General features: G+C 41.2%; 3 protein-coding genes across 4 annotated transcripts; 1 reads left to right on the plus strand and 2 right to left on the minus strand.

Moving 5' to 3' along the window:
- Window positions 1-9,760: 9,760 nt before the first annotated feature.
- On the minus strand, window positions 9,761-65,417 carry carm1 (coactivator-associated arginine methyltransferase 1). The gene is made up of 16 exons (XM_042504478.2): window positions 65,078-65,417; window positions 50,707-50,832; window positions 42,499-42,605; window positions 40,512-40,616; window positions 31,882-31,992; window positions 31,583-31,760; window positions 30,966-31,056; window positions 29,116-29,197; window positions 28,938-29,023; window positions 28,748-28,837; window positions 26,185-26,322; window positions 20,409-20,498; window positions 20,179-20,291; window positions 15,240-15,317; window positions 12,911-12,979; window positions 9,761-12,802 (listed from the first exon to the last, which is right to left on the minus strand). The coding sequence occupies exons 1-16, from the start codon at window positions 65,217-65,219 to the stop codon at window positions 12,663-12,665; spliced, it is 1,746 nt and encodes a 581-aa protein (XP_042360412.1). The 5' UTR covers window positions 65,220-65,417; the 3' UTR covers window positions 9,761-12,662.
- Window positions 65,418-65,523: 106 nt separating this feature from the next.
- Window positions 65,524-80,614, minus strand: LOC148186397 (guanine nucleotide-binding protein G(I)/G(S)/G(O) subunit gamma-5). 2 transcript variants are annotated; one of them, XM_088090942.1, is made up of 4 exons: window positions 80,435-80,614; window positions 77,336-77,499; window positions 68,396-68,532; window positions 65,524-68,247 (listed from the first exon to the last, which is right to left on the minus strand). In XM_088090942.1, exons 2-3 carry the CDS (start codon window positions 77,426-77,428, stop codon window positions 68,407-68,409), a joined length of 219 nt encoding a protein of 72 aa, XP_087947068.1. In that variant the 5' UTR covers window positions 77,429-77,499; window positions 80,435-80,614; the 3' UTR covers window positions 65,524-68,247; window positions 68,396-68,406. The 2 variants fall into 2 exon arrangements, with proteins under 2 accessions (XP_087947068.1, XP_087947067.1); XM_088090941.1 differs by having other exon boundaries at window positions 77,336-77,466; window positions 80,435-80,613.
- A 42,291-nt stretch (window positions 80,615-122,905) lies between these two features.
- clpp (caseinolytic mitochondrial matrix peptidase proteolytic subunit) lies at window positions 122,906-143,771 on the plus strand. Its single transcript, XM_042505376.2, has 7 exons — window positions 122,906-123,092; window positions 133,809-133,910; window positions 135,914-135,985; window positions 136,064-136,160; window positions 140,273-140,460; window positions 140,569-140,674; window positions 143,119-143,771. Exons 1-7 carry the CDS (start codon window positions 123,081-123,083, stop codon window positions 143,343-143,345), a joined length of 804 nt encoding a protein of 267 aa, XP_042361310.1. The 5' UTR covers window positions 122,906-123,080; the 3' UTR covers window positions 143,346-143,771.
- Window positions 143,772-144,179: the final 408 nt, after the last annotated feature.

The raw sequence follows: 144,179 nt of genomic DNA on the forward strand, positions 1-144,179 counted from the left end.
TGACTTCACTGATATTCGCTCATCTGACGTCACACAACAATGGCAGCATCCACTGAAAAGCCACACGTGAACAGTAAGACCTTGCCAAAAATGACTTTAATTGACAATTTACAGTTTTCCATTGAAATAACATAATCAATTATACAGTCAAACTTGTTCTGTATGTAAGTAGAGTTCATGAATGTAGCTCATTTGATTAGCTAATATGTAGCTAATTTGATTAGGCAGAAAGTTATGGAAAACAATATATGCAATTAAATCTGTCACAAGAATTATACAGTAAAACACTAAAATGTCAGAAGGCTGACATTATCATTGTTTAATTTTCTTCTTATCTTATATGGAAAGTCCTCAGCACCTTCGATGCCAAAAAGATGTAACGGGATTTAGGGCCAACTTTAATTTCATTTCTTCCAAAGCGACACTTAAGAAAAATGACAAATAAATCTACCCTATACTACCTTGTGCATTTTTTCCTATCCAAAAAAAAAAATCAAGTCTTTTTTTTTCTTCTACTGAAACTGAAACTTGTCGTGGGTTTAAAAAAAACCCAAAACAAAACATTTAATACATGGGTGCCAAAATCAAATTACTATAGTTGGAGAAAGACATGAAAAGTAAATACTGAACTAATTAATACTGTACATTTACACAGTAATGGCTTTGGAACTATATTCTGACATTAGTTTAGACTCATCAAAAAATAGTCTATCATCTATAGAAATCTCTTTCCAAAGTTCCCTCCAGCAGAGTTACAAACTGACACCAACCGGCAGTGTATCATTTTGCTACAAATGGTGGCATTTGGCATCAATATCTGCAAAAATCCCTGAAAAAGCGGTGGTATTTGAAGACTTCGGAATGAGGATGGACTGTTATAACAATAGGGTCAGTCTTTATTCTCTATTGTCTAGCAAGCTATACTATTTTGATTTTGGTGCTCATGCATTTAACAGTTTTTTTTCATGGTATTTATTATTATGTATTTTATTTCATTTTCTGAGAGGAGAAAACAGAAATTAAGTGGCATTTCTGTTCAGTATATTCCATATCATAAAACAAAAAATTGGTTTCTTTTTTCACATTTCTGGATTTTGAAATGAAAATCAAATAACTGATTGCTTTTGGTTTTTCATTTCTGTTTCTTAAAGGAAAATACCAAAAAGTACATTGACCAAACATGAGCTACTCTGTCAAAGCTACAAACCAAAGGATTAACTAATTTTAAAGTCTGGAGCTGCACTAAAATCTAAAAACAGATTTTTTGTCTTTCTTAAATGAGCTTTATTTTGCTGTAGTGTTCTCAGCTCTGAAAAAGAAAATGCTCCCTTTCACAGTGAATGGTGAAAGATGTTCTGAGTATATACTCATGATGAGTATATACTCATGATGTCATGAGTTCTGGGTAGTGAACAAAAGTGATCGAAATCATAGTGAGGCTTTGGATAAGGGCAGTTTGCCCCCCACCCTTTCTGAGGCATTAATCTCTCTCATTTTAAAAAAAGATAAGGATCCGTTAGACTGTAGAAGTTATAGGCCAATCAGTCTGATTAGTTGTGACAGTAAAATTCTTGCTAAGATTCTAGCTGTACGGCTAGATAAGGTGATCACAAAACTGATCCACCCCGACCAAGTGGGCTTTATTTGCACCCGGAGCTCCGCTGATAATATTAGACGTTTAATTGACATCATGTGGACTTCTCAAAACGCGACCTCTCCTGCTGCGGCCCTTTCATTGGATGCCGAAAAGGCATTCGACAGGGTGGAGTGGCATTTCCTATTCTCCACCATCGAGGCCTTTGGTTTTGGTAGGATATTTATCAGCTGGGTCAAACTCTTATACACCAATCCCAGGGCTTCAGTGACGACAAACAGCATAATCTCACAGTCATTTGAGCTCCGGAGAGGCACTAGGCAGGGATGCCCTTTGAGCCCATTACTTTTTGCATTGGCACTGGAGCCTTTAGCAGCGGCTATCCGCATGGACCCTGACTTTCCAGGCATCCAAGTAGGCAGTAGTTGTCATAAACTTATGCTTTACGCGGATGACGCCTTGGTCCTGGTAACAGAGCCAGAACGCTCTCTCCCTGCTCTGTTTAAAACTATTAAATCATTCTCCAAATTATCAGGATATAAAGTGAACTGGGCCAAATCAGAGGCACTTCCTCTGACACCCTACTGTCCCAAGACCCTATTCCAATCTGGGGATTTCACCTGGCCCCAGTTAGGTATTAAATATTTAGGTGAATGCTGAATGAATTGGTCCAGGTCAATTTTGAGCCCCTTTTAAGCAAATTTAAGATTGATATAGAACGGTGGTCTCCACTGTTACTTTCCCTCTGGGGCAAGGTCAATGTAATAAAAATGAATTGCACCCCCAAATTCAATTACCTTCTACAAGCACTGCCGGTGAAGATCCCCCTAAAATATTTTAAGCAGTTCGACAGGTTATGCAACAAATTCCTATGGAATAATAAAAGACCCAGATTAAACTTGAAAAAATTACAGAGGCCAGTAGATCAAGGTGGATTGGGTGTCCCAAATGTACTTTTTTATCATTATGCATTCAGCCTTAGGCACCTGATGCACTGGGCGCTTCCTCCTGAGAGAGCACCTCCATGGTTTGGTCTGGAGAGTGGTCTATGTAACCCACTCCCTCCTATACATTACATCACCATTAAGCTTTCGTTAGAGGCACAGACCCATCCTGTTATTTCACACTTACAGTGGGTGTGGAAAAGAATACCTTCATATTCGATTTTAATGCGAACCTCCACATAGCAGCCTCCATATGGAACAACCCTAAACTCTGCATAGGGAAATCCCCCTTTCTCTGGAAATCATGGGCCAATAAGGGAGTCCTGGTCCTTGGAGATCTGTATGCTGGGGACACTCTCAAGTCTTTTTCTGATATTAAAACACAATTTCATCTGCCCCAGAATCAGTTTTGGAAGTATTTACAACTCAGACACCTGCTGCTCCACACATTCGGGTCTCTCTCAACACCTCCCCCCACTGCAACCTTTCTCACACAAATAATGAAAATTTTCGGTAGAGGTCATGAAGCTTCAGTGTTCTACTCAATGGTTTTAAAACGCTCAGATAAAGGTGTGTCTAGCCTTAAATTGACTTGGGAGGGAGATTTGATGGTTACTTTCACAGATAGAGAATGGAGCAGGATCTTACAAAACATGAAAAAGATGTCCAGAGAACTCAGAACCAGGCTTGTCCAATTCAAGCTTCTGAACAGAGTCTATTGGACCCCCTCCAGGTTATATAGAGTCAAGTTAAAACAAGACCCAGACTGCTGGAGATGCCAGAACGGGGAAGGTACCTTAATTCACATGCTGTGGAGCTGTCAAAAAATACAAGACTTTTGGTTTGAAATTCACAGTAATATAACTAAGATTATAGGACGTGACATCCCCTTCTCCCAGAGTCTGTACATTCTGGGGGATCCGTCCCTACTCGATGACCTCCCATCCCATGTCGCAGAGTGGGTTCAGGCAGCACTGATGCTGGGGCGCAAGCTTATTATTTCAGAATGGAAGGCACCTTTACCCCCCCCCGTCAGCCTCTGGCATGCTCACTTAGCCAAATTAGCTGCACTGGAGGGCCTATCATATAGACTAATAGATAGGGTGGATTACTTCAATCTGAAATGGGAACGATACCTGCTGTCGCTGAGCACGTAATCATGTGAGCTGTTGTTATTTTTTTTTTTTTTCCCCCCCCCCCTTTTTTTTTTTTTTTTATTCTTTTCTTTTTCTCTCTTCCTTTTTTTTTTTCTCTCTCTCTTATTGTCCTTGTGTCGTACTGTTTTGTCCTGTTTTTCGTCGGGCTGCTTTTGTCTTATTGTTGCCCTCTTTTGCTATATAACAGATCACAAACACTGTACAGTATTTGCTTACTTTCTATATCCAATTCTCAAAATTGCTGCATAGTCAGCATTTACAACATGTATACATGTATACCTGTTTTGTGTGAAAAACCAATAAATTGTGAATCATAAAAAAAAAAAAGTGATCGAAATCACGGATACAAGCAGATAAAATGAGTTTCCTCTGCAGGGTGGCTGGGGTCAGCCTTAGAAACAGGGTGAGGAAGTCGGACATCCAGGAAGAGCTTGGAGTAAAGTGGCTGGAACATTGCATCAAAAGTTGAGGTGGTTCAGGCATCTGATCAGGAAGCCCTGGGGCAGATGCAGAACACGCTGGAGGGTTTACATATCTCATCTGGCCTGGGAACACCTCAGGGTCCCCCAGGAGGTGCTGGAATGTGTTGCTGGGAAGAGGGGCGTCTGGGGTGTTCTTCTCCGCCTGCTGCCCCCACAACCTGGCTCGGATAAGCAGAGGAAAATGGGTAAATGGATGGTTGGTCTTTCTTTATACTCCAGACTGGTATTTACATACAGTGAAACTCCTCCTCCCATGTTGAACTGCACTACGCTAATCCTGTTGCCTCTCGGGAGCAATCCTGCTCCCTTGTTTCCTAGTTTTCCCGGACCCTGGCCATAACCTTGACTGTGCCTGACTGTGGTGATAGCTGTGCTGATGCTGTGACCCTGCCTTTGGTTGTGCTCGTGCTGTGGCTGTACTGATACTGTGCCCCTCGCTTGCACTGATTGTGGTCTGGTCCTGGTTGCGCCGATGCTGTGATCTTGCCTTTGGACACCTCCCTATCAATATATGCATGAGACTCCTATCATCCCCCCAACATCATCATAGAGTGCAATTAATAATTTCACACCGTTATTGTAATATGACATGCATCTGTTTCTATTATTGCTGTGCCTCTCTCCCCCTCTCTCCCCCTCTCCTCCGCTCTCTCTTTCTCTTTCCTTGTTGCCATGATTGTATTTCATTTGTTATTTACGACATCTATTGCACATCTGTCTGTCCTGGAAGAGGGATCCCTCATCATCCTCTACCGCTCTTCCTGAGGTTTCTTCCTTTTTTTCCCCCCGTTACAGGGGTTCTTTTATAGGAGTTTTTCCTTGGGTGAGGGCAGAGGGATGTCATACACTGTAAAGCCCTCTGAGGCAAACCATGTTTTGTGATAATGGGCTCTATAAATAAAATTGACTTGACTTGACTTGACTTTATCCTTTCGACATCTATGATTAAAGCTGCTGATACTATAAAATTCATCATTTCCATTATTTAATCAAGTTTCTGATACCCTGATTGCAGAGAATGTATGATTTAGATTGGAGAGGGTTAATAAGTCAAAGTTTTTAGGCATACTGCGTGCATTAATGTAGATAAAAGAGAGGCCATCCTTATTTTTTAAATTGGTCACTAACACTTTTAAAAATACCTTCTAAGAGATAACTACAATCGGATAGATGGGTTTGGTTCATTTCAGAAAAATAGTTCTGATCCGGATCATTACTGCACAATATATCACTTGAGGGCAAGTCACCTGTGAGAATAACTTGAGGGTGGTTAAATGGTTTAGATTTACCTTAGGCTCCAGATTAGTACGTTGGTCAAGCACAAAATTAACAGGCTCAACAATGTCAATGTGACTGAAAAGAAACTGGTCCATGCGTGTCATGTGGGTGTTAAACAAAGCAAAAGCAAAATCATTTATCCAGATTCATTCACAAGATTGTCGTCATGCTTCCACAGAGTGAAAAAAAAGACTGATGTCAAGACATTTTGACTTCAGCTGGCTTGATCCTTGATGCTGTTCCCGACGATCTGCCATGGCAGACGGAGCAAATAGATTTACACTCTAGTCAATATTTTAACTTACACTGGCTCCACTGCACTGCAAATTGACTCCAGCAGTCCCGATCCTGAGCGGATCAGATACGCAAGGCTCCTATTTTCCTGGACGCCGTCGCACTTTTCATCAATTTAGCCATATTAAACACAGAGCAGACAGGAAGTCAAACAGCGACAAAACATTAAAAAATCTGGTTAATTTTCCATATAAAACACTCAGTGTTTACGTCTGATCCTACTTCACTTAACTACATCAACAAAATGTCACAATGAGTGGATCCAGGTCTGGAACCAACAGGTCAGAAGTTTTCAGAGGTCACTACCGCTCACTACTGGTCACTACCGACACCATCGATGAGAAGAAGCTACATAATTCTGGAGGTGGAAAACCACAAAATTAGCCTTTTTATGAGGACAACAATAGAAAGGAAACGAACACCATATCAGCAGTTCTGGGAGAAAATGGAATTATTACTTTTTCTCCTTCTGTATTGATCTAATGCGCGTGATTCTGTAATTACAGCAGGAACTCCTCGATCTTGCCACCTGGGCTGCATCTTGCTGCACTCAAAACCACAACCAGTGGGAGTTGACGGATGAGGGAGCACAGACCAAAACTGCAACAGAGCCGTACTGCAAATGCATATGAAGCAGTGGAAATCCAGGGTAAGCCTTCTGAATTGATGGAGAGGATGTTGGCCATTTTTTGGCTTGGTGGACTAATTTTTCCTTTTCACCCAGATTTTCCTATGGCGGCAACCCTTGTTATATGCAGCGCATTATCCAGCTCCCTTCTCTCCTCCACCAAGGACTGCCATGCACTGGCTGCTGAAGAAGACAGGATTTTCCTCGCAAACCGACAGCAGTTTATCCACGTGGTGCTCCCATCCCACACCTCACCCTCGCCTCTGGAGGATGCAAACGTGAAGCTGTGTTATTTAAACCACAGATATAGGGTCAAAGCCAAGCAGTGCGGTCCGCCATGCAGTTTCAGTTCCAAGGGAAACAAGGCTGGCACTCATTAGCAGTCGTGAGCACTGGCGGAGACAGTAAGCTACTTATCAAGGACACTCTGTACAGCCGGCGGCTGCTGGTTGTGCACTCACCACACCTATATTCTCATCAGCAGCAGCCAAGCACGGAATGTAGCATCATAATTACCACTGTTGGTCCCCCAGTCTACATGCCATGACTCAGCTCATCAGCTTGTCATCGTAAGTAGTGATACTGAGATTGTTGAATCTCAGATGCTGAGATCGCTACTGGTTATTACTTTGGTTTAAAAAAAAAAAAAAACGGGGGGGGGGGGGCTGTGCGGCACTTCTTCTGCCACTAGACGGCAATACCTGTGACCAATCACACCTGAAGCACTTTTTGCACTTACTAAGGGTTTTTTCCTTAAGTCTAAATTCTTGCATGTGTTGTACGTCGCTTTGGATAAAAGCGTCTGCTAAATGAAATTGTAGAATTGTAGAATTGTAGCTCAGCTTGCAATTGCCAGGCAGGAGTTTGCTGCAATGGAACACCTCAGCACATACAAGATTTCTCCACTTACCTTGTAGGGGCCACCATCTTTTCCAAGGTGGATTTGGTGCACGGTTATCATCAGGTGCCACTCTGCACTGTTCGAGTTCCTGCAGATGCTCTTTAAAGGTACAGCGCAGACATTTCAGCGGCTGATGGGACTCTGTGCTGCGAGACATGCCATTCTTATTTGTTTACTTGGACGAAATTCTAGTGGCCAGTGTGTCCGAAGACATACGGCTCAGTGTGTATGGACTCATTGTCAACCCGGCAAAGTGCCTGTTCAGCCGGTCATCCAGTGACTTCCACACAGCTCATCTCATGCGACCCTTGTACGAAGCCCTGCAGGGCAAGAACCCCAAGGATGAGTTGGACTGCTCTGCTGGGATGAAAAGTGCTTTTGATAATGCCAATGCCGCCTTGCTTGCACACCTGTCTCCTACTCCAGTCGCCCTCACAACACCTCTGACTATGCACTTGGGATGGTGTATGATCAGAGGGTGGGCGGCATCTGGCAGCCACTTCTTTAGCAAACAACTTTGCAACAATGAGAGGAAGTACATTACCTTTGACTGGTAGCTCCTGGGTCTCTCCCTTGCCACCCACCACTACAGATTCTGGTTGGAGCGCCACTGTTTAAACGCCCTCATAGATCACAGGCCCCTTAGATGACATCTCATCATTCCCACTACTCTTTTGATCATATGGGGTTGGTTTTTCCCAGTGATGTGATTGGTCAGAGGTTGGAGTGTTGACAAATTTTGCAGGTTGGCTGTTGAGTGTAAGTTACTATGGTGATTTGTTTGATTAAAGTGAACCAGCTTTGTAGTAATAAAACCCAGAGTTAACCCTGAAGTTCCCTGGCTAATTTCAAATCCCACTTCGTAGGCCGGATCTCTGGTGCGCACTGCTGCTGTACAGCAACATGTGGTGCACAGGCAGCTTTATTGTCAGAGCATACTGCAAGTGTTTGTGGAGTTCCTACCTGTGCCTGATCCACAGCTCTGTCAGCATCAGCCGGCAGAGCCTGACCATCACATTTAGCATCACTTCCTGCCCAAATTTACTTCAACAACACTCCCAACGCAAATGAAACACAGTGATTCATTTGTCTGTGTTTAAGTGATAGTTCAGGTTTTTGAAGTTGGGTTGTTTGATGTACTTATCCATAGTGTGTTCGATACTGTAGATGTACTGCTGTGGATGGAGGTCAGCAACTAAACAGATTTTAGCCACCTGAAAAATTTCCCACCTAATAAAAGCATTATCAGTTTCAGTGTATGCTCTTCTTCCCGACACTCATTATCGTAGTCTCCGCTTTTTACTTATTGCTTTTCTGGGTGAAGTTTTGTTATTATAGCAGGCAATTTAAGATATGTTGGTCGGGGCGCTCTTCCCAAGCGTCTTTACTCGAGCATGTCAGATGCAGAAGTGTTCTCAGTGTATGCTATACTGAGAGTATTTTGCCACTTAAGATTTCCTTCAGACAGTTCATTTTGAGAAAGAAGATATTGTTTTTTCTCTATGGAGTCTAACTTTGAAAAGAGAGATATACCAACTTCATTTTCCTGTAGGAAATCACTGTCTGACATTGAGGTAAAGTGTTGAAATTACTCTCAGTACTGTGTATATTTAAACTAATATTGTTTTAGTCCTATTCTATACTCAGGCTCCAATGGTCATGGAAAACCTGGAAATGTCATGGAATTTTAAAAATGACATTATCCAGGCCTGGAAAAGTCATGGAATTAGAATTAAATCACTGACCATTTTGGAAAAGTCATAGAATTTTGCCATGTGGAATGAAGTTGTCACAGTAATCTTTGTGGATAGCCTTCAATGTGATGTAACAACAAATTTATTTTATGAAGCTGACAATGTAAAGTGGCTCTTTTTTCAACATTTTTTGATATGTGACGTTTTGTTGACCAGCATGTACATTTATGCATTTTCTCTCATTGGAAAGTTTTAAAATTTCATTTGTATCATCCAATGTCATCCATGAAAATGTGCAGTGAAAATAGTATACATACTGTTATCACTGCTTCTGATTCTATTACCAGGATTTCCATAGACTTTTACCATTGAATTTACAAAACTTTTCCATACAATTTTACCTAAATTTCCAAGACTAGGTTGGATATTGGCCTACATACCGAAATACAGCCACATTATTGAAATTAAATTCTGATGCATTTGATAAGCAAAATAGCTGCTTGAATGCCACACAGGCTCATCTCAAAAACATGAAGGCTGCCCCTCTTTTTGATGATTAAAAAGTTTAGCTTCCTATAGATAAATCGCAATGCAATCTGACATGTGACCGTATTATTTTGAGTTTATATGCATTTATTTCTCATAAAAAAATGTTTTGCTTATAGAAATTTCTGATTAATTGTTTTAGGACCTTGCCTGAACCTAATAAATCAAGGGTGATGGCTGTCATGTCCCATCAGGAAGCTTCCCTCGTCCAAGTACATCAATAATCCAACACAGAGGCCTGCTATGGCTTAAACATGTTTAACAAAAGCCAAAAACAATGTTTATTCAAAACTTTTCCAAAACATTCTATTTATTCCAAACTATTTCCAGACCTGGAAAACATTTTTTTTCTAATATTTTCGAATAACTTTTCCAGGAATTTTATGACTGTGGGAGCCCTGTTTTACTAGTCCCATCTATCTGACATGGATATTACTGGTTCGTGCATACTGAGTGAATTCTAATGAAAGGTGCTGGTGCTGCCGGCTCTGACAGAACAAATGATACTGACTCCTCCGACAACATGAGATACAGTTTCTCTGGCCATTTCTGAAACACAAGAATCTATGTCGAGTTAAGTTGGTCAACACACTGAAATGACACAACATGACACGGTGTTCCTCATACAGTGGATGCCACTATTTGACTACACAGAGCAATGACTCAATGACAAAAAGGGCATGATGGCTCAAGGCTAGCTACCACATGGTAAACATCGGCTGTGTCCACAGTCTATTTCACAAATCAAAGTAGTACAACAACTGACTCCAAGATGGTTTTGGAACATCTCCACCACATTTAATTTGCTGTTTTTTTTCATTCTTCTTTGTTTTTTGTGAAAGAAAAGACAAAACAAAGATAACAAAAAGGTTAATCCTACAAAGAGACATTTTCCTCAGCTTTCTCAAAACTTGCTAACTCATTAATTCCAAATGATCCAAGCCCAATAGTTGTGACACTGAAAGCAATGCATTCATGTGTCAGTCTTTCTGTCTTTGATGAAGAGGGACAAGGGGGTTGGGGTGTGATATGTTGGAGGTCATACATGGTAAATGATGATGAGGGGGGTGGGGGGTGGACTGGCCCTGTCTCTAAAGCCTCCACACTGAAGTCTCTTCGTGGTAGTTGGGGGTTGTGGAGGGCCACCTGGGTCATTGGTCCTTGTTGCTTCCTTCTTCCTCCTCCAGCTGTGCTGGAGCAATCTGGCTAAACAAACAGGTGCCAGGCAGCAAATTGCTGATATGTCCTCTCAGATATCAACTGGATGTTGGGGAAAGATGGGGGGCAATGGGAACAGCAGGTTTACAGTTCTAGCTCGAACTAAGACATACCTTTTGGCAGACTGTCCCATTGGTCATCTTCCATGTTGACAACTACAGGCAACAACTATAACAACTACAACAACAACACTGCTTTTGAAGGGTGACTGTAAGAGTTGTTTCACTATAAAAACTCTGCACTGCTGGAGCTGTGAGGAGCTAGAGCTGAGGTAGCCATTCAGAACATCTAGAAACACGCTTCGTAGGTCACACAACCCTTCTTAACAAGTGATGGAATTCTAACCTGTCAACAGCTCTGAACTGTTCTGCAGATTAGTGAATATACTTGTCTGCCATTAAAACCACAGTGAGTTGAAGACTCCCATTAATTCAGTTTCAGTTAGTCCAGTAGAGGCAAAATCTAGTTGCCCAACATCAGAGAATAGTCACCTGCCATGTTGTTTTCTTGAAAAGCAGCTCCACTGTGAGCAAATGCTGCATGTTGTTAGTGAGAAAACTGCTTTGAAAATGCTTGATTTCAACTTTGACATATTAAATGAACAATATATAAAGTTTCACTGAGACAGGTGTCTATTGTATTTCAGATAAAAACAGAATGGTGGTCTTTCCCTGCATCTAGCATTGAGCCAGGCTAGGCTAAGCACACCGCAAATATGATTAAGATGTACAAGCACACTTAGTGCTTCACTAACAAATATTTGTATTTTAATAATAAATCAAATGAATATGTGTGATGTAAAAAGGCGTAATTCATAGGGATGAACCCATTCTGCAGTTGCCCTCAGCTCTAAATATCAATTTATGCGGCTTTCAAAATAAGTGTTCGCATGTTAGCGTGCATCACATCACATGACAGTGGCATAATCATGACATAATAGTTGGCCTTCATCATCTGATATGATGGACCACCAATCAGAGTTGTGTATACTGAGATATAATCTAAGATAAACAGGATGCTTAAATTGTCTGTTTTATCAACATGGAGGGTAACCAGTGTGCCATTCTCCCCAAAACAGATGTTTGCATCATCACCGCTGCTTTGAAGCAGAAGCACACAACAGATAATGAGCACAACTAGGGGATCAGTTTGTCGAAATTACAAATAAAGCATATCTTCCATCTTCTTCAGGGTGCCCATGCATGTCGACGGCTTCAGATTTCTGATATATCTGCCTCTGCCTAAAATCAAAACTATCTGCATGAGTAGACAGACTAATGGTACTCAGTCTCAGCATTGTTTTGTGATTGGTTTGGCAGATTCAGTCTTTTGAGAGAAGTTGGGTGGGGCTTTAACGGCTGGATCAGATATGAAAAGAGCCCACACACAAGTACTGATGATGAGAACAGTGTCCTACTGTACAAATGAAGAGCTTCAGCATGGATCAGGTATGGAAGTGTGGAGAACAGCAGATGGACTGTTGCTGGTATCTTGCAGCAAGTGGAGTCTCAGGGGAGAAACACTTTGGGAGTCATATTGACACAAAATAATGAGACAGGAGGGGAAGTAGAAGGACTGAGATATATGTGGAGGGAGGATCAATAATAACTACTGAGTGTATTCAAGTCCCAATGGATCAAAAAGGGGGAGAAGGAGGTTTTGTCTGTGGACAAGAATGTGGACGGATACGAGGGCGCTGGACCGTTCATCTAGTAATGGACTGAAAGGAGTCGGATGAGGACGACCAACAGGAGAAGGTAGTGCCAGCACAGCACTGGTTTTGGTATATTGGTTTTGGCTGCAGGTGGTGCATCAGACAAGGTTGAAGGGGGGGGCGGACTGTGGGGCTCCACTAGGGGAGAGGTGGGGGAATCTCTTGTCATGCAGGGGCGGGAAGGTCGAAGAGGTCGTTGAGAAGTCTTCGTCTTAACTGCCGTAATGCATGGTGTTGCTGGGAATGACCATGGGTGAGGCCATGGAAATGGCAGCACCGCCCATGGTAAACTGGTTGGTGACAGGATAGTAAGTACCGCTGCTGCTGGGCCCCGACTGGCCTGTAGTTGCGCCTGGAGGGGCAAACAAAGCATTACATTTAACAATCCCACTGAAAATGTTTCCATGATACAAATTTAATGTTTCTGTTTCTGTTTTTATAGAGTGACAGGTGCACCTACCTTGGACTATTCCTGTGCTCATGATGGAGCCCATCCTGGAGTGAGTGTGGTTTACAATTCCAGTGTTCACTGTCGCCAATCAGAGAGGAAAGCACAGTTAATGGCATGTACAGAACTACAACAGATTTGAGCCTGTTGCTGCCTGTTGTAACTACAAAACATAGGAAGAGCCCCTCATACCACAAACCATTTGTTGCATCGGCCATCTAGTTTTGGCATAAACTTTCCAAACAAAAATCCACTTTTATCATTCAGACATTATAGGATAGGACATGGTTGCCTGCTAATGATGTTGTTTCCACATTCTAAAGCATGCAGTCTCTCTATAATTTTTTATTATATTAACGTGACAAAGTGAGTATTAGTGTTTATCTATTTATTCTACATTTTCATATTTTCCTTTCTGTTTGTGTATGTATGTCACCATTCTTGTATTTAACTTTCAGTGCAACCAAGGGCTGATCAGGTGTCCTGCATTATGCGGAGCATACACAGCATTTTTAGCCAGGAGCTGACTTTGCCTAGCTCATATGTTTGTTGATATGGCTCAGCTTTGTGACAAAATAGAAAACTTGATGTTACCAAATTTACATGAAGTGTATGAGAATAATATTCCTCTGAGGTGACCATCTTGAGTTTTATTTTGATTATTGCGTTCATTTTGGTGATAAGCCATGGCCAAGCTAAAATCTGATACAAGTTGCAGATAAGCATCTTTGTAGATTTCATAATAAAGTAGAAATGTGTATGGAGATGTGTGCTACATTACATAGAAAAGTTATACACATACTAGGATAATACATTTACTTTTAAAAGTTTTTCTAAAAATTCCATGTGTTTTAAAAGCGGATACACAAATGCCTTTTTGATTCACTAATTGAAAGTAAATTCACAAATACCTGAAAGTTGTAAATGTCAGATAATCACAAATGCTTTTCATTGACAGGTAAATTATATCAGTGTTTTCATTGTCAGTGTATACACACATACACAAACACACATATATATCTGTGTATTTGAAGATTCATTTTACATTTGCAAAATTATTTTGCACGTGACGTGAGATATGCCGGGACTATTTGGGATTTAGGAGCATTATTTGGGCATGTATACGGCGTATAAGAGTATGACTCTCAATTATGGTAAATGGTCTGCACTTGTAAAGCGCTTTTCTAGTCTGTTTGGCCACTCAAGGCGCTGTCACACTCCTACACTCACCCGTTTACACATTCACACGGTGGCTGAGGCCATGCAAGGTGAGACACTCTCACATTCCAATGATGCAGCATCAAGAGCAATGTGGGGTTCAGTATCTTGCCCAAGGATACTTGGACATGTTGCCTGGAGGAGCTGGGGATTGAACCACTGACCTTCTGATTAAGAGGACCGCCCGCTCTACCTCGGAGCCACAGTCGCCCCAATATTATGGGCAGGGCTGTGCTTTGGTCAGGGATATGATGTACTCAAACAAACTCACCAACAGTTTGCATTCCCAAAAGAAAAGTCCCCATTTTTGGTCAGAAGGAGAAACACATCTGCTTTTAAATTTTATGAAAGACTTGGATATCAATAGGTTTTTGGATATGCACAAATATTGCAGCACTGACCTTTCAAGAAGGTAAAGAAAGGAAAGACAGTCCAACAAGTCTGCCACCAGTTGGAAACTGGTATAAAAATCCTACTTTGATGTGAAAAAGCAAAATGACAAGCAACTCCAGCTATTCTACTTCTCCATATTGTGACATGATAAACGATATGTTAGGACACGTTAATCAGAGTACACCGGGCTATATGTAAATGGGAATGTCAGTGGAATATCACTGGCACTCTGTAATCAGTGGACAAGGAAACAGCTTAGTAGATATATTGTCTTTTTAGGAATAAAAGAAAAAAAACGACTATGCATGTAAACTAATTGCAAGGAGCTGAAATATCAGTGGAAGAGAAAGGTGAGAGGTGAAAGTACTTTAACTGTAGTCTGCAGATGAGATTAAAGCTGTTGAAATACCATTAATGGTTCAAAGGGAGAAGTATGTACAACACAGTGACACAAAGGGATTACACATCTTACATTTACTCGTCTGATTCTCATCTCCTGCCCCTTCACCAGCACTTACACTTCACATGACAATGCTTTCATTCAGTTAAACTAACTTGTTGGAGCCTTGTGGTGGGGAAGATACTAAGTCATAGAGTGCTGCAGTGGCCACTACAGAGCACAACATCAAACCTCAGCTGCTCTCATGCTGGGCTACACAATGTCTCTGTAGCTCTCCACTACATTAAGTACCATGAGGTGTTGAGGAGTCAGGGATAGTGTGATTCGTACCCAGGGGGATGAGGTTGTTGTGAGACACTGATGGGCCGCTGCCAATAACTGTGCTGAGGTCATAAGCTGCAGGCATCCCTGGAAGAGACAGACACAAAACAAACCAGTCAACACTGTTTTTATCAGAGTCTCATTACTTATAGCTCTTCTTGGTGCAAGGCCTGTGACAACATGTGACTTGTGGGTCATTAAAAATGTCATTTGGCCACCAAAATTAGGGACTTGGTGGCCCTGTAACCAGTGCATAGATTTTAATAATACCTTGATACTGGACCATAGATGACACCTATTTATTAAAATGTAGCTGCTCGCCTGACGCATGCACCAAAAACAAAACAAAACAAAACAAAAAAAAAAGGCTTGCTAGCTTATGGGTTTACTACTGCTGCATACTGCCTACTGAATGCAAAGTGTTTCTTCCGCTCACCTCATAGACTGTACATTGTGATGATGTCACAGATTTTTAAATTGCTTTTCTCAGCTTTACAAATAAAACCCAGCATGGCTCAAAAAAATCAGATTACTTGTTGTTGGAGGTGTCCTGCCAACAGTTTAAAGACCTCTCTTTCACAGAAGCGATCCATGGGGAAAATGCTTTATGGTCCACTGGAAAAAACTGGCTGGCTAAATATAAAATGGTACTTTTTTCATGGATGTCTGTCCCACATCTCACCTGCTTACGGTAGGGGTAGGAATCAAAGGGTAACTTCCGATACTATCACCATTCTTGGCCCACGATAGTGATTCTATCTCAATATCACTATTCTCGATATACTGTATGTAGGGCTGGGCGATATTGAAAAAAAGTCTTATCACGATAATCTTTTTCATATCAGTTGATATATATCACAATATACATCAAATCAATATTTCTGTCAAGCTTAAAGATTCCCTCTTACTCTTAAGTGAGATATGAAGACATCATAGTTCACTGACACAGTTTCATTTGACCATAGTGTTTTAATGTGATAAACATATGATTTATTATCTATTCAAGCACATTGTGGTGATAAAAGGCCAACCTCTCTTGACTGCAGGACTCTGACTTCAACTTCTGTGAAACCTATGTGCTGTTAACAATTTTACTCAGGAATTAAAAACTTTTGAGTAGGCCAACTTCTCCTGGAGCTGCCAACAGCCTGCCAACATGCCCAGTGAGAGAAAGGGTGAAAATAAGGTCATGTGCTTGTGGCCCCAGGCCCCCAAAACATTACATCTGTAATAATAATGAGAGCTCAGCAGGAGCCTCTGGATGAGCCACGGAGTGATGCGCCCTGCTGTTTCTAAATAATTTCTCCAAAGTCTGATTAAACCTGAAACTGCTGTCAGACCATCAGCTGTTTGATTGGCCATAATGAAACGCTGTGGAAGCACATACGACTTGTTTGTCCAACACTCAGCTGTTTTAGAGTCAAAGTCATTCACTGCATTTGTTTTGGTGTGGCGCTATTCTTATTATGATTGGCTGTTTGTGTTGTCTGTCAAAACATGGCTGAAATGTGTTCTATCGACATTCTATCGACTACGTCTCATATTTTAATCAAGGAAAAGTTATTTTGCGATTGATATTATTAATATTTTATTGCCCAGCCCTAGTTGTATGACAATTTATTACAATAGATCATAATATCCGTGACTAAAGAGGAAAAAACTCCTGAAAAGGCAAAGGCTGTAACTATGCATTTATTCATAACACTGGGGTGTCAGTTTCACAGAATTTGACAACTCAGGTGAAACAACACAAAAAAAAGTGCACAGTCTTAGCATAGTGCCTATTACACAAACTGCCAGAAAGTACCGCATTGTGAAATTGCTGCGATGCTGCTGCAGGGCTGCCTGCTGCCCTAACTTCTGTATTTCCACAATTAAAAGCACATACTCCACTCATTTATGAAGCCCTGCAAGCCACTGTATTGTCAACAACAGTCCTGCAAGTATTTCACAATAAAAGCCTTGTGTTCAACTGATGGAATTCTTGGAACTGGGCTTTAATTTTTAAACAGAAACAGGAAAGGTTGAGTAAAACAGATTATGCATTTCATGTCTCTATGGGCCCAATGACACAGAAGCAACACTGATCATCTTGGTCATTTTATACACTACATTTGAGTGTTTTTGGCTTTATGCATCACTGAGCAACTTTCATAGGAAAGAACAGGGCCCTGAATGCTGAAGTCCATGAAAAACAAAATTGGAATTACTAAAATCAAATTCCATACTTTTTAATATTGTTCTGTTGTGTAGGAACTGTTTATAACAAACTATGTATGTATTAGTATCTGTTTACAGAAAATGTAAAATGTGTGTTATACTAACTCCCAGTCCTGTGGTGTGACGTCCTCCTGTCTGCCACACAAGGGCTGGTCACTGTGATTAGTCTGAGCACCACGCATTAAAATTATATATTATATGCTATATATAAATACATTTGTCACTTTTCCCTAGTGGTCTGATTGAGGCATAACATTTGTTGCTAGTGGCTTTTTAGAAATAAAATTGCTATGGGCCTGCAATCACACAGCATTTTTTTTGCTGTTTGTACTTTCTACTTTGTTCTACTGTTTCATATTCGCTTCAAATCAATACCGTCTGCAAGTCACTCCAAAAGATAAGCCAATATTTCCTGTTTTGGCTGCCTCACAATAAAAGCTATTAAATAACAAAAGAATGTGGGACTTTTATTGTGGATTATTTGTAGGAAATGAAACATCTGGTTTTACAGCCACTTAACTCAAGACAAGCACAACACATAATAGTCAGTGTGTGTGTGTGATTCATTCTAAAGCAGTAGCTTTACGTTCTATTTTTTATATTCAGCACTATTTAAAACAGACTTGAGGTTGTTTTTTATTGTTGTAAGAAGAGATTTTTAAGTCCAGCACTTTGACATAATGTATGTCATGATAATGTGGTCTGTTTACCCTGTCTGGACAGCAAGCACATCAGATGTACAGTACTTTCTCACTTGAGCATCTCAGAGTGCCATTATGCTTTTTTTTGAAAAGATAAGAATTGTGTGAGAGAACTGTGATCTCAATTCTTGGTAAAATTCTTGTGATTCACATTTTAGCAAGAATTGTGCAGTCCTATTCCCTACAAGGAGCTGGTGTATGCAGCTGTCAAGAGAAAATGCTGCATCCTGTGTCTTTTTTCAGAGTGCTCCACCTTTTTTGTGCAGCCGCTCTCAGCACCTCTGGTTGAAAATCTCTGAACTTTCAGAAAGGTGCTGATGATGTCACTGCTGCTCCTTTAGCTAAGTCCTCCACAAATTCCTAAAAAAGTTTTACAAATATAGCCTTAAAAAAAATGGATTCTCTCCACTAAACTGATAAGGGGCTTTAAATTTAAAATGGATACAGAAAGTGTTGAGTTTGAAATTACTGAGTGATGCAGTACATATAATAGGGGAAACAGGAGCGGATTAAAAATAAAAATAGAAACATTCCAAGGGAATGAAAAATAAAGGCCTGTGTTGGTTTCAAATGAAGCTGGTACCCTCTGTTGTTGTGGTAAGTAAATGCCCTGACACTATTTGTTGAGTTTATGGAATGTTTGTCTGTACAACTTCTCCATTGTGAAGAATTAAAACCAACAGATCCACAGAGGATGCCATATCTACTGCTCTTCACTCAGTCCTCACTCACCTGAAGAATGAGAACAGCTACATCAGGATGCTGTTTGTTGACTTCAGCTCAGCATTCAACACTTTCCTCCCATAAGGCTGATTAGAAAACGTAACACTTTGGGCTTGATTACAACACTCTGCAACTGGATACTGGACTTCCTCACATGCAGACCCCATAGAATTTGTATTGGCAGCTTCTTTCCCTTGGCTGTGAGACTCGTCAACTACTCCTTTGACGTGAAAAGATGTAGCAGGATTTAGGGTAAACATTTATTTAATTTCTTCTTAACCCACATTTAGGAAAAATTACAATAAATGTAGCTTGTAATTAACTTTCTTTGCTAGCTCTTTGCTCAGTGCATCTGCTATTTGAAGCCAGCTTTTTTTCTTTTACTCTGTGCTGGTAAATTTAGTCCATGGAGAAATTATGAAAAATGCTGGGGTGTTTTTGCCATACAGTTGTCCATGGCAGCAGATTGCTCTGTGGTTCTTTTGGTCAAAGAGACAGCTGTGACAGAAAGAAAAAAAAATGAACATGCTAGACTTTCTGTCAGGATGTCGGGAGGAGTCCAAGGCTCCTGTGTCAGTTGTTGTCTACCATGATGCTACATGGGATAAAATGATTATCGGTTACAACTAGAGATGGATGATATTGGATTTTTGCTGATACATATCCAATATGCTGTTACACAACAACTCATTTGGCTGGTAACTGATTCCACTATCGATAAATCAGCTATTTCTCCACTTGACTCATCAGACCAGGCAACAATTTTCCAATGATCCATTGTCTAATTTTGGTGAGCCTCACTTTCCTATTCTTAGCTGACAGCAGAGGCACCCACTCTCTTCTGCTGCTGTGGTCTATCTGCTTCAAGGTTCCAAGTGTTGTGCATTCAGAAAAGCTATTCTGCATACCTCGGTTGTAACGAGTGGTTATTTGAGTTACTCTTGCCTTGCTATCATCAACAAGGCATTTGTTGATACCAGAGGGGTCATGATATTCTCTGTAAACCCTAGAGATGTAGCAGTTGCACAAATACTCAGACCAGCAGGCCCGGCACGAACAATATTTGTGTTTTATATATATGTATTTCTCTGCCAATGGACCAAGTTCCTACGAAAACTGCCTGTCCTTTTTGGTTATTACTGTTGTTAGTTGCCAGTGTAAAATGTGCACAGAACCAATATAAAAATGAATTGATATTCCCAACCTGTAAATAAATACTCTGCAATGCAACATGTACATAATTTTATTAATAATGTGTAGAAACACAGGACTGGTTTAATCTAGCAGTGTTTCTGTGTGTTCACCTGATACAGCCATCCCCTGACTCATGCTGTAGGCTGTCCCCGTGTTCCACATGTTCTCGGACGGGGAGGTGTAGTGTGAGCCAGGAGGGGGATTAGGGGTGGTGCCTGTATACCTGCACATACATACACACACGTTTAACAAGCGAGAGACAGACAGTGCTCCCTGTCTCACAGGTTTAATGGTGCAATCCACATCCAGCCGTGTTACTAGGATAAAGAGATCAACTCACCTGAAAAAGGGGTTCTTCAAGTCCAGGAGGTTGCTGGACTTTGATCCTGTCTGGTCCACCTGGGCAACAATACTGATGTCGTAGCTTTGTCTGTTGAGAAGGAGATCAGCAATGTATGATTTGACAATAGATACAAATCACAGAATATATTATAATTATGCTTATATTTTGTGTCATTTATATTTGATTTGTACTTTTTGTTTTCATCCATGTCAGAGGCTTTACCAGCAAGAGTCTGATTTGGTGATACAGTAGGGAGCCCTCTGACCTTAAAGGAGTAGTTTGGCTATTTGGGAAAGACACTTATTCTCTTTAATGTCAAGTATTACATGAGGTGATAACCTACACAGTAAGTATAAGGCAGCAAACAGTCGCTAAGCTAAGCACAAAGCATGGAGACAGGAGGACACAGAAATCCACGGGGAACAAAATCCACCTCTAAAGCTCAGTAAGTAATACAACATATCTCACTTTTTAATATTTAAAAAAAATGACAAAGGAAAAATGACACAGGACAAAAAAATACTATAAACATTTGGATTCTTGAAATGGAACCAAAGCAGAACAATGAAGTGTTTCCTGTGGAATGATGAATGAATGGCCTCATGTGTAGTGGGAAAGATCATCATTAGTCTATTATTAAATTCCTTATGAAGCTGACTGTATTACACAAAAACGCTGAGATTTTTAGGGAGGCTTTCAGTGTAGCACTGAATCCACACAGAACCTGGAGGGACTTCAATCCTATTAGCTACAGAGGGACTTCAATAAGGTAATGGCTACGATGTGTAATTAGGGTGCCTGCATTGCGTAGCAGTGCAAGGAACTTATTACTATTCGTTGCAACACATAGTACACACTAAATGCGTATACTAGTACCCCCAGACTGTCCCACAGTAGTCAGCCGTTGCTATCTGTTATTCGTCATATTCGTCTGTTATTCATCATACTTATTAGGGTGCCTGCACTGCATTAGTACACACTAAACGCGTATAGTAGTACTCCCAAACTGTCCCACTGTAGGGGCCACTTGAACTGCAGTCAGCCGTAGCTATGTGTTACACGTCATACTTATTATGGTGCCTGCACTGCGTAGCAGTGCAAGGAACCTATTACTATTCGTTGCGGCACATACCCGAAATACCTGAAAAGGTTGTGAGATGTTTGGATCTACTGTTTGTGAGTTACAAAGAGGCATGGCTTCACGACAAATTCAACTCAGGCAGTTTAGGAATAGAATGTCTTTGTGAGTCCAAAAATATCAAACAACATCATCCGCATACATAGTGATTTTATGCTGTTGATCATTTAAAAGGAGTCCTCTAATAGGAGTGTCTTGTCTAATGGTTGCAGCTAGGGGCTTCATAGATAGGGCAAATAATAATGGACTTAAGGGGCAACCCTGCCTGGTTTTCTTGTTCAATACCAAAATTATTGGACCTGAGCCCATTAGTAACTACAGCTGAAAGAGGTGAAGTATATAAGATCTGAATCCATTTCATAAATACTTCCCCCTGACCAAATTTGTGAAGTGTAGAGAATAGATAGTACCATTCCAGCCTATCAAAGCTTTCTCTGCATCGAGAGAAATTACCAAAGATTCTGGGCTGTACATTGAGGAGTGTTGAATTATGTAAAGTAGTCATCTTTCATTATGTGAAGAATATCTCCCAAGTATAAAACCAGTTTGATCATTAGCAATAACAGAGTGGACAACATGTTTTAAACGTGAAGCCAGGACCTTCACTAGCAACTTCAAGTCTAGATTAAAAACAGAGATACGCCTGTACGAAGAGCGCTTCTCAGGCGGTTTACCCTTTTTTAATACCAAGGAAATATTAGCCTCCATTAAATATGGAGGGAGAGTGCAAGCTTCAAACGAGAACTGCAGCATTTCAAATAGAGGGCTGACCAACGTTTTATAAAATTCTGCACTAAATCTGTCAGGGCCCAGGGCTTTATTGTTAGGCAGTAATTGGAAAAAATACTGTTAATTTCTTTATTATTATAGTTAAGTGTGCTGGTCGAATCTCTAAAATATGAAATATTCTGATTGTAAGTTCTGTTTCGAAAGGATAGCTAAATAGCGAATAGGTTTATTAGCTAATTGGTGCATCCTTTGTCTCATGAAAAACATTGATTTTTCAGCCTTCTTTGTTAGTAAAGTCTCTAAGGCGGTCTTATTCATTTGTATTTCATTTCTAAATTCCTCTGATGGAGATAAATTGTATTTAGCCTGGAGTTCATGAAGTTCTAGCTCAAGTTTCTTTTGCTCTGTTCAACTTTGTTTTTTTTAAGCCCAGCTGTATAAAATATAATCAGACCTCGAGTATAAGCTTTCATGGTATGCCACAGTGGACCAGGGGAGACATCTGGAGTCTTGTTTACTTTAAAAAATAGTTCAGATCTTCTTTTAGGAATTTTTTAAAATGAGGGATCATGATTCAGAAAGGTGCTGTATTTCCAAGGTACCAACTTTGAGACCCAAGATTCAAGTTACTTGAGTAACATTAACATTAAGTACATTACTAGACACATGAGCTGATATAATAATATTGCCAATACTACAGCTCTTAACGTTAGCTAGTGAGATTTTAGGGGTGTGAACAAGGTCGATTCGGCTGTTTGTTTTATGTGCCCCTGAGTGAAATGTAAATTCATTGACATTTGGATTCAAAAACCGCCAGGTATCAATTAGACAGAGTTCACAGATGGTATCTGAAACAGCTTTCGCCCTTTTTGACAGTGGGTTTTGCACTGGTGGAGATTTATCCATCACACAAGAAAAGTCGCAGTTAAAGTCACCTGCTATCACTGTGCTGTCACCAACCCAATCGCCAAATAGAGAGAAAACATGAGATATAAAATCTTATATTGTCTGCCCAAGACAGTTCCAAGACATGCTCAGTGGAAACCGAGATTACCATATACTTGCAACTTTTGCCTATTGAAGTTGTTAAACTCTGAAATATTTGCGTTTCTTATATATATATATATATATATATATATATATGTGTGTGTGTGTGTGTGTGTGTGTGTGTGTGTATACATATTTCTGTATGTATACATACAGAAATATGTATCTGTATGTTCTGGCTGTATTTTGTAAAAAGACTACTAAGAAATAAATATGTATTATATTATCATTATAACCTTAAAAAAAGTTTACAGTGGCCCAAGACATTGCACAGTACTGAATACCATCAGAATTAATGCTAAATGACTGCGTGATGTTGTAAAAGCCAATGAGTAATCATTGGTTAGTTACTTTAATTATCAGCTAATCATGACTGTTATTTTTGCCATCATCCTGCAGCCCTAACTGTGACCCACACAGTCACTTTAGTGTCCACTGGAGATGGCAGAGGAAGAGCACCCAGGTTTTACAGACTGCCTGAGACATGTCTCTCAGCTCTAACCAAAGTAGCGTTACACACCTTCTCCATGTTTGGGTTGGACTCATCTCATGTCCAGGGCTTTTCCCTGCAGTGCCAAAGTGTGTCGCTTTGTGCCTAACGCATATGAAAGTGATAGCAATGTGGAGAGTACTAGGACAAGAAAACAATTATAATACAATAATAATATCAATGCTCAGTTTTTTATCTTATTTACATTTTTTACAGCTAGATGGTGGCTTGATTGATTTCATTGATTGATTTAAGTCTTGTGACTTGTGACTTTCTCCGGTGTGGTTACCATAGTATTATTATCATTTTTATTTACAGTCGCTGTGGATCTCAGCCTGTATTTGTAGTAATGAAATAAGCGCCACCAGATGGCAGGAAGCTCATTGATTTGCCGCATGCAACCAGAGCACGTAAACTATGCAAGTCACTGAATTCTCTACAAGAAGTTTCTGCAAAATGTCAAAATATATGCCTTTTTAGAAAATGAAGGGATTCTCTCCACCAAAACAATAGGGGGTTTTTACTTTTAAATGGGTACAGGAAGTGTCGAGTTTGAAATGACGACGTGATGCATTCAATTTAAAAGGGCAAACAGGAGCAGGTTGAAAATAAAAATGGAAACACACAGAGGTAATGAGAGATAAAGGCCTGTGTCTAATGTAGTCTGTTTCAAATGAAGCTGGTATCTTCTGTGGTTGTGATAAAAGCCCAAACACTAGGTGTGAAATTTATGGTTTGTTTGTCTATCCAATCCTTCTCCACTGACATTTTTCTCTAGCTTGATGCTAATGGTACTACTCTGGGTTGTTGTAGTGCTGCAGCTTTTTTTCATGCCAGAATTTTTCTTATTTAATCAGTTGTGGTAAATGTTCAACATTCTGTTTCTCTCACTCTGTCTCTTGGGACTTGCTGCCAACAAAAACAATCTCAATCCACTGCAATCCAGCCGGGCCAATCAGCTGGGCTCTGTAACTAAATAATGTCATCAGCCAATTGGGGACTGCCTTATAGTGCATGATGTAGCATGCAGGCCGCTGCTTTCAGAGCAGTAATGGCAGCACACACAGCAACAAGTGCTAACTTTAGCATTAGCAGAGTAAACACAACGATAAATAAAGTTAAATCAGTGACAGAGTCAATAATAATTAATCAACAACAAGAGTAAGCACAAAGCGACTTTCTCTGAGGTAATTGGACCTGTTGGTGATGAAGAAGATGTTTCCCAGTACAAATCCAGTGTTTATAGTTGTTTGGCCACTGATGGAAGAGCAGGGTCACTGCCTTGCAGATCAGTGTTCACAAAGCTTCAGACAGACAACAAAGATGTTGCCAGCTGGTATTCAGCAGTCCAGAGGCAGCTGATTGCTGAATGAAAAATGGTGAAGTAACATTATACTGTCAACACCAGTGTATTATAAAAGCCTCATGGGGATTGTTGTCGACGAGTTACTGGTTACATACAAAGGGTAAACATATAGAAGTTGTATTTTTTAGACGTCACTATCTGACTGAAATCAAATTTGTGTCATAGAAGTTCAGACACTAGTGCTAACGTCAGGATTGGCTGAAGGAGTTTGTCTGTCAAAGCGAGTAACGCCCACTCATTGAAATCGTTTGGGATGGCAGAGAGTCCAGACTGAGACACAGAGAAACAAAATATTGAGCTCACATCATCATGATGGTCTCACCAGGCAAGTAAATTTAGTCCCTCAAGGAAATGTCAAAAAGACTGAGGTGTTGTTGCCAATTAGCTCTCTACAGCAGCAGATTGCTGTGTAGTCCTACTGGAAAAAGTAATGGCTGTGACAAAAAGAGTCGAGATGCTATGAAAAAAATCAATCAAAATAAAAAAGAAAAAAAAACAAACACGTCAGACATTCTGTCAGGATATTGTGAGGACTTCCATATGCAGCATCTGTGGTTTTCTACTATGACACTACACAAGATAAAACAATCTACTACGCACATGACACTCATTATCACTCACAATCCAAGCAGACATCTTAAGACAGCTGTGTCAGGCTGTAATCAGGCTGATATCATGTAGCCTGAACCTGGTATAAGACAGTAAGCCACAAACTCGAAACATCCTATAACTTGTCCATGCCTTGATCTTAACTACAGCTTTTGTATGTACCCATACCATCTACAAAAATAAATATGCTTTGAACATGAATGCACACGTTTGTCGCTATTGTTCTTTTATGCCCATGACTTCTTTATTTCCACTTTTTTTTATCATTAGTTAGATCTTTATTTTTAATTTTCTCTGCAATTTGCCCTTAATGTTCTGAATGACCAAAGACCATAATATGCAGCATTTGACTGTGGACCACCATGCTTAAGCCCAGAGTATTGAAGCAGCATACCTCTTATTGGCCACCAGCATGGCAGTGCCGGACAGCGTATCCCCAGCCTTGGTGAAGAGGGGAGACTGCAGCAGACAGCGTACCTGGTACCAGTGAGTGAGAGGCTCTGTGGGTGCTGTGGACAGCCACACTGTCATCCTGCAGAGCAGTTGTGAAAGGTCAAAACAACTTTGTGGGACAATAAACATCTTAAATAAAAAAGTTAAAAGTTTAAGTTTTCATCATCATCACAAGAACATACACCATCAACAAATTGCAACACTAACAGAAATGCATACATATTTTAAAGCTTTAAGGGTATGAATGTGTATGTAGTCATGAGTATGGGTGAGGTGTTCTTAGGCTTGTGCGTGAGTGTACTTGTTTATGTGAATATATTTAGATTTCCTCTATATTTTTTTAACGCTGCAATCTGGACTGCTCTAGTGAAATTTCATAATATAGCCTATAATGACAGTAAAGGCCTATCTATCTATCTATGAGTAAGAAAAAAACTATTTTATTCATTCATGTGTTATTCATGTCCAAAATTAATAATGGCAAAACACCAAATGTTGTAGATTTTTTGCTTGGTGAGTAAATCAGAAATCAGAAGGCTATTTCTCACACCGGCAGGTAAATGTTCTGTCCTCTGCTGTCTGTGTGTGTAGGGAGTTTGGTCTCCAGGGTGCAGGTTTTCCCACACATTCATTTATTGGTGGCGACCTACCACCATTAAAACATCTGTCATCACAAAGGTATTTTTTATTTTTGGAGCTTTAAAGTTCATAAGGAGCACTGCTGGGATATATATACCTTTAGTAATTTATAGCACCACACTGTCAGAATGCAGTCTGGGCACAGACAGAGCACTGGAACATAAGGCACATTTCCTTTTGCATCCATCTCTACCCCACAGTTTTGCAAATTAACATGTATTAAATTTCTTTATGAAACTGATGTAAACTGTCTCATGCTTAAATGGTACTTTGGCAGGAGTTTTAATGACATGCCAATGCGTGGGTTGTAATTCATGTTTTACTATTGAGAGAAATATTTTCTTTTTATAATAGATAAAATGTAATATACCTTTACATTAAAAATTCTGGTTTCAGTTTAGTTTATATAAAAATGGGACAGTGCAAATTAATAAATACACAGGGTTTAAAAATGCCAGAATTAGCCAGGAGACTATTTTACTCGGGCTCCTGCCCAAAACTGCTGCCATGTATTGGGCTTGGGCACACTCACTGTTGTGGCCAGAATCTGTTTGGGTTCAAATAGGGTCAGGCCTGATTTTTTGGGCCCGTTCTAAGCTCTAAAACATACCCAAATAATGCGACTAAAATCCGAAAGATACCGGCACATCCCTCATGTCCTGATTGGAAAATGCTAATTTTCTGAATATTTCAAAGGAACACCCACATCGAATCCAGAATATTGTCAACAAGGGAATATTGGTGTACATGTAACCATAGCCAGTGTTGTAAATCAGGTCCCCAGGTACCTTTCTGCTGATTGTGTGCCTGTTTTACTAAAGCATTATATAATGATACTAAAATCATACCCAATACAAATACATTTTGGCCACTATGTATATTCTTTGACATTTTAGAATTTATTTCATGTCTTAAATTGGTGTCTACATTAGCATTGTATCTATTAAAGCAGAGAGAGATAGGAAGTGCATGGCTAAAATGCGCATTTCAATGGTTTATTAATCACAAGTCATATCTTCACCGTAGTGTTATTGCATATAATCGATTTTTCTCATATTGTGCAGGTGGGGGTGGGCAATAAATGGAATGTACTGGATGCATCGCTCCTCCTGCTGTTCTCTGCCTCTCACAGACACACAAACAAAAAGAAGGGCTATTGCTGAGCTCCAGACCATGACTATTAAGTTGCATTTTGCGACTATGAAGCGCCACTAGGACTTGCAAATACTATTAATTCATAAACCGAAGAGCTATTTCCAGTTTACAGAGAATAAATCATCATGTTTAACTGTTCTGCAATCACAGCCTAAATCAATGAGTGGTAGCAGCAATAGTATGAGCAGGTGAGGTGTGTGTCTAACCGCAGAGCTCCGAATGCAACTATTTAGTCTCATTTAGCAACCACAGAGCACCAGTGTGACTTGGAAATATTTGAACTGGAAAGCTGTTAGTTTGTTTCCAGCTCACTGTGGATGAATCCTCATCCCGCCATTACAGTTTAACTTTCTGCTAACACTAATGTCAATGGGTCCTTCAAAATAAAAGCATTATGGATTCCATTTATTAATTTTAAAAATACTTTTTTTAAACTTTATACTTTACTTTTTTTATCAGTTTTTATGATACTTTATTATAACAGTAGTTGATGTAACTTGATTTTATGGCAGTGGCTACTTTATTTGTAATTATTTGTATGTCACTAGTTTTGTATTTTAGTAGTTCACAGAAGATAAGACGTTTCAAAATATTTATTATGTATTATGATATAGCTTCAAAAATATTGTGATATTATTTAAAAGCCATATTGCCACGCCTTATGTGCAGGCCAAAACCAAATGGAGGTATCTGTGAGTGGCCCTACTTACACAGATCCCATGAATGCCACGTCAAACCAGAAAGCCAGGCCGTGCACCAGGCCTGAGTGCATCATGTGGAACTTAAAGGGAATCTCTATCCTGGGAGCCAAAAGACAAACACATATTCATTACTCATAAAGTTATTATACCTTTTTACAGCAAGCAAGCACGCTCACATGCACGCATGCAGACACACAACCTGTAGAGATCCTCTTCTTTGGCCTCCAGGAAGTTGACTGTGTATTTGACTGACTTGGCCATCAGAATACGGATGTCAAATGTGTCCTGTGGAAGAAAGCACAACAACATAAATTTAAAAATATCCCGCAGCCAGTGTCGAGCTGTGTGCACATGTTCGAGTGCGCTGGAGAACATACCACAATTGGCTGGCGGAAATACTCGTCCACTGCTGCTCCTCGCAGGGCAGAGAGGTCCACACCGTGGAAGGAGGGCTGGTACCTGAGGGCCACATTTCACTTTATATCCCAATAAAAAGGTTGCAAGTAAAACTACATGTATTCATTGCACAATGTCAGAAGATGACAAAACATATTGGACCATTCAGGTTCAAGAGAGGACAAATTAACCCTTTATGTAATTTGATGCAAATTTAAAGGAAAGAATACACGCAAAATCTTCTCTTGTGTTAGGTGTAAAAACAAACAAACAAACAAGAAAAAAAAGAAAAAATGAAAAAATATTTCCCTTTCCATTAGAATCCATCTTAAGACAGAGCTCTTACCTCTGTGTAAAAAGTACAACATGGAACTGACTACTCTGAGCAGGAACAGTACAGAACCATTCAACCAACTAAAGACAACATTACTTACTAAAGCAGTTTAAATGTAACTTTGTGTTTTCTGTGTCAACATATGAAGCCAAATCTCCACAGGACTGAGATTATCAGGGGACCTCTAGCAATTTGTGGTAACTGCTGACATTGTTTGTGATCGTCTTAATCCCTTGTCAATCTGCCATATCCGTAATTTAGTCCTGTGTGAATCACCATGTCTGTGCTTTTTTATCCCCTTCGCGTTCGGTATCACGGTATAATGGTATACTAGGGTAACTAGAAATCCTTACAGTGTGATTTCAAATACTGTCAAAAATATACACTCTCTTCTTTCTATCAACTTCATACTGGAGAGGCTGTTTTGATAATGTTTTGCATGCAGTGGGCATCATGTGCCCTGGTCATTCTGTATGCGTGAGCACTGTGTGTTCACACTGGCAATGTTTGTTGTTGTGCTGCTGCTGCAGAGCTGCCTGCTGGTCTAACTACTGTAATTCCACAATTAAAAGCACATACTTCACTCATTTATGAAGCCATGCAGCTACTGCATTGTCAACACGAAGGTCCTGCAAATGTTTCATTGTAAAATGCCTTGTGTCAACTGAAGGGATTCTGTTGACAGAAACTCTGTCAGAGGACTTTAATTTTGAAATAGAAAAGGTTGAGTACAAGAGAAAAATCTGTATTCCCTTATTTACATGACAAATAAAGACACTGAAACTGTAGTAAGGTGATGTAGTGAATATTATTATTAAGAGACCACCTTTCACTGTCTATTTTGGCTGAAAAGGTCGTATGTAATTTACTCCGAGCCAAGATAGCCATGGTAGACATAGAAAAGTTAATCTCTTAAAAGGTCTAAAACTGTAACTGGCTGCAGGTTTGTGTGCTGAACTTTAGTCGTCTGTGGTTCTATTTATCTCTGATGCTCGTTTGAAAGCACTGCAGTTGACAAGGACTGCTTGATTCATGAACTTGAAATAAGGAATTATTTACATTTACACCTTTTTACTACAAAAACCTAAACACAGTGTGAGCTGGCTAAAGGGAGATCGCCACGAAGCTGAAAGTTTCTGGTGAGGTAAATGACCATCGTTAAAAACAAGCAAGGCTGACATTACTTGCTGTTGGTTATACTGTTTGTCCTTTTACAGTAAATATCACAATGTAAAACATATGTTTTCTGATTTAAAAAGTAACATGCATATATAATGGATTCAGTGTGGAGAGAGAGCTCTGGTGTTGCACAATCTTTGTGATAGTTAGACGCTTGCTTCCTATTGGGACACAGTGTCATTTTGTTCCCCATAGGACAGACTGTTGAATCGTGGAAAACCTTGTAAAAATTTGGCGTTTGGCTTAATACCAACCAATTTGAAAAATTGCACACCAGCCCAACCATACCCTCCATTCCCAGCCCGTTTCCCTTCTCACCAGAAGTTGGCCTTGGTGAACTGCTCCATGTAGAGCTGCTCATCTGTGAAGGGGGCCAGGTGGACATCACCAATAGTCGGGAACATTTTTCCTGGAACACACAAACACGGAAGGAGCCAGTCACAAAACAAGACTGCCAGACTGGCAGCAATTTACAAAACACAATGTCATTTGGATTTTTTAACTGAAACACTGACAGATACTCACAACTGCCTTACTATGTTCACCCAAGGTTCACAGATCTTCTATGACATCAAACTCAAGGTCTATTCAGGGCTTTCCAGGCCATATTCCCTCAGATTCAAAGACCCAATACAGCATGTTTTGAGACAGGGATGGAGGTGTTACAGTAATGGCAGACTGAGTGCTCGTTCAGCACAACAATAGATTGTCTAAGTTGAGCAATAGAGAGAGAATATCTATTCTTGCACAAAATGAATCATGTCTATTTTCAAAAACTTTCAAGGTCTTGACCCCCCCCCCCCTTAAATTCACAAACCTTCATGGATTTCAAGGCACAGTGGGTACCTTGTTAACCAATGAAATGCTATCTGAAACACTCATGCAGCCTTTCAGCCTCCATCCCAGGCCCTTCTCCTAGGCTCACAGCTCCTCACCGTTGGGTTTGAGGAACTTCTTGGCATGTAGGTAACTCTCCAGCATGCGCTCATTGAACAACATGTAGCCCATCGGTTCTGAGATGATAATGTCAACCTGCTCAGGCAGCGTCACCTCCTCCACCTTCCCCGGGATGACAACCACACGCTCCCCGAGACGGTTACTGTTCACCAGCACCTGGAAGGCAAAGCACACCTTTATTCCAGGACTAGAAATCCTGCCTTGGATTGGGCAGAATGGAGTGGTCACTGAAAACACATCAGAGTTAGAGAGCTGATGTTTGAGTGTGTGTGAGTACCTCTGCGTGCTGTGCCATGGTGCTGGCCTCCACAGCATAGACCTTTCTGGCTCCAGCTTGAGCAGCAAAGAAAGAGAGGATCCCCGAGCCACAGCCAACATCCAGCACCACCTTAACATAAAAGAAGCAAGTAAACAGTGACTGACAGAATAAACACACCAGGACATGAGTCCTTAAATAACTGAGCAATCAGTGAGCTCCACAGAGGTTTAGACACTGTTGCCAAAATCTGATGAGCTTTCTGTTCTTGGCTTGTTTCCAGTGATAATGGTGACACATTTGGATTTCAGACAGAGGTATACCGAGGCAGCTCCCCATTTCGTGCAGCTTCTGAGCTTGCACTGACACAGGACATACACAAAATATACACAGTCAACTTTGTCTCTGTCAACTGTCAGATTTTACCAACTGTCTCTAGCTAAATAAACTAATGTTAGAGCTGGTTGAAAACGCAGCCTATATCTCCAGTTCACTTATTAGTTAGTTGGTTCAATGTCAACAGAAAAACTGTCAAATATGTTTTAGTGAACAGTGAACTGAACACATCATTATGAAGCTTATGAACATGAACATGAGTGTCATTCACTCTTACGACAGGTAATGAATACATTTTCCAGCACCCAGTGTAAAAGCCCAAATTATACCCCTTGGCCAGACTATACCCGAAGTTAAAGTGGGCTAGCCTGTTTTACATCCCTAGGTATTATTTTGAGGGTACCCCTGGACATTAGTAAATATCAGAGTAAAGGAAAGCCAAGACGGCAGCTGAAGGCTTGCGTTGTTTGTTGGGCTCCACTATTATCCTTTTTTCCTCCCTTTCTCTGCTAATAATTGTTGCATTAGACTCTGTTTTTAAACAAACCTTCACCTGTATAAGGACGAGACCAAAACAAAGAGGTATTTGGGTTAAAAGCACAGAGATAATGGAGTTGTTTGCTTGCTGCTGGTCTGCTGTTGGCATTTGTTGGTGCCAATCGGACAATGCTTTAACAGGCCTACTGACTTTACAGAAAAACAAAGACTGAAAACAACTGCCTATTTTACATCTATGGATGCAAGGCCCAGATTTAATTCCCTTGGACATGGATACCTTGTAATCTATTCAGTTTTGAAGTTAAATGGAGTCCCCTACAGCTCACCAAACAAACAGAACACTCAGAGGAGAAGCAAGCGGCACGCTCATCATATACTACTGATCCTGATTTTATTATCCAGAGATGTACAACTAAACCCCAGGCCATCTGCTAACAACTGGCAGGTAGGCGGCTAGGAGCGGGTCTTGTTGGAGTGGAATTCTTTGATGGAGCCACGGTCTCAGCAGGAGACGTGCACTTTGGGGCTGTACGTGGATCGATCAGAGGGACGCACTCACTGTTGTGGCCAACCAACGAGATCTTGAAACTTGTCGGAATGGGTTTCCACTCAGAGGGACGTGAGGTGTCTGATGAGTCCAGGGTGGCACACTTTGCCAGCGTGGTGGCTTTGGCAGGAGCCGTGCGCTTTGGGCCACGTGTGGTCTGAACGGAGGGAAGGACTCGCCTCTGGGCCACTCCAGGCTGACTGCATCGAACGCGCCTGGTGCTGTGGCTGACCAATAAGACCTCATGCTACCAGTCAGGGTGGGCTTAGGCCCAGGGGGTCGCGAGGTGTCCTGCGAGTACTGAGCGGCGACCTCTGCTGGTGTAGTTGACTCAGCTGGGGCCGCGCATGTTGAGTAGGTGCATGGATCGATTGGAGTAACGGACTCATTATTAAGCCTGTCAAGATGGAGTTCTACCCAGAGGGACATGAACTGTCTGGTGAGTCTTAACAACTACACTCTCTCAAACTTTCCATGCCATCAGAACCAGTTATATACACAGAGAACGGGCTCTCTAAATCAAACTGTAAAAAAGGAATCTACGCAACTCAAAAACAACAGGAATTGAGATTTTTCCAGACTGCAAACCATGCAAAGGTGATATGGGACTCAATGTCAAAACCTAAGGGTATCCTGAGAGGACACTTAAACATTCGGAGTATTATACCAAAAGGAGATCAAATCCAATACCTATTGAGAGACTCCAACCTAGATTTTTTAGCTATGAGTGAAACCTGGCTTAATTGTAACACTGCACCCAGCTTGCACTTTTAAATGTAAGGAAATTAATCTGGACCTTGAATGCTTGGTATTATCACCCAAGATTAATTTTTCGGGTGCCTGCACTGCATAGCAGGAATTACTATTCATCGCAACACATACCCCAAACTACCCCTGGAAATTTTTTTATCACTTTTACGTTTTTTTCCGATATCACAGTAAATGTATTGTGAGGTTTTTCAGATTTTACAATGGTTTCTTATCAGCAGATTTCTCGTCAAAGATAAAAGCCACTCTGTCGGTTAGAGTGTGGAGAAGCTGAAAAATAACCTAAAAATTTTCCAAACAAACTGCTACTACTCCCAGAGCGAGCAGTGAATGTACACAATTTGTTCACACAACGTAGGAAAACTTGTAGTGGTCGGATTAAATCAGGTTTGAAAGCCAACAACCCAACACAGCTCACTAACGGGACGTCAAAAGGAAGGGAGAGACAAAAAATTCCCCATTTACTAACCCTACTAACCCAATACAAATTGAGATGACAGATTTCTGGAAATTGGCTGCCGCAAACTTACACAGGGATTTGGGATATGTAGCAGATATTTTTTCAGACAAAAATGATATGGCTGTATTTGCAACGACCTCTCTCTCACCGACGTCATATTTTGACTGACGCTGAGCTGAGCTAAGAGGAGAGGGGGGGAGGAGGGGTGCAGTTGGGCCATTAATTACCATGGCAACATACACTTACGGACGGACACAATGTAAAGTGGTGGATGGGAACCCTTAATTGGCCCTTGTGGCCCCTTAGGTGGAGAGGGCCCTTAATTGGCCCTTGTGGCCAATCGAAGATGCCAGTAAGTAATCAATGGTCCAAGTGGGCCATTGATTGGCCCTTGTGGCCCCTCAGGTGGAGGGTGCCCATAATTGGACCTTGTGGCCAATTGAAAATGACAGTTAGTGATCAGTGGTCCACTTGTGGGCCCTCCGACTTTTCCAATGTAAAGTGATGCCTGGTCCACTATTAATTAAGGGTTAACTGACCCTTTATATTGCCATACTTGCCCTTGTGTCCCCTCAGGTGGCGAGGGCCCTTAATTGGCCCTTGTGGCGACTTAGAGTTGCCAGTAACTAATTAATGACCATTAATTGGCCCTTGTGGCCCTGTGTACAAGTATGCTCACCCCCTCCACCTCATGATATGCATTAGTGGCACCTCAGCGGCAGGCACCCTCCAAAATTTCTGCTGAAATTTTCTAGTTAATATTGTAATCCTGTATAATCCACCATCACATGACATCTCATTTTATCATGACCTAGATTATTCTCTATTATTCATGTGGGTCAGTATGATGTCAGTGTGTATCTTGCCCATGTGCTGATTTCTCTGATGTACTGCTACTGCTGCTGAGTGCTGCATGTTGTTGTCTGTCAGTTTGTGTCTGGTCTGGGTAGCTTGTGAAACTGAAGTACCCTGTTGGGATAAATAAAATTGTTTGAAGTTGAAGTAGATGACTTGTTTAAACTGACAAATTTTTGCTCTGAAACAATCTTTCTTTGAGATTTTAATATAAATCGGTTAGATTAAAGATGCAAACAAAAGCTGAGAACGATACTGTCGAAACATAACTTTCACTAGATGGTAAAAGGACCAACAAGAATTACCTGAGTGAGTAAAACTTTGATTAATTTGATTGCCACAAACAAACCTGAATGAGTCACAAGGACATATAACTTGTTAACTGACCTGTCTGACCATAACCTGACCTTGGTTGTCAGAAAACTAACAAAAAAGCGTCATCCAATATTTATGAATGAGCATAAACAAGAGTATACAGCGATTTCCAATAATAAAATACCAGAATTTGTGGCGCCTCGTGGCTTAGTGGATAGTGGATAGTGGATAGGTCACCATGTACAGTGGCTGTATCCTTGCCCCAGCAGCCGCAGGTTTGAGTCCGGCCTCTGCCCTTTGCTGCATGTCTCCCCCTCTCTGTTTCCCCCTTTCACACTGACACTGTCCTGTCAAGTAAAGGCAATAAAAGCCCAAAAAGATAATCTTTGAAAAATAAAATAAATAAATTACCACAATTTGTAAATTAATTTAATATTATTGACTGGAATGACGTTCTACATTCTAATGATGTAAATATCTGTTGCAACACCTTGATGAAAACACTTACAGAACTGATTGAGAAGTTTAAACATCTTTAAATGCAAGCAAAGAAAAAATATGCTAATGTAACTATTTATTATGTGCCTAATTTGATGCATGTTTTAGGATGTTATGTTTTGTTATATTCTTAGATAGAAAAGCCCAACCAGGGACAGGGTTTGCAAATTAGCCTCGGCCAGAAGTCCTATACGCAACACATCAGTAAATTGTTCTCCAACTTATTACTATGTTCACTGCATTGTCCCTGTCAAATTACCAATAAATAAATAAAACTAGAAAACTTCGGCAAAAATTTTGGAGGGTGCCTGCCGCTGAGGTCCCACTAACGTATGTCACGACGTGGAGGAGGATGGCCATACTTGCACACAGGGTCACAAGGGCCGATTAATGGTCATTAGTTACTTACTGGCACCTCTAAGTTGCCACAAGGGCCAGTTAAGGGCTCCCTCCACCTGACGAGCCACAGGGGCCAATCAATGGCCCACTTGTGGCCCCTCCTTTGGAGGACCCATAAGTGGACCACTGATTACTAAGTGGCATCTTGAATTGGCCACAAGGGCCAATTAAGGGCCCTCTCCACCTGCAGGGCCACTTGTGGTGCAGTAGGACAGTCTGGGGGTACTAATATACGTGTTTAGTGTGTACTAATGCATGTGCCTGCACAGCTTTGCAGTGATTTTAATATAAATCGATTAGATATGGGGGTGTTGCAACGAATAGTAATAGGTTCCTTGCACTGCTACGCAGAGCAGGCACCCTAATAATATAAATTTAGGCTAGGCTATTTCATGCCCCCATGGGCCAGATTATACCCCCAACACTCAGATCCAGGGTTAGAATGGGCTAGAATGTTTTATACCCTGGGTATATTCTGGGCTAGTCCAGTTTATACCCCGGGGTATTATTTAGGTTAGGCTATATCTTGGCCCCTTAGCCAGATTATACTCCCCACATTCAGATACACGAAAATAATCAAGAATATAGTATTCAGTTTTAATTTTATTTCATGTAACCTTATAAACTGTAAACTTTAAACTGTAATAACTTTGTTATAAAAAAACAATCTTCTGTGCACAAAGAACTTTGAACTCAAATAACTACAAGCTCTCGGGACTCTGAAGCAATCTCGACTGCTTAACCTAATTGCAGTGCTAAGATCGAAGTCTACCAAATGCTAACAAGTGTTCAAGCAGTCTGAAAATCACACTGGCAAGTGGCCTCTGCTTCCCAACTAAGCATTACAACATCATCCATGTGTCTCTTCTCTGCTCCCAAAGCAAGCGCAACATATCTAAACGTAACAAATTGTAATCAATATATTAGAATAAAATAGAGAGATGTCTACACCATGCTTGCCGAAATCACTGCATGTCAAGAGCAAAATGATTTGTGAGGGGGGGTATAGTCTGGACTAGGGGGCAATAGTCTGGCCTAGCCCAAAATAAACCCCAGGGTATAAACCAGCCTAGGCTATTTTATAAAACATGTTCAGACTATTAACAGTCTATTCAAAAATACTCAATTTCACATCTGCATCAGCACTATCATCCTGCTCATCAGATTTATTACAAGGTGCTAGGTAGATTTATTGTCATTTTTCTTAAACATAGTTTAAGAAGAAATTAAATTAAAGTTTACCCTAAATCCTGCTACATCTTTTTGGCATGGAAGAAGGAGTTGAGGAGTCTCGCCTGGGGAAAGAAGCTGCTCTGTAGTCTGTTGCTTCTGCAGTGGATACTTCTGTATCTTTTTCCGGATGGCGGCACAGTGAACAGACTGTGGCTGGGGTGGCTGCCGTCTTTCAGTATCCTTTGGGCTCTGTGCAGACACCTCACTTCACCGAGGTCGCTAATGCACTGTAAATGGGAACCAGTGATGTTCTGCGCAGTTTTAATCACCCGCTATAGAGCCTTCCTGTCCTGGGCCATGCATGAACCATGCCAGTTCGTAATGTTTCCAGTCAGTATGCTTTTTATTGCTCCTCTGTAGAAGTTAACCAAGATCTTACTCTGGAATTTAGCCCTCCTAAGTTTCCATAGGTAGTAGAGCCTTTTCTGTGCTTTTTAAACCTGGGTGGTGATGAACAAGATAGGTTCTCAGTGACAGTAATTCCAAGGAACCTATAGCTGTTCACCTGCTCCACCTCAGCTCCACCGATGTAGACAGGGTGTGTCTTTGCCTGCTTCTTTCTAAAATCAACAAACAGCTCCTTGGTTTTTACTAACGGTGAGCAGTAGGTTCTTCTCTGTGCACCACTCAACAAGATTGTTGATTTCCTCCCAGTATGAACTCTCATCGTTGTTTGTAATACATCCGATGATGGTGGTGTCATCCGCATACTTCACAGCAGAGTTCTCTTGATGTCTAGGAGTGCAGTCATGGGTGTACAGTGTGAACAGGAGGGGGCTGAGCACACAGCACTGGGGAGCTTCGGTGTTGAGCACTATTGTAGAGGAGGTGTGACTGCCAATTCGAACTCTCTGGGGTCTGCATGTGAGGAAGTCCAGTATCCAGTTACAGAGTGTTGTACTAAAGCCCAGAGTGTTAAGTTTTCCAATCAGCTTCGTGGGAGAGATTGTGTTGAATGCTGAGCTGAAGTCAACAAACAGCATCCTGATGTGGCTGTTTTTATTGCGTGAAGACTAAGTAAAGAGCAGTAGATATGGCACCCTCTGTGGATTTGTTGGTTCTGGAAGCATACTGGTAAGGGTCCAGGCTGGCAGGGATGTTGTCTTTGATGTGCTGGAGAACCATTTTCTCAAAGCACTTCATCAGGATGGGGGTAAGAGCCACAGGGCGGTAATCATCAAGACTAGACACAGCGGAATTTTTAGGTATGATATTTTTTAGGTGTGATATTTGAATGTGAGGGAGAAATGACTGTTAGCACATAAAAGCTGTAACTTTAAATAATCCTGAGTAACAAACTAATATCCAAACAGGATTTCGATTAGGACATACAGAAAACCTCTGTAAATGCTGTTTGATCTGGACTGAATCAATGGGGAAATGAAGCAGTGTGTGTGTGTGTGTGTGTGTGTGTGTGTGTGTGTGTCTGTCAGAGGGAGGACACAGAGACAAACTCAGGGTTTTTAAGAGAAAACCAAGAAGGGTCTATCCGCAGGCATGCAGACAGCGGTTCTCCATCGTTTCAGGACCGCAGATCTAGGACGCTCGTTTTTCGTACATGTTCATTGTTTGGCTTTAGAATATGGGCTCTATATTCACTTGACACATGTCGAAGATGGACTGTAAACAGAGTGTAAGTACTGAATAGGAATAAAGTTTGTTTAAAATGTCACACACAAATATTGGGGAATTGAACAGCAAAATGAACAACATCTAGCCACACGGCATTGTGTAACTAACCGTAACCCAATCACATTAATTGTTGATTTAGTAACTATAATGTTAATTATGTTAATTCTATCCAGTACATACATTTCCAAAGATAAAAGTGTGTCATGATCCTTCTTAAGTTACCAGCATACAGCAGAAAGACATTTTTAAACTCGATTCACTCTTATTAACATTGATTCAATTTGTAAATGTGTAACCATGACTGGAATATAGCTTACATACAATGGGTATAGTATGTGGTAAGTAATATTTTGGTGGTACTTGTTAAGTAATATTTTGGTGGAAAAAGGCTTTAAAGTATCCTCCTGTATATTGCGTTTATCCAATTCACTAGGTAGTGCTGATGCAAAAAATGAAGGGTCCTATATTGGTCGACAGTCCTGAAACAACGGTCCTGAAAGCCTGCAGATAGATACTATTGAAAAAAACTGCCAGCAAGCAGGTGATTTTCACAGAGACAGTTACTGCAGTTACTCATTCAGAGTTCAAGTTCCCTCTATTTAATGAACTGAAAACTCAAAGTTGCCCTCATCTCAGGGTTAACCTACCAAGTTTTCACTGAACCTGCTGACTGAAACAGGGCCCATTCCAAACCACTGCGGTCAAACCAGAGGCAGCTGCCTCCCCACTCTGAAGTTAGTTTTAGGTTGAATATTCCACTGACATTTATTGTCTTCTGAGTTTCTGTTTCACCAGATGCTAAGCTCAGGATGGTAAGCTCATTTTTAGTGTTAGAAAGGCTGAAAAAGACAGACCATGTGCTGTCTGACAGTAGCTATGAGGAGTTTAGTAAAGGGTCAATTGTTTAGGACAGACTCAGATTCAGTAAGGTTTAGCAGCATCAGCTGATGTTGGTACATTTGAAGTCAAAGTCAGAAATGGTGAGATCATCTGTTCACTTTTTAACACGTGCAGGAAACTGAGCAGGTTCGAATCTAGCAACAGATGATGGCTTTAGAGGAAATCTAATACAATGATTAATCTGTGATGTATACGGCAGTACGTAGTTACCTTATCTTTGAAGTCAGTGTGGTTCTGGAGAATAGCTCGTTGGTAAGTCCCTGTCCGAACGTAGTCCTGCATCATGTTCTGTTGCTGGGAGAGGTAGCCATAAAACTGCAGACAAGAAAATATGAACATATTGATGAGGTTTTCTGTAATCTATATTACGGATGTCCACATCTGATCTCAAACATCAGATTGGGGGGCAATCAAGCAATTTTTGACTGCTCAGGATCGGGAATATTTAGCTTAAAGAACGATCTGATCCTTTGTTTTAAGTCAGCTGTCACACGTGTTTTTACTTTCATGCAGAGCAATATAGAGCACACTCTGGCAACTTTGCTTCATTCAACTGTCTGTCTCTCTACTCAGCTGAACTTAAAGCAGCAGCTGAGCCCTACCCACCTCTAAACACAACACACCATAAAGAAAAACGCAGTATTTACCAAAGTTAGTTTATATACCAAAGTTTTGAAATCTCATTTCATTTCAGCTCAGTCACAGTCTCGTGTTTTGCATTTTCTGGTGTAGGGTAGGTCTGCAAGCAAAAATCCAACATTGCTTATCTATTACTGAAGCATAATACAATAATAAAGATGTGCAGATGACAAAAATAAACACTCAACATAATACAGGTCATCCAGGTTACTGAGACATGGCAGCAACAAACACTGGCGCCTAATGGGACAGACATTGCCTTGAGACAAGACTAAAGGGACATGCATATACATTATCATAACCAGAGGTTTAAATGATAATTCAAATGTCATGAAATGTTACACAATGATGCAATGAGCTTTATTTTGAAAAAAGGGCCACAGGAAGTGGCATCATTTCACTGTGTAGTTTTACTGTGGCGCAAGCAAGAGCAGCAAGACAGAAACAGACAACAGGAAAGCCTGACAGAAAGAGAGAGAAAGAGGACAGAGAAAGGTACCTAAGCAATGCTAGGTTTGATGCTTTTATGTTTAAACATGCCTGCCAACATTAACATTAGGCTGTGAAAAAGAGGGTGATTGTCTGGGACCCAAACATTAACATTAATGTTAACAATGCATAACGTTAAAGTTGGGTTGTCAAGTTTTACGTTTCAGATAACGTTACATTATGAATAAATGGCATGACATGTCAGGTAATGTTCAGTAGTAAAATTCTGTTTAGATAAGGAGATGTTCAATATTATGTGTTCATCTTGATGTTATGCACTTTTAAGGGAAATACATTATACTGATACTATGTTAATGGTGGCTAGTATAATATTTAAATGTTACAGCCTGCATGATACTCATTCTCAATCATATTAGACAAGGGGACAGGCAGGAAGTAGTGGAGGAAAGCAGAGTGGCTGGGACTCCCTGTGACATAAACTCTACAGATACACACACAGCTACAAACTCAACCATCACAGTTGCTCAGTTGTTTCGTTCCAATACCTTCATAAAATAGGTGCCCTTTAGAATGAGATTGGGACATGCCTAAAGACTGCAATCTTTTAATGATTGATCATGCAGCCCCAAATGGTTTGCATGGACAGGGAATGTCTTCATGAGACCAGCATCAGAGTTTTTTTCCTTTGAAATGAGAACATAGGGTTTCATTTTCAGAGAACTAGTGTGTACTTCTTGAGCTGGACTGTAATTGTACATTTCTAATGTTTAATGGGCCTAAAGTGCTGAATTACACTTTTACAATATACATAATGCAAAAGGTACCAGGAGCCAACTTTTCATTTGTCATTCTAATAACAAATGTGAAGCTTGAAATAGGCTGCCAGGAACAACATCATCATGAGAGGAATTATTTAAGGACAACATTTTGTCATTAATTAAAAAAATAAGTCAGGAAAGAGCCTGAGGTCTACTTTATAAACTTCCATCACAAGCTTTGTTTGTTTGAGAGCTGGGGTAAAGTATATGTATGTATGTGTATGTGTGTGTGTGTGTGTGTGTGTGTGTGTGTGTGTGTGTGCGTGCGTGCGTGCGTGCGTTCCTCTCACCTGGAAGTACTGTACAGCAGAGGAGTCCTCTGTCCTTTCACTGAAGACTGAGCGCTCACTGACATGTCCACGACTGTTCTTCAGGAGGTTATAAAATGACTGAAAGTCTGAGGTGGCACATAAACACACAAACATGAACAGTTATATTTCAGACTTTACACTGGGCACTACATTACACAGCAATACACACACATAGCAGTGAAGTGGTGTAGGAAAAGGATACTTCACTTCCTTTAGGCACTGTTTCCCAAAGCTCTCTTTGGTTGCATTTACACTGCAGGTCTCAATGCCCCATTCCGACTTAGTGCCTATATCCGATGTTTTATTATACCTACTTTCAAGTGACCCATATCTGATGTGCTTGCACTCACTGTCACTGACTTGTCGGAAACTTAGGAAGGCTAAATTCCACAGCAAGATCTTGGTTAACTTCTACAGAGGAGCAATAGAAAGAACACTGACTGGAAACATCACCAACTGGCATGGTTCGCACACAGCATAGGACAGGAAGGCTCTACAGCGGGTGATTAAAACTGCCCAGAACATCACTGGTTCCCATTTACAGAGTATCAATGACCTCAGTAAAGTGAGGTGTCTGCCCAGAGCCCAAAAGATACTGAAAGACAGGAGCCACCCCAACCACAGTCTATTCACCCTGCTGTCATCTGGAAAAAGATACAGAAGTATTCACTGCAGAGCCGCCAGACTACAGAGCAGCTTCTTTCCCCAGGCTGTGAGACTCCTCAACTCCTCCTTCTATGCCAAAAAGATGTAGCAGGATTTAGGATCAACTTTAATTTAATTTCTTCTTAAACCATGTTAAAGAAAAATGACAATAAATCTACCTTGTACCACGTATAAACTTGGAGGCGCCATCATAAACTTACTTAGACTAACCTAAATGATAATTGGGGATATGTGTAATGAATGTAATTATCATTGTTTTAATTTAGCTCACATTTGAGCCATTATTTCCATGTTAAGGATCTTTTGATTTTATCTTGAATTGTGCATCAATTTTTCATGTCTGTTTAAATGTGAGAGCTGTTAATTAATCAATTCAAATCAAATCAAGCCATTAATCTGTCTGACGTTTTATAATGATGATTGTGGTATCCCCCTGAGGGTGGTTTAAAGGTACATGTGATGAACTACTGGTATGGGCGTTATAAATAGCCAAGTTTGCGCGTAATGGTTGCGCGCAATGACAGCTGTTCTGTTGAAGATCCTCACTGGTGTGAGACAATTTGTAAAACTGAACTTGGTCTTTGCCATACGTCTATTTCTCATCGACAGGTCTAATGAGCGGTGAAGCAGGCACAAATATCGGCATTCAAACTGACTTAAGGGTGTTTCTACATCAATTTATGGCTTACTGAGGGAGTGGACACAAGGCTCATGCATGTGTGTGCACCTTCACAAAGCTTGATCCAGCAGCAGTCAGCGGGTCATAGCGCACGCCCCCATTGCTCTTGTTCACTCACATTAGTTTACCTTGTACTCTTTTCTTCCGATGGGACTGACCCCGGTATGATCGGTTTGTATTTCTGTTCTGTTTACAGACAGCATCTTTCTTTTCATGGGCAGACTTGCTGACATTTTTAAAAACTGTGCATCTGAGTCTCTGTAACCATAGCAACCTTGGGGCAGGCCTGCCTCAACCTTGGGGAAGGCCTTTCATTCAGTGTTAGTCTCTCCTGCAGCTTCTGACTGATTTAATATTTTTCCGCTATATCACGTGAAACTCTTTTGGTTTTATCATTCTCATGTCTTAACAAGCATGTGAAACATAGTCTATGAGTTAGAGTACGGTTTGTTAAGAAATATGGGACAAATTGTGTCCTGTTTTGGTTCAATAGTGCAACCAGCCAACTTGGTTTGTAAACCTGCTCTCCCATTGTGGTGGAGATTTGCTCTTAAACTGATTTGCCGAGACTTACTCTTCCCCCCATGGACTCAAAAGGCAGGTAACCTCGGTATTACTCCACTGGCCGATGTCAGCCATTGTTTTCCCTATTTGACAGTCTATGCAGCCCCAAGCTTTCACTGTTTAGGTTTTAATTTTTTGCGGGTGTGTTGTTGTGGCAGACACTGTGTCTTTTTTTTAATGACGTGCAACTGGCAATGACAGGGTATATCTGATCTGTCTGCTTACACTGCAGTCGCATTGGCAAGGCCTGATTCGGATCTGAGGATATCCAATTCCATGTGCTTTTTTTCTACTTACACAGTCATGACACGTATCTGAACTGGGACACATGGGAGGAAAAATCGGAATTGGGTGACTTGAACCATGTAGTGTAAATGCAGCCTTTGAGTACAACTAGACCTGCTTGTTTGAGATCTGTCCCTGCTGCAACATAGCTGAATGAAATGATCAGGGAGCAACTTCATGAGTTCTTAACATGTTGATCATTTGGATCAGCTGTGTTGCAGGAGGGAGACATCTAGACCATGCAGGACAAGTGGTACTTGAGGAGGGAACAGGGAAAAGCTGGTTTAGAGAATTCTCTTCGGTCATGTGTTTCATGCTCTGCTTGTATGAGTCATTTTAAAAAATCATGTTCAACAAGGTCATGAGCTGTTCAGAGGTCAGCCCTACTGTGGTGATGCATGACAGGTTTTCTGTGACTCTCTTAAAGATATTGGTATATGACATCTGTTCAATCAGGCAGAGTGAGAACAGCTGTACTTCATCAGAGACCGGACACTGTCAGGTCTGCCACTTACTTTTTAACATTTCCAGCCAACTTGTTTCAAAACAAGACACTGTGCCTTAAATATGCACTTGATGGCTGCTTAACTGCACTGTCACGATCAGAGACTCAAAGATGGATGGACACAAAGTGAGGTTGTATTTATTACTAGGTATGACACATTCTTTTGATTGATGTGATGCCCTTTTGTGAGCCTGCCAGGTGTGGACACTAGAGCCCGACCGATATATCGGTTTACAGATACAGTATTATCGGCTGATATGAGCCTTTCACGGACATATTGGAGCATACCGGTATCGGCGTATATTTCTACCAATATACACAGATTAAAAAAAACTGTTTTTTTACAGACCATATAAGGCAGAAAACTATGCTTGGGGTTGGGGTGGTTTAGAAATGGTCTCATTGTATAGTTTGTCCTGCACAGTGCACTTTGACTCCATTGTTCACACTACTCTCAGCACTCTTAAGCACATGTAAGCAGAAAGCGTCACAGCAGAGCAGACAGTGGAGCAGTCAGTCAAGGGTGTTTTCAAGGTAAGCCACATTGAAATATTACTGTTAAGTTAATAAACAATGGCCCTATTATTTTGCAGATGAACAAGACAATCTAAGGTCTCCCGGTGACGGGATGAGAGGACTACTGATGTGCCAACTTCATTGCTATTTAGCGGCTTTTTGGGCCCTTTCGATGGCGTTGTATTTAAAAAGCAACAAGAGACACATTTAGCTTATTAAGATCATCATGGAACAAGGAGGAAATACACTGTCATTTATTACCATGTTTGCTGCTTTCAGTAACCATAGAAGCGGCTGTCAGGCCACCGTCTCTCCTCTCTCTGTCCTCCTGCACCTGTGTGTGTGTGTGTGTGTGTGTGTGTGTGTGTGTGTGTGTGTGTGTGTGTGTGTGTGTGTGTGTGTGTGTGTCAGACAGACAAGAGGACATGTTGCTGCTTTCTGACATTTTGGGGGAATGTTCTACTCTGTAGTTCCACTTTAAGTCAAACAGAATACTCCTCCACCCTCCTCTGTCCCCAATGAGAGGGTTTTTAGCACAATAGGGAACATTTATGAGAACAAGAGGAGCTCCCTGGAAGGTGCAAATTCTGAGAAGCTGCTTCTTGTTTTACAACCTGCCCCTAATTGACTGGCAGTATTAAAATAGTCAGCAATTGACTGATACTGCACAGCAGTGATGCTTATTTAGCTATTTATTTTATTGTATTTCTTCTTTATTTAAATGGTCAGCAAAAACCATACAGTACTGCTCCTCAAGACCCAAGCCAAGCTCCCATGGCTAAGTGAAGGCTAAATGAAGGAGCTTAGCACCGAAGTTAGCAAGCCAAGTTAGACTCCAAAGTTAAGATGGACTGTTCAGGTGGACCAGCTGCTCTCATTGAAGTGACAGTCTAAGTCACTCCAAAACTTATAATAATAGAGAATTGTCTGTCTGATGAGTCTCTCCTGAGTTACTAAGGCAATTAGAGATGCTAAATCAAAAATTATTTTGCTGTTAGTAGTCTTGTAATTGTCATTTAATATTAAATTACTAAGTTGGTTTTGGTTTAATTTATAGAGTGAATTTATTAATGCTTTTTATTTATCTATATGCATATATTTAAGTGTAAACTGTTAACTATACGTTGTATGTACTGTGTAACTTGTCAACAGCAATGACATTTTTTTTTGATACACTGGTGTTTCCAGTATAATGTTACTTCACCATTTCTTAAACAGCAACCAGCTGCCTCTGGACTGCTGAATACCAGCTGGCAGCATCTTTGTTGTCTATCTGAAGCACAGTGAGCACTGATCTGCAAGGCAGTGACCCCCAGCTTTGCAGCCTCTCATATCTGCTCCTCCAACAGCCAATCAGTGGCCAAACAACAACAAAGACTGGATTTGTACCGGGGAACATCTTCATCACCAACAGAGCCAGTTAGTAAATCCAGGGGAAAAGTCTTTACCTCAGAGAAACTCGCTTACTCTTAGTGCTTACTCGTTGTTGTTTAATTGTTGTTATCGTCTCGGTTACTGATCTGACTTCACTTTTTACTGTTTATCCTGCTTACTCCCTCCATCTGAAAACGCCCATATCTGTTTACTGCATTATGCTTATTGCATTATGCTAACTCCGTTGCCTCTCCGGAGCATTCCTGCTCCCTTGTTTCCTAGTTTGCCCGGATCCTGGCTACAACCTTGGCTGCTCATGGTGATAGCTGTGCTGGTGCTGTGGCCATGCCTTTATTTGTGCTCATGCTGTGGCTGCACTGCTACTGTACCCCCAGCTTGCCTTGATCCTGGTCTTGGTTTTGCCACTACTGTGGTCCTGTCTGAAGCTACACCTGTGTTGTGGGTCCTGGTTGCGCCGATGCCGTGATCGTGCTTGACGCAAAACTCCACTGCCATTATTATGAGCCACGCCTCCACTATACACACAGGACTTCTACCAACACCCACAATATTATCATAGAGTGCAGGCATAAAGTCCAGACTGAGACAGAGAGAGAAACAGAATGTTTTGTGGCTTTGTATGATACAAACAATTAAAGGGCACCTGTATCAGTCTCTACCTCTGTCCCAAATCAGTTTTAGCTAATAGTCATCAGCATTAAACTGAGTCAGCATGACTGTCCTCTGGCAAATGATTACAGAACCTACTTGTCCCAGAATAAACATCCTCAGTCATTTCTGTCTCCTTGATCTAACTTTTACCAAAAGACCACATTACCCACATAGCTGTGTGTTACCAGTGGATTAAGCGTCCACTTACCAGTGAACTTAATCAGAAATGCTAGAATGGAAAAATCAGAACCTTGATGTAGCTGCAAGAGGTCTTTTAAAAACTTTGTTGAGCTTCGGGGCATCCAGTGGCTTAGTGGATTGAGCAGGCACCCCATGTATAATGGCACTGATGTGCCGCAGCGGTCGCGGGTTCGAGTCCGGCTTGCGGCCCTTTGCTGCATGTCGTCCCCTCTCTCTCCCCCTTTCGCACTGCTGATCTGTCTTATCTAATAAAGGCAAAAATGCCAAAAAATAATCTTTAAAAAAAAAAAAAAAAAACTTTGTTGAGCAAGCATTTTTACAGGACCTCGTATATGTCCGCAATCTCTCTTTCACAAATCTCACCCCAGATGCTGAAGTAGAACTGTGATGCTTTCTGTCTGTTTTAACTCCTTAGCAAGTTAATGAGAAGGCTTAGGCTTAAAAATAGATGTAACCCTTGGTTTAATCATGACTTAGGTGAGATTTTATACGGTAACAAAGCTTGTGCACTGGCTAGACCCACTGCTGGTGATGTGAACTAGCAAACTTTCATTAATAAATGCACTTTCATGGGGGACTAAACTGACATACTATTTTAAAAATCTGAAAGTGGTAACAACTTTTTTCAATCTTGTAAAAGGTATTACTTACTGCTCTCTCCCTCCAAAAGTTTTGAATGAGATTTGTAATGCTTTGAATGATCATTTTATCAAATCAATAGGGCTGAGGCAATGCGTCGACCTAATTGATTACATCAATATGTCGATTCACGTAACGTGCGTCGACGCCTCGCACCGTTTCACACAGTGCGCATAATGAGAGCGTGAGCAGCGCCGGGCGTGTTTTTTTTTTTTGTGGTTTTGTTTTGTTTTGGTGCTCGTGTATCAAGTTAGAGCGCAGCCACAGAACATCTAGAGAAACAGTGGCTCGCGTTTGTTGACTCTACCACTTTATACCGTAGTTTAAAGTCTATCTCTCTGTCACAGAGATGAGGAAATACAATGATGTTTTACCTTAACTTCCTTGCTTCCCTTTCAAAACAAAAGCTATCTGACTGTGTCTCTGTGGACAGAATGCCATCAGTTGCCGATACAATGCATTTTAATTTGAAACATTTACAAGATGGGGTTGTCAGTTGTGCAGGAGCTTCTATAACTTCATAAATGAGTGGAATATGTGCTTATAAAAATACAGCACTCATATCAGCAGGCTGCTATATGCATCAAGGCCCAGTTAAGGCTGGTCTATTTTGATGCAGAAAGAATTGACTAGTTATAATTATTTCTGTGAAAAGTTATAGCATTATTCAAATTGCACTAATTTTACTGTAAGATGTTTGTTGGACTGCTAGATTTGAGGTTTTTTACTGTAACAAAGAGTAACTGTTTTGTTAGGTGACTTGAATTTTACATTGTTTTATTGATTTTGCAACTGGATTGCTAAATGTAGATTGCACTACATTCCTTTAACATGAGTGGAACAAGCTCTTGCATTAATTTTATTTTCAAGAGACTTCATATCAGACTGTAAAACACAGATTACCAGTTAAGACTGGGCTATTTTTTGTTGGAGAATAATGCCCTGCAGTGTATGACTACAGGGCATTTTTAAAATGTTATTTTCAGTGAGTTTGTTGTTATATTTATTGAGTAATAAAAAAATAATAGTTAGATCAATTAAAAAAATAATCAATAGATTAATTGATAAAAAAAATAATTGTTAGGTTCAGCCCTACAAATCAACTCTCCATTTTGTCAACTTAATGGCATAGATGAGAAACTACGACTCATGGTAATGTCTCTATCTCAGAAGAAGAGGGGATCTTTTTTCCAGGAAAGATATATTTCTCATTTAATTCAATTAACCATTCTAAAGGTTATAATGCTTTGTGTGATTCCAAGGCCATGAAAAGCTTCTGGAAGGCATATCAGTTAAACCCTTATCTTTTTTTGGGGGGCATTTTTGCCTTTATTAGATAGGACAGATCAACAGCATGAAAGGGTGAGAGAGAGGGGGTGACATGCAGCAATCTTTTGTATAGAAACAGCTCCGTACTTTGTCCACAGCTCTTTAAGTCACTGTCAATCTGGGTTTAAAGCTGGCCATCACACTGCAACAGCAGTAATTGGAGTTGTAAACCACAGAGTTTTTGAGGCTGGGTTTCACCACGGATTTCCTGATTCAATTTGATTCTGATTCAAAAGGCCACAGTTGAATTTGATTTCTGATTTGATTCAATGCAATATTGTTTTGAATAGGGACATTCCTGCTAGAATTAAACTTAAATAGAGGGAGATTTTTTTCAAGAACGTTTAAAAAAAAAAAGTCAAAATAATAATAATAAAAGAAACAACAGCTTTTATATCGTAGGGAGGGTTTATGTTTAGGAGGGCTCCAGTGTGTCATCCAGCCTGAAAAAAATTCTGGATGCAGAAATGGTCAAATTTAACACTCTATTCAGTACTACAATTCCCAGTCCTTTCACATATTTAACAAGTAACAAGTATTTAACAAGTACAATTAGTTTAAAAAAGAACATCTTCTGAGCACATTTTTTTGCACATTAATATGGTGTTTGTGTGTTATATACAGCATTATTATTTTGATTACTATATTGTTTGTGAAGTTGTTTCATAAGGACAGAGAAAAGCATTGACAGTTTCCATGGTACTGCACATGTGTATGCAGTCTCTTGATGGGAATGGGTTGGGGTGTTTGCGTGTACCTGCAGGTGAGGAAAACTGCAGCAGGACGCTGTTGCAGCCAAGTGTGATGATAAATGACTGCTTCCCCACGCGGCTGCACTCTGTCTCCCTGGAAACCGAACACTTGAACACACTTGCCTCCTCTCCTACAAAGAAATAGTTAGGACAACATGAGACATGCTTGCATAGAGCCACTTAAATTTTAAAATAAAAACTGTGCCAAATGCATGATCATATCACACCAGTCTTAGCCTTCCTGCACTGGCTACTTGTCCGTTTCAGGATTGCTTTTAAGATTTTATTGTTTGTCTTTAAAATACTAAATGGTCTGGCCCCTCAGTATCTTGTTGAGCTCATCCATCCATGTCTATACACCAGCTCAATCACTGAGGTCATCAAATGAGCTCCTTCTAATTGTCCTAAAATCTTGCCTTAAAACAAAAGATGAACAAGCTGTTGTGGTGGCTCAAACTGTGGATTTATGTACCACCTCATATTACTCCAAACCCTAACCCACACAACAGCGATGTTGCAAAAATGCACTTATTTTACTGTAAGATGTTTTGCTGGACTGCTAGGTTTGAGGTTTGTTACTGTAACATAGAGCAACTGTTTTGTTACTCCTCCTAAAAGTGATATGAATTTTACATTGTTTTATTTATTTTGCTGATGGATTGCTAAATGTAGAAAAAATAATCAATAGATTAATCGATAAAAGAATATTCCTTAGGTGCAGCCCTACATATTGAGCTGTTCATCCCTAGTATTTGTATCTGATTATTTGTTTGGTATGTTTGTTTTTATGTCTGTTTCTATGTTGTACTTCGGAATATTTTTAATGACTATTTATTTTGTCCAGTACTTTTGTACAGCACTTTGGTAAACCTTGGTTGTTTTTAAATGTGCTATATAAATGTGGCATATGTATATACACATACACAGTTTATAAATGGTCTATATAAATAAATGTGAACTTGACCTTACTTTCACCGATAAATTAATCAAATTTGGTGCTCTGTGCTTGTGCCATCAGTGTGTAAGTTCATTGGCATGGTTTTTGGGCACCCATTAAAGTTAAAATATATCAATGCTTCAATCAATGTCAATGCTTTTGTCGCTGCGCACAGAGCCACACTCCATGGTTTTTCGACATGCTCTTCCAAGGCAATTTTGGAGTAAAAGCATCTGTTTTGGCACACACCTAAAGAGATGCGACGCCAGTGATGACTTAGCGGCATGGATGGCTTCAGTCCGATGGCACAGGGGATCCGCAATTTAATTGTTTTTGAAATTTTTGTTCACCCAGTATTGAAGTTTTTAAATGATTTAACTTGTTTGTTTTTTAAATAATATATATGAAATTATGTATATATACCTATATACACCGACATTATATATATATATATATATATAAATATAAAGAGAGAGAGAGAGATTGATATGCTGTGTCACTCTGTGCTCTCTTTCTAATATCCAATGTTTTTACAGGTCTGTGAATGCAGCGCAGCAGGCAGTTTTTTTTTCTCCTTCACAGCTGAATGTCACTCCTGCTGTGGATAACTGATCTGATAATATGTTCACAACTGATCAGTTCAATAGATGAGAGGAGGTATTTGCAGATTTTTCAAAGTGAAAGTGAGTTTTAGGCCAAGCCGAATGAACGGTTAAGTTTCACTTTTAACGCGCCTGACATTCTGTTGCACGTGTCTGCCACTACAAATAACCCAACAGTGTTTTAATACAGTTCTTAATTAACAGTCCAGCTCCACTGAGACTACAGCGGGACAAATTAGACTATGGCGGCTCGTCACCCCCCAAAAAAAGTACTTTAAAACAAATTTCCTCTAATTCTACATCACCTGCACTAGTCTACAATACTTACATTGAGAGACTCCAGAATACATTAGAGAATAATCATTTATCATTTGTCAGAGGACAGCCAAGCTGACCCCAGAGAAAGCGAGCTTTTAGGCTGGGGCACCAGGACCCCAAATCAATAAATCTGCCCCTGATAACAAAGAGAGCTGCATGATGTCACTGCGCTGCTCTCAGTCTGCTGTGATGAATCTCTCATTTAGCTGTGTGATCACCCAAGTGTGTTATTTGTTTTTATTAGGCCTCCTTTTTTGTCACTTGTTGAAAATAATAAAATGAATCTCTTCGACTCAGGTACTTTGGTTCAGGTAGGAATGTACAGCCAGAGCCACGTTCTAGTATCCAAATGCACACACACCTGGCGCACAGTCTGTATTCAGGCACGTTTCATAAAACCAAAAAAACTGCTATAACTAACTGCTAAAACTATTTTCGTGCATTTTCAGTATTTACTCTCGTAGTAGCTGCTGTTGGATGTTTCCTCAAATTTCCCTCTTTTGTATATTGGGGCAGACGTGAAACCTAGTTACTAGTGGAGATTACAAGGATGATTTAGGAGCTCTAAATTGGGAAAAATACTGTAGAAATGTGACGCCGGGAGGACAATGGGAAAGGGCAGGGAAAAACGGGAGTCTCCCAGGAAAATTGGGAGGGTTGGCAAGTTTGCTTCTACCTCCTTAGTTAAGTCAAGTCAATTTTATATAGAGCCCATTATCATAAAACATGGTTTGCCTCAGAGGGCTTTGCCGTGTACGACATCCCTGAGACCCTCACATCACCCAAGGAAAAACTCACGAAAAAAAAGAGGGCAGCAAACATATGGCCCTATTCACACAGCGCACGTTAGGAGCACTAGACGTCAGCCTCGCCAAGCAGCAGCGTGTTTCATGCTTGTGGTGTTCACACATGCAGTGTTGTTGCCACATCGCTGTCTGCTGCTATTAGTGCTGTATTTTTATATTTATAAGCACAATTTCCATTTGTTTATAAAGTCGTGCAAGCTCCTGCACAGGCGACAAGCTCGTCCTGTAAATGTTTCAAAAGAAAATGCCTTGAATCAAATCCTGGGATTCTGTCCACAGAGACGCTGTCAGAGGGCTTTCGTTTTGAAAGGGAAGCAGGGAAGTTGCAGTAAAACAGCCGTCTTTGTATTTCCTCATCTCTGTGACAGAGACTTTTAAACTGCGGTATAAAGTGGTATAGAGTCAATATAATCATCAAAACACCATATACACCGCGCATGGTGCTGCTAATGCTCTCCTGGCATGCGCTGTGTGAAATGGACCTAACTCTAACATGTGTAGAGAAAACACAGTAATAAATGAAGTTAAATCAGTAACTTTTCCCCTTTTTAACCATTACATCCCAGCTAGAGTGAGATGACAGCTAATGTTAGCTTCTTCTCCAAATTCACTTGAAGAGTGTCCAGTATCTACTATATTTGTCATCTGTGTTGTTCAACACTTAATGGTCAGTCAGACTCGGCTGGAAACACTCTGCTTCAGCAATACAGTATGCAGTTTATTTTCATATAATGTTACATTCAGCATTCCATATATATTTTTACTTTTGCCCAATTGGACAACGCATGAGGTTGTGTTCTGTGTTCTCTGCCACTTGGCAGAACACAGAGTTTCCCATGTCAATTGGTGCGCCTTGCAGAGCTTTACACACACTCTCACTGCACCGCTGTCACACATCAACTCAATTTGAAAAAAGTCATAGGAAACATGGCTCTTCAGAGAACATTGTCCTCCTTATAGTCCTGGTACTGACAGAGTAGGGTACTGTACTGTTCAAACAGCACGCTGTTGCAATAGTTGTCTAGGCTACACTCACTGTATGGCACAAGGAAAGATTATGTTACCAGCACCAATACCAGTGCCCTTAATACCAATAATTACTTCAATCAATACCTATAATGTGACTTGAGTAGCCTGTAGTATACCATAAAACTCTGATAATAGCCCGGGCTTCCACGATAATGATCAGACAGACAGTGCATCAGAGAGAGAGAAAGAAAGCGAGAGAGTTTGTATGCTAGCTTTGTAAACTGCTAGCTCTTGCTAAATTGAATTGCTGATTAGACATTCCTGCCAACAACTAGCTGCATACAAGCTGTATTACAAAGTACGAGGGGTTGTCACTGGGGATAAGCACCGAAACCTGATATTAAATAGGCCCTGGTACTTGTTGCATTGCTCATGGGGACTTCTTTTGACTTTGTTTCCATTAAAGGGAATCTGTTTTTGACAGATTAAGAAACCAACAAGATGAATTTTATATGATTCTGCATTTATACTCTACACTGGACAGTCAAACAGCATTCAGAGCATAGATTATGCTGCCACCTGGTGGAAATCCCACTGCAAAGCTGTCCAACTGGCCGATGTAAAGCAACTCTACCAGCTGCTATAAAAAACAAACAAACAAAAATTGCCCACATATCTTTTGATATGGCTCATAGACTATCTGTAATTGGTTTCAGTAGCAAAAAAAAAGTGATTGGGGCATTCCTTAATAAAACTGGAGAGAAAGTATTTTTCAATGACGAAAGAAAGCCTCACTGAATTCCTTCTGTACTTCCAATAAAATATAAACATTTCTCCAGGATGAAAAAAACTGGTCTTGCAGCAGACCCCATGAACAGTCATTAAGCAGCCTGGGATAATCCATCATTTATTAAGAGATTAAGAGCAGCGCTGAAGATTAAGGGAGATGCATCTTCTGGGAGAGAAGCCAGCCATGTACCTCAGTTCTCCTCCAATAGTTAAACCTGCTTACATTGTTGACCAAGTGACTTGGTCAACAATGGGTCTCAGTCTCTAATATGTGGGATAAAAAAGTTGTCACTGTGCATGAAATATGTGGGCTCATAAAACTATCGTCAGTTTCATGAGCATACGCACCAGCTGATTTTGTTCTTACCACATGCGTATGTTGGTGAAACAGAATCATTCAAGCTGACAGTCTCGTCCCCGCTATCTGCAATCAGCATACTGCCATGCCCCTACTTCTCTTTACAAAGAAATCTGTTTGCCCATAGGTGTATGATGGAGACAGCAATGAAGCTGTTGGCCCTGACACACCAGTGTTGGGTTAGGGTTAGTCCAGTTCAGTTCACTTTGTCACTTTATTAAAGATTAGAGCGGTTCTAAACATTACGGTGATGAGAACTACTTTCAGTGACAAATTTTGCTTTTATTTTAGCAATAAAAGTCAAACTGTATTTCACTTCTGTTGATCAAGTAAACTGAATTTCTCTCTTGAGATTTAAGTGTAAGCTGCAAACTTGTCTTTAAAAGTGCACTATGCAGTTTCAGGGTAGTGGCAGTTGTTTACATTTGCAGTGAAGGCTGCAGTAATTTTACAAAAAATATTTAGATTAATTCATTGATATCATATCTTGTAAGACGAAGAATTCTTTATCAACACATGTATATTGTACAGCAAAATCGTTCTCTGCATGTAACCAACCCTCGTGGAGCAGTATGCAGCTCTTGGGGACCTATGTCACAACTTCTGCTGAAGCCTTGTTCAGGAGCACCGACAGGTGTATTAACCTAATGCACATGTTTATGATGGCAGTGGAGGAAACTGGACCACCCGGAGGAAACTGTAAACATGGAGAGAACATACAAACTCCCTGGTTGGCCGTTATGCAGCGCAACTGCATCAGTAACAACATTGTAGCGGGCTGCTCTCCTGTCATACGGAACAAAATGGGAAATTATTCCACTAATATCAACTGCTTTTACCGAGTGTGTGTGGGCTGACGCGGTCTTGTGCATCTTGTTGTGAGACACATTTCTCCCACTCGGCTACATGCCTCTGTTTGACATGTTGAAATAAATTGGTTGTGTTGCTGATTTTGTTGAAACAACCTTTTAACAAACTCTACAGTGGACTGTGGTTTGTTCGAGATTTGACACAGCAAAACCGATTCAGTTCCCAATGACTGACGAGATAGAGTCTTTTTTGGAAAGTATTCTTCGTCATCATTAACACTTGCTGTCACGTTGTCGTTTATATGCATAACTCTAGGAGGTAAATACAGGGGGAGGGCGCAGCCCACTGTGACTACAAAGGTCCCAAGGGAGAAGCGGAAGAGAAAATCGAGATATACATATTAATATATCATCCTGAACCACACATTCGAATGAATCGATAAAATCAATTTACCAGCCAGCCCTATCTGGTTTATAGTATACGTTTTTAGTTTTGCCTATGTCCCATTGACATTGAGGGGTGATTTTTACTAACTATACTGCAGACAGACACCAGGAGGCAATCACGATTCAAATATTTCACTTTGGGAGAACTGTCATGTTATCCATCTTTATATACAGTCTATGGTTTACACCTGGTAACATGTGTTTCTGTAATGCTGCTTTTTTAATCTCCTGTGGTGTGGCCACAAACATAATACGTTATCAAAATGTCACAATGCCTAATCCATGGTCATGTCTTTCCGACTTTACATTTTATACAGACCTTGTTAAGGCACTATTACGACTAAAGTTGGGTATCGTTTTTTATCGATTCCAATTTCGGCTTTGGTTCCAATTCTGGAATCCAATTCATTTTTCATTACGGTTCTTAAAAATAGGTCAAATGTTTTGATAACAAAAGATGTCTTTTTTCTTTTAGGTGTTAACTAAACATTCACAAAGTAAATAAAAATGTATCATCTATACACAGACGAGCGTTAAAAAACAGAGTGAATATCAAACTGCACATATTGATTGCGACTTAAACCTTGAGTGACACACTGTACTTTATATTACACCAGAGCAGCCAGGTATGTTTTGTGAGTGATTACTGTTTGTCATGCAGTGGGTGTGAGTGTGTTTCTCCTTGCATAACTTCTTCTACAGCTGCTAACAGCCCACCATCATTTCTAGTTACAGAATGGGTGAAATCAAAGCAAGGCAGTTAGGCTGGGGCATCAGACCCCCAAATGACTAAATCTGACCCTGTCGTATTTCTAAAGAATTCCATAAACATACATAAAGTATTTTTAGAAATAAGACTTCTTTTAACTGAAGTTTTCACAGATTTCAAGACTGGCAAGTTTAATACAAAACAAATAGCTTATTCTGCTTAATTAGAAATAATAAATAAAGACTTCCAAACAAAATCCTTTACAAATAACCTATTTTAACTAAAATTCTCAGCTGTTTGCTGAGAATTTTAGAATTTTTAAGTTAACCTACTGAACTCTGTTTCTGCACAGAGTTCAGTAGGTTTAATACAAAAACAACTATTAGCTTGTTCAGATTATTCAATCTGATATAACATAAAGGATACTTTATTCAGTAATAATGAAGACTTCTGAACAAATTATTCAGCAGCACAGCATCCCACAACAATCAAACATTCTGCTGTCCACAACCAAAAGCAGCTTTAAATAAGTATATCATAATACTGTACTGTACTTGATTCTTGTTTTACACACCTTACACGCGGAGCAGCTTTTGTCAATGCTCTTTCCGAAATGCCTCCACACGCTGGATCTCAACCCTGAAGAGTGAACCTCACGCTCAGTGACAGTATAACAGTAGTAGATCACAATGCATCTAAGAATCAATGTATTGGCACACCCCTAAGACAGTGCCCACTCTCTCTCTTGCGTGCTACAGAGCACCAGTATGATTATTGGTTGACCACATATCTTGTGTGGTATAAACACTAAAGCATCCTGTTGCATTCCCAACAAGGACTACTACAACAATTAGGGATGCACCGATCTGATATTAGGATCGGTTATCAGTCCTGATATTTACAAAATAGCTGTATCTGGTATCGGATAATTAGGAAGATCCATGTGATCCAGATCCTCTGTGGCGGAGAGAGACTTTTAATGCAGTAAAAGGTGGTATAGAGTCAATATAATTATTAGGGCAGTAACGCCGAATCGATAAAATCAATTATAATTTATTATTAAACATGTTGGCAACAAATAAAATTATCGATTCGTTGTGTGGCACCATTATTATTCACCGTTTCTTTAGCAGCGCTTGTCAGAAGCGTCTCCGCTGTGTGTCAGCTGCAGCACATCTTGAGAAACGGTGGCTCGCCGATTTTAATGCGACGCGTGTTTGTCATCAGAAATAGACAGTGAAGATGGTGTTTAGATGAATACATTGACAACACTTTTCACAGCATTTTAAAAGTCTCTCTCTGTCACAGAGATGAGGAAATACAAAGATGGCTTATTTACGCCAACTTCCCTTTCAAAACAAAAGACCTCTGTGGATAGAATCCCATCAGTTGCTGATACAAGGCATTTTATTTTGATTCTGTTTTTATTTATGTTTTACACAACATCCCAACTTCATTGGAATTGGGGTTTGTAAATGTGGAAATACAGAACTAATATCTACAGCTCGTGACGCAGCAGCAACGTTGCAACAACGCTGCATGAAACACGCTGCAGTTCGGCGAGGCTGAAGTCAAACTGAACATACGTCGTTTTTTGTCAACATAAGGAAATGTAACGATATATTGTAAAAGCTGTCAAAATTTTGTTTTTGAATTGGTTTATATTTGATTTTGTAGTTATTTATTATTTATTATTATTTTGACAGCTCAGGGGTGTTCTAGCAAACCCCTTTTTATGTTTGCACTTTTTGCACTGTTGTTAATTATTTCTATTTCTATTTCTTTTAAAATCCAATTCTTCGATTAATCGAAAAAATAACCGACTGATTAATCAATAATCAAAATCGGAAAAAAATCTGTAACTGTATCTCTAGATGTGCCGCGCCTGACATGCTGCTGAGAAACGCTGCTGGGACACACTGCAGCGCTGCTCTAACTTGTTTGCACAGGTGCTGAAAAAAAAGGAAAAGATGTGTGTAACAACATGAGTGAGCCAAAAAGTCAGCTATATGGAGGTATTTTTCGCCTGCTATGCCAAGAAGTGTGATGACTACTTGCAATATCTGCAAAGGAAATGTTTCGGGGGTTGGTGGTATCACTGAAAAATACAACACAACAAACTTAATCCAACACCTTGAGCAGGCTGAGCTCCTGCAGTTGTAGGAGAAAATACGACAAAGCAGTTAACTTTGGCGGATGCACTGCAAAAATGTGAGAAACTTCGAACCGACAGCGTGAAAGTGACAAAAATGACAGAGAAAATTCTGGAATTCATTGTTTTGCACATCAAAAACACATTAGGTATATACACCAGTTGATGTTCCTGACCAAAGCATTGGCAGAAGATATGCACAACCCATGTCGTTCCTAGAGATTAAGGCTTCCGTCGCCTACTTGAACACCTGGAACCAGGGTACAAATTACCATCACCAAAATATTTTTCTGAGACGACTCTGCCAAAAAAGTGTGCGTACATATATCAGCAGAGTTAGAAGATGTTAAAACAATGAGCTTCATAACGAATATCTGGAGCTCCGATATGTGCCTTACATCACTTTTAAGTTTAACCATCCACTGTTTGGACAGGAGTTGTAAGTCTCATAGCGCGATGCTCCTAGCTAAAAACTAACATGGATCACACACCAGCAACTCGATCTTGACTGTCATTAAGGAAATCTTGATCGGTGGCATACTCTGTTAAACAAAGTGCACGCTCTGATTGACAATGCTGGCAATATGAAAAAGGCCATGCACAACATAGGAGTGTGCAGCTTAGGCTGCTTTGCTCATATTCTGCAGCTCGTAATCAACATGGGACTGTTGTTACAGCAGTAGTGTTGCACGGTGTACTGATACTAGGAAAGTACAGCGGTATCCAGCTGTTCAAAACGATACAATACCACATTTTATTAATACCATTACTTTATGAATGACAGCATGAGCTGTGTTTGTCTGCTCGTGAAAGTGAGGCTGAGCATATGAGTGCGCACTGTTCCGAGCTCTTTTCAATCCCTGCAGGAGGATGGTGTGTGTGGGTGTGTGCTGTTCCGAACTGTGCTGTTACAACAGTAAGAGTGAGAGCCATGACTGCTAAAGTTTCAGATGCTCGTCTTCCCTCGTCTTGACTAAAGCTGGAGGAGGAGGAGAAGCGCCTCTGTCTGCTTCGGAAGCTGATTTATCTTGGAGAAGCGGAGCTCTCCTCTGCTGCGGGCAGCACAGCAAGGCACAGCCCCGAGCTGGCTCTACATTCCCATAGCTAGTATGCTAGGTGGCTACGTGTTAGCATTACTAACGTCACGTATAGTGAAGTAAATTATGAGATTTTAATGTCCCTCTAAGTTTAACATATTTGGTGTTTGATTTTCAAATGAGTAAAAACCCACATGAAGTTAAATCAACACTCCGATCTCCTCTCTGTGCCACCATTCTGACAATTATTTTTGAAGATCGCGGGCACGTAAGGAATCTTGGGAAATGGAAGTTTGTGAGGGACAGTAGTGATGTGAAGAGGGAAAAGAAGGCAGCATTTGTGGGCTGCATAAGAAAGAACCGTTGAATGCAACCTCCAAAGGATGCAGACCCTGAATTGGGACACAGCTAAAGTAACAGACTTACACTTACTGCCATTTGTGTGTATTGTTTTTATAGACTATCAAACTGAATTACTGAACTACTGAAAGTAACATTATCATAATTTATATATCTCTCGTATCCCACAAGGCACACAAAAACCGGCCAGCAAACTCTGCAACAACCCAGCTGAGGCAGCCCTACCTTCCAGCTGTAAACAAATACAACACAGTGTTAAAAGACTCAAAAAAAAAAAAGCAAAAAGAGTGAATAGAGCAGCTAAGTTAATCTTTATTGATCAGGTGCCCATAATTAATTCAATTAATCCCCTCAGTAATTACATAATTTTTCGCTCGTGTGGAGTTTAATTATAACTTTGTTGACTTTACAAGACAAGAAAAAACTGATTTCCTTTAAAAGTTAATTTTTACAATAATAATGTTACTAAATGATATTAAAGTGACTCAAAGGTAGTGTAAACACCTATCCTCTGCCTTCCCCTTTTAAAGCCCTTTATTTTTGTCATGTCAGGACTGTCATCTTACATATCATTTCATTACTTTTCCTGGTGTTTTAGGCTTTTACTGTGGTCTTGTTTCAGTATCCGTATCGAGATACTTTGAGTAGGTATCTTATCGAAGTCAACAGCATCACAGCAGAGTGCGAGTGATGCTATTGCAAGTGTTAGACAGATTGAGGGACATTTGAAACATTCAATACTTGCATATTTACGGCTAAAAGATATCCAGCTACCATTTAAAAAGCTAACAAAATAAGTAAGCTCATCCACTGCCTCCACCGCTGATGTCATTCCAGCTGTCACTGTCCTCAAATGCATCCAGGCTAAGGAAGACGAGGCAGATGCTGGCATTAAAACAATGAAAAAGACCCTGCTAGAAGCTGTAAACAAAAGCTTTGGCACTGTGGAAGATGAACACCTATCAGACTTGCTGGATCCTAGATGCAAAGACAAGTAAGACTGTAAACTTATTACATTATATTTTATGATCTTTCTGTCTATCTACAGTAATATTAACAGTACTTTGCAAATTTCAATGTAATAAGATGCCATGATGTATATTTATAGCCAATATAAGTAGAACATAAAAATTGTATCCATTCTTTAATCTTTATACATACTTTTTTCACTTCTTTATTACTTTTTACAAGTTTCAAGTTTTAGTGTCACAATGACGTGTATTTTAACCTATGTTTTATGTTTTTTATGTTTAACTTGTGTTTTAGTTCTGTTTCAGTGCAGACTCTGCAAATTGTGCAAAAGATGCACTGAAGAAGGAACTTGAGAAGGAAGACTTACGGAGCTGGAGCATCGGAGGCTTCAAAGCCACCAGCAAAGGGTGGAAAAAGCAGCGGCATCACCAAGCAAGGGAAGCTTTATAAAAAGAATTTGACCAAATTCTGGAAGAGTGTGAGGATCCTGGTGCAGCAAACAGCTCAAGCTCTGCTGTCGAACTGCATGGATTTTTTACTGAGAAAACAACCACTACCTCAGACAACCCATGCCAGCACTGGGGAGTCAACAAACATCAGTTAGCAGGTCTTGCTGCTACAAAATACCTGTGTGCCCCCTCTGTGTGTTCAGCACAATCTCCAACATCATGGATAAGAATAGAAACAGACTAACAGCAGAGAGAGCAGAATTTTTTGTTTTCATGAGAAAGAACCTGCCATTGCTGCTTAAGTGAGCATTCAGGGCAACCACAGGCCACGAGTGGTGTGAGACTGCATAGCTGTTTACGTGTTTATGGTATTTGATTTGATTTTTTATCGGTGTCTGATCACTGTTTCATTACTGTTTCTCTTTTTTGACCAAATTGGTTATTCTCAGATATCTCTGATATATTTAATTTTGAGTTTCTGTTTGCACTAAGTATTTACAAATATGTTTGATTACTGTTTGTTTGACCAAGTTATTTCAGCTGCTTATTTATTCTTAGTTTCAGTTCCTACATTTTATTTTCATTAACTGTAGATTCCTTTCTTAAAAAATGTAATAGTATTCCAAGTTGCTGCTGGAATCATTGCAATTGTTCTTATTTTAATAAGAAACAAATAAATAACAATTTCGCACATGTGTTAATTTGTTAAATTTTGTTTTACAAAGTTAGGAAAGTAATGTTTATGTCAACCCTGATGCCTTTAGTCTCTTCAACATATGGCGGGTATATAGTTTATTCAATAAACAGGTATTGACTGATACGCAAAGCCCAGGTATCGGGACTGAAAAAGTCGGATCAGTGCATCCTTAACAATAATGTTAGCCATAGTGGTTGTTTTAGTGACAAAGGGCTATATGTTGGACCGTTTTGCATCACCATACATAACTGCCTAATGGAAGGAGAGGTGTGGTTTTCAACTGAAAGCATTATCTCCAGTGTACCAAACCAACTGCTAATGTGAATAGCAAGCATGCTAGTGATGATGTCATACCGGCATGCTGGGCCTGTTAACCTTTTAAGGCAAGTGAGGTAAGCAGTGATTAATTTGAACACAAGTGGTCAGCTGGAAAATACATGATAGACAGAGGTGTGAACAGCGCAGTAACTCGGCTGCCACTGGTGTCTGGATCACTGAAACAAATGTTAATACCAACAGGTCTGAACAGGTTCTCTGTTACAGCTGAAACAACAGAACACACAACTGGGTGGCTAGATATTAGCTTATAAATTTTACACATGGGATTTTAATATGGTATTTTTCATATTGAATGTTGTTAATAAAGATAGGTCAGCATTAATCAATTTAGAAAAAGAAACATTTTCACTAGCCTAAAAGGGATACAGTTCACCTTTGGTTAGTTTGTCTGATTTCTGATCATACACTTTTTGATGTGAATTCATACATTTATGATGCTTTTCCTGTTAACAAACTGCATGGCATATACTCTCAGTTGCTACTCTTCATCGCGTTACTTTGATTTTTTGGGGTCTAACTTCTCACAGGAGTCAATTAAACTCCATCTTTGAATGTGTGCTGAAATTGGTATGTAGGGGGCGATCCTCACAGTACCACGCAAGCTGGTTGGTGAGGAGGCCTGCGCCGTGACGCGCGGCTGCTTTTCTTCAGCGGGACATCCCGCTATCCCGCTGAATAACAAGAGCTACGGAGGAGCGGAGCGTCTCGGGGGCTGCTCCACACAGGAGGGGAGTACTCAGCTATTGTTCCATTGAGAACAAAGATGAATGCATAAGTAATAAGGGCCCGGACTCACTACGCCACCCAAAATGCAACGACCGCTTAATAATGCAGTAACGGCTTGATAAGTGTTTGTGTTTGCCGCTCTGTTACAGAACGGGTTACCGGCTAAATGCAGCGCTAACACTATAGCGGCGACAGCCCTCCTCTCTCCCCGGACAACCGAGGGTGCAAGACGACGGGTCAGAAATTATGCCCTCTGGTCCAGATAAGCTAATTTACAAGCTATAAATGCTAAATTACATTACCCGTGTCTCTTGGGGAGAATCAGGCAGTGGTAAAACCGGTAAAATACCGGTGATGAAATAAACTTCGTGAAACATCAAAGGCAAAAGCCGTTAGGTGCGAGCGGTTCGGATGTAATGTACCCGTTAGCCTACATTAGCGCATCCCTGTTGAAACCAGGGCTAGTGGCATTGTTTGACTGTTAGCATTCAACTACACACAAGTTAGCTGCCCTGCTTATTGATGGGACTCACTCAGCTATGATGTGTGTGTGTGTGTGTGTGTGTGTGAGTGAGTGTGTGTGTGTGAGAGAGAGAGAGAGAGAGAGAGAGAGAGCGAGAGAGAGAGAGAGAATTGCGCACCGTATCTTTATCGAGGTCGCCGAACTCGTGTTGGAGCAGAGCGACCCCATCGGACGACGAACATTTAGGAGTTTTAACGGTTCCTTAGTGATAGGCAGGAGGAGGCGACGTGGGCTTCAAAGACGAGTTAGCTTCTTGGTGGCTAACGTTACTAATGGCCAGATTAGCTGTATAAGCATTAGCAATGCATAGCATTAGCACTAGCAGTTAAGACAGGCCGAACATCCGAGGTTAGCAGCTGCACATAAGGTCAACTCACCATTGGAGAGATTGATGAGGGCAGCATCTTGAGTGGTTTTCACTTCTAGCCGCAGGGGCTGCTGCTCTGAGTGCCGCTGTATGTCTCCGTTCGCGTCTCCGATAGAGAGGAGCCGCACGCCGGGGAACACCGAGACCGCCATCTTCGATCTGGAAGTAGAGACAGGTCGGTGGCGCTCACATCCACGCACTGCTCTCTGCTGGAGGCAGGCCTGGCCATCAACGTCAATGAACTGTTGCCACAGCGCCACCGTGCGCTGCACAAATAGCAATGTGTGTAAACAGAGTGGCTAACAAACGTTTACATTTCATTAGCTATATATACATATGCGTGTGTATATATACATATGTATATATATAGATGGATAGATAGATAAATAAAAATCGATTCCCAATGTTAAAAGAAGAACGGCATTAAAAACATCAGGAGATAACCACAACGGGACATTATTAATTTGTAACGGTAATTTAATGTGTTGAAATGATATACACAGTAGCATAGAAAGCAATGTGCTACTGATGTAAGCATAGTCATGACGTATTAGGGTCAATAATTGGGAGGCTGATATCACAATAAATGACACAGTATTTTTTGTGAAACATTTGCTAGATTCTTTATCATTTTTCTCACTCCCTTTCCCTTGTCCCTACTGTCCACATTTCAGCTTGTGATTGTAAGACAACACCTTTGCATATCTTAAGTTATTGCACATTTATTCATGCTTCATTCCGCTTACAGAACGAGATCACCCTAAAGATTTGTCAGTTGTACTTGGCAAGGTAAACTCTATACAGATGGATTCACCTGTTCAAAAACAGGTCATACAAGGTCATGGTGATACCTTTTTGTGACATCACATGTGTCTGTATTTTACCTGAAAAAAATGTGTTGTGTTTTTCAGGTTTGCAATAGTTACTATTGTTAAAACTAAGATGCAAATTCCATGCCAGATATGGCTTCACAGGTTGATGACAAAAACAGACACATGGTTACATTTAATGGTGAAAAATAACAGTGCACATGATGAAGTTTTTGAACTGGGCCAGGAGGTATTCCAGAAAGCAGGTTATATGAAAACACTGAGTATGTTAGCCCTGAGATGAGGGAAACTCTTTGTTATCTGTTCCAGAAAGAGAGTTAAGTCAAACTCTGAGTCAATCACCATGATAACTGACTGTGAACATAACCAGAGTTTCTACCTGTCTCCTCCCATCTGAAGCAAGCTGTCAGACATGGCTTATCATTTTTGCAAGCCAATTGATATAGAAGCAGAATTATTACGCAGTGCCTTATGACGGGAGAGGATTTTCAGACCTAGATTGGATGTGCTCTCATTCCCTGATGAATATTTGTTGTAATGGCACAGTTTTGTATTACACTCAATCATTCATCTAAATAACATTCTCTGGCCATACATATTCTGTCTCACAAACTGCCTTTCTGTTGGCTGGGAACAACTAAAATGTCAATTTTTTTATATTTAGTATGTTATTGAATTTTCATATACACAACACCAAGATTTTAGTCTACAAATTAATGACTCCAATATGGATAAAATAAAGAGAAATTAAAAAATAAAATACTAAATTAGTATATTAAAAACAATAAAATAAAACAAAACTCCAACTATAAATTAAATTTAAAAAGCATCCAAAAAGCTAAAATACTACCATACAATAAAAGATAGTAAACAAAATCAATAATAAAATATCAGTTAGCTAAATAAAAGTACCATCCCCACATATGCATCATAATCTAAAACACAATCGTCATAGTAATTCACAGTCCCATGCGGAAAGTTAGTATTGTTTTCACGGTGTGCTTCATATCAGTATCAAATGTTAATTTACTCAGCATGATATTAGTCAAGAGGATATATATATGTGTTAAAATAGCATTCTGTTGGGTGTTTAAATGACTACATGTTGAAATAGCAACTGAATACATTTTTAACGTCATATGTAAATAAAACCAAAGTGAGGTCGGGCTACAATGCATTACTTTTATTAATGATGTTTTTATATTTCATTTTCAGTTGCTTTCAAGTGCATTTTCCCCGTGGGATTGCCCCTAAATGAAAATCAAAATGTATTCAATCCATCACTCTTTCATCTATATGCTAATGAAATGCGGTTAATGTTAAGTCAATGGACATGTGCATTCAAACTTACGCCTTTACACAAATGACATGGGCAGTGATTTTCTCCCATGGTACTTTTCTCTCCTTAGCTGCTGCAACTGTGTTACTTTTCTTTCTAAATATGGGCTCATATTTGTCATAGGCAGCACGAGGACCACTAGTTCCAATGGGATAAAGTAGCTTGGTTTCTTTTTGTCAGCGGTTGCCATGGTGAATCGACAAATCGGGGCTCCATTGATGATGGCTTTTTATTGAGGTCGTGCACGCGCTGAACTCAGGGTGAACATACTCAGATTTGATTGAACTAATTCAGATCAGCTGTTCTGGAACTGAATACTCAGAGTTTCCCATCTAGGAGTAAATCAACTCAGAGTTCAGGGTTAGACTCAGAGTTTGTTGAACCTCCTTTCTGGAACACACCTCACACTGTGAGCAACCAGATCAGCAAGTACCCATCAACTTACATCAGCTCATCAGGTTTCAATACTTCCTTTTTCCTTCAGAAGTTTTCTTTCAGTTTTGTAAATTATGTCTGACTATCAAGTACACAATGAATGATTATTTAAAGGCTTATGTTTCTCTTAAATAAATGACAGGAAATAAATATTTCAAAAATAATAAGCCACAGGTTTATAAAATCCTTTGAAAGGTGGACTAAAATATCCAATTTATTTTTCTCTTACATTTAGCATAGACTGAATATGTACTACAATCACACATATAAAAGAAATAAACATGATATTCATTTTTTTTATATCTGCTATGGACAGTGTTCATAAACTGAAATAGATCTGATAGGAATCTGATATCCGCCAATGTGACTTTCAAAAGATTCCCTCGTCATCAACTCCAGGATCTATTTAGGATTCAGGATATATCCAATGACACCCACTGGGGCTAACACAACAGGCCCAGTTGTGTGTGAGTGCTCTTGGCTTCTTCATCTTCAGAGGCAGTGAAGCACATGACAGGAATCCACATAGGAAATAACCAGGCATCTGTTTGAGTGTTTTGCACTCTTTCAACAGCCCTAAAGAGACAAAAAAAAACACGTAGCTTGAAGGGATGTGTCTTGTGCTCTCAAATACAGCAGGCCCATTGTTTAGCTGTTGCATGATGGACAATAATAATCTAAAATAACTGATCAATTCAAGCAAATCAAAGAGAACCACACTCACATATCAGAGGATCAGAGGAGGGCACATGACTTGGGTGGCCTGAATGGGTTATCACTGGAGGGCACCCCAGTGAGGAGAGGGTCTTTGTGGGCATTTTGCAAACAGAAGGTCTTCAGTTCTGCAGCAGCCTGAGAAACCTGTTTTCCACATATCACATCATTTGGTTAATGGAAAATAGAGTTCGTGATCACTCCTCTTTCAAGTGTCTTTACAAATAATATATTTATATTTAGAGATGAGCGCCCACACCAGCCACCATCACACTTTCCATAAAACAAAGAAGACCTGAGTATTCTAAAAAATGTTGTGGATTATGCTCACTTGCTATTAACTCTTCTAGAGACCCAAGGTTCCTCTTTCTACTAACCTCTATCAACTAAGCTGAAGACACGATATATTTATATATATATATATGTACAGTATATATGTGTGTGTGTGTGTGTGTGTGTGTGTGTGTGTGTATATATATATTCATAAATACGTACAACCCTGATTCCAAAAAAGTTGGGATGCTTGTAAAAACAGAAATAAAAATAGAACATTCCACAGGTAAACAGGCTCAATGGTAACCGGTGATAGTATCATGACTGGCTAATGAAAGGGGGGATCCTCAAAGGGTTCATGAAACCTATTACTATTCGTTGCAACGCATACCCTGAAGCATTGTATCCCGAAGCATTGCCCTGATGCATTAGTGCACACAAAACGCATATACAAGTACCCCCAGACTATCCCACTGCAGTAGTCAGCTGTCGCTATCTGTTATTTGTCATACCTATTTGACTTATTCTCATTCTTATTCTTATTAGGGTACCTGGAACCTATTACTATTCGTCGCAACACATACCCCGAATGCATTAGTACAAACTAAACACGTATACTAGTACCCCCAGACTGTCCGCCATCGCCATCTGTTATTCGTCATACTTATTTGACTTATTAAGGAACCTATTACTATTAGTCACCACACATACCCTGAAGTCCGGCAGCTGCATTAGTACACACTAAACACGTATATTAGTACCCCCAGACTGTCCCACAGTAGAGTCAGCCGTCGCTATCTGTTATTCGTCATACTTATTTTTATTATTCTTATTCTTCCGCCAAAATTTTAAGCTCGATTAGAGCGTGGAGGAGCTGACAAAAATGATGTGGCTGCGGCGGCTTTGTGACAACCTCTTCTCTCTATCCAACATCATATTTTCACTATTTGGTGAAAGGTATGGCTGTAAAATGGACCATTTTGACAGGGACATTTCCATTAAATTCAACTGCCTCCATGGAGCTGAACTAAGAAGAGGGGGGAGAGGAGGGGTGCAGTTGGGGCATTAATTACCATGGCAACGACACTTACACACACACAAAGCCATCCTGGTGTGCGTGACTTTTCCAATGTAAAGTGATGCCTGGTCCACTTGTCCACTAGTGATTAATGGTTAACTGACCCTTTTTATTGCCATCATTGGCCCTTGTGGCCCCTCAGCTGGAGAGGGCCCTTAATTGGCCCTGGTGGCCAATTGAAGATGCCAATTACTATTTAATGGTCCACCTGTGGGCCCTCCAAAGGGCCCTTTAGGTCCCTAAGGTGGAGAGGGCCCTCAATTGGACCTTGTGGCCAATTGGAGATGCCAGTTAGTAATCAATGCCAGTTAGTAATCAATGGCCCACTCAATTGGCCCTGGTGGCCCCTCAGGTGGAGGGGGCCCTTAATTGTGGGCCATGTGGCCTATTAAAGACATCACTTACTGATTAAAAGCAATTAACTGACCCTTGTGCCTTGTGGCCCTGTGTCAAAGTGTTGCCACCCCCCTCCTCCCTCACACACATTAGTGTGTTACTAAGCTTAATACGCAGGAAAAGCTTCCCTCAGCGGAAGGCACCCTCCAAAATTTCTGCTGAAATTTTCTATTTCTTATTCTTATTTCACCTTCCGTACGTTTTTTGGACCGCTACTCCTCCTGCCTACTTTGTGCTATTTAAACCATTCAACTATCACAATGTTTAGCTCATTCAGGACATTATTGGAATGACTTTTCTCATTTCTACTCTTTATACTTATTACAATATTAAGCTTTTTTAAAACGTTTTTTCCCCATTTAATGAATGGGGAAATTTTTCAAATTCTCTTCAACCTACTCCACTTTCAAAGTCTACTGCTTCCGCATACTTTCAGCCAGAGACTCCATTTAACCTTATAGCGGGTCACAACGCCTTTAACTCTAATGATATTTATCTTTTGTATCTATTACGTTTTTTGAGTTTTGTCGATTTAAGTTTTATGCTCTTTTCAGACGATTTCTGCGTTTATAATGGCGTCAAATGGAGATGGAATGTTGGAGGATAGAGCACGTGACATCACTAATATCTCTTTCTCTGCACTTTTACAATAAATTCTCAAAGTCATCTGCTGCCCACAGTTTAAGGTCTTCATACATCAATTTTTACATAACAACGTAGGTATTTATAGTATACCATTACAGCTTACACTGTTCGTTTTGTACTGCTTGTTATACTATTCTTATACTTCTCTTATACTTCTTTTACTATTACCACACTATTATTTCTACTGTAAATACATCTTCTTCCACTACAGCTATTACTGCTTCTTATACTTTTACTACCCCTACTTCTGCATACTTTGGGCTACAGAAACCATCCAAATGTCAAAATGTTGTGCTCTTCAAGGACATTTATGCCTCTCATTTTATTTTCTACATTTGATGCCTAAAATATTAAACATTGATTATTTTAATCTTTTCAGCTGACATCAACTTCTTTCTATGACACTCTTGCAGTTCAAAAATGAAGAAGCTAATTCTTCACTTTAAAGCAGTTAATCTATCATATACATATATATATATATATATATATATATATATATATATAATTTTAATACATTTATGCATTTTCAGCAATAGATTTCTGCATTTTCAAACATACTCTCAAACTGATTTCAGCTATTAGCATCCACACGTATGTTCCGCAGGAAATGCATTTTCTAGTTTTATGTGGGATTCAATGGAGGAAACACAGATCAATTAGTCAGTTGTTAAATTGACCAATTACTTTAAATTGATAAATTAATTGTTTAAAGATCAATCATAAATCAAACTCGGAATTTAAGAAAAGTGAATGAGGTATATACACTTGACTTAACTGGCAACTGTGTTTGAGAATGTACACAGGGTATATGATGTAGGATAATAATACAAAGTCAAAAGTCTTATAACTTTAAGACTTAGACTAAGAAAGAGGAAAGTGAATTAGCATAGGATTAATACACTAATATAAGTGAGTGAGTGGTGAGGTTAAAATCTGAAACTTACTTTGCAAAGTTTGCAGTGTTAAAATTCAGTTAAGTGAAAGTTCATCACCATATGGTTATATGCATGCACAGTTTGAATAATCACTCCTCAAGTCTCAGCTAACCAAATCTGCCACAAGATGTTGCAATTGCTGTTCTATTCACTCTTTATTGAACTAACCACCAGAAGACATTGTGGCATCCAGGGGAGGATTACCTCAGCCTTGGCAATTCAGGACACTGAGCAAACAACTTGTCAACACAACCTGCTATGAGACAAACAGCTATTTCAAATACTGGGCTAGTAAACGACACGGGTTTCAACAAAGTTTAAGCCACTTCAGTAACTACAAACCACACAAAGGTCCACTCTGGGACATTCAGAACATGCAGACTAAGCTCACTCATTTGAATAGCGAGGGTATTGATACCCCGATGCGATCTCAAGCACCATAGAAAACACCTCTACTACCAGCGATTTGGTCAGTTGACATGTCCCCCACTTGTACAGGGAAAGTTGAGCTCTGCAGTTCCCCAGAGGGAAAATGTGAAGACCACACCAAGACAGTCCACTACAATACAGTAGCTGTTATGTATTGTTAAATTTTAATAGTTGGGTTAGGTTTTATTATTATGTGAATGATCAAACAACAGTAATGTGTGAGATGTGTTACACAGTCATGGCTGAACCACAGAGCTTTCATTGTTTTTCAGTTCACTTGTAGGGGCGAGTATTGTCAGAAAGGGACACTGGCAAAATGGACAAGTTAAGCTTTGCAATGATTTATATTTTCAAGGAAAACACAAAATAACCAAATACCAGTATCTATGCATTGCTTGACAGGTATATGATCAGAAAAAAAAGGTCACCCGGATATCACATCACAGTGTTTCCTCTAAGATTTTTTTCAGCAGCGGGGGCAGGCTCTCCGGGGAGCCGTGGCGGCGTAAACAAATGACGCTTTTTAAAGGCTGAATGTAAAAATAAAAAATAATAACAAAAATTCAACAATAAAATAATAAAAACAATAAATAATAATTTCTTGATGGGGCTGTAATCAGTGGCAAAGTTTGCACCCGGGCTCAGAACAATGGATTTTTCTTGGTTTTTTGTAGAACAGCTCTAAGGCTCTGTTGTACGGAAATTCCCCGTTGATGCTCAGCAGCATACATGCTGCAAGGTGATCCCCCTGCAGCCTGTTTCTCAAGTCAGTCTTCACCTACAAATAGAAACAATCATTTTTATTTTTTTATTTATTTTTTTCAACCCATTTAGGGTCCCAGCCTGATAGCCTGTGTTTCCCTTTATGTTTTTCTCCTCTACTCTCATCTCTCTCTCCTGCACCATCACTTTGCTCTCCTGCTCCTTCACTCAGCACTCCCCCTCCTGTACTCTGCTCTCCTTCACTTTGTTGCACTGCTCCTCCCTGTCTGTTACTTGTCTTATACGATTACATAAAACATTAACGTTAGATAATTTACACTCACGTCACATTTGATTACAAGTGTGAACATAATTTTTTACCTAACCATCATAATTTGAGTCAGTAAAAAGGCTAATGATACCTGACTAGCGCCATCCTCATCAGGTGTCTTTCTCTTCTTTGAAAAATATTTGAACAAGCTCATCTGAAAATGCAGTCAGCAGTTACATCATAGCGTGTATATCGCTTAATGCTATTAATTAGTTTACTCACGTTAGCGACACTGAGTTGAGTTGGCACCGGGCCCAATTAACTTAAGCTACGTAACCTTAGCTGGCCATCAATATTTTGTGAATGTTTATTTAACTAATAAAATCTATTATAAGTTTTCTTAAGCTAATAAGTCTACCTTTTCTCCGGTAAATTGCACGCTATTTTCAAGCCGACACTCCTCTGACTCTCCGACCTGATGCCTGGATGCCAGTAGCTAATTAACGTAGGCACCAGTTAGTTCTGTTGGGGGGTGGGAGGGGGCGGTGGTATCTACCCCAAAGAGTAGATACGGAGCAAGATAGTTATCTGCCTCAGCACTCGCGACACCCAACGCAGTGCAGGACTGTGCTGTGATGCGGCGGTGGTGTATTTGCAATTTAAAAAAAAAAAAAAACGACATTTGAAGGAGCGGCAGGTAGGATTTAGGAGTGGCGGACCGCCACTCCTGAATGAGTGTAGAGGAAACACTGCATCATATTTGTAGGCATGGCTTCGCATGCAGTGAAACCTGATACAAGAAACACAATGGCAATTGACTTTTTCATTCCAATATACAGTGTTTTGCAATGGTATATAATTCTGTATCAAAATTACAATGAATCAATTCCAAAATCTTTTCCCCTTTTTGTAAAATGCTTATTTTGATAGTGTCCCATTTTGCCAGTTGTCTACTGTTAAAATGGGACACGATTTTATTGCCAAGATGCAAAACTGTTTTTTGAGTATCATAAAACACTTAAAACACCCTATATACAGATCATTATTTTCATAAATTTTATCAAATATATTTTTTCTAAATATGTCAGCTAGCTTGCTGGAACTAAGCGAAGAAGGGCTAGCACAGTCATGTTTTAGCAAGCCTAATTCAAAAAGCTCTAGTTAGCTATTCTACCCCACAAAGGAGAAAGGCAGTATTTCTTAGAGTGCAGAACTGTAATGTATAGCATTATTAATAAATATTACATATAGAAATGTTTTAAATAACTAGCTAAATAAGTAAACAAATACGAATATAAATTGTTTAAAAACACCAAAATGTATTTACATTTCATAGGCAATGGCAGACAAAGGAAAGGGGACAAGTAAAGACAGGAAATGAGAAGCAACAGCAAGGATAAGGCAAGAGAAGACGTACAACCAGTGGACTAAAGACAGGATGAAAGGGACAGTTTTGGAGTATCTGGAACAATCAGAGGCAGGGCGAGTACCAAAGCTACAAGTGCTGGCTCAAGCATGGAATTTACCTAAAAGTACATTGCAAAGAAGGGTGAAAGCTGTTGTAAAGGGTTATTATATGTGTTATTTGAACACAATACATTTTTAAATTACTTCTTGTCTTCAATATCTCTGGCTTTTATATCATAATATAAGTTGTCCCATTTTAGCAATGAAGGTTTCCCATTTTGCCTGTAATGCCTGTAAAAAAAAAGTCAGGACCTATGTCTCAGGACATACTGTGTTTGAGATGGGATAACTGATTCTGTGTTTTATTCTGATTATTTTTTTGTTTTGCATATTGTGGTAAAGGGGTTCATATTTATAAAGCGATCGTCATGTTTGGAGCTCAGACAAGTGGAAAATTCTGTAAATTGTTCCAGAATGAAAATTTTCAATTTCAAAGTGTCCTAATTTAACAATACTCACTATATTTAAAGTTAAAGGACATCCAGTGTTAAAAATAACTGCAAGATGTTCTAAACGCCAGTGAATAATCATTTTAAATAATCGTTAAATAATTGTGATTTCAATATCAATCAAAATAATCAGGATTATTATTTTTGCCATAATCGAGCAGACCTACTGTTCTCTCTGCGAGCCACAGCGAGCCAGGCTTTGCTCTGCTATGTCTCCTGCAGCCCATACTGTGAGTGCTTTCAGCTGGGAGGGCAGCAGACGTAAGCTGAGTACCTCGGCGTGCAGGCTGCCCTCCTTACGGCAAAAGTTTCTCACATAAGTTGGGAGTGAGGCAGAGATGAACTGTGGTGAAAAAAACTTGTTTCCCACTTAGGATTTTTCATCTCAAAACGTAAATCCACCATGTAAACAGAACATCAATACATCAAGCGCTTATTTTAATACTTCTGCCAAGTGGCATTGTGAATTTGCATATTAGCTAAATATTTAGAATCATTACATGAAGATTTAAGACTCAGATTTAACATATAACATTTAGATTTAAGATATAAGATTGAGATTTAATATTTAATATTTAGATTTAATATTTAACATTTCGGATTAATATTGCAGATTTTTATTTAACTTAACATTTAGATATAACATTAAACATTTAGATTTAATTTTGAACATTTTTATTTAACAGTGACATTATCTTAAAAATATTTTTTTAAGAAAAGAAAAGAATAAATCTGATGAAGTTTACAAATATTTCTCTAAATGTGATTAAAAGGTGACTTCACACCTTCAAAATCACACCTCTTTTTAAATATCTTTTAGAGCTAAATGCAGAGAAATGTTGCTGTTTCTTTCAGAGTGCACAACTTTACAATTGGTACCCCATAGTTAACTCCATAGTTAGTCCTTGCCTATAGTGAGATATAAAGTGTGTAGCTTGTTCCCTCACTTCACTACTAATTCTTTTAAATATTTAGGAGGGGGAGTAGTCTAGTGTGTGTGCTCTGTTTTCCCAACCAAGTTTCCAGTAACTTTGATGTGATTTCTTTCAGTGACTCAGATTTCCTACCAAAATGTATTACTATATTGGACACAAAGGACACACCTCTTCATACAGGATTTTAGTGCTTCATCTATTTTCTGTTTATATTTTTGTATAAAATTGATGATATCAAACTGGATCACCACACAGGACAACTCCTCATAAGAGATTTTAGTGCTTTTCCCCCCATTATTAAAATAAATAGACTATATTTATGACAAAACAAGTTTTTTTTTTCTTTTCTCTAGTTTTACACAGCTGGTCAACTTTTTTCTCTACATGCGGCTCCGCAGCCCTCCAACAGGTAAAAATTATCTGTATAAAAAATGAGTACAATCTGCTAAATGATTATCAGGTAGTGAAACTGGCACAACCACATGGTACAAGATGGAGACTGTGTAGAGGTTTTAAAAAAACAAAACAAAACAAACAAACAAACAAACAAAACTCCAGCTCTCACCACCCACGACAAGCTCCACATCCATGCTCCATGTATTTTGGCCATAGCCTATCATCAGTGTAATCAACTGAAACTTTAGTGTGGGCTATACAAGCCCACCATTTTAACAATTTCACAAATTCAAGTCTGACATTTGGTTGTGGTGTAAAAGCACTACTGTTTGGACCTAACTAATTACAAGACTTTGTAAGACAGAGTGACATTCTTCTGTGCTTTATATATTCTGCTTCCTGCTGGGTGATTAGACATACACTTAAAAGCAGTATGATTTCTGTTCTGAAAAAAATAGTCACACAATCCCACCAGTCACAAAGCAGCACAATCAACAAAGCTGACACTGCGCTGCACTTGCAGAGAAAAGTCTCTGTGCTGCCGTTTCACTTCACGAGCTACACTGCACACCAGAAAGTTACACACTGGCTTCCACATCTATTCTAACATGAACAGGAATGTAAAAATGTATTCACAGAGAGGATGGCTAATAAGAGTAGTTTGCAGCAATCACACAAGGCACTTCATTTAACAGAACCATGCAGGTTCAACTTTACACCAACTAACTAACTACATATATATACGTATATACTAACTATATATATATATATATATATATATATATATATATATATATATATATATATATATATATATATATACTAACTTTATATATACTTAGTTAGGTAGTTATTTGGAGTAAAAGTTTGTTAATTAACTATGATGGATAGCACATTAAAGCTCATGCGCTTCAGTCACGCGCACAGGAGACGTTTGACGGATAGAGAATTGAAGTGATGAGCTGAGAGTTTACCTTTATCCGACGGACACTGGCCTCGAGCCGAAGCTGCCTCACTGCCTTCTGGGCGAGGAGTAAACTGCTGTTGGCGGCGCTGTTGTTCGGCATGATTCGGTCCAAGTGGCAGCGAAACGGACCAGTAGTCACTAGAGCTCATAAAACACGTCTTCCGGTCAAAACTTTCAAAATAAAAACAAACAGCCCCTCCCCTTGAAATATCTCTTCCATTTAGTCTACTCAAAAAACTGTCAACAGTTCGGCCAGAAAATCAGCTGGTTACAGAACTTACAAGGAGAACCATGTGGCATGTTGATTATCTCATATTGGTCATGAAAGTCTTTCAGTTAAAATAATAAGGGTAGAAAGCAGAAGTGATTGCATGGCATTGCATGACATTAATTGTTTAACTGTTTAACTTTTATTTAATTAAAAAAAAAAAACATAGACTGGGACAGTTTTCTCAAGTACAACCAGCATGTTTGAAGCAGCTGAACAGGTGCATAAAATTATGGCTTTTGCTATTGTGTGCCTGTCTGTCACATTTCAGACATTTTTAGTATTTCTGTCACTTAAAATAAATTTAATACAATGCTGTGAGTCCATGTCAGCTAAAAAAGACAAGAATAAGCCATACAGGCATGTTCACTATAGGCAATATGGCGCCAAGGATACATGCAGTAAGAGATTGGGAAAAGAGTGGCAAAAATTGGTGAATCTTTTTTGATGAACAGCAACAGCTTACATTATTGTTTAATTAATTAATGACTGAGCTGCTAAATTGATTTAACTATTTAAAAACAAACAAACATGACTGTCTCATTTTACCTGAACATGTCAGCCGACTGAGGTCAGGGTTCATGATGTGTTTTGAAGGTCTAAAGTTTCCAAATTATTTTACTTATCATCATATTTTCTGATAAGAAAATAATAAATACATTTCTGTGGAGACTAAATGAACCCTTTTGGATTACGAATTGAGTTCTTGATATATTTCCTTAAGTCTGCAGAAATGTAATTAATGGACAGAGAAAACTGGTTACAGAAAAATCTCTATTAAATAAATGATCTTCTGTGTAACCTACAACCAGGGATGATTGTCTTTCTGAAGTCTTGAACTAAATACTCAGTTGATCACATGATAAGTTCAAGAAACACTGCTCATTTTAAACAAATACAAAAAGATGTCAAGTGTACAGTGTTGTGTGTATGTTTTAGGTTTATAATAACCTAAACAGTCTACTATTTCTAGGCTAAACTGTGATTCTTTCATCTCTTTAGATCTTATCCACTCAGGTTTAAACTTTTGCTGGAGAGCAGCAGCAGGGCTTTAGGGGAAAAACTAAAAAAATAATAATATATTTCTGTCTGATTTATACAAAATGCATGCTTTTTATTTTTACACCTGGATTAAAGAAAACCAACAGATGTTAAGACGATCAGACAGGTGCTTATTCATTTATGTCCAAATCTCTGCCAAAGACTTCTTTGGCAACACTGATGCCCCTTTTGGTCAGTTGCAGAAGCATATTGGATGCATCAGTGGCTAAATTACAAATAACCATTGAGTCTGGTGGTGTTTGGACAAACTCATGGATTTATGGTCAAATTTTGCACAAGGCTCTTGCACTTGTTTGGAACTGGTGGAACCCCTATTAACCAATATCAAAATAATTTTACATATATGGTTCAATAGTTGAACATTATTATTTAACATATCCTGTAAGTTCAGTAATGATTGGACAAACAGTTTCTAAATGAATAGTCAGATTTGTGTTATGCCATATGCACTTTTTGCATTTGCAAAGCCATAGTGGTCATTCTGAATTAAACTTTCAAGATATGTTTCAGGTACTATGTTTCATGATGACTGACTCAACGGTTATGAAGTAAGGTCTGTTTCTATGTTGGTTCACACTTCTCATGGGTAATTATCTTCAAAATGCAATGAAATATAGGTTTTGATGACTTCTAATAAGCTTGATCCAATAATCATCCACAGAAAACCTGAGGTTAAAATAAAAAAGGTTTTACTTTATCATCTTTTATTTTGTTTTTTCAACAACAACAAAAAAATAAAAATAACCAAATGTTAGATGGTGCCCCCTTTGAGCAATGTAAAAATAACACACATGGTTCAATATTGTTATGAAAAGTATGCTGCAACTTTTGTAATGACTGGACAAAACATTGCCAGATTTGTGTTATAGCACACCCATTTTTTTGCCTTTGCAGCATACTCTAGTGGTTTGAATGTCAAGGGTATATTTCAGATAGCTACTGAGGTGGAGTTCAGTCACGATAATTGGCCATACAGTTACAGCCTGCGTTAGGTCAATCAATGTTACTGGTAAATATCTTCAAAAAGCAGTGTGATGTCAACAAGCCAGCAGTAACAGTGTTAAGCCACCTGCATTAATCTAGACCATTAAAGTAAACATTATCCTAGTGAAGGTATAAAAGAAACAGCTGTGGTGACAGTCAGTGATAGCAAATGTTATAGCCTCTCAAGCTGAATCTTTGTGATGACTTCTATGTGTGCAAGCTAATTAACATTAGACAACATTAGTACAAATGTTAATCATTGGCTAACTGCAGCATAGCCAAGTCCTGTTTTAGCCAACTGAAAGATCATATCACTGAGTCCAGCCAGAAAAATATTCAGGGCAATGAAGAAGTGATCTGGTTATAATTGCAATCTATTCAGTGAATATTAATAGATTGGACCTGCTCTGTTTTTGTATCATGATGTGCACAAATTTAAGATTTTTCTTGATTAGGTGGTGTGGAATATAGGGACAATGCATACCACCTGATCAGCATTCGAGAAGTAGATGAATGGAAGACAGCTTTTAACACCCAGTTAGGGCATTTTGGCTGAGTGGCCGACTCCCTTCCTCAGGTTTTGCCAACTTTTACAGAAGAATTATTCCGGACTAGCAAGATTACTGCCCCTTTAACTCGCCTCACCTCTACTAGCTCACCTTTTCAGTGGTCAACTGAAGCTGATGCTGCATTCCTCAAGTTAAAGGATAAGTTTATTAGTGTACCAGTGTTAATGCACCCAGACTCCTCCAGCCAGTGCATTGTTGAAGTGGATGCCTCTGATTCTCCTACCTGCGTTCAGCCAAACGAGTCAATTCCTGTCAGGCCTTTGGTCCCTTTTTCTCAGCCGATTTCAATTTACCCCCTCCAATTTACCACCAGCTCGGCCACAGGTATGTCGCCTTTCATGGCTGCTAATGACATCTAACCCCCTCTTTTCCCTTCCCAAGAGGATAAAGTGGCTGTTTTTTCTGCATTTTTTTGGGCTGTGTTTTCTGCTGTGTGTGCTTTCAGAGGCTGATTAGCAGGACAAGCAACAGGAGTGCATGCTGGAGCTCTGCATGCACTCCTGTTGCTTGCCCTGCTACTCAGCTGCAGCACACCTGCCACCTATTCCACTCATCAACTGCAGCACAAAAGGCTGGGATTACATCCCTTTTTGGCCTCATAATATTCATGTTCCATTTGAAAGTACTCATGACAAAAAAAGTTGATAGAATAAATATATTGTCATGCAATTTAATCACATGACAAAAAATGCCCCTGGTGTGTAGGCCTTAATGGTGTGTTGTAGACTACTAATGGAGTACCTACCAATACATATCTGTAGGCACAAGAGAACAGCGCCGGCCCTGAGCATAGGCTCTATAGGTGAATGCTAAGGGTGTCGTCATCCACAAAATGTTTAACTTTTACTATTTTTGCCAATACTATTACTGCTATCATTTTGAAATATTACATAAGCCCACAACAACAAAGCAGCCTATTAAATAATGGATAATTTTTCTGGTTTCCTGTCGCCCGCGGACCCCCTTCCCTGGCTCGATTTATCTGATTCTGAAGTGACGTGAGATGAAGATGCTGATAACTGGTTAGCAAAGTCTAAAAAAATGAAGCTCTCTGGTGCCCAGGGGAGGAAAAGAAGGAAGGAAGGAAGAGGAAGAAAAACGAGTGAAAGACAAAGGTACAGAAACATTAATGTGATGATGAATGGATGAAAGTAATAGTTTATTGCATTGTATTTACCATTGTTGGAGCAGAGCAGTAACTTGCTAGCATACTTTTGGACGATAGCAACGTGGTATTGCCAATCAATAAATAGCTAGAAATGAAGTTAAGTTGAGTAACATCACCGTTAACACTCCACTCCTAAGCTTTCCCATATCTTTCATAGGCATTTACATTTCACTGCACTTAACTTCTTCTTTGAACTCTGGTTAAAGACAGCATTTCATTGTAATGACGATAAAGTTGAATCTCACTCATTTCCATTATTAGTCTTATGTATAGCAAAACACCATGGATCTGTTAATTTTTTTATTGTACTTTGTTCATTTTTTTGTCTTATTAAAATGTAATATCCAGTGGTCACATGTTCTTCTCTTCTATCTTCAGATGCACTTTTAAAATATTTGAATCCCCCCCCTGCAAGTCCTGGGCCACCTGCAGACACCTGCCCATCATTGCAGCATCACCTTTCCCCTCCATCTCAGCACAACCCTTCACTGCAGCATCACCTGTCCCCTTCACCTCTGCACAGCCCATCACTGGAGCATCACCTGTCCCCTCTACCTCAGCACAGCCCATCGATGCAGCATCACCTGTCTCCTCCACCTCAGCACAGTTCATTGGTGCAGCATCACCTGTCCCCTCCACCTCACCTGTCCTCTCCACCTCAGCACAGCCCATCACTGCAGCATCACCTGTCCCCTCTACCTCAGCACAGCATCAGACCTAAAGGCTGCACCAATAGACCCTGCTGACTGGCCATCTCTAACTGATAAAGTGAGAAAAGAGTTAGTACACAGAGGACCATTTCAAATAAAAAACTATTTCCCATTTCCCAAACAAAAAGATGGGAGAAGGTGTCATCATGACTATTTTAACAGGGTCTTAGTCAATGCAGAAAAAAATCAACAGAAGCTGGCTGATGTACACAAAAAAAGAATGATAGCTTGCACTGCTTCTGTTGCCAAATGTTTTCTTGGAGAGATTACAAACTTAAAAGGGAAGGACTAAAGGATTGAAAAAATGCAAGCCCCTTGCTCAAGATTCATGAGGATAGCCAGGAGCACAATACCCTCATGGCAACATGGAAGGAGTTGGAAGTCCATTTTGCAAAGGGGCTTAACAATAAATAAGCAAGAGATAGCACTCGCTGAGGCTGAGAGAAACAGGTGGCGTGATGTTCTCTCTCGATTGGTGGCAATAATTCAGTCCTTTACTGAAAGAATCATGGCTTTAAGGGGGTCCACAGATACATTAAACAAACCAGACAATGGGAACTTTCTAAAAGAGGTGGAGCTCATGGCCAAATTTGATCCAGTAATGAAGCAGCATGTTGGTAGGGTGGAAAGTGGAGCTGGAAGTCACACACATCATCTGGGCAAAACAATCCAAAATGAACTAATGTACATGTACGTAAACTGATGCAGTCACACTCCATGCAGCAAGACGTGGCAGTAGATATTAGGGATCGACCAATTATCGGCTTGGCCATAATATCGTCCGATATTCAGCATTTTCGGATCATCAGCATCGGCCGTTTTTTTCACAGATAACCGATAAAATTAATTAATGTATTTTAAAATGCGCTCCTTCGGCTCTGATGCAGCCGTCTCTGCCTGAAGTCACCACTCTCGGTTGTGTAACAATGTCCCGCCCACATCCCTCACTGATTGGCTACTTGGTACAAGTGAGCCAGTGACAGCCAATCAATCAACACTGAAGCCTCTACATGCAGTGCCACAGACACAGAGGAGAAACAGAGGACTGCTTCGGTGGCTGATCCAGCAGAAAAGGTAAGGCAGTGTCAGTCGAAGTTTCAAAGCCCTTTAGGATGATTTTAAAAATACCACAACCTTGATCAATATTGTAACGTCCGGCAAGACGTTGGAAAGAAAGGCGACGGTTTATCAGTACGCCACTTTATTACTGAACTGGTTACTGTAGGCCGTAACCACGCACAAAACAAAAGTAAAATAATACAGACACGGATCAACTTGGCTGCTCTCTGGCTCCTCACACTTGCTCTCCCTCACACACCCAGACTCTTCACCTTCTCACCCCTACCCCGCCCCCTCTCTCCTCTCAGCCATTCACATGCCTAACTCAGCTCTCAAGATGCATTCAGGTAACAAGAGAGGTAGGAACTTACAGAACATCTGCACGTAACAGCATCCAACATTAACATAGCAGCAGAGTTGCTACACTGCCCCCCCCTTACTAAATCCCTCGCCCCGAGGGATCACACAAAAAGTCTCTGAGGTAACCTGGGGGTCTTGTCTGTCTCTGGGGCCTCCTTGAAGTGGACACAAGGGGCTGTATCTGCAGCTCTGCAGTACCCTGCTGCTGAGCAGGGGGTGAGTTCAGGAGTGAGGGGGATTGGGGGGAGCTGGAAGGGGAAACAGTCAGTGGGTCTGGGGGTGTGGCTGTTCTGTTTCTCCGGGGGGTTGTCAAGGGTCCAGGGCGCTGGAGTGGGCGTGCGTCGCCTCTGTATGGGGCCAGCCTATCTCTGTGGAGGGCCACCCGTCTTCCCCAAGGTGGCAGCTGGACCCTGTACACCACCTCCCCCAGCTTCTCCAACACCTCACACGGCCCCACCCAGTGGCAGTCCAACTTAGGGCACCGACCCTTCTTCCTCTTCGGGCTATACACCCAGACTAGGTCACCAGCCCTAAAGTCTCTCCCTTTGGCCCTCATGTCGAAGTTTCGCTTTTTGTCTTATCCCGCTTTCTGCAGCTGGTCACGGGCAAAGCATGGGCTGTCTCCATCCTGTCCTGGAGCTGCCTGGCGATTCTGGTCCTGGCGGAACTGTCGGTGCGCTCTGGGGGTTTCCCAAACGCCATTTCTGCCGGGGTCCGCAGCTCTCGTCCCAACATAAGCAGAGCGGGTGTGCATGACGTGGAATCCTGCACAGCGGACCTGTAGGCCAGCAAAACGAGGGGGAGGTGCATGTCCCAATCACGCTGGTGTTCCGCAGTGAGGATGGCAAGTTGTTTTGCCAAGGTTCTGTTGAACCGCCGACACAAGTCCGCACCTGTGGGTGCAAAGGTGTAGTTCGATTTTTTTGCATTCCTAGGCGCTCACACATGGCCGAGAAAACAGCCGACTCAAAGTTCCTTCCCTGGTCACTGTGGATAGTCTCAGCTGCCCCAAACCTGGCAAACATGCCCTCGACCAGCACGTTAGCAACAGTCTCTGCCTCCTGGTCTGGAATGGCGTACGCCTCAGGCCATTTTGTAAAGTAATCCATGCCGACCAGAACATAACGGTTCCCCTTGTCTGTGCGTGGGAACGGACCCATTATGTCCACTGCTACTCTCTCCATCGGGGCCCCTACTGCCAGCTGCTGGAGCCGGGCGCTGGACTGATCTGGGGACCCTTGTGCGCCAGGTAGAGGTCACAGCGGGCGGCAAAGTCCTCAACATCTCTCTTGAGCTGCCCCAGTAGAAACTTTGCCGGAAGCCGACGAAGGGTTTGGAGACTCCAAATGTCCCGCTCCAGTCGTTCCGTGACAGGCTTTTAGCACTGCTTCTTTTAGGGCCCTGGGGACCACCACCTGCCACTTATCCTCTCCTGTAGCTGGCTCTTTCCAGGCTCTCTGGAGCACTCCATCCTTCACTCGGAGTGCGGCAAACTTTTCAAACAGTCCTTTAGTGGCAGGTGAGCACCCAGCGACCTCGGCCCCATTGTGGTTTTCGCCCAGACTCCACCCACTGTGGCACTGGTTGGAGGTCAGCGCCCTGCTCCTGTTGCACTCTCCATTCAGCTGAGTCGACGACCTGCGCTGCTCTGCAGGCTGGCCCATCTCCGCCGTGCATGGGGTCCCGCTCCTCCTCAGCGCGGAGCTCCTCCTCCCGGGCCTCCCTTTTTCCGCATATCGGCAGCCGTCAGGAGCACAGGGGCGCCCGGACATGGCGTCAGCATTGGCGTGGCGAAGCCCAGCCCTGTACTCCACTTTGAAGGCATATGGCGCCAGTTCCTCCAGCTAGCGTGCGATCTGCCCCTCCGGCTCCTTGAAAGACATTAACCACTGGAGGGCTGCATGGTCAGTCCGGATAGTGAAGGGCAGGCCGCACAGGTAATACTTGAAATGGCTTATCGCTCTCACAATGGCTAGGAGCTCTCTGCGCGTCACACAGTAGCGCCTGCTTCGCTTTATTGAAGGTTCTGCTGAAGTACGCCACCACTTTCTCCCCCTCTGGCCCCACCTGGCTCAACACTGCTCCCATCCCAACGTCGCTGGCATCTGTGTCCAGGATGAACGGCAGGTTGGGGTCCGGGGGGGTGAGGATGGGAGACTCTGTCAGGGCTTTCTTAAGACAACTGAAAGCCTGCTCTCACAGTCTGAAGTCCAGGCAAAGTCACTGTCTTTCTGCTGCAACCGGAAAAAGTGCGTGCAATACATGAGAAGCCGCGCACAAACCGCCTGTAGTAGGACGCCAGTCCAATGAAGCTCTTCAGTTCTCTCAGGTTGGTGGGGTTCGGCCAGTCCTTCACTGCCTGCACTTTCTCCTCCAGTGTGCTGATGCCCTCGCCTCCGATCTTGTGCCCCAAGAACTCCAGCTCTCTTCTCATGAAGCAGCACTTATCTGGGTGGAGCTCAGACCTGCCGCTATCTGCTGTAGAGTCCGCTGCAGGACGCCAAAGCCGCCTCAAAGGAGCTCCCATGAACCAGGATGTCGTCTAGATAGACCAGACATTCCTGTCGGGGAATGTCAGCCAGCACCTTTTCCATCAACCTTTCGAACGTGGCCGGGGCGTTGCACAGGCCAAAGCAGAGGACTGAAACTGCCACAACCCCCTGCCGGTGCAGAAAGCAGTCTTTGGTCTGGCCTCAGGGCTGAGGGGCACTTGCCAGTATCCGCAGCGCAGGTCTAAGGAGGAAAACCAAGATGAGCCAGAAACCAAGTCCAGAGACTCGTCGATGCGGGGCAGCGGGTACGAAGTCTTTCTTGGTCACGCTTGTTCAGTGGTCTGTAGTCAACACAAAATCTCATTTTGGGCTCCTCTTCTTGTTTACCATCACAACCCCTGAGGCCCAAGGGCTGTCAGAGGGTTCGATGATGCCAGCCCTCAGCATCTCATCAATCGCACTATCAGCGGCAGCCTGATGTGCCAGAGGGAGGCGGCGGGGGCGTGTTTTAATGGGCCGTGCATCCCCAGTGTCAATGTCATGCTGCACCAAGTGAGTCAGGCCCACTTCCTCCTCTGTCAGCGAAAATGTCCTTAAACTCCAGCAACACCTGCCACAGCTCCTCCTGCTGTGCAGGGTCCAAGTTGTGGCAGCTGCGTTTCCATACCTCTCTCACCACTGCCAGTCTGTCGCCGGCCCCCACTGTGGGTTGCTGGTCCTGGGCAGGAGGGCGTACAACCTCTGGGGGATGGGAGATGGGGAACTGGGGTGCAGGGGGGGCGGCTTGGGGTGGGGGGTGTGACCAATGATGTTCCTCTGTCGCTCTCAAACTTGGCAGGTGCGGTCCTGAGGCCTGTATGGGGTGCACCATTTCAACTGTGGGGCCCCCAGGAAAGGCCAGTGTGTTCTTCCCCAGGTCTAACACACACTGCGCGGCACGCAGGAAGTCCAGACCCAATATGCAGGGGTCCTGCACTGCTGCAACCCACACCTTAAAGTTCACTGCCAGTCCCCCACCTGTATGGTCACTACCCCTCTTCCAAGCATGGGGCTAACTCACCAGTCACTGTTCGCAGCTTCACCACAGTAGGTTCCAACTGTGTCCCTGCTGGCACCACGTCAGGTCTCACCAGTGTTGCAGTGGAGCCAGTGTCGACCAGGGCTGTGCATGGAGCCCCGCCAGGGGTGATGGGGGACATGGCAAAGTCTCCTGCATGGGTCCAGCCCACCACCTCATGGACTCTGCGCTTGTCGCCTGCTGCTGGGGAGTGGAGCCCGCCTCCCCGGGCTGTGCAGTTGGGCTCCGTCCACTGGAAACAGGGCAGGTTGGGACACAGTAGATGGGGCCTACTGGCGTCCCCTCACGCAGGCCCCGAGGCGTTTCCCTGAACACCAGCATGCTTAGGGCACTGTACGCTGATGTGGCCAGGCTGGCCACATGTCCAGCACACAGGGGGGCCCCGGCGAGGGCGGGTGTTGCCACGTGTTGATTGCAGCGACACAGCTCTGATCAGTTCTGTCAATTCAGCAGCCCAGGCTGGCTTCTCCTGGCCCGGGCCTTCCGGCACCACAGTTCTCACAACCGGCCCGCCCCCACCAGTATCACTCCCAGCAGCAACCCCTACAGCCTCCCTCTCCACAGCCAGCTCCAGTGCCTCCTGCAGACTGCGGGGGTGCGCAGTTGTGCTTGCAGGCGCAGCCTCTCGGGATATGGCTCGATAAACTGGTCTCTGGCTAGCTCATTCTGCACATCAGTGGGCATGTGGGCATATGCTTTCCTTGCCAGAGTCTCAATGTCATTAGCCAACACACGGAGCGGCTCACCCAGTTGTCTCTGTCTGCTCAGTTCTGCGCCAAGCAGGACACCAGGCTGTGTACTGTCCAAACCGCCTGTAGAGCCCCCAACTAAAGCCCCATAATCATCCCTTTCAGCCGGGCTAAGCAGCAGTAAGCATGCCAAGGCATCATCAGTGAGGCACAGGGCTAACTGGAGTGCTTTAGTGTCCTCTGACCAGGCTGCAGCCCGTGCTAACAGTTCAAATTGGGCATGAAAGGCCTTCCCAGTCCGCCTTACCGGAGTATTTCGTGTCTTCACATGTGGTTGGTTACCTGGGCGCCGCCCTCTTTGTTTACATCTGGCCCTGCGCCGTTTCCGGCGTGTATTCCCGCGCCGGCGCGCTCCTCCGCGGTCGACGAGCCGAAGCCGGCGTCAGCTGCTAGCCTCCTGGCCATCCGGACCACATGCTCTGCAGCACGGTCAAAGTCACTCTCACGTCCAAGTGTGCCAGCGTACTCACTGTCCATAGCCTCCTTCTTGACTTTCCGGCGAAGCACCGCTCCATCTCTTTGCGCTGCCATTGTCCCTGCAGGCTGTCGAGCAGAGTTAGCCGGCTCAATGCTAGCCGCGGCTAACGGAGATAAAGTCCGGTGTTTTACTTCTGACACCAATGTAACGTCCGGCAAGACGTTGGAAAGAAAGGCGACGGTTTATCAGTACGCCACTTTATTACTGAACTGGTTACTGTAGGCCGTAACCACGCACAAAACAAAAGTAAAATAATACAGACACGGATCAACTTGGCTGCTCTCTGGCTCCTCACACTTGCTCTCCCTCACACACCCAGACTCTTCACCTTCTCACCCCTACCCCGCCCCCTCTCTCCTCTCAGCCATTCACATGCCTAACTCAGCTCTCAAGATGCATTCAGGTAACAAGAGAGGTAGGAACTTACAGAACATCTGCACGTAACAGCATCCAACATTAACATAGCAGCAGAGTTGCTACAATATTAGTGATAACATGCAGGCCCAGAGTTGACATTTCACCAACCTACTTGTCTAGTCACATCAAGCATACGACTTTGCAAGATAGGACTAGCATCACTCACGACAAAAAAAGGGAGGAAAACCTGCAGTTTGGCTGTTGAGATTAAACTTTTCACAACTTCAACATGGGGTAGGCTATTTAATGATGGCTCACCGCTACATTATAATTGACACGACCAGCCGCTTTAGAGCTGGGGCCAGACGCACAATTATAATAGGAGACACTTACGGTTATCATTACTTTGTTCGAATAATTAATCTCCTAACGTGTCTCAGCCCGTGGGGCGGCTCCTGGTTTGTCAATAAACAACACCCGAGGCGATTATAGCCTATAAGTTTAACACCACACGCTAACGTGTCCTTGTTTGTTTATAGTCGCCTCTCCCTCAGCGCTCATGCTGTCACTACACAATGATCACACAGAATAGATGTTAAATATTCATCTTTTTGCCGGTCGCTGTGCCAAGTGAACGAGTGTTCAGTGAAGTCTCTGCACTTTATGAGAAGAGAAGCCGCCTAACAGGAGAGCATGCTGAGCAGCTCTGCTTTCTGCACCACAATCTGGTGCTACTGGATTGGAAGTACTAAGTCAATCCCAAATTTGAGAACAGTTCAGTTCAGTTTATTTTGTTGATTTTTTCAAAAATTCAGGGAGCTATTTTATTTATTTATTTATTTATTTATTCATTTGAGTGAGTTTTAAGAAATGCTGCCAGAAGGCCCCTGCACTTTGTTTTAATATAATTAAATGGCATTTCAATTCAGATTATTTGTTCATGTTATATTAATTATGAGAACAGTTCAGTTTATTTTGTTGATTTTTTTCAAAAATTCAGGGAGCTATTTTATTTATTTATTTATTCATTTGAGTTTTGGGAAATGCTACTAGAAGGCCCCTGCACTTTTTGTTTTAATAGGCATTTCAATTAAGATTATGTGTTCATGTTATTTTACAAAAAGTTAAGGCCATTTTTTTCAGTGTAAACAAACAGTATACTGTATTCATTCTAATCCCAGGTGTGTTTCTGTAAATTTTGACACCAAAATTTTCATTTTTACTGCAAATAAATATCGGTTATACATATCGGCTATCGGTTTCGCTTGGTTATTAATAATCGGTATCGGTATCGGCCCTGAAAAATCCATATCGGTCGATCCCTAGTAGATATGCTAAAGTAAACCAGAGGTTCCCTCACCCACTACAGAAACACTGGATTTTCCGATGCACAGATTACTGCAAAGGAGATGTATGACGAGATGAATGTGGAGGGTGAACTCAAACAACAGCGGCTGAGAACCACAAAAAGGCACTTTGGATATGAGTCTCCAGATGAGACTATTGATGATGTACTTCGAAAAATGGAAACCACAACTTAGTGTCAACTTGTCAACTTTCCCAACATATGAAAAGAAGTGGTGCTACAACACTGTCAAACCCTGAGCACTGCTCCAACCCATGATGGGCAGCCAGACAATAATGGCAAGGAACTTTCTGTGGAAATGCAAAACTTTCCACCTTTGCCATCAAAGAACATTGCAGCCATGGAACTCTTGACTTCCCTGCATGAGAAGAAACTGTCAGAAATTTATCCCAACATGTGAGTTGCTCTGAGAATCTCCACCTCTACAGTGGCTGCTGCTAAAAGAAGCTTCTCTAAGCTCAAACTCATTAAAACTTACCTGAGATCTATGTTACAAGAATGCCTCAGTGGACTTTCCATAATCAGCATAAATCATATGGTCTCAAAACAGCTGTCATATGATGATATTATAAATGATTTTGCTGCAACAAAGGCAAGGGGAGTAAGGCTGTAGCAAGGTGAGGTGAGCTTATTGAGGTCTAGTTGAGGCCTTAGTCTGGTCTAAATGAGACTCCTCCCTCTGTCTCAAGGTAAACCGGTCAAAACCAGAGGTTTCTGTGATTTTTTTTTGTAATATAGTTCTTGTGCAATATAGTTCTTGTGTGTTGTTATGTCTGCACTGGTTACTTTAATATCTTATTTTGTGTAATACCCTCTGTATAGTGTATTTATAATTAATTTTATGCCACTTGTTTTCTTGTTTCTTGTTTTTATTTTGTATGTAAAAAGAGCCATATTTTGCTGACAGCAGTGAAGACATTAATTTATGTTTTTAATACATTTTTTTATTTTGTATTTTATTTTCTATCTAAAATAAAATAAAATCTCAAAGACATGCATGCAGTTTCTGTATGAGTGTATGAAGATTGGTTGTGAAATTGACTGTGATGCAAGGGGGGCACCAGCTAAAATCTTGCCCAGGGCGCCAAATTGGTCAGGGCATGCACTGCAGGGGAACAAGGTGAGATGAGGGTTAACAATTCAGGATTTTACAAAGAACTTACACTGTACTTATTTTTTTAATTACTGGGTACCTATTCTATTATTAGAGATTTTAGTTCCCCCTTGTTTAAACTGCAGGATAAATATGGCTATACAAGCTGTAATCTAAAGCCCTGTTAGTTGCCAAGTCAAGTCAAGTCAGTTTTGTTTATAGAGCCCATTATCACAAAACATGGTTTGCCTCAGAGGGCTTTACAGTGTACGACATCCCTCTGCCCTTAGACCCTCACATCACCCAAGGAAAAACTCCCGAAAAAGAACCCCTGTAACGGGGGAAAAAAAAGGAAGAAACCTCAGGAAGAGCGGTAGAGGATAATGAGGGATCCCTCTTCCAGGACGGACAGACGAGCAATAGATGTCGTAAATAGCAAATGAAATACAATCATGGCAAAAAAGGAAAGAGAAAGAGAGAGGGGGAGAGAGGGGAAGAGAGGCACAGCAATAATAGAAACAGATGCATGTCATATTACAATAATGGTAGGTGTGAAATTAGTAATTGCACTCTATGATGATGTTGAGGGAGATGATAACAGTCTCATACATATGTTGAAAGGGAGGTGTCCAAAGGCAAGATCACAGCATCGGCGCAACCAGGACCAGACCACAATCAGGGCAAGCGAGGGGCACAGTATCAGTACAGCCACAGCACGAGCACAACCAAAGGCAGGGTCACAGCATCAGCACAGCTATCACCACAGTCTGGCACAGTCAAGGTTACGGCCAGGATCCAGGAAAACTAGGAAACAAGGGAGCAGGAATGCTCCCGAGAGGCAACGGGATTACCGTAGTGTAATTCAACAGACCCAGGCTCTGTAATCGCGAGCCCCAGGTAGCTAAATGCAGTCTCAGCTGTCATTTACCTCACCAGCAAATTTAACCATTGAATACTTGTCTCATTACTGGCTCTACATGCCATTGATGGACAGAATTCTTCCGCCCAAGTTATCACTCGTGTGGTAGATTTTAAATGGGAAATATCAGGGTAATTTATAATCTATATAATCCATGCCATGTTTGATAATGCATGGTCTCCTTAATCAGTTACCAAAGCATAGGGGATATAGGCTACTGAGATACATAACTGAACAACCAAAACTCATACACAGGGAAAGACCCTCTCTGAATTCTATGTGACCAGTAGGAATAACTAGCTAAGGAATGTGAATAACAACTTGTGTTGTCAGGAGAGAACGGACTGTTGTGGTGATAGGACATTGTGCCAGACGCTTCCTAAAACTGAGTTAGCCTGAGAGAGCCTGATATGGCAAAAGTCAGGGTTGTTGTGCAAGCAAGAAGGGGGTTGCTGGCCTGTTAGGAGAGAGAGAGAGAGAGAGAGAGAGAGAGAGAGAGAGGATAAGACTGGATAGGCTATAAGATAGGCAAGGAGTGGTAAAGTGGGTGGATTTCTCCGATGCCCATCACTTTGTGACTCCTTTTATCTGTAAACTGACAAGTTTTTAATAAACTAATATTGTGTTGTAACTATACCCTACCAGCTCTGTTTGATTTCTAAAACAACCACACTCGCTTGTGCTTTGATGTGACCATGACTGCTATTCAAAGTGTCCTGATAGCTTACGTGGGAAAGTGCACACACTCCAAAGTGAAGTGTTTGTCACAGTGATTTGGGTTTGATTCCAACCCATCTGGAGGAACAATGGGGGAACTAACGCTGTAATGCTGTAATTATCCCATAGTTAAATGTAACAAAATGGGACCCACCAGTGCTTTGGATTGCAGCCCACATACCACATATTTATCTGTTACCTTAATACAACAAAGGGGAACTAACACCTGTAAATACAGAATAGATACCCAGTGGTAGTGGTTACTACAATGCAAGTTATTTGTAAGACCGCAAATTGTTACCCCCTTATTTCAAAACTTCTCACACCAGTACCTACATATATGTATTATTACGTACTGTTTTGGTACAGGATTAGTACAAAAGATTACACCATAACTCCGCAGTATAATTACACAGTACGTTGCTGGCTGTTACAGTATCTAAGGCATTACCTAACTTTTTGTATTGCTGTTGCATTAAACTATAGATAATTAAATGCTATCTCATCAGGCTTGCTCTTTTTTAACCAGTTCCATTTTTTATATTTAGATTGATGCCAGCACCATACAGCTGTTGACAGTTGAACAGTTAAAGACTTATTTGCCATCATATGGTGATCAACTGGCAGTGTTAGGATTTTGTAGGCGGAAGGAAAATAGCCACAACAACGCTTGCAATTCAAAGCTTTTAGAGCACCTAAAATGAAGTTGGCCATAAGTAAACCTTGTAATTAAGAAGGCAGTAGCAAAGACCAATGGGAGCATTCCCAACTGACTCACAAAATAAATGCTATGAAGACAAGAACCAAGCGAGGAGGGGAAACAAGAAAAGTTAACATTTCAAAGAATGCTCAGAAAAAGCATTTGACACCAAAAGAAACTGGCCTGTTCTTTTCAAATGGAGACTTTGAGTTAGATTTCAGAAACTATGAAGAGGTTGCGGTTGACAATGTCATCACAGTTGGACAGCTGTACACTGTGTCATAACCCAGCTCTTGGGCCATGACAAAGTGGAGAGACGCATCAAAACAACGTAGTAATCGAAGCGGATGGCTGCATAAATAATCCCTCCCGGTTGGTCGGAGTTTATCCCCCAATTGAAATATAAACACTCGCTAAATTTTATACTAATTAACGATGGAGGGGGAAAAACGCAAGAAGGGCAAGGGCAAACAACCCGAGAAAGTGGAGAATGACGACAAACTTGCGTCTGAAGAAGAGGCCATGGACGAGGAACAGGGAGACCGTAATGGCGGACAATGCACTGAGCTAGTAGCAGCGGATATGGAAGCTAACGTCGCTGCTAAACGTACAGATTTAAAGTCCATGGTCTCGGAGGTGAAGTATGAGCTGGGTAATTTTCGAGACAGCATTAGAGAAGATCTGAGAAGGGAGCTAACTGATATAAGGGAGGAAATTCAACACAAATTGAGTGAAGTAGTGGCAGACCTCAAAGCTACAACCAAAAGACTATGCGAAGCAGAAGGCCGTATAGCCGACATTGAAGAGTGCTCTGTGGGCTTCAGAGAGGCGCTGAGTCAGTCATTGCAAACCCAGGAAAGATTACAACTGAAGTTAACTGACTTAGAAGCACGCTCGAGGCGTAATAATGTACGCATTTATGGCATCCCGGAGGGAGCTGAGGAAAATAACATCCAACAGTTTATTGCCAAAATCATTACAAAAGAGCTGCAGCCCCCCGCGGGAGTCGAGCTCGGCATACAACGGTGCCACAGAGCACTTGGCCCTAGACCCCCAAAAGAGGCACAACCCAGGTCGATACTTGTTTACTTCCAGGAGTTTAAAACCAAAGAGTTGGTGCTGCATTCTGCATGGAAGAAGAAAGAGATCTACTATGGCGACAGGAGGATTTATTTCGACCATGACTACCCCGCAGAAACGCTGGCAAAAAGAAAGGCGTATGCACAGATTAGGAGACTTCTGAGAGAGAAGGGGATACGGTATCAGACACCACCGCCAGCCAAGCTACGAGTCTTCCTCGACACCGGACCGGTAACGTACGAGAGTGCAGCGGCGGAGGATCTGAAGAAGAGGGGCATCTCTCTGGGGCGAGAGAACACGGCTGATTCCGGGCTCACGGAGAAAACACCGAAAAATACCTGGCAGCGTGCAGTGAAGACAGTCAGCACCCAGTCCCACCATGAGAGGATTAAGGAAAGGCTGCGAAGTTTTCAGCGGACCTGATGGTGGTGATTACGGAAACGGGAGGTAACAGACTGTCTAATGTAAACATAGAGACTTGATTGAGAGGAGGGGGTGGGGGGCGTTAGTGACACTGGGGTTGCAGAACGGAGGAGTAATGTCATTGTTGATGGGAGCAAAAACTATACAGCACCTGTTGTTTGTTTTGTAGCTGCCCCCCCCCACCCCCACCCCATTAAGCCTGAACCTTACCTATTTTTGTTTATACCTCTCATTTGTTTAATACACAGCTACCAGCTCTTAATTTCAGTTTTTGATTTATTGCTGTGTGAGATTCCCTTTAACTCATAGTTTGATTATAATGGACCAACATATACGGGAAAGAGATTGGACTCTGACGAATTTAGTGCACAAATTACAAGTTGCGCTGAGGAGGGGCTCTGGTGGCTCGCTAGACTACTCCCCCCCCACCTTAAGAAGTATTGTGTTACTTCAAATTGGAGGTCTACCTGAGTTTTTTTTCTTCTTTTCTTTCTTTTTTCTTTTTCTTTTTTTTTTTTTTTATTCAATATTTTTAGTTAGGGTTAGGGTTTCTACAGTTCAAAATCAGTTCAAGTTCGGTCACCAAAAGCATGTCATTCACTTTCCTGTGTCAATTGTGGGATTAAATGCAATGTCAGGAATATAGGGTGGTTACCCTTAATGTAAATGGTCTACACAATCCGGTCAAGAGGGGCAAGGTTATTGCAAAGATGAAGAGGGAGAAACTGCATGTGATATTCTTGCAGGAGACTCATCTCAACCAGTCCGAACATGAAAAGCTAAAAAAATACGGCTTTAAAAATACATTCTACTCATCCTATAAGAATGGGAAAAAGAGAGGGGTAGCAATTCTGATCCCTAATAGAGTGAACTTTCAAGTGGTTTCTGAACTCTGTGACAAAGAGGGTCGGTATGTAATTGTTAAGGGGTACCTTGAACAGAAAGAAGTTACACTAGTAAATGTGTATATACCACCTGGCCAAGAAACCTCTTGTATTAAAGAAATTTTTGATTTGATTGCCACTGAAGCCACAGGAGTTTTAATATGTGGAGGAGACTGGAATACCCAATTACAATGTAAGCTAGACTCCTCTAACACATCAAAGAGATCCACTCCTAACGCTAGAATAATCAAGACTGACAGAGCTCGGGTTGGTCGACGCATGGAGGGAGCTCCATCCATCGACTAGACAATATACATTTTACTCAGGAAGACACAGAGTGCAATCAAGAATTGACTATTTCTTTATCAATAATTCGGACAGGCATAGACTTAGGGATTGTAGTATAGGTATTCGCGACGTCTCTGACCACTCGCCTGTTTACCTATCACTGCACCTTGACAACAAAAAGAAAAACACAATCTGGCGACTTAACACAAGTATCTTAAATGATAACGCATGCAAGAATTATGTACAGAAGGAATTTAAAGATTACATGGATAACAACAGTAACGGGGAAGTATTGCCAAATGTTTTATGGGATGCAGCCAAATCAGTAATTAGAGGAAAGCTTATTGCCTACACATCACATAAGAAAAAGGAAATAAGTAAAAAACTGTTTGATTTACAAGAAAAACTTAGAATGTTAGAGAGCGAACATGTAGAAGGGAAAGATCCCCACATCCTAAATAAAATTAATATAGTTAAAAAGGAATTAAATGGACTCTATGAGGAGGAACTAGAGAAAAACACCAAGTTTGTTAAGCAGAGATATTATGAGAGCGGCCCTAGGGCCTTAAAACTCCTGTCATGGAGGCTAAGGAAGCAAAAGGCAGAGAGTTCCATATTTGAAATTAGAGACCCTAGAACTAAAAAAACACACCATAAATTAGAGGACATACACGACATCTTTGACAATTACTACAGAGAATTATATAGGGAACCAAATACAACCAGCCCTCAGGAAATAAATACATTTCTGGAATCATTAGACTTACCCTCCATAGGTGAAGAACAGAATAAAGCCCTAGTGGCAGATATTACAAAAGAAGAAATAGAAAAGGCAGTCTCTAGGCTGAAGGCCAATAAAGCACCGGGAACAGACGGCTTTCCGGCTGAATGGTACAAGACCTTTAAAGAACAAATAGTACCTATACTTTTGGATTGCTTTAACCACACACTTAAAGAAGATGATCCACCAAGAACTTGGAGGGAAGCAATCATTTCAGTTATTCATAAGGAAGGTAAGGATAAAAAAGAGTGTAGTGCATATAGGCCAATCTCTGTACTGAATATTGATTATAAGTTGTATGCGTCAATACTGTCTAAAAGATTAGAACATATGATACCAGAACTAGTGGACCCAGATTAAACAGGCTTCATTTGTGAGAGGCAGACGCAAGACAATATTAGACGGGTACTGCATATACTTGATCATGTGACTAAAAGGAAAATACAAGCTGTAGTACTCAGTCTAGATGCCGAAAAGGCGTTTGACTCGGTTCGCTGGGAGTACCTATATTTGACGCTGAGAAGATTTGGATTTAATGACGACTCTATTAGGTGCTTTAAAACCCTATATTCTTCCCCAAATGCCAGGATAAAAATTAATGGACATCATTCCCAGGCTATTGAGCTGGAGCGAGGCTGCCGTCAAGGTTGCCCTCTCAGCCCAGCTCTCTTCGCCCTGTTTATCGAACCCTTAGCACAGTCAATTAGGGATGACCTGGTAATAAAAGGAATAATGGTCAGAAGGATGGAGCAAAAAATTTGTCTGTACGCGGACGACGTTCTATTACTTATAACAGCGCCAGAGATTAGCATCCCTAGGCTAATGTCTACACTAAAAGAATTTGGAACCTATTCTGGATATAAAGTAAATGTGCAAAAAACCCAAATTTTAAGCTATTCTTACTCCCCTCAAAAAGACATGCTGAATAGATTCGATTTTAAATGGAGCTCAAAGGAGATTAAATATCTGGGAATTCGAATACCTAAAGATCTATCGAAAATATATGAAAGTAATTTTGGCCCCATAAGTAAAAACATCAAATCAGATATCGGCAGATGGTCTCAACTGCCCCTAGATATGCACAATAGGATAGAAACAATAAAGATGAATCTACTTTCCCGATTTTTGTATCTCTTTCAATCCCTGCCGGTAATGATCACACAATCGCAATTTAACAAATGGGATAAGTGGATCTCAAGATTCATATGGGCGGGTAGAAGACCAAGGATCCAATTCAAAACACTGCAACTGGCTAAAGAGAAAGGGGGCAGATCACTACCATGTTTGACTGACTATTATAAAGCAGCACAATTAAGACCACTTGCATGCTGCTGCAACCCAAATTATACAGCAAAATGGAAGGACTTGGAAATCTCACAATTAGACATACCGTTACAATCTATATTGGGCAGTAAAACACTGTATGAGCAGCATTATAGCAACCTGAACCAATGGTCTAAAGTCTGCCTTCGTATTTGGTTTAATGAATGTAAGTCACCATCACTTGAACGACAGTCTAGGGTACTGAGATGGGTTGCCTTTGACCCTGAATTTAAGCCTGCAGGGATTGACGGGAGGTTTAAACATTGGTATAGCAGGGGAATCACTTCTTACTGCTCAATTATATCCAAGGGAGAATTTGACAGTTTTCAGAAAATTTCAGACACATATGGGCTAGAAAAAATTGACTTCTTTAGGTATCTCCAAATTAGATCTTATTATAACGATCAGATAAAATCACTAGAGGAACGTGAGACCAACTTAATTGACATATTTACTGACATGTATAAAAACAAGGACAATAGGAAACTTGTTTCAAAATTGTACTCCCATATTCAATTTATTAAGAAACACTCAACAGATAAGGTTAGATTAAAATGGGAGAAAGAATCTCAAACTGTCATCACAGAAGAAGATTGGTTGAATATTTGTTCTGTGCAGTCAACTTAAACTAGTTCTGGTCTCTGGAGAGATTTCTGCTGGCGGAATCTGGTTAGATATTTTATAACCCCTAAGTTAAAATATGTACAGACAGGGGAGACAGCCAGGGGACTGTGTTGGAGGAACTGTGGTGAACAGCTAGCAGACCATTTTCACATATTTTGGAGCTGCCCAGCTATTCAGCCATATTGGCAAAAGATTACACAAGTAATACAAAATATTTTTGGAGATGAATTCAACAGCTCTTTCTCCATAATGTACTTGGGGAATATTGCACCCCATATACCGGGACAAGACAAATATCTTTTGAAAATTTTATTAGCAGCCAGTAAAAAAACCATAACTCGGAGCTGGTTACAGCCCACACCTCCAGCAGAGCCATCATGTATTTGTAACCCCATCAGTATAATGTTTGAATGAATGTATAGGTGACCAAATGTTCGTTCTATGCTCTTCTGTATGTTGTCTATGTTCCCTTTTATAAAAATAAAGTACAAAAAAAAACCAACAACGTAGTAATCAAAGCAATTTATTTAACAAATTAAGTTGAAATATAACATAATCAAACACAAACTGAATGGGATGTGATTATCAGTAGATCAGGAATTTAAGATGTGTTGTGTTAGTGGTTATGCGATGTGTAGGATGCAAATTATATGAACAGAACCGAAAAGCAACAGAAGGGCCACATTACCAGGGAGGGGTGCCTGCTGGAGAAGAGAGAGAGACAATTGTTAACTCAGCTTTTAAACTGGAGTACTGGGACCAGGTGCTCCAAGAAAGCACTGATTAACTACTCATAAGAGAAGTTACTAGTAGACCCTGTAGGCAGGGCTAAGAAACAGCAAGGGACATCACAACTGAAACAAAACTCCCTCCTCTTAGGTTTTATTTGACCACCAAGAAAAAAACAACAGTCCACTCAATCACAGGGTAGGTTTGGATCCAACTTGAAAAACAATTCTTTAGACCTCTTACCCTGTTAAAGCCCATCACAAATTGTCTTCCTGCTGTAACTCCATTGTGCAGCTAGCAATTAATGCTACTTCCAGGAAACTATTGAGGCTCTCCATGATCTGCCATCTTCGAAAAAAAAAAACGGTCCATTGAAGCAAACAGAGATTACGCGACTCTATCTTAAAGGGCTCGGTGATGGAGGACTTGTAAGAGACTGTCTCTCAGAATTCTGGAATGAATATTATGATCAATGCACAGTGGGGAATGCTTTTAAAGTGCCTCTCTTAAGGCATGATTTTGGACAGCAGCAGTGGGAGAGTGTCGGCCGAATATTAGCTTTTGGATGGGAGAGGGAGAAATGTCTTCCTGTGAAGATCGCACCTGTCATATTAGAGCAGGCTGCCTTGGGATATGAGAAGAGCGATCTCATGGAGAATTTCTTCAAATATGTGCCTGAATCAGAGCATCATTTAATCATGGCTAGCACATTTTAACAGCATCGACAAAGAATAATTAATTGAGATCCTTGATAACCACAGCTGCAGTACAATACCAACAGCCAGCAACGCCAGTGAAATCCTCTTGGAGCTTACCCATAAAATGCTTATCCAAGAGTCTGCCTACATCATTGAACAATGGTCAAAAATACTTAGCTCCACCAAGCACAGCCTTCAGGTCCAGGACCTCACAACAGCATATGAAACCCTGCAAACAACTGTGAGAAAGGTTGTGAAGTCCATCACCTTCCCGGAGACAATGAATGTCCATCAGAAGGACATTCAGAAGTACCTAACCACATTCTTGAGGAATGCTGATATGCATTTGTTCCTCAGGTTCGGCACAGGATCAGATCTATTTCTTGGAAAGAACATCATCATTGACTTTACCCAGATTCAAGGTTTTCAGAGAAGACCTGTGGCCTATACCTATGGCTGTGTGTTTGAGCTGTCAGATGAGATAAACAAGGTGTTGGAGTTTAATGTGTGGGTCATGGACATAATATAATACAGTCCAGAGAGTATGTGCTATTTACACACAATTGATGTGAAATCTTGCTTTGTCCTTGTACACTGTGAATGACCATTTAAAACATGTATAAGATTGAAAAAATTAAATAATAACGGCAGTAAAAGGTTGCGTCAAGCACAATCATGGCATCAGAACAACCAGGACCCACAACACAGGCGTAGCTTCAGACAGAACCACAACAATGGCAAAACCGAGACCAGGATCAGGGTGAGCTGGGGTTACGGTATCAGTGCAGCCACAACACGAGCATGACCAAAGGCAGTGTCACAGCACCAGCAAGACTGCAGCCAGGATCCAGGAAAACTAGGCAACAAGAGAGCAGGAATGCTCTAGAGAGGCAACAGAGTTAGTAGAGGAGAGAAGGAAAAAGGAGCTCAGTGTATCATAGACCTATGTCAGTCTAACTAGGGGCTGGTCCAGACAACCTGAGCCAGCACTTATTATTAGCTTTATCAAAGAGGAAGGTCTGAAGTCTATCCTTAAAAGTGGAAACGGTGTCTGCCTCCTTGACCGAAACTGGAAAATGGTTCCATAAAAGAGGAGCATGGTAGCTGAAGGCTCTGGCTCCTATCCTACCTTTTGAGAACCACAAGTAACCCTGTGTTTTCAGAGCACAGTGATCTTGAGGGTTGGTATGGAACTATGAGCTGTGACAGATGGGATGGAGCCTGACCATTTAGAGTTTTGCAAGTAAGGAGGAGGATTTTAAATTCAGTCTTAGATTTTACAGGGAGCCAGTGCAAAGAAGATAAAACAGGAGAAATATGGTCCCTTTTCTTGGTTCCTGTTTAAAGGAACATTTTCTTTAGAAAATGAGTTTCTAGTATACAATGAGGGTTGATCATTATTGTGGACAAACTGGGAACAATTGTTATGGTTTGATGGATTTTCATATTCTTTGGACTTTGATTTTTGGGTTCCCTGCTCTGTTTTGAATTTTATTCTTTATGTGTCATCTGTGCTCCATCCCTGTGTCTGCATGTCAGTCTGTGTGTCTGTGTCTTTTTCCCCTGTCAGTCTCCCCTGCACACCTGTTTCTGTTCATGTCTTGTCAGCTCCACCCTAGTGTTCCCAGTCACACCTACCCAGTTGTGTGTCCTTGTCTTAATTAGCCAGTTCCATGCTTTTTGGCTGGGTCGACACTGCAGCCCGCTCCTCGCTTTCCTGCTTCTCACCTTCCTGCTCCTCGCCTTTCAGCTGGGTCAATGCCACAGCCAGCACTGGGTCCAATTCTAGACCTGTCTCCTGTCCCCGCTCTGGCTGGGCCACAGTCACCATCCGCTCCAGCTGGGCCCCAGCTCCTGCTCCTGCGGCCTCCTGGTCACTCCTGTAAACTGCCCAGCCCGCCTGGTTGGCGTCCCGGCCACCCCCCTGACCGATATCGATCTATAGTTAGCTAAAAAAGTAGCCTAGCTGGTATGGGGTCTAACAGACATGTTGATGGCATGGATACAGAGATCAAATAAGAGTTGGTGAAGATCAATGGGGGAAAAACGGTCCAAATAAATTCAAGGCCATGTTGCCTTATCCAACCTACCTGTGTTTGAGGTAAGGTCAGTTAAGGGCAAGAGGTGATGGATTTTATCTCAAATAGTTATTCGTTAGTTATTATAATAATTATTATTTTACCAATAAAGAAACTCATAAAGTCATCACTGCTGAGGGCCAAAGGAATACAAGGTTCTACAGAGCTGTGACTCTGAGTCAGCCTAGCTACGATGTTGAAAAGAAACCTGGGATTGTTTTATTTTCCTCAATTAATGATGAGTAATAGTTTGCTCTGGCGTGGCGGAGGGCCTTTCTATACATTTTAAGACTGTCCTTCCAGACTAAACTGGACTCTTGCAGGTTGGTTGAATGCCAATTTCTTTCAAATTTTCGCGAAGTTTGTTTCAATTTGCGGATCTGAGGGTTTCTTTGTTTCATTATTTTCCTCTTTAAAAGTGCAACAGAGTCGAGAAGTGATTGCAGTGAGCCAGTAGCACTATCAATGAGACAATCAATTTGAGAATGACTTTAGTTAGTAAATGCATTCTCAGTCACTGTGAGACATGGTAATGAGGTCCATGCAGAATTAATCAATTCCTTAAATTTAGTTACTGCACCATCAGACAGACGTCTAGTATAGTAACTCTTGCTGAGAGGCTGTCATGTCAAGGAAGTTATGTTGATGTGCTTTTTGTCTTGTGTCTATGTTGTCTTGTGATTTCCTGTTTTATTTTGAAATCCAACTCTCCTCTCCTCCAGGTCACTTTCTTCCTCCCTTTGTGTGTTTTCTCTTAAATTTAGCTACTGCACCATCAGACAGACGTCTAGTATAGTAACTCTTGCTGAGAGGCTGTCATGTCAAGGAAGTTATGTTGGTGTGCTTTTTGTCTTGTGTCTATGTTGTCTTGTGATTTCCTGTTTTATTTTGAAATCCAACTCTCCTCTCCTCCAGGTCACTTTCTTCCTCCCTTTGTGTGTTTTCTCTTAAATTTAGCTACTGCACCATCAGACAGACGTCTAGTATAGTAACTCTTGCTGAGAGGCTGTCATGTCAAGGAAGTTATGTTGGTGTGCTTTTTGTCTTGTGTCTATGTTGTCTTGTGATTTCCTGTTTTATTTTGAAATCCAACTCTCCTCTCCTCCAGGTCACTTTCTTCCTCCCTTTGTGTGTTTTCTCGGTGGTGTGATTGATGGCCCCGCCCTGATTGTCACCACCTGTTTCCCCTTACCTTGTGTATATTTAGTCAGCGTCTCCCTTTGTCCTGTGCCAGTTCGTCTTGTCTTGTCAGTCAGAGAACCAGCGCCATTTCCATGCTCAAGTCACGTTTTGTTTGTTGCTCGCTCCTTCTTATTGATCAGGTCAAGTACCTTGTTTTTGTTTGAGTGTCTTGCACGTTCTGTTGCCGGCTCCTTGGAGTGCGGTTTCCCCGGAGGGTGAGAGAGAGCCCATGCAGATGGGACGAGCCAAGGTGAACCCAGAGGAGTGTCGTCGGCGCTTGCAGGAGGGGAGATGTTTCTACTGTGGACAACATGGAGACCTTCTTGCTGCCTGTCCAGTAAAAGGGCAGACTCACCAGTAAATGGTAGGGTACTGGTGAGTCGTCTCTCTTCCACAGATTTTCCTCCCCGATCACCAACCCAGATCTAGGTAAAGCATCATGACACTGTTATTTCACTTGGGCTCCTTATTGATTCAGGAGCTGATGAGAGCTTCATGGACTGGGACTTGGCCAAAAGACTTGATGTAAAAACTGAACTGCCAATCAAGCCTTTAGAGGCCAATGCTCTCAATGGGAAAACTCATGTTTAAAGTGACACACAAAACAGAACCAGTGGAAGTGCTGGTTGATAACCATTGAACTCATGTGTTTTTATTTGTATCATTCCTCCTTGCATTCTCTCATTTTTGGCTATCCGTGGTTGAGAGAACATAATCCACACATTGACTGGGAAAATGGGAGGGTATTGAGCTGGGCAGAAGGGTGTATGAACCGGTGTTTTGTGATCAACCAAGAGACCTGTATGAAAATTGCTTGTAATACTGTTTCTGTCACTCCCGACACAGATATTACAACCCCTGACCTGACTTAAGTTCCTAGCTGCTACCATGATCTGGATGAGGTTTTCAGCAAAAGTAAGGCCACATCCCTTCCCCCACACAGACCTTACAATTGCGTCATTGATTTGATCCCAGGGGCCCCTATACCCAAGGGTAGATTGTATTCGATCTCAGGCCCTGAAAAACAGGCCATGACTGACTATATTGACTCCTCCCTGAAAGCGGGACTTATCCGCCCTTTCTCATCTCCTGCAGGGACAGGCTTTTTCTTTGTGGGAAAGAAGGACGGGTCCCTCGGGCCATGCATTGACTACTCAATGTAGTTACCCCTTGCCACTCATGTCATCAGCTTTTGATCAACTTCAGCAGGCAAAAATTTTCACCAAGTTAGACTTTAGAAATGCTTACCAATTCACATCCAAGAGGTGGATGAATGGAAGACGGGTTTCAACACTCCTAGTTGCTACTACGAATACCTCGTCATGCCTTTTGGGTTGACTAACGTTCCTGCTGTCTTTCAAGCCATGATTAATGATGTACTCAGAGACTTTCTGAACCATTTTGTCTATGTGTATTTGGATGACATTCTGAATTTCTTCTCTGATCCAGACTCCCATGTGAGCCATGTTCGCTAGGTTCTCCAGAGATTACTGGAGAATCAACTGTATGTTAAAGCGGAAAAGAGTCTGATTCATGCCGACACCGTATCTTTTCTGGGCTTTGCCATAGCCCCTGGAAAGATACAGATGGACCCGGCTAAAGTTAGTGCTGTGGCTCAGTGGCCCACACCTGATAGCCACAAGAAGGTTCAGCAATTTTTAGAATTTGCTAACTTCTACAGGCGGTTTATCAGGAACTTCAGCGCCACAGCTGGTCTCCTCCATGCCCTCACATCTCCACAGACTCCCTTCCAGTGGACCTCTCAAGCTGAGGACGCTTTCCAGCACCTCAAGGACCATTTCACGACACGTCCATCCTCACAGTTCCCTACTCCTACCAGTAGTTCGTGGTGGAGGTGGATCTCTCCAACGAAGGGGTGGAAGCGGTTCACAGGACAACAAACTCCACCCTTGTGCCTTCCTTTCCCGGACGCTTTCGCCGGCAGAGAGAAACTACAACTTGGGAAAACGTGAGTTGTTGGCAGTCAAGGTGGCCCTGGAAGAATGGAGACATTGGCTAGAGGGTGCTGAGCATCCCTTCATTGTGTGGACTGATCTTAAAAACTTGGAATATATTCGTGGGGCCAAAAGATTAAGCCAGGTGGACACTGTTTTTTAACCGCTGTAATTTTGTCTTTTCTAACAGGTTGGCGTCGCAGAACACCAAGCCGGACGCCTTGTCACGTCTGTTTGACTCCGAGCCCACTGCCAAGAAACCTGAGCCCATCCTACCACTTCATTGTGTGGTAGGAGTGTTGACTTGGCAAATAGAATCTGAGGTGAAGCAAGCTAATGATGAGAACCCTGCACCTAGTGGATGTCCAGAAAAACGCTTGTTTGTTCTTGTTGCTACACGGTTTGTGGGTCCACGGTTTGTGGGTCCTTTTCCGGTGTCTAAGGTCATCGGTCCCTCATCTGTTCGTCTGCGTCTGCCTCGCCTTTCACGTCAGCTGGGTGAAACCTGTCAAGGAGAGTCCCTTGGTTCCCACCGTCGCGTTTTGATACTTTGATCTCGTGCGTAGTACATTTGGGTTCATCTCCTAGTTCAGTCTTGTCAGAGCTGTGTAATCAAGTAATAAAAATTTTAAAGTTATTAAATAATGATCTGACAGAGTGGGAATCTCAGAAAAGACTAATTAATTTTTTAATATCGATGCCGTGTGCAAGGACAAGATCTAGGATGTGGTTGTAGCGGTGGGTGGGTTTATGTACACACTGACTGTAGCCAACTGATTCCAAAAGCATGGAGAAAGCAGCACTAAGGCTATCACTCCATGACAGAATCGAACCCGTGGCCCAGTCTATATGTGGATTATGGCGCCTCAGCCATGGATATCCAAGAATCAGAGGAACTTTGGGAGAATCCATAACGTGAAACTGGATGGTCTCACGATGTTCTCCTGCCAGGAGCATGGAGACAGGAACGGTCTGATGAATGACCGTTCCCAGAAGATGTCCATCTAGTGCATGTGCCGGAACGGGACGTGGAAGGGGAACCTGCTCAATCCCCAGCTGACGGGCGAGTTCTTGGTCAATGAGGTTGACGTCGGCCCCGGAGTCAACGAAGGTGGCGAGGGTGTGGGACCCCTCTTTAACCAGGCGCTGGACGTGGAACAGCGGACGAGGACTAGGGACAGAGTTCTGGGATCGGCTCAGCAGGATGCCCCTCTCGACTGCTGAGCCCTGCCTTTTACCGGGCATTTGGTGACAAAATGGCCGGCCTGACCACAATAAAGACAGAGATTTCCTCGTCGGCGTCTCTCCCGTTCCTCCGAAGACAGCCGGGTCTGACCCACCTGCATGGGCTCTGGACCCCCTGGAGCTGACACTGGAGGTGACCCGGGAATCATTGGAGATCCTGGCTGACGAACCGGAACATGATGAGCCCCCTCCTCCTGGCGTCGCTCCTTTTTCCTCGCCTGAATGCGTTTATCTAGCCTCGTGGTAATCTCAATGAGTCCGTCCAGGGAATGAGGCAGATCAAACGACACCAGTTCGTCTTTTATATATGGGGCTAGACCGTTGAGGAAAGCGTCACACTGGGCGACCGAATTCCAATCGCTCTGTCGAGCTTGAGTTCTGAATTCGATGGCGTAATCTGCCACTGTCCTGTCCCCCTGCCGTTGGTTCAACAGGCCCCTAGTAGCGTCGGGACCCAAGGAGACGGGACCAAACACCTTGCGAAGCTCCTCGGAAAATGCTTGAAACGACGCACAGGCTGGCGTGCCCCTCTCCCACTCCGCCGTCCCCCACAGGCGTGCTCTGCCCATGAGGTGATTTATGGCGAAGGCGACCCGAGCCCCCTCCGTGGCGAATGTGCGAGGCTGCAGGGCAAACAGGATCGAGCAGTTGGTGAGAAATGGATTGCACCCCTCCGGATCCCCGGCATAGCGTTCTGGCGCTCCCACACGCGGTTCTGATGCCATGCTGGCGGAGGGAGTCGGAGAAGGAGCAGGAGCGGCGTGCTGAGTCAGCGATGTAGCCATCTGTTGAACCTGGTTGGCTAACAGGGTTAGCGCCCGTTCCAGGGCTGATGCAGACTGACGCGCCTCTGCCGCGTTGGAGGTTAGCTAACACAGATATGGCTCAGCTTACAGACAAAGAGTTCGTTCTTCGAGCAGGGAGCCCTGGCAGTGTCTCTGGGTTTCACACGAGGCGAAGAAACGAAGCTTGTACCCTCAGTGGCTTGCGGGGAGGAAACCCCGTAGCTCCACGAGCCGTCTCCACGTGCTGGAACGCCGACTGGGATCGAGCAGAGGGATGGTCTGGGACAAGCAGGGGTTTGGTAACCAGGAAGTCCATCCGCGGGAGCAACAGTACCGACAGGGATCAGGCAGGAGGATCGTCTTAGCTGAGCGAAGGAGTCTTTACCAGTAGAGCCGTCAGTTTTCCGGAATGCCGAAACTGGATACGTGGTCGAGGACAAAGAGCAGGTAGGTCCGGGGGGAGTCAGGCGAGGAGAGCAGGTCAGGAACAGGCAGAGTCGGCAACGGGTGATCTGACGGAGAAACGCTGGAAAGACATGCATAATGCAGAGGAAGGGTGTGTGGAAAAGTACTGGCAGCAGGTAGGAGGAAAAGACAGCAGGTCCATGACAAAAGTAAAAGAGGCACCACTCTCCATTTCGTAGAGAATTATATTATAAATTAGGATAGTTTCAAAACGTCATCATTAATCAATCTCACAATCTGTACCGTTTATCCTGTATACATTGATTTTGTTTCTCTCATGTAACAATATCCACAGACAACAACTTGGCGGTAAATGAAATAATTTATTTAGGCTAATAAAATGATAAGTAGAGGAAGTAGTATGCATGTAAAGGACAGTGAACAAATGAAAGGGAACCTAAGTGATGTATGTTCAGGTGATGTAAATGATTAATTATGGATGATAGTGGGTAGAAATACGTGACCGTCTAAAGCGTGGATGCGCACTGAACAGTAAATTAGAATTTAGAAATCTGGCATTAAAGCTTCGCTATATCACTAGAAAATGTTATTCTGCCTACTTTTGCCGACATGATTAGACTTCTCCGGGGAGGTCCAGGTCGTCGCTTCACTCCAGTGGAGAGCTGCTGCGCGTCTTCCAGACGAGGTGACCCGCTGAAAAGCAGCGGCGGCGGCCGGGCAGGTGGAGTCGGTGTGCAGCAGTCTTTTACTGGCCTCGGTGTCCGCCTTGGCGAACCGGTAAAAGTCTTTAAACAAAGTCTTTAAGGGCAGGCAATGGATGCTGATAGTTTGTGCAGCAGGTGTTGCTTCTAGATCCGTGGCAGAGTTGACAGCGAATTGCGGAGTGTCCTTCTTAATTAAAACTTGCACGAAATAATCAGAAGTAGTCCCGCTGGTCTGACAAAGTCACTTTAAATTATTAATTTGAGTTTACTTAAAACGAATTGCAAAAGTTTCTTTACTGACCAAAAACTGGTATAAAGAAAAGTGTCAGAGAGATTTAAAAAGAAAATGGCTTCAAAAATTAAAGTTCAGCAAAGCTCTGGTGAGCTGTTGCGGCTTCGCTTTTAAAACTGAAGAAAAGAAAAAGGTGCAAGCACGGATACATAAGAAGCGCCGCCGTGAAAGGGAAAGTAGAAAGAAGCAAAAAAGCAAAGAAAAAAAAAAAAAAACAAGCTCTGAGCTGAGAGGTCACTCAGTTTGACTCTCTGAATTTGGGGTGCTAATGGAAGGCGGGTTTAGCGAACTTTCGCGCCAAGCAATCGCACATTCGGCATTCGTTTCTAGACATTTTTTTCTCTGTACTTTATGACGAAATACGTGATCTAACCCGCTGTGTGGGTAACAGTAATGTCACAGTAATTTCAAATACATGTTAGGGGACCTAAAGGCAATTTATAACGTAACACATTACTCTGAAGATCCTTGGCTCAATTCTGTTAAATGACCACACATAACATAAAATTATCCCATGGATTCTAACGAACTTGGTAATTACTTAGAAACAGGATTACCTTCTAACATTATACAATTAATGCAAAATAAGATATAACTATAAAGTTGGTTAGGAGATTACTGATAACTAAGGCCACTAAATGGCAGTATGGCTCCATCACAAAAAGGGAATAAAACATGTTTTTACCTAACTCATTCAAATTAAATGATAAAAGAATGGGCACTGGTCCTACTCATTCATCAAAGCAAAGAGACACATTTTGACCTACTCGGAGAAAGATTAGGGAACTAGGTTTACCTTAGTTCACAATTTTGTCCAAGTGGTCATGTTAAATGCTGGAATGTAGAATGAGTTTACAACATGTCCTGCCTCTGTCATCTCAGCAGGGGGAAGAGGACATGAGGAGGGAGAACATGTGTTTGTTTGTCAGTGTATGTGTGGACTGAGACAACAAAGAGAAAGAGAGACAGAGGTAGACAAAGGATTAAATTTCAGAATGAGGATCATCATTTAATCTTGTGGGCCCTTCTCAAATTCTTACTAGGAATGTGTCTCCAGTCCTCTACACCAAACTTCAGTCTTTGTGTCAAAGACGAGACAAACGATTGTTCTTGTAGGTCCAAATGACCTCAGGAATTAATTTGGATGTCTTAACACCCTAGTGTGAACTGGAAGAGGCCCCGTGAAACTGTTTTCTCTCATGGCATCTTGAGCAGGAAAGCGTCAGAGGCTGACACTTTTAGTGACTTAAAAGCAAAACCTGTTTGCAGATATTAACTGAAGCATCTCAGCAAAGTTTATTTATAACCCTCTGTTAAATGCTTTGGGTTCGTAAAACAGTGTCTCTTGACATGTCCCCCATTTGTACAGGGAAAGTTGAGCTCTAGAGTTCCTCAGAGGGAAAATGTAAAGACCACGCCAAGGCAGTCCACTACACAGGCTTACGTACGCGTTAGGACATAGCCATGTCTCTGTGAGGTAAAATAAATCAATACGGTTATTCAAATTTAAATCAGTTACCAAATGAGCTTTAGTTAATAGGGATCTAATGTTCAAAAGTCTGCAATTAATTCTCCTTTAATGATGCTCTCTGACAGCAGATTGTTAATTTTTATGATATTTTCTTGTACAACTCCCCTTTTATTTATTTTAGATTTAAACAAATGAAGTGGTCAGGGGGACAGACACCGTTTTTATGACATTATGGGTGTGTGACTGTGCTACAGGAAGCTCAGAGAAGCGTGTAAGACTGCGACTCTGCCCCCTGGGCCCAACTCTGGATTGTCATGGCTTTGGGCCTCTTATAAGCTTATCCAGGGAGTGGCCTGGGAAAGCACAGGCCGCCCCTGAAATCTGATTGGCAACCCCAGGTGCCATCCCATTATGACTGGCTATTTGTCTAGCCAGCTTGAACTGTTTAAAGAGTACACTGAATGATTGTTTATAGGTGCAATTCAGCCTTAAACCTGACAGGCTTTATTGTGCCAGAGTAGTGTCTGGCTTGACTTATTTTACATTAAAATATATTGATCAAACTGTTGAAAAGTTTGGCACTTTATACTTGTACTATTTACTTTAGGGGAAACAATTTCTGTCATAAAGTAAAGAAGGAAAATTTTACTTTTGTGTGGTGTCATTCTGATTGGTAGGTCTATTTATCATTTAAACTCAACCATAAACAGGAATGTAAGACACTACAATGTTAGTGATTAAAGTAGATATGGGTAGAGGAAACATAAATTGTAAATTAAAGCTATGCGGACTCTTGTGCCCACAGCAACACCCATATTTCATCCCACTCCTGCATAAGTCAGTGCCCCACTTGGGCCACCCCGAAAAAAAAAAAAGTCTGGACACGCCACTGAAACAGGGCAAGATTCCTAGAGAGGAAATCAGCTCCATCAAGTGGGAGTGATGCCATCCCTCCGGATAAGACCTTGTTTTCCCCAAAAAGTAGCCCCTGCATGTCATCATTCAACTAGCGGTTGAATGATGACATGCAGCAAAAAATGTTGTCACTGGTCACATTGGGGAGAGGTCCAGAGAAGATTACAGTGTCCGACATTGTCTTTGCATACTCACACACAGACTTTACATTAATTTTAGTGACCTTTGATTGGCGTAACCATTGCCGCCAACATGAATAACGATCTTACCAAATTACGCTTAGCTTTAGTCAGTAGCTTTAAATTTGACTCGACAACGCCCACTCTGGCCCCAAGGATACATTTGACTATGGCAGCTGGTGTCACTAACTTCACATTTCACAAAGCAGAGTTACTAATTACCAGGGTTGTGTCTTCAGCGGGTGTGTCCCTGAACAGGGAGTACCTATTTGAAACATGAAGGGCGGAGAGTAGTGAACCATGGGCTTCGGCCTGCCACTATGCTTTGCTCAGACAGTCACCCAGCCTCCTGACTGCCGGGGGATGGCTAGCAGAGGCTACACTATGTCGGCCTGCACTGGCTACAGGGGGCTTGCTAACTATCGCAGCTACAGAGGAATTTTCCATGGTGCGGAGCTGTGCTTCAAGATCGCTAAGCCTCGCCTCCAACGCAGCAAATAAATTACACTTATTACAAGTACCACTATCGCTAAAGGAGTTAGAGGAATAACTAAACATCTGGCACACTGAGCAGGAGAGAGCAGTAGAAGAGGAAGAAGAGCAGGGAGAAGCCATTGCTAACCAGAGCTAGAACTAAAGTAGCTAAGGAGCTAACAGCGAGTGAACGGCTGTGTGATTAAACAGGAAAATCGCTGAGAGAAGAAGACAGCAATGATTGTTTGTGTAAAACTTAAGTAAGTTTCAATCACAGACAAGTAAAAAGAAGCTGAAGTAAGGAGCAAGCTAGAAGACTAGCTGGGAATCATTCGTAGGAGCAATACCAGACAAAGATGCACCGGAAGTGAGGTATCACACTTACCGCAGTACGTCAGCACATCAGAGAGACCACCGAGCAGAACTAGTGGAGATCCAGGAGGGCAAAGATTTTCAGTTACATAACTTGTTTGAAGCTAAGGAATTTCATTTGTTTAGTTAATATTACAAAAGTAACATTTTGTTTGGCCTTAGTTAATGTTACTTAGGGATAAGGCCTCATCAGATGTAAAGGACATTTATTGCATACTGATTTTTACAAGTACACGCTTAATGTAAGTACAGTCATAGTGGAAGCATCTGTTCATATGTAGGAATTCAAGTGAATTCATTGTGTTCTGTTGCTCTGAGAGAATATAAACAAATGTAAAGACCACTAAATGGTACAAGTTACTTGGTTATCAGTTATAGAATGTTTAACTCTCTTGTTTAGTGACTCAAAACAAGCACTACAAAGTAGACTCTCTTTGCAAAATCATCAGACATATCCATTTACACATAAAACCCTGAAGTGTACATTTGTTCTTATGCAGTTAAGATACCAAATAATCTCGTTTGTTAACACATAAAGGCATAAAGGGAAGATAATGTACACAAAGTAGGCCTACACTTGTTCTTTCATGGTTTAGATTCCAAGTTATGAAGTTATGAATGTGTGTATATATATGCACAAAATATAGTAGTGGGCCACTATATGCACTTCAACTAGCACAAAGATAATAAATTCTCTATAGTTACTGAAACATATTTAAAACCGGGGTGCTACTAACACGAACATGTACATTTATATTAACTGACCACCAACAAGGATGACAATTGCAATGAACAATGTATTCTTTAATAATTAATAATAATATTGTAATATGAGGCATTAGCTTCTACTGATGAACAGTGTTGACTAATGCTTTCGAGGCACCCCAAGCAGTTGCCCAGCCTGCCTGGGCAACTGCTTGGCAACAGAAAAGGTAAGATTGAATAACTTTGAAGAGCCTGCAAAGTTTAAATTATGTGACACAAAAGACAGCGCCCTGCTCAGGCAGACAGAAAAGGAATGTGTTAATTCCTTGCATATTTTACTGTCTTTCAAAAAAGAATGCGCAATTATTTAATCAAGGCTACATCTTCAACAATCAATAGTCAATTTTACAAAATGGCCTTATCAACAAAATAGTAACAGAAGGTTAATAACAGGTAAGAGTAATAATAACTAGTATGGCACTTAAACCGATGCAACATCTGCATGAGAGCTTGGTTAAAATAAAAATGCAATTGGTATTTTATTCAAAGCGCATAACTCATTGTCCATCCATAATCATTTGACGAAGTCAGAGATAAAAGTCAGCAATTTCATACACATCATCAGACATTGTTAGGTTGTGTACAGCCATAAGTTCCATACGTAAATGGAACACATCCTTATAACAGGGATAGTCCTTAAAACTACAGTCGTCTCGACATATTTCTATCTTCATTTGATCAGCTGGTTGCAAGAAGTTTTGAGTCCCATAAATGTGGGGAACCACATACATAATTGAATGACAACCATTAGGAGCCTGAGGATTTTTTGGTTGCTCTTATGCGTAAGTAACAACTTCATCAAGCTCCTCCTATGGATGGATGAACATAAAAAAGGTGAAAATGTTTGTTAAAAAATGAACATTTTATGCCATCATCTATCATAGCTACAAATGTCCTGATAAGAAATGGGTTTTAAGAATACTGTAGGTTACTGCTGGTTATCATCCCAGCCATCCAACATTTCTGGTGCATCAATCTGTAACCGTGCTTTTTGCCACGTTTGTAGCTGTTGTTCAGTGAAGGAGGCTACTTCAGCTTCATCTGTCTTATATTGTCTCCGCCAAAGCTGGTTCTTCTGTAGATTTCTCTCGAGGGTACGGAGGTTTAGTTTGATATTATGCGTTTCCTCCAAAAGTACTACAATTTCACAATTTGTGAATTCACATCTAAAATAGTCTTCAATGATGGTATCCATTTGGATCTGCTAAACTGTTTCTCACCCACTTTTGTTGCTTTGGTGCACATGAAAACAAAACAAACAAGCCTTTTCAAATGTTGAGAATGTCAAAATTATGAGATAGTAAGTCATAATTATGAGATAGTAAGTTAGAATTATGAGATAGTAAGTCATAATTATGAGGTACTAAGTCAAAAATATGAGATAGTAAGTCATAATTATGAGATACTAAGTCAAAATTAGAACATTTTGGCAGAAACTTTGAATGGTGCCTGCTGCTGAGGGGCCACTAATGTATTTCAGGAAGAGGAGGGGAATGGCCACACTTGCAGGCAGGGCCACAAGGCACAAGTGCCAATTAATCCCAAGTGGCACATTGGACCATTAATTACTAACTTGGCAACTTTAATTGGCCACAAGGGCCAATTAAGGGACCCCTCAACCTGAGGGGCCACAGGGGGCAATGATGGCAATATAAAGGGTCAGTCAACAACTAATTACTAGTGACCAAGTGGACCAGGCGTCACTAACTGGCATCTTTGTATTGGAAAATTCACGCACACACCAGGATGGCACTCAAGGGTCAATTAAGGGCCCTCTCCACCTGAGGGGCCACAAGGGCCAATCAATGGCATCTTCAATTGGCCACAAGGGCCAATTATGGCCCCCCTCCACCTGAGGAGCCACAAGGGGCAATCAATGGCCCACTTGGACCATTGATTACTTTCTGGCATCTTCAATTGGCCACAAGGGCCAATTAAGGGCCCCTTCCACCTGAGGGGCCACAGGGGCCAATGATGGTAATATAAAGGGTCAGTTAACCATTAATTACTGGTGGACAAGTGGCTCAGGCATCACTTTACATTGGAAAAGTCACACACACACCAGGATGGCTCTGTGTGTGTGTAAGTGCCTGTTGCTATGGTAATTAAAGGCCCAGGTGCACCCCTCCTCTCCGCCCTCTCTTCTCAGGTCAGCTCAAAGGAGGCAGTTGAATTTGATGAAAATGTCCCTGTCTCCTCCATTTTACAGCCATACCTTTTACTAAATAGTTAAAATATTGTAACGGGAAGAGAAAGGAGATAAATTGCCCAAATCATTGTGTAAGAAACAGTCTCCTCAGCCAGTTTCCATTTCTCATTTCAGTTTGTATTGGAGTATATGTGGAATTTTTGGGGTCTCCCTTCCTTTTGAGGCCCCATGAGCCAGCTGTGTTGGGTTGTAGGCTATAAAACTTACGTTTATCCGACCACCACAAGTTTTCCTATGTTCTGATGTTCAAATTGCGTACATTAACTGCTAGCTGTGGGAGGGGCTGAAATTTCTTCTGAAAATTTTGATATTATTTTTCAGCTCCTCCACACTGTACCGACAGAGTGGCTTTGATCTCTGACAAGAGTTCTGCCCATAAGAAACCATTGTAAAATCTAAAAACGTCTGAAAAACATCAGGATAAGTTAACTGCGAATTCATAAAAACTGTAAAAGTTATCAAAATTTCCACTTACGTCAACACAGTCCACGACCTGGTGAACCGTTTAAAGTTTGAATCACTTCTTTACGTCAACGTATGGCCATGTTCTGTGGCCTCAGAGTCATGAACTTGAGCTCTTTTTGCGTCGATTTCTCGAGGCTCTCTATTTACTTTGAATGGGAAATTTTAGGCAGTTTTTTCATTTTTAAATCTCCAAGAAAAGTCATAGCACACTATTCCCGATCAAGCCGCATGTTTTGATGTATTTTTTGTATATGGCGCAGGTCGCAGCAAAGCTGCGAGACGAGTAGCAACTCAAAGTTTTAGGTGGAGGAAAATGAATAAGAACTAGAAAATGCATTTCTTGCGGAATATGCGTGTGGATGCTTAGTGCTGAAATTGGTTTAAACCACGGCTGAAAATGCAGAAAAGTATTGCTGAAAATGTAGAAATATATTGCTGAAAATGCAGAAATATATAGCTGAAAATGCAGAAATATATAGCTGAAAATGCAGAAATATATAGCTGAAAATGAAGAAATATACTAAAAATTTCTGGAAATATCTGAAAAACTGGCAAAAATTAAGGCTGAATTGCTTTTAACTGAAGAAGCTACAAGTTGAACTGGAAGAGTGTCAAAGGAATAAGTTGATGTTAACTGAAAAGGTTTAATCATTTTTTAAAAATATTTTGAGGCATAAAATGTAGAAAATAAAATGAGAGGCATAATTGTCCTTGAACAGCATAATTGTCCTTGACATTTAGATGGTTTCTGTAGCTCAAAGTATGCGGAAGTAGCAGTATTGCAAAAAAAAAAAATGCACAGGAGAAGTATCACTAGTAGTATTAACAACAGCAGTAGTTGTAGTATAATCAATGGCCCACTTGTGCCAATGATGGTAATATGAAAAAAGGGTCAGTTAACCATTTATTACTAGTGGACAAGTGGACCAGGCATCACTAACTGGCATCTTTGTATTGGAAAAGTCATCCACACTCCAGGATGGCTCTGTGTGTGTGCGTGTGTGTGTGTGTGTGTGTGTGTGTGTATGTGTGTGTGTGTGTAAGTGCCTGTTGCTATGGTAATTAATGGCCCAGGTGCACCCCTCCTCTCCCCTCTCCTCTCAGGTCAGCTCAAAGGAGGCAGTTGAATTTGATGGAAATGTCCCTGTCAAACTCCTCAATTATATAGGCATAACTTTCACCAAATAGTCAAAACATTACAACGGGAAGAGAAAGGAGGTTCTCCCGAACGCACACATATCATTTTTGTCTGAAAAAAATTCTGATAAATTGCCCAAATCATTGTGTAAGAAATCTCAGTTTATATTGGAGTAAATGGGGAATTTTTGTGGTCTCCCTTCCTTTTGAGGTCCCATAGGCCAGCTGTGTTGGGCTGTCAGCTTTCAAACTGCGTTAATCCGAACTCCACAAGTTTTCCTGTGTTCGGATGTACAAATTGTGTATATTGATTGCTAGCTGTGGGAGTTGCTCCAATTTGTTCAGAAAATTTTAGATTATTTTTCAGCTCCTCTACACTCTACCAAGATCCTCTCCACTCTAGCCATGAACATCCTGTCTCGGTTTGACTCCACGCAGAAATCGTCTGAAAACAGCATAAAACTTAAAACGCCAAAACTCAAAAAACGTAAAAGATACAAAAGAGCTGACTCATACCAGAAGAGTTGAAGGCCTTGTGACCCGTTAAATGGTTAAATAGAGTCTCTAGCTGAAAGTATACGGAAGCAGTAGACTTGAAATTGGAGTGGGTTAAAGAGAATTTAAAAAATGTCCCCATTCATAGCAAGTCATAGCAATAATGTCCTTAACGAGCTGAATGTTCTGGTAGTTGAATGGTTTAAATAGCACAGTATGCAGAAGGAGTAGTGGTCCAAAAAAGGGAAGGTGAAATAATAAAAACTAAAAAATTTCGGCAGAAATTTTGGAGGGTGCCCACGTATTAAGCTTAGTAAGTAGCTACTAATGTGTGTGAGGAGAGGAGGGGGGCAACACTTGCACACATGGCCACAAGGCTGAAGGAGTTTTCCTCTTGGTTGCTGCAAGTAGAAAAAACTCTCACCCTCCCAGGGTGAGTGCTATGTTCAGAATTCTTAAAAGCAACTCAATAAACAGTAAATAACTGAATGTCCACACAGAATTTAGAATTTTGAATCCAAACCTTTTAGTGAATCTTTTCAAGCAAGCAATGAGCAGTTACAGAGTGCTGGATCAGAAATGCCTCTCCCTAGCCGATAACATCAGCGAGTCAGCCTGCATTCTGACAACCTGTCTTTCCCTGATCCAGTCTTTTATACTGTTTACAATGAGGAAATGTGAATGAAGGTAGAATCATCTTCTGGTTGGTTCCCCTCATTATCTGGCTCCCCTTTCAGCATGGCATCGTTTTAGGATTGGTCAACTTCAAGGACAATCCCTTATTAGGAATTGTTTTTCTCTTCTGGGTGTCCTGTTGAACAAAATCATAGATACCACACATCCACGCCCTTTTGACCCACATCCATTCCACACATCTCCTCCTCTTATCTCCACATATCAAGTTCTCTTCACGTCATGCTCCCACTCTCACAACTGACCCTCAAGGTTAGATTATCATCCAGGACACTGATTATGCAGAAATATATCTTCTCTCTTATCCTATTTGAACATTATGTTTCATCTTTCTTTAAGGGGTGAACATGAACACTGAATCATATACTTACATACTCCAACAAGGCACAAGGGCCAACTAATTGCCATTAATCAGTAAGTGATATCTTTAATAGGCCACATGGCCCACTATTAAGGGCCCCCTCCACCTGAAGGGCCATGAGGGCCAATCAAGTGGGTTATTGATAACTGACTGGCATTGATTACTAACTGGCATCTTCAGTTGGCCACAAGGGCCAATTAAGGGCAATCTCCACCTTGGGGGCCACAAGGATCACAAGATATGAAGAGACAAAGACATGAAGAGAGAGAAAGGTAGATAGACAGACAGAAAGACAGACAGACAGACAAACAACATTCAAAGAACATTCCTCCAACATTCTGTCTCCATTTGACTTCATTATAAACGCAGAAATCATCTGAAAAAAGCATAAAATTTAAATCGCAAGAACGCAAAAACAGTAAAAGTTGCAGAAGAGCTGAATAAATGCAGAACATTTGAAGATGTTCTGACCTGTTTTAAGTTTAAATGCAGTCTCTAGCTGAAAGTATGTGGAAGCAGTAGGCTTTCAAAGTGGAGTGGGTTCCCATTCATTTACATGGGAGAAAAAATTTGGAAAAAGCTTAATATTTGAAAAAGTAAAAATTGCAGAAATGAGAGAAGTCATAGCGATAATGTCCTGAACGAGCTGAAGGTTTTGATAGTTGAATGGTTTAAATTGGACAAAGTATGCAGAAGGAGTAGCGATCCAAAAAATGTACAAAGGTGAAATAAGACTAAAGATTTGGATAACAATAGTGTGGATGCATAAGCATTCACACTAATAATAAAGAAAAGAAGAACAATAGTGTGGATGCTTCAGCAGTATAATAATAATAAAAAGAAGTATGACAAATAACAGATAGCGATGGTGGGGCCACTTGTGCTGCAGTGGGACAGTCTGGGAGTACTAGTATACGTGTTTAACTAAAACACATACGCGTTTAAGTTATGTGCATACTTGGGGTATGTGTTGTGCCGAATAGTAATAGGTTCCCTTGCACTGCTATGCAGTACAGGCACCTTAATAAGTATGACGTATGACGAATAACAGATGATGATGGTTGCCCCTGAAGGGCCAATTGTATTGCAGAATTGTATTGTAGGACAGCCTGGGGGTAATAGTATATGTTTTTATTGTGTACTTATGCATTTCGGGGTATGTGCTGCGCCGAAAAGTTATAGGTTCCTTGCACTTCTATGCAGTGCAGGCAACCTAATTATGAAGGCAAAGTTCTGAGATAGTAAGTCATTATTATGAGATACTAAGTCATAATTATGAGATAGTAAGTCAAAACTAGAAAAAATTTTGGCAGAAATTTCGGAGGGTGCCTGCTGCTGAGCCAAGTGGCCAATTGAAGATGCCAGTTAGTAATCAATGGTCCACTTGTGGGCCCTCCGAAGTAGGGGCCACAAGTGGGCCACTGATTTGCCCTTGTGGCTCCTCAGGTGGAGGGGGCCTTTATTGCCCTTTATTGGAGGGGGGGGCCAGAGGGCCAATAAAGGGCCCCGTCCCCCTGAGGAGCCACAAGGGCAAATCAGTGGCCCACTTGTGGCCCCTACTTCGGAGGGCCCACAAGTGGACCATTGATTACTAACTGGCATCTTCAATTGGCGACAAGGGCCAATTAAGGGCCCTCTCCACCTGAGGTCAGGGAGGCAAACAACATTTCAACTTTTAAGGGTAGACTTAAGACCTTCCTCTTTGATAAAGCTTATAATTAGGGCTGGCTCAGGTTGCCTGGACCAGCCCATAGTTAGGCTGACATAGGTTTAACCTGCCAGGGGACTTCCTATGATACGCTGAGCTCCTTTTCCTTCTCTCAATGCTGCCATCGGAAAATCATGCATGTCTGTTAACTGCATTGCCATTTGCAAGCTTAGCTTAGCCTTACATCTGTGATAGTCATGTGGTACTGTCATTACCTGGGGCTCGCGATTACGGAGCCTGGGTCTGTTGAACTGCACTACGCTAATCCTGCCAACAATCCTGCCAACAATTTAAAATTGTTGGCTGGGCTTTCTTTTTCCCCTCAGCTCTCCTCATACCACCGCGAATGCTTCCGAAACATAACGTTAAAGGGACGCTCAGGTCCGTGGTGTCATTGTCGTGTTTATAATACCTACCATTCATTTTAAATAATTATGATATGATATTGGGGGGGTTGTGGTGGCTGTTTTAAATTATTGGGTGGGTTGCAAACCACCCATCCCCCCCATAAATTACGCCTATGCCTGGCTGTAACCATGACTGTGCCTGACTGTGGTGATAGTGTGGCACTGTGTGTTTTCAGAAAGTGTTTTCAGAGACATTCACACTAAAGACTTGATTTAAAGACTTGATTCAAATATTTTGATTCAAATATCTTGCCCCCATTTAAAATTTAAACTCATTAAAACAGCTAAGGACTTTAAAACGTTAGAAAGGGATTGTAATGGGATTTCCTGTGTGATTTCATTCATTTAATAGCAGGTCTGGTTATGTTTACATGGTTGAAATATTGAGTCAGCAGGGGGCGCTGTGCGCATGAGGTGTCTATGGCTGACACCAGCCCTCAAGCAGAGTAAGACGTCAGGCCGTATGAGTAATGCAGAAACAACACAGACGCCAAGGACTGATATTGATGTGTTTTTGGTTATTGTTCCTACAGGTAAGAGGTTCAGAAATCATAACCAGAATGAAATATGATGACAATATAATGTGTAAAAGCCTTAGACTGTGACGGTGACATGTAGTGAGTTTGAACATAACTTTGAATGAAGACGAGTTAGCTTGTAGAATGAATGAATAGTAGTCCAATATGGCGGGCAATGCCAGGGATGTTGAAAACACACTGTGAACGGTGCAACGGTGAACTTAATTTGTGCTAATGGACGATGTGAAAACAGTTGATAAAAGCTTTATTTGTGTGTGAATGAGCAACGGCCGACGGCGCTGGTGTTAGCCATAATGAAGCTCGCGCACATGGCGGCTCTGACCATCGTGCAGTAGGCAGTTTCCTACTTGAGTTTCCTACTTAGTTGAGTTTCAGAATAAGAGCGTAAATGACGCATTGAACATGGGTTTTGTTTTGACAGTTAGAAATGAGAGTTTATATGAGAAACGTGATTTCTGTATTTAAATAATTGTTGTTTTTCATGAACAAGGAGGTTACAAAGACAAGAATAAATAGTAATGATTAATAAATAGCAATAAGTGAAGTTAAAAGGGTAAAACAGTTCATTTTGAGGATGAATGGAGTTAAAACAAAGTTCATTAGAGATAGGTGCTCTTAGTTAAAAAGATGTTTACATGATGAATCATTACATGAACATTTGACTGTAATTTGATTCTGTTTGTTTAACTTTAATGTGTGTTCTGAAATAAGTCAGTCACAAGCAGAGTAAGACGTCAGGCCGTATGAGTAATGCAGAAACAACACAGACGCCAAGGACTGATATTGATGTGTTTTTGGTTATTGTTCCTACAGGAATAAAATTTAATGTGCTACACCAAGGATCGGCTGTAACACCATTCTTGAAGGTGTAACAATAGCTGTGCTGATGCTGTGACCCTGCCTTTGGTTGTGCTCGTGCTGTGGCTGTACTGGTACTGTGCCCCCCACTCACACTGATCGTGGTCTGGTCCTGGTTGCTGTGATCTTGCCTTTGGACAACTCCCTATCAACATATGCATGAGACTCTTATTATCCCCCCCAACATTATCATAGAGTGCAATTAATAATTTCACACCTACCATTATTGTAATATGACATGCATCTGTTTCTATTATTGTGGTGCCTCTCTCCCCCTCTCTCCCCCTCTCCTCCCCTCTCTGTTTCTCTTTCCTTTTTGCCATGATTGTATTTCATTTGTTATTTACAACATCTATTGCTCGTCTGTCCGTCCTGGAAGAGGGATCCTTCATGATCCTCTACCGCTTTTCCTGAGGTTTTCTTCCTTTCTACCATGTTTTGTGATAATGGGCTCTATAAATGAATTAATTGACTTGACTTGAGGGGCAACAAGGGCTAATCAATGGTCCATTTGTGGATCCCTCCTTCAGAGCGGCCACAAGTGGCCTCCCCACTGCAGACTTGTGCTGCAAGCCTGGGGGCACTATTTACATGTGGGGTATGTGTTGCACCGAATAGTAATTGGTTCCATGCAGGCACCCTAATTATGAGATACTAAGTCAAAATTATGAGATACTAAGTGATTAATTTGAGAAAGTTTTGCATTATAATGACATCAATTTATTATATATTTATATTAGCTATATTTTTTTGTCACATTGGTGGAAATGGGCTTCCATAAAAATGTGCCAAACCATGGCCGTGTTTGATTTCAAGCCAATATTCGGGAAATGGTGCTCTCTGTCGAGCAGCCGCGCAGTGCAGCCAACAGGACTCCACATGAATGTATTATAGGGAAGGGACTCTCTCATCAAACCAGTGACTGTGTTACAACGGGAAGCCAGCCGTCCTGTTGAGGGCGCTAAGGAAATCGGTCGGAGATCAACCGCCTACGAAGAAGAAAAAGAAAGCGGTTCCGGTGTAAGCGGGGGTCACAGAAGGCAAAGCAGAGGGGCACAGAAATCTGCAAGATTTCAACATGTCGATCCGAGTGAGTACAAACAGCAGTTTTAGGGTAACTTCCGTCAGCGCATTTGTTTCAGAGAAACCGGCGTTAATCTTCCTGTTAGCGTTACCAGTGATATAATTACAGCTTGCCGTGTTGAGCGTGTTAGCTACGTGCTGATAGCAGCTTGTGTTAACGTTGCCTTGAGGTTAATCATATGATTTTTGCTTCAAACGCCCCCCAAACCCACGGTGCTTCAGCGGACTCCTGCTAGCACCTGCAGGGTCAGGGTGTCGTGCCAAAAAGTGATTGTCTTTCAGAAATTGATTGCCGTCCGCGGGAGCGCGAGCAGCCTGTTAAAGCTGTGTCATAGCATGTAAATACACGTAACTTGATGTCCTTGGTAAGAGCACAGGTATGTCTTTGTAACACTTTAATGTTTTTTGAAACCCAGTTATCACAATTGTGGCCAAACACGTGTTGTGCAATATATAGTTTGATAAGGCATGACATTTACGCGTTTATAGATAATATTGTTGCCCACGTTGTTTGTATGTGTTTAATATGTCTAAAATCAGGTTTATATTGGGAAAGTAGTCTATCATACTTAACGGATGGATAATGTAAAAATAAAGATATAATCTCCTATTATCCCTGTGAGCCTGCATGATAACACCTGCTCTGTGCCTGAGATGATAACCACTCCAGTCCTTTTGACCTCCTTTTATCTATTGAAATACCTTTTGAAGAGCCAATACAAAACATAAAAACCTGCCAAAAAGAGACTGCAGCTCCTATCTTGTCACTAAAAGGCTGTTTCTGCCTCAAACTGGCTCGATTTCATTCATAGTGATATATTTGACTAATTATAGCTCAACCAATCCTTTTTTAACGTATGTAAATAGCGTTTAAAGGGCCAAAGCAACAAATAAAATGCTATTTTCAACTTTCCAAAAAGTGATTGCAGCCACTATCTTGCCACTGAAAGGTGATTATTGTTCACTCAGTCCTTTCTTACCTATGTAAATACCTTTAAAGGGCAAAGGTCTTCTTGCTAGCTAAAAAGTGATTACAACTCCAATCTTGCCACTGAAAGGTTGGTTGCTTCTGCCTCAAAATGACTAGATTCTATTCAGAGTAGGACTGGGCGATTAATCGGATTTTAATTTAATTAAATGAATGTCAACAGTCTTATAGGCATCTCTTTCACAATGTTGGCCTAAATCGAAAGTAATTTTTGGGCCACAGGCACTCATGCAGTGGAGGGCAAGTGTACTGCACAAGGTAAATCTTTCTATTTACATCATACCCTCCTATCAGACAGATAGCCAGTGCAATATATCAGAGAGTATACCCACTTGTTCCTTCATATCCTACTCATGTGCCTTGTAGTACACCCACCTCATCAGCAACCACTACATCATTGGCCACAGGGTTTTTCTTTTTCCGTTACAATACGGCAGGTGGCCACTGGGAAAAAATGGAAGCAAGGCTGACCAGCCCGCCTGGGGGCCTGGTAGCTTCCCATTAACAATGTTTGGGAGCAAATTTTTTCATCAGTCTGGTCGCATACAGTGGGACTGCACCATCACTCAGGTTCACCCGATATTGTCACTTTTTAATCACATTTACAGCAATATCTGTGAACTCTGTCAGATTAATTTCTTTTCTGAAAAAATATGTTAAAGATAATGCCACTGTTAAATAAAATTTTGTTCAATCTTAATGTTAAATGTTATATCTAAATGTTAAATAATAAATCTAAATCTTAAATATTAAATCTAAATGTTATATGTCAATTCTAAATCTTAAATCTTATATGTTACTCGAAATGTTAATCTAAACATCTTAAATCCATTTATCATTATTCTAAATATTTTAGCTAATATGCAAATCCACACTGCTGTTGGAAGCACCAAAATAAGAGCTTGATGTGAGAAACTCCTGCTGTGAGGAAAGCGGCTGCACCTTGGGAGAGGAGACCGAGTCACTGCAGCAGCTGAATTCATCCAGAGCTAACCTGCGACCCCAGCAGCCGGTAAGATGAGGAATGCACTGGCTGTTTTCAAGCTGTTACTACCGCTAGCTGACCGTGTTCACAGCTGCAAAGGGACTGTAATCTATTTATCAGAGGCGCGGGTGGCTGTGGTGCGATTTTTTTTTTCATCCTTCATCAATAAATGTTATTTATGGTGGAGGGAGGGTGATTGAGTAAGAAAAACATTTAGAGCTTCAGTGAGGGTCAAGATAAAAGAAAAAACACCCTTGCCACCCCCTTTTCTGATAATTTAAGTACAGTTTGGTAGAGAGTTTGGGTGTTTGGGTAGGGTTAACATAATTGACGGGGAAACAATCTCAAACACAACAGGCTCCACACAAAGGTTTGTGGACACTAGAGGACATCACAGTGGGCATGGACCTTGCTGACCCCCCGCCCTCTCCACCTGGTTCTGTCTTCTAGGGCTGGGCAATTTTAACTTAAATTATAATTTTTGCTTCCCTCAATTTTCGGGATATAACGATTATGTGAAGCATGATGAGTCTAACAATGTTGCTCCCATTTTGTCTTTCATTTTGTAAATTGAGCGCGACCTTTTCTCGTGCTCCAAAGTCCAAACAGAAGTTTCAGCATGGGTTGAAAACATAGAGGCACATCACACTGCCTCTCTGGTTGTTTTGAGACTTCTCATTTTGTTTCTCTCGCGAGAGAGAGAGCACGAGCAACAACGAACACAAGCGGGGAAGGCAGACGTGTATGTGTATGTGCTGGTGATATTGACAATGAGGCTGCAGTGAGAGGAGCAGAGAGTATGACGCGAAACATGTCTGTGTGATTTGTCAACAGTTGAAGCTGTTTGTCAGAGAATAAATGCTGACAAACAACTCTGAAAGACCCGAGACACGTTCCCACGTCTAGCTCGCCAGCTGCTGATTTAAGTGACAGAATTTAGCACCAAAGTTAGCAAGCACAGACCAGGCTCCCTTAAGATGGACTGTTAATATGGACCAGCTTTTCTCATTGTAGTGACTCCCAGCTTCTTCTAAACAGATAATGGAGAACTGTCTCTCTGCTGAGTTTCTCCTGAGTGAGTGAAACAACCATTGATCTCAATTCAAAATTTATTTTGCTGTTATTGAAACAGTAACTGTTATGTATTGTTAAATTATAATAGTTAGGTTAGGTTTTGTTATCATGTGAAAGTAAACAAACTACAGTAATGTGCAAGACGAAGAAGACAGTCATGGTTGCTAAATGTGTCTCTTGTTAGGGCCCCAGCACCGAACCTGTGAGGACCCTCTTGAAACTGAAGGAATTATTCTTCTTATTTTCTTTTTCTTATTATTTTTTTCTCAAATGAATTGCCTTTTTGAGGGCTTTAACATATTCAAAAAGTCATGAAACTTTGCAGACTTATCAGATCTGGTGAAAAATTTGAGATTTTAATGGTCTTGTGCGTGGGTGGGAGGAAATGTATCAGTTGATTTTCAATGAAGCAGCCCCCGCAGCACGTTTTATTTAGAGCTGTGAAACTTTGGAGGCCTGTGCAACACCCCAGTACCTAACAAAAAAATCTCTTGGGCCATACCGTAAAACCAACAGGAAGTCAGCCATTTTGATTTGAAGTTGTAATTTTGGTGTGTTTTTGAGCATTTTCAGGGGTTGTAATCTTGAGAATTTGTCCTAGAGCTTTCATCAGATTAACTTCAAATATTATGACTACCTTCATCAGACCTTTGACAGCAAAAATTGTTCAAATCATGAGTTTTCATCACACTGTGTGATCTGTATTAGGCAACAGGAAGTGGTATGTAATTTTGCTGTAAATGGTCCAATATGACCCAAACTTTACGTTTGATAGGAGTCCCGTCCTGAACACATCTATTTGACAATTTTAAGCAATAATGAGAGTGCCACCTATTGGCACAAGAAAGGCAAAGTTTTACAGTTAGATGTCCAGCTCCTAGCAGGTTGACTCAATTGATCTCAAAATGGTCTCCAAAAATCTTTAAGACGTTGATGATGCTTGAAAATGAATATTGAGAGTTTTTGTTGAAAGACGTTACCGAAGTTGGGTGGACAATTTCAAAGTTTGGCATGACATAAAAAACTGTCACTTCGCCCCAGATGGTCAGATCTTCACAGAATTTCACAGATTTGATGAGAGTCCAGGCCTGAAGACATCTGCAGTGCAATTTTGAATCTTACTCATAGCACCACCTATTGGTAGCAGGAAGTTACTTTTTTTACTCTTTGATTTTTCCCCTGTAGCAGGTTAACTTAATTGACCTCATATCAAATTAGAATACTGTAAAGAACTTCATGATGCACAGAAATTACACTTTTGTGTTTTCATCAAACGCTGTTGCCAAAGTTATGCATTATTTGCCAAAAAAATTGAAGCACTTTATGAGAGGTAAGGCATGCACCAAAACTCACCACACTTTGCACACACATCAGAAGTCCTAAAATGTGATATTTGATATGACTTTTTTTGCACTGATGTGCCAAAATGGTTCTGTAGCGCCCCCTACAAATTTCAATGAAGCAGCCCCTGCAGTACATTTCACCTAGAGCTGCAAAATTTGGGAGGCATGTGCAACAGCCCAAGACCTACAAAAAAGCCTCTTGGACCCATACCTTAAACCTAACAGGAAGTCAGCCAATTTGAATTGAATGTGAAATTTTGGCGTAATTTTGGCCATTTTCAGGGCTTGCAATTTTTTCGATCTTCTACAGATTTCATCCAATTTACTTCAAAATTTAGAAATCCTCTCAGAAGGCCTGGGACATAAAAGTTATTGCGTTGGTGACTTTTTATCACATCTTGTGGTTGTTACTGGGCTAAACATTTCCATGTCTCGCCATAAACCAGGAAGTAGTTTATAACTCTGAGGGACATGGTCCAGTCTTCACCAAACTTGATATGTTTGATGACTGTCTTGCCCTGAATGACATCTACATGACAACCATTACCATTACTTTTAGCACCCCCTACTGGCAACATGAAATGTCATGGAAATTACATGCTTTTTTCTTTGATGGAATGCTCCTACAGATTGTATACTATTGACTTCAAATCTTGCAACAAAACCTTTAAGACCTTGATGATGCCTCCCTCTGAAGTATAGGTTTACCATGAACACTGTTGCCATGGAGACCCAGTGGTGGCCGCCAAAAATGAAGTTGTTGTAACTTCACTTTACATCAAGCAATTGACCCCAGATTTCACAGGCTGCAGCCCTGAACATATCAACATCTTTAATATGATACTCACTGAGCCACCTACTGTCAACAGGAAGGACGCCTCGTAGCACAACTATCCCTTGATTTTTATTAAGTTTACATGTTTTGTTCGACAAATGATGTAGACCAAGATGCCACAGATTCTGTGTGTCCAAAGGAAATAATTAACCATATGAAATATCTCCCTCAAGGGTCCAAAGTTTCTACATACTTTTTCCAAGTTTCACTGAAATGGATGATTGCATCAATCAGAGTCCCTACAGTAGTCATGACTTGCATGGGTGTCCAAGGCTCGTTCATCGCTGCTTGCAGCTTTAATTATTATCATTTTTCCTTGAAATGAAATTGCTTTTAGAGGGCTTTAATATGCACAAAAACTCATAAAACTTTGCAGCCTTGTCAAAACTGATGAACTTGTTGATTTTTTAGGTCTCGGGCTTGGACCTATAAAAATGGCTCATGAGCGCCCTCTAGACAGTTTCTACAGAGGAGCCCCCAAAGGCCGTTTCACCTACAACTACAAAAATTGGCAGGCACAAGCAACACCCCGAAGGAGGAGACGAAGGAAAAAGTCTCTTAGAGCCATGTTGTAAACCCAACAGGAAGTCGATCATTTATTAGATTCATGACTTTTCGTCACACTGTGTGGGGGTTAATGGGCCAAACATTTCCATGTCTTGCCATGAACCAGGAAGTAAACAGGAAGTAGTTTATAACTCTGAGGGACATCATCCAATCTTCACCAAACTTCACATGTTGGATGACAGTCCTATCCTGAACATATCTACATGATAAGCATTACCATTTCGTATAGTGCCTCCTATTGGCCACAGGAAATGACATGAAAATCACATGTTCTTCTTTGATGTATATTTCCGACAGATTTCACCCAATTGACTTCAAATGTGGTCTCTAAGACCTTAACACCTGTGACATAACAACATGTGGTAAGAGGCTTACTTCCGTTTTTCAGTTGGTGGCACTGTGATTATCATGCTCAATTGACATGTTGATGTGTTCAGGGCTGCACCTTGATCACACCTGTAAAGTTTGGGGCCAATCGGTTGATGCAAAGTGAAGTTACAACATCGCAAAACATTAAAGTTGGAAACCAAGCCACGGCCACATGGTGTGCCGAAAAACTAAATTTTTAAAATCATCTCAGATCACTGTCTCTTGCATAAGCTCCCCCTACTGTCCACACCATACATTGTCACTATCACAAGTCCATTTACCCATTGAATGAATGCGACATCTTTAGTTAACAAAACCTTTCTTGTTAATGACATCATATGTGTCATAAGCGTGATGTTATGTTTTTTTTTTAAATCTTCACATTATGCAAGAAACCATAGAAAAGGCGGGGGGATAGCTGCCCTCTATATGAATTATTTAAACTGTAAAATTGTTTCTCTTGGTCATATCTCAACTTTTGAATGTTTAGCTTTGGTTGTTAAATCAATTTTCCCCATTCTACTACTTAAAGTATATCATCCCCTGAAGCCCAAAAAAGGATTTCTAGATAAATTTGCTGAGCTGCTGCCCAAAATTTTGATCAACTATGACTACATTTTCATCTCTGGTGACTTCAATATTCATATTGACAATCTCACTAACTCAGGCACAAAACTCATTCTTAATATGCTGGAAACATTTGGTTTTGCACAGCATGTTACAGGGCCCACACATAAACAAGGACACACACTTGACCTTGTTATCTCTAAAGGCCTTAATATAACTATAAATGCCATTCTGGATCTTGCTCAGATCACTTTTGTATCTTTTTTAATATTTCCTGTGAACCAAAACATGACAATGTAGTCAGATTCAATTATTTATCAGTGTTTTCTTAATGACAGTCCTCCAAATATGTTCATTTCTGAATACAGAAATCACACACTGTCCATCATGTCATCATGTCATCAGGCTAACATTGATAATAGGAAATGATACCTTTATTTTTATCACCCATCTGTAAAGTATGAGACTTCCTAAATATGATTTTAGACATATTAAACACATACAAACAATGGGAACAACAATATTGTCTGTAATTGCGTGAATGTCATGTCTGATCAAACTATAAATCACAAACACGTCTATGGCTACAATTGAGATATTTGGGTTTCAAGAAACATTAAAGTTTCATAAAGCTCTTACTGCGGATATAAAGTCATGTGTATTTACATGCTACGACTGTTTGATTCACGTGAGAGCAGCTGAATATGTAAATACTGGGCGATACAGCTTTAACAGTCACTTTTTGGCACAACGCCTGTCGGCAGTGGATGAATGTAGTGCCAAAGACAAAGGCTGTGAAAATACTTTTCAGTTTGATCGGAACTAAAATGACAGGTGTGAAACCTCCCCTGGACCATGGTCTGGACCAAACAGCCAAACCTTGGTCCGACCAAAGGAGGTGGTCTTGGTCCGGATCAAACTGAACCACAGTCCGGTTCATTTGAAGTGTGAAAGCTTTAATTTGAAATGTTTGGATATTTGTATCAATGACAGGAAATTTTGGCAGGCTAACCTGAAAGAAGAATGTTATTTTCATCAAAAAAAAAAATGAGACGTGGAATCACATGGGGGGAAGAGGAGACCTAATTCCACCTATTCCTCCCTGGACCTCAAATTTGTTCTACCATACTGTGAAGATAGCCTGCTTTTTTTCAGCAGTCTTCAGAATTAGGCAAGTTTCACACAGAATGCGTAAGCAGTGTGTGAGCAGTGCTGAATGTGTTGTTTTTGATTTTGGTGCCCCTGTTATCAAGTTAGAGCATTTACACTGCTCGCCTAAGCAGCGCTTGTCGGTTGCGTCTTGGCTGTGTGTCAGCAGCAGCACATCTAGAGAAACGGTGGCTTGCTGATTTTTTTTTTTTAGGCTTGCCATGCGTGCTTGTCAGCAGAAACAAACAGTGAAAATGGTGTTTTGATTATCATATTTACTTTATACCAGTTTTTACTGCAGTTTAAAAGTCTCTCCTTGTCACAGAGATGAAGAAATACAAAGACATCTGTTTTAGTCCAACTTCCCTGCTTCCCTTTCAAAACAAAAGCCATCTGACAGCCTCTCTGTGGACAGAATCCCATCATTTGGGATTCAGTACATCCATCAACCATCAATACCAGCTAATGTGCTGGTAAAACTGCAGATACATATAGCATGATTCAAAAATGGCTACTGTGAGTTGCCAAAGTCCTGTATACAGCTAGACCCAGTTTTGGAGAATGGACTTTTGAGAATTGAAGGAAGATTGAGTAGAGGATCGATGCCGGAGGAGGCCAAACATCCAGTCATTCTCTCCAAAGAGCAGCATGTTTCTATTTTAATTCTCAAACCAATACATGGTGAGTGAACCCACCAGCAGGTTCACACCATGGTGTTGCATGGAACGGATGATCCGCTTGGTAAGAAGAGTTTTTATTTCAGTTTTATGTCAGAAAAGTTTGGATGATGATTGGCTGCACACAGTGTTTTGTGAAGTGGAGGCCATTTTGAATGACCGGCCAATTACCAAACTCTCAGATGATCCCAATGATTTGGAACCACTGATACCCAACCATGTTCATATGAAGGGTAAACCATCTTTGCCACCTGAAGTGTTTGAAGTGTTCTGACCTGATGACCAGTATATGAGAAGGCGATGGAGGCAGGTGCAATACTTCTCAGATCTCAGATCAGGAGTACTTGCCTTTGCTCCAAGAAAAGTTGTACTACTGTACACTAAGGTTGTATGCTGAGTGTTTGATCGTTGATGGAGCTGAAAATGGACATTGTTCACATTTACACACAGTAGAGGCAATGAAAAGATTGTCATGCTGCAAATGATAATAGCCTGTGGATTCAATGAGGAATGCAACACACAACATATTATATGGTAATCAAACGCAGCGAACGCATCAGTCGGTCACACCAAGGTTAGGCATCTCAGTGGCGAAATACTAGGCTAGCTTCTTTAATAGAAATATTGTAGACAGCCCTGCCTTAGAAAGATGAGTGTGATGTAAGACTCTGAATTGTATTATGCTAAGTTTTGCACAGGAGGGGCTGTCATTCACTCTTTGTACAGCACTGTTCCAAACATCCTCTTCTAAGTCCTCCCCCAGTTCATCCACCCAGGCTGCCCTGATCTTCACAAGGGCTGTGTTTTTAAGGGAAGTTATACCATCACGTTTGTCCATTGTCAGTCCATTTGTGATGACAGAAGCTTTGGGTTAGGCATATAACATTATCCATGAAATAAAATTAGGACCATATCCCAATTTTTTTGAACATGCAAATAAATATGCCTATTTGACCCTATCAAAAGCTTTCTCTGCGTCCAGTGCAATAACCACCTTAGGCACCTCACTGGATGCAGGACAGTTAATAATGTTTAAGAGCTGACGGATATTTGTATATGAGTAACATCCCATTATAAAACCATTTTCATCCCCCAGAGATCACATCACGAATTGTGGTTTCTAGGCGCAGGGCAAGAGCCTTGGCTAAAATCTTTACATCACTGTTAAGAGATGGGTCGATATTTACCAAGTTCAGTGGTTCACCTGGCTTAATCAGGAGGGTAATTGATGCTTCAGTCAGTGAATGTGGCAGCAACCCACAGTAGAAAGAATCATTAAACATATCAAGTATTTTTTTTTCAAAGAACTCTATAGGGTATCCATTTGGACCAGGCACCTTCCCATTTTGCTTCGCCATTATGCATTACTGTTTTCTGTACATTTCAATGGGAGTTCAGTCTCAGTCCTGTGCATTGTGCTTATAAAGGCCTACAGATTTTTGAAGAAATTTTCCATGTCAATACTGAAGTTTGTCATTTGTGATGTATATAGATTTGAGTAAAACAAGGTAAATGTGTCATTCATTTCTTCTGGGTCAATATTTATTTTAGCTTTTTTCCCCTTATTTGTGGGATTTGTTGAGAGGCTGAGCAGCACTTCAGTTGGTGTGCTAATAAACGGCCAGCTTTATCGCCATGTTTATAAACATAGCCCAAGTTTTTGTAGAAATCTGAGCTAAAAATATGGGACCATATTTTTACAAAAATATGTTTAATAACAAAGATGATTATAGATGTACATTTTTACACCACTGTTATCCATACACGCTGTTAGTTTGAAAGGAAAAAAAATTTGAAGGTTATTATTTTTTAATAGTTTGAAGTTGTGAATTTTGTTTAGCACAGGGTGAGTTTAAAAGTTTAAATGAAAGCAGAACATTTTATAAATTATATTAATTTCCTATCTTAAAATCTTAAACAATAATGTTTCGCTCAGAAAGTGTAACAACTTTATTGATAAGTTAGGATTTTAAGGTTGTTTTTTTTTGTAGAGCGTGATTTGTCCTAATTCTCATGAGTGACTTGAGTTATTTGTATTCTTTTTCATATTGCTTCCATGTGTCAGCACATTTTTACTTTTATTCCTTTTTCTTTCATGGAAAGTCTGCCATAATTGTTTATAGAACTGTAGAAACCATTATGTGTTTTCTGCATGTCTGTGTCCTTCAGAGAGCGCTGTACATTGGACGCTTGACGCTGAATTGGAGCAGGCCCATCCACCACAGTGCTGTGTGGAGGAGTCCTCTTATACCCATAGTTGTGGAGCAGACGGTGAGTGACTTTAAGTATAAGCTGTGTTTGACACTGCTTTGAGTGTTAATGCTCCACTATGCAGCCTCATTCAGTAGGAAAGGTTCAATAAAGCCCTGGAGAACACTAGTGGTAAATCTATGCACAGAGAGAGCCCCAATCAGGGTTTTGTATTTGGGTCTGATGTGAATTTGGCCTCTGGTACCCAGGAAGGGATGACTTCCACTTTTTGTTGTTTTTTGCTTTGAACAAACAAAAGGACTGTGTATTTAGCATGAGTAGTGACAAGGAAAAAATAGGGTATAGAACAACATAGTATCATCAAACTGTCAGTATTTCCTTTTTATGGACACTGTTGTCAAACAAAACAATGCTAAAAAGACACGGAGGAGCTCCACACAGCTAGGAAAAAAAAACATGCATGGTAATAAAATAGCTTAATAAAGATGTTTGATTAGTAAATCAAGTATTATAGTATTATATTTGGCTGATATTAGACAGTGTGCCTATTTTACCATTTCCTGTTCAAATGTAACTGCAAAATAGTATACAGTATTATTGGATTAGTACGTAGCTGTATACAGTTAGTATGTATGCAGATGGGACATGGCATACTTCAAGAATATTTAGAAATTTGTGTACCAACTTTGTAGATTGATTCCAAGCCTTTCAGGCTTTCACTGGTTTCAGTTGAATTCAGTAAATATCAGCTGATTGCTGTTCAGTCACAGGAAATAAAACGACTGTGTATGTTTTGTATCTGCCAACGATCACACATTTAAACAAAGAGGGCAATCTAAATGCACTTTTTGCATTACACAGTCTTCAGGAATCAGAGTTTTCAATCATGAATGATTGAATGCAGAGGCTGGGTCAAAATTTAAAGGCATGCTAATTGGTTAATGAATGATTTTTTTTCCTGCTTTTTTTCCTTTCTTTTCTTTGCTGTCATATTCACTTGGCAGTCAATATATCATTAAATTACCTAATGGTATTATCCAATAAATAAAAAGTAGGACATTTAAAGTTTAATTTGACCATGTTATGTTGCACTGTAATACACATATGATGCATTATTATTTATGAAACTATCTAGCATGATGTTCGAATTAAAAGCTCCATCATGTAAATTTAAGTGCAATGTACTGATAATAGACGAACCTCTTCTAACTGCAGGACTCAGAGTTGAACTTTAGCTCTGTGCTATTACTCGCAAAACGAGTAACTTAAAAGTCTTGAGTATGCCTACTTCTTCTGTAACTGCCAACAGCAGCAAGAAGAAAAGAAGGTTGAAAATGTGCCTGTGGCCCCAGATCCCCAAATCATTACATCTGCCCCTGGTAATAATAATGTGTGCTCAGTGAGCAGCTGGATGAGACACTGAGCGATGCATCCTGATGTTTTTAAATAATGCCACTCAAAGTCTGACTAAACCTGAAACTAAAACCAAGTAGTCTGTAGAAGTCTAAAGAAGCCACTTTCCACTGCTGAAAATTTGTCTGTCAGCTCATTCAGACACCTTGGTGCTGTGAGGAGAAGTTCTGCCCTGACTGAGTGTCTCTCTCACTGCACTGCTGCTGGACCATTTGCTGTTTGATCCATGATAATGAAACGCAGTGGAAGCACATACGACTTGGCTGTCAAATAATCAAATAATTTACTTTTTCTGAAGTAAAAGTCGTTCATTGCATTACATGATTGTTCAACACTTCTGCTGTCACAGTGTTTTGTCCTTAGAGTGTGAGACAGAGCCCAATAGCGTGAGACTCACGGCAGAAGCGTGAGAGCTGGCAACCCTGGTAGGGAAAAGACTAACAGAATGTTTAAATAACTGAAATAACCAACATGGGCAAGATTCCATTAGTTAGAGGTTCTGAATATCGATTTCAATTAATTTTCGATTAATTGCCCAGCCCTAATGCTCACACGATGAATCTTTTTTTGCTCGTCACAGCACCAGATAGACTAGAATGTTTGTGTTGTATAAGTTGAAACATTCTGCTTTTTTGTTTTGTTTTTTCTAGGGGAGAGGTGAGAGAGCGTATGACATCTATTCTCGCCTCCTGAGAGAGAGAATCATCTGTGTTATGGGGCCTGTAAGTGTCTCCCTGGATGTGATCGAGTGAATTTTCTCAAAGTGAATGTGTTCAAAGTGGTCTCTGTTTTTCACCCAGATTGATGACTCTGTAGCCAGTCTTGTTATCGCCCAGCTGCTCTTCCTACAGTCAGAAAGCAACAACAAACCCATTCACATGTACATCAACAGTCCAGGTAAGATGACGGTCTCTGATGGTCCCTTATAGCATCTGGTGGTCTCCGATGGCCTTTGATGGTCTCTGATAGTCTCTGGTTGTCTCTGATGCTCTCTGGTGGCATCTGATGCTCTCTAATGGTCCTTAATAATCTCAGATAATCTCTTATAGTCCTTGGTCTCTGGTGGCATCTGATGCTCTCTAATGGTCTCTGATGGTCTCACTCTGATAGTCACAGATAGTCTTTGGTGGTCTCTTTCTTGTGCCAATAGGTGGCGCTCTTAATATCACTTAAAATTGTCATATAGATGTGTTCAGGGCAGGACTCCTATCAAACATGTGAAGTTTGGGTCATATTGGACCATTTACAGCAGAGGTACATACCACTTCCTGTTCACTTCCTGGTTCATGGCAGAACATGCAAATTAGATGCCCCATACCGATCACACGTTGTGATGAAAACTCATGATTTGAATAGCTTTTGCTGTCAAAGGTCTTATGAAGGTAGCCATAACATTTGAGGTCAGTCTGATGAAAGCTCTAGGACAAGTTCTCAAGATGACAACCCCTGAAAATGGCCAAAAATACAGCAAAATTACAACTTCAAATCAAAATGGCCGACTTCCTGTTGGTTTTACGGTATGGCCCCAAGAGACTTTTTTGTAGGTACTAGGGTGTTGCACAGGCCTCTAAAGTTTCACAGCTCTAAATAAAACGTGCTGCGGGGGCTGCTTCATTGAAAATCAGTAGAGGGCGCAACTGATACATTTCCTCCCACCCATCCACGAGACCATTAAAATATCACATTTTTCACTAGACCTGATAAATCTGCAGTTTCATGACTTTTTATGTTAAATGTTTTAAAGCCCTCAAAAAGGCAATTAATTTGAGAGAAAATAAATAAATAAATAAATAAAATAATAATAATTCCTTCAGTTTCAAGGGGGGTCCTCGCACCGTTCGGTGCTCGGGCCCTAATAATAATAATAATGATAATAATAATAATATTAATTAAAGCTGCAAGCAGCGATGAACAGGCCCTCGTACCCCCATGCAAGTCAAGGCTACTGTAGGGACTCTGAGTGATGCAATCATCCATTTCAGTGAAACTTGAAAAAAAAAGAATGTAGAGACTGGACCCTTGAGGGAGATATTTCACATGGTGAGTATCCTTTGGACACACAAAATCTGTGCCATCTTGGTCATTCAAAATTGCACTGCAGATGTCTTCAGGCCTGGACTCTTATCAAATCTGTGAAATTTTGTAAAGATCTGACCATCTGGGGCGAAGTTACAACAGTTTTTGATGTCATGTCGAAACATCGAAATTGTCCACCTGACTTCGGTAACACCTTTCAACGAAAACTCTCAATATTCATTTTCAGGCATCATCAATGTCTTAAAGATTTTTGAGACCATTTTGAGATCAATCGAGCCAACCTGCTAGGAGCTGGACATCTTGCTGTAAAACTTTGCCTTTCTTGTGCCAATAGGTGGCGCTCTTATTATCACTTAAAATTGTCATATAGATGTGTTCAGGACGGGACTTCTTATTAAGCGTTAAGTTTGGGGCAGATTCATTTCACATTCACAGTATCATTTCCTCCCACCCATGCACGAGACCATTAAAATATCAAAATAATAATAATAATAATAATAATTCCTTCAGTTTCAAGAGGGTCCTTGCACCATTCAGTGCTTGGGACCTAATATTAATAATTCCATCAGTTTCAAGAGAGTCCTTGCACCGTTTGGTGCTTGGGCCCTAATTAAAGCTGCAAGCAGCAATAAACCGGCCCTTGCACCTCCATGCATGTCAGGGCTACTTGCTGGACGCCGACTGATGCTGCTGCATCTCTCTGGGAAAGGGCAACACTGCAGTGTGACAAATAAGCCAGACCATTAAATATCAAACTTTTCACCAGACCTGATAAGTATGCAAAGTTTCATGAGTTTTGGAATATGATAAAGCCCTCAAAAAGGCAATTCATCTGAGAAAATAATAACAATAATAATTATTATTCCTTAAGTTTCAAGAGGGTCCTCTCCCCGTTCGGTACTCAGGCCCTAATAATAATAAATCCAAAGATATCAAGAGGGTCCTCACACCCTCAAAAAGGCAATTCATGTGAGAGAAAATAATATAATAATAATAATAATAATAATAATAATAATAATTAATAATTAAAGCTGCAATGAAGCGATGAACGGGCCCTCGCACCCCCATGCAAATCAGGGTTACTGGCGTGACTGCGACTTTCCCAATCTTTAATATTAGTGATGGTCGGAAAATGCATGCAGAGAGTTTGGACCAATGAGTGAGATTTTTGACATGGTGTAGTATTATCCCATGGCCTCTAGATGGCGCTGGAGAATGCAAAAACTACGTCATCCTGGTCCACATCATTTGTAGACCAAAGCACGCACATTTCATGTAAATCAAGGGATAATTGTGTTACAAGGTTTTACTTCCTATGCCAGTAGGTGGCGCATTGAGTATGATGGTTAACTGCCATGTTGATATGTTCAGGGCTGCCACCTGATCACACCTGTTAAATTTTGGACTAATCGATTAATACAAACTAAAGCTACAGCAGCTTCCTGTTTGGTGCCCAATACTGCATTGCCACAGCAACGGCGTTCATTGAAAACATATGATCTTCACAAAGAGGCATCAAGAAGGTCTTAAAGCAGCTTTTGTTACCAAGTTTGAACTGAATGTGGTCAACCTGTAAGGGGATGCACCTAAAAATATAAATTATGTGATGTCATGTGACACCGCCACCTCCTGTTTTCAGTAGGTGGCAGTATGCCAAAAAGTCAAAGGAGCCATGCAGATGTGTTCAGGTCAGGACTCTTATCAAGCATAAGAATTTGGGGCAGGTTGGACAATGTCTGGCAGAGTTATAACAACTTTCTGTTTTGCCATAAAAATGATGGTGTCTTATGGTCTTTTATGGTCCCTGATGTTCTCTTATGGTCTTTTGTGGTCTCCAGCACCCTCAAATGGTCTCCGGTGATCTCTTATAGTCTCTGATGGTCTATGGTGATCTCTGATAGTCTCTGATGGCCTATGATGGTCTTTTGTGTTGTCTGATAGGCTCTGATGATCTCTAGTTGTACCTGATGGTCTCTGAGGTTCTCTAGTTGTCTTTGGTAGTCTCAGATAATCTCTGTTATAGTCTCTGATGACCTGTAATTGTAGCTAATGGCCTTAAATTGTCTCTGCAGTAAAAGTAGAGGAACCGTGTTCAGTTTCGCCCCTGTGCTGCTGCCAGCACCTGGCACTCCACTGGCTGATGAGCTGGGAGCTCCTGGGGAGGACCAGGTGCTGGCAGTGGTACAAGGTGAAGTCAAACACCACAAACTGCGATGACAAATGGCTACACATGGCTGGTTGAATATCAGCAAGTATCTCTAATTCTCCTCACTGTTCCTGTAAAGCAGAGCAGTTTTTTTTCCTGTTTGTGTCATAAAAAAGGACAAGCAGCATTCAGTAGGCTTCCTTCAATAAGTAAGTCAGGTAGCTAGCTAACACTAGCTAGCTAACCCTACACGTTTCAGGGTTTGATTTGATTTAGGAGTTGTAAAGAAATGTTTATGCCCTTCCAACCTCTCTGAGTAACAAGTCTCAATATTACATGATGCACCCCAGGCACAACGCTTACCTTGAAATCTGCATAACCAGCTTGAAGATAACAGAAATCTGAAACAAATGTGTGGGAGTCTATGGGGCAAAGCTGTTTAGTTGTCAGACGTTTGTTGGAGCTGCCCAATACTGCGCAATGATTGGCCAGTCTGCTTTTCCAGGTGGGACTTAGCAAAGAATCAAGTGTTTTATGTTTTTGTTTTCCCTTTACTTTCTTTGAAATTTTACACTGAAGCTTTTCTAGTTTACATTTTAACAGTTAACATTTCATTTTTTATGAATAGCCATTTCATAATATCATGATTTCCTTTTTAAGTTTCTTCTAATTATACAGATTATAACAATTTAATAATAGTTGATCAAGCAGTTCTTCTTTTAATGTTCATTTTAATCTTGATTGTGATTAAATTAAGTAATCCATCAGAAGCATGAGCTTGTAAATAAGTAGATCCATGCCATTTCTTTTCCCTCCTCTTCTTCAGGTGGTGTGGTGACAGCAGGCCTGGCCATTTATGACACTATGCAGTACATCCTCAACCCCATCTCCACTTGGTGTGTTGGCCAGGCAGCCAGTATGGGCAGCTTGCTCCTGGCAGCAGGAACGTCAGGCATGAGGCATTCACTTCCCAATGCCCGCATCATGGTCCACCAGCCTTCAGGGGGCGCCAGGGTAAGCTCTTCTCCCCAGGCCCTTTAATACTGTGATCTTAAACCCTGCCTGCAAAGGTGATCACTTCACTGAAAGAAGGAAATCCTTATGAGAACATTGTGTGTGCAGGGTCAGGCCACAGACATTGCAATCCAGGCTGAGGAGATTCTGAAACTGAAGAGACAGATCAATAACATCTATGCCAAACACACTGGGCAGCTGCTGGAAACCATTGGTAGGTTCCACTCATGTTTGTCATAGAAAGGTGATTACATGGGATTACTTGTCCTCTGTGCCATAATTGTACACACTCTACGCTAGTTATGTGCAGGCCAGGGTTTTTTTTTAAATTCATCCCAACCCAGTCCATTATTAGCACCAGTCTACCCTACCCGACCACAAAACATGTAGAAATGCCCCAAACCAGAGCTGAAAGTTTCTGGTAATGACTATCACTAATAACAACCTGCTTGCTCTTGGCTATATTGTGTGCCATTTCCAGATAATCTTACTGTAAGATGTGTTTTCTGTTTAAAAAGTCCAAACTAGGAGGGTAGCAGGTCACCCATCTTTTAAGGGGTGACATTTTAAGTTTGATTTTGATCTTAGCTGTTATCCTGTGTGGTTTGTTTACATTACATATTTCATTGAGTTAGTGTGGACAGAAAGATGCTTGCTGTATCTTTCTATGTATTGCTGTATTAGGCGTACATATTCACAGAGGGGATTATTGTTAGAAATCTTTAATATGTATACTATTAGGATTTAAATATGTGGGACTTCAATTTCCTGGTCAAAGACTATATAACTGCAACCCTGAGGGCAGTAGCCCTGATTATAAAGCTTACTGAGCATTTGAGAGAAACAGGCAGAAAGAGAAAGAGAAACAATGGGTGGTGGGTTTTTTATTAACCATCAAATTGAAATTGAGCAAATTGAAATTGCAAATATAAAATATGCCACCAGAAATTCCTCATACCTGGCCACTCCCACGTATAAGTGGCTTGTCTTTCTATTATCGCTCGTATAACACACCTATGTGGCCTTGGATTGGAAATAATGACTGCTAGTGTGGTGGCTGCAATAGAAATAAAGCTGCTAATGCTTTGAACATCCATCGCCATGCTTATTGGCATGGCTATGGATGTTATCGTAGAAGTCACAGAACGTCACTCAGTGGTTTTTTATTGACATTTCAAAAATATTGCTTAAGTTTTGCACAAATCTGTAATGGAAACTCCCTGCTAAGAGACAGAAAGAGAGAGAAAAACAGAGAGAAAGGAGGAGAAACAGAGAGAAAAAGAGCGAAACAGAGACAATTTTTTCAAAATTTCGATTAAACACAATTACAAGATGACTGCGTTTCCATTGATGATATGCGATTTCTCTCGTGATGTTATTCGACTTTCCTCTCACAATAACATTCTTAGAAGCATGGAGGCAGTACTATATTCTAATGGAAAATGACCCTCACGAATACACGATACCAAAGGCAAGCAAGTAGAGTAGAGCCGGGACCATGTAGTGGAAAAGCACCATTACGCTGCCCCTCACTGCGAAAGCATCAACTCCCTCTTGCCCCAACAGACAAGCCAAATCAGAAGCCCAGGTTGTCCTACTCTCTATTGGAAAATGACTGGACACCAAATGCCTCCTCCATGGTCTCAACACCACTGCCAAACACTGCCTAATCACAGGCCAAGCCTTAGAGCTGCTCAGACAGGACACACTGGGGAGGTCAGTGGTGCATACAGGCACCAATGACCTCCACAGCCTCCACCTGGGGACTGCAAAGGCCATGACCAAGATGGCTGAGATGGCCTCAAGGGAGTTCCCTGAGAGCAAGGAGAATATTTCTGCCCTTCCTCCCAGGACAGGCACCCTACCACATGTCATCTACAAGACAAACATGGAAATCTCAAGGATTGAAACATGAGATCTCTACAGATCTCTACACCCCCTAAGCAGGGGTGGGCGATACATAGAATATACTCGATGTATTGTGGCGTGTTCCACATGTGATGTATAAAGTGACTTTATCGTGGCTATCAAGTATAAATTGTTACGTAATTTTTCTAAGTCATCAGCTTTTAGGTTCTCTTTCTCTCATGCAGCTCTTTGCCAGACACACAAAGCAGGGTGCAGTCTTCTGCTGAACAAGGAAAAGCCACTGAAATCTCAATGTCATCCTTCCTTGTCAGCTTGTGAACTCCACTGAACATCACTGGTGATTAGTACCTGCAATGAATGACTGTTTAGTTTCCTATTCAGACAAATGGTCCTGAAGCCTGTCAGGAGTCAGTTTCAGCAGAATTGATGACTTCCTACTCATCTTCTTGGTTCTGTTCTATAAAACAGTCCAAAAAACCTTTACCATACCAAATATACACAAATACATAACTACAGAGTAGTTATAAAAAACATGTATTAAGATTTTTAGCTGTTTGAGTAAACAGTGACATGTAGAGATTTTGAGATGCTATAACAGAAGTAGGGAGTTCATCTTTAACCTTGACATTTATGAACATAAGGTTAAAATTCATGTGCACCTGAAACAATGGACACTTGGTCTGTTTGTAAATGTCTCCAATAGAGATGTTCACAACAGTAGATTCCATTTAATGAGATGTTCATTAGCTAGCTGCTGCTCATTTCTTTCTGCCTCTCTGCCCTTTTTAGAGAGTGTGATGGAAAGGGATCGCTACATGAGCCCCATGGAGGCGCAGGACTTTGGCCTCATCGACCGGGTCCTGGTCCACCCGCCCCAGGCAGGCCAGGATGAGCCTGAGCTGGTGCAGAAAGAGCCAGCAGCACCAGCCAGTCCCTCTCCACAGCCAGAGTCTGCAGCCCCTGAGCAGGCCCACCCTGGGACAACACCCCCATCCTCACACAAACCTGAGCCATGAACCACCACCATTTCTTTGTTTCTCTTTCGACCCCCTGTCAAACATATGAGCAGACATCATGCACAGATCAGAAAGTGTCATCCTATGAAGTTACTCATCCCTTTTTTAAATTCAATTTGCAATGTGGATGCCTGGAGTCTATGAAATCAAATTCAAAGACGTAACCGCTTAAAAGATTGCAGTCACCTTTTTAACAAGCTTTTTGTTACTCAACTTTGAATTACACTCATATTAAGTTGTATGTCAGCTGAGCTGTATTTGCAGAATGAAAGCTCAGCGACATGAGATGCTGTGGGCAACATTTAGCCATTGAGCCATCTTTGTTCTGTCACTGCAGACATGTCCACCGAAGAGAAGAAAGGACCTGTATGATCTGTATTTGTAACACATAAATGTTATCATTTTGACCATAACAGAAAAAATGGACTGCTAGTTCTTGATCTCTTTTTTTATTATTCAAAAAATGGCAGTACAGAAATGCAGGTTTTAGGTTGCAGCCCCTGGACCATGTTTTGATGTGTTTAAGTTTTCTGTGATATGGTGACAGCAGGTACTTATCCAAACTACACACATTCTATTCTGGCATTTCACGCTGAAATATTAGCACTCTGACTCCCTGCCATGTCACCCAAAGACTGCAGAGAGGCAAAGATGAGGCCAACCATCTGTAGAGTTTGGTGCAGCAGATTGAAATATTATAATCAAGAACTATATTTTGGTCCAACATTGTCCTGCAATGGAAACATATAAATCATTTTAGTTTTTGGACAAATCGAAGTGAAATGAATTTTACTGATTGAATATTATCTCTGATAAATACCAACAGACTCATCC

This window comes from Plectropomus leopardus, chromosome 18 (genome assembly GCF_026936395.1).
Source record: "Plectropomus leopardus strain MGB_pleo_1.0 chromosome 18, ASM2693639v1, whole genome shotgun sequence".
Lineage (NCBI taxonomy): Eukaryota > Metazoa > Chordata > Actinopteri > Perciformes > Serranidae > Plectropomus > Plectropomus leopardus.

What these genes read in the sequence shown, in the direction of transcription:
- carm1 (XM_042504478.2), bottom strand. Translation starts at nt 65,219, where the DNA reads ATGGCGGTCTCGGTGTTCCCCGGCGTGCGGCTCCTCTCTATCGGAGAC. An exon ending in TTCACCAAGGCCAACTTCTG is followed by an intron (nt 29,198 to 30,965) that starts GTGAGAAGGGAA and finishes TGTGGCCCTCAG; the next exon opens with GTACCAGCCCTCCTTCCACG. An exon ending in AAAGAAGAGGATCTCTACAG is followed by an intron (nt 28,838 to 28,937) that starts GTTGTGTGTCTG and finishes TTTGGCTCCCAG; the next exon opens with GATAGAGATTCCCTTTAAGT.
- LOC148186397 (XM_088090942.1), bottom strand. Translation starts at nt 77,428, where the DNA reads ATGCCGAACAACAGCGCCGCCAACAGCAGTTTACTCCTCGCCCAGAAG. An exon ending in CCAGTGTCCGTCGGATAAAG is followed by an intron (nt 68,533 to 77,335) that starts GTAAACTCTCAG and finishes TGTGGAAAACAG; the next exon opens with GTTTCTCAGGCTGCTGCAGA.
- clpp (XM_042505376.2), top strand. An exon ending in CCATAGTTGTGGAGCAGACG is followed by an intron (nt 133,911 to 135,913) that starts GTGAGTGACTTT and finishes TGTTTTTTCTAG; the next exon opens with GGGAGAGGTGAGAGAGCGTA. An exon ending in AGCCTTCAGGGGGCGCCAGG is followed by an intron (nt 140,461 to 140,568) that starts GTAAGCTCTTCT and finishes TTGTGTGTGCAG; the next exon opens with GGTCAGGCCACAGACATTGC.